At 38.8% G+C, this 114159-nt stretch overlaps 6 protein-coding genes across 11 annotated transcripts; 3 read left to right on the forward strand and 3 right to left on the reverse strand.

Annotated features, from left to right (window-relative positions):
* Nucleotides 1-2816: 2816 nt before the first annotated feature.
* anxa4 (annexin A4) lies at nt 2817-13834 on the reverse strand. Its single transcript, XM_067574616.1, has 13 exons — nt 13679-13834; nt 12244-12292; nt 10964-11051; nt 10189-10283; nt 9162-9275; nt 8396-8486; nt 7659-7738; nt 7203-7259; nt 7024-7117; nt 6687-6782; nt 3809-3867; nt 3353-3475; nt 2817-3062 (listed from the first exon to the last, which is right to left on the reverse strand). The coding sequence occupies exons 2-13, from the start codon at nt 12250-12252 to the stop codon at nt 3006-3008; spliced, it is 963 nt and encodes a 320-aa protein (XP_067430717.1). The 5' UTR covers nt 12253-12292; nt 13679-13834; the 3' UTR covers nt 2817-3005.
* Nucleotides 13835-14190: 356 nt separating this feature from the next.
* Nucleotides 14191-36604, forward strand: aak1b (AP2 associated kinase 1b). 4 transcript variants are annotated; one of them, XM_067574611.1, is made up of 22 exons: nt 14191-14370; nt 15161-15354; nt 16826-16944; nt 18157-18265; nt 18784-18926; nt 19578-19699; nt 20024-20105; nt 20295-20427; nt 20577-20680; nt 21023-21105; nt 21252-21412; nt 21834-21952; nt 22558-22755; nt 22792-22962; nt 23347-23492; nt 23614-23822; nt 23903-23992; nt 25393-25488; nt 26366-26473; nt 26918-27088; nt 27785-27895; nt 33580-36604. In XM_067574611.1, exons 1-22 carry the CDS (start codon nt 14192-14194, stop codon nt 34293-34295), a joined length of 3564 nt encoding a protein of 1187 aa, XP_067430712.1. In that variant the 5' UTR covers nt 14191; the 3' UTR covers nt 34296-36604. The 4 variants fall into 4 exon arrangements, with proteins under 4 accessions (XP_067430712.1, XP_067430709.1, XP_067430714.1 ...); XM_067574608.1 differs by having other exon boundaries at nt 22558-22962; XM_067574613.1 differs by lacking the exon at nt 33580-36604 and adding an exon at nt 28313-32011 and having other exon boundaries at nt 22558-22962.
* Nucleotides 36605-39678: 3074 nt separating this feature from the next.
* On the reverse strand, nt 39679-57577 carry antxr1b (ANTXR cell adhesion molecule 1b). Of its 2 annotated transcripts, XM_067574614.1 has the most exons (19): nt 57272-57577; nt 55345-57064; nt 52506-52577; nt 52340-52411; nt 52151-52232; nt 51996-52029; nt 51608-51687; nt 50441-50509; nt 50255-50335; nt 50080-50140; nt 49786-49884; nt 47724-47793; nt 46415-46493; nt 45769-45864; nt 45436-45477; nt 44977-45069; nt 42835-42999; nt 41970-42050; nt 39679-41194 (listed from the first exon to the last, which is right to left on the reverse strand). In XM_067574614.1, exons 2-19 carry the CDS (start codon nt 55521-55523, stop codon nt 40823-40825), a joined length of 1827 nt encoding a protein of 608 aa, XP_067430715.1. In that variant the 5' UTR covers nt 55524-57064; nt 57272-57577; the 3' UTR covers nt 39679-40822. The 2 variants fall into 2 exon arrangements, with proteins under 2 accessions (XP_067430715.1, XP_067430716.1); XM_067574615.1 differs by lacking the exon at nt 55345-57064 and having other exon boundaries at nt 57272-57576.
* A 5370-nt stretch (nt 57578-62947) lies between these two features.
* LOC137170740 (bone morphogenetic protein 1-like) lies at nt 62948-79651 on the forward strand. Its single transcript, XM_067574297.1, has 20 exons — nt 62948-63361; nt 68295-68405; nt 68518-68667; nt 68799-68916; nt 69769-69947; nt 70077-70182; nt 71183-71307; nt 71523-71638; nt 72358-72460; nt 72600-72716; nt 72896-73041; nt 73362-73557; nt 73666-73791; nt 74786-74946; nt 75060-75240; nt 76193-76318; nt 77446-77573; nt 77669-77882; nt 78075-78325; nt 78417-79651. Exons 1-20 carry the CDS (start codon nt 63211-63213, stop codon nt 78549-78551), a joined length of 2940 nt encoding a protein of 979 aa, XP_067430398.1. The 5' UTR covers nt 62948-63210; the 3' UTR covers nt 78552-79651.
* A 105-nt stretch (nt 79652-79756) lies between these two features.
* trim69 (tripartite motif containing 69) lies at nt 79757-84966 on the reverse strand. Its single transcript, XM_067574296.1, has 6 exons — nt 83923-84966; nt 83310-83405; nt 82666-82899; nt 81971-81993; nt 81762-81877; nt 79757-81620 (listed from the first exon to the last, which is right to left on the reverse strand). Exons 1-6 carry the CDS (start codon nt 84556-84558, stop codon nt 81076-81078), a joined length of 1650 nt encoding a protein of 549 aa, XP_067430397.1. The 5' UTR covers nt 84559-84966; the 3' UTR covers nt 79757-81075.
* A 9765-nt stretch (nt 84967-94731) lies between these two features.
* On the forward strand, nt 94732-111222 carry LOC137170707 (calsenilin-like). 2 transcript variants are annotated; one of them, XM_067574236.1, is made up of 9 exons: nt 94732-94887; nt 98652-98826; nt 105789-105913; nt 109122-109191; nt 109447-109517; nt 109618-109725; nt 109812-109916; nt 110470-110532; nt 110627-111222. In XM_067574236.1, exons 1-9 carry the CDS (start codon nt 94882-94884, stop codon nt 110672-110674), a joined length of 771 nt encoding a protein of 256 aa, XP_067430337.1. In that variant the 5' UTR covers nt 94732-94881; the 3' UTR covers nt 110675-111222. The 2 variants fall into 2 exon arrangements, with proteins under 2 accessions (XP_067430337.1, XP_067430338.1); XM_067574237.1 differs by lacking the exons at nt 94732-94887; nt 98652-98826 and adding an exon at nt 102111-104178.
* The last annotated feature ends 2937 nt before the right edge of the window (nt 111223-114159 follow it).

Genomic DNA, 114159 nt, shown 5'->3' on the forward strand with positions numbered 1-114159 from the left:
TCTGCTATGGCAGCATGTTTATCTTTTTCATCATTTAATGCATCAAGAGTGGCCTGAATGCGTGCCTGCTCAACCGTTAGTTCAATTTTCATTTTAGGATGCGTTGCTCTAGATTGTGCTGCTTCAGCTTTGGCTCTCGCCATGGCAACTGCTAAGTTAGTCTTTGAGCTGGACAATGAATGAGATGCCTGTGATCTTACAGAGCGACCATATTCATTTCGTTTGTGTTGTCAAATTCTTCTTCAATTATGATTTAGTGTGTTTTTAATATCAGGAGGATTAAGCTGGTGTGAGGGCTGTCTGAATGCCTTTGTGCTAGTCACTTAGCTCTTGGGATTGTGTAGCTCCGCCACAGGGTGGTGCTATTACACAGGATAAACAATTTTAACACACTAAACTACATCTGTAGGGGCAGAACAACTGGCATGATTTGCTATTAGAAAAGACAATGGTAATTTATAACATCAGCAATGAGGCAGAGCAACATTTGAACAGTGAAATGTGTATTTATATTTGGTAGAACTGATTATGTTTACACACTGTCTTGTGTTAAGTGCAGTTGTACAAGTTGTTGCACACAGTGTCTGATCATTTTAGTTATTAAATTATCCAAATAAAAAACTGATTTGATCCAGCATAGCAAAGCTGTGGGACAATTCAGTATTTCAACTTTTTCTCTCTCCATATAATCATGTCAGAGTTCCTTTATTAAAACATCTTGCTGACACATTTTGGAGAGGTGTCTCCTTGAGCATTTCACAAAAATAATAGTATTGTGTTTTAACAGTAAAAAGAAAAACACAGGGAAAAAAATCAATGTGACAGAGGGGGAAAAATACTTGGTGAACTTTTTACCCTGTGATTTTGAATATTTCCATAATTGTCACGTTTTAACTTTGTCCGTAATGCTGACTCCTAGATATACTATTGTAAAAACAAAACAAAAGAGGTCAGTCTATTCCATTTCAGTTGCTTGAGTTGTACAGGCTGTTAACTATTTTAATTTAGCTAATTCTGTTTCACATTTCAATATTTCAACCATCAACACTGTAGCTGGTCTAAGGTTGAAGCGAAAAGTTGCATTACTCTGCCTTGGTTGTAGTCTTCACATATTCTTTGTTTTCTTGTTAATGATCTTCTGTTATGTATCAGCTTATTTCAAAGTCACCACCTAGGTACATACTGTACGTCAGCAGTCAGAGGCTTGAGCGTACAATATGCATTCAGACGTGTTGCCTGCTGTTGGTTTTTAGGCCAAGCATGTTATTTCTGTTGCCATGGTGATATTTGCAGTATTGTGTGGTTAGAAATCCATTCAGGGTTATTGAGGCATGTTCATAAATGGATATAAACACAAAGTTCATATCCATGACAAACTGTCTCCCTGTATGACCTCATGTTAAGGACATTGCTTGAATTATAGTGTCATCTCTCTTATGTGCTGTCTCACACAGCCTTGTTTAATACATCACCTTCAGCTTTCCAACATTTATCAAGGACTTCCTGCACGTCTCAACAACTTGCTGTAGATGCCAGAGAACAACTTGTTACTTTTAAATCAAAAGTGAGTGTACAGACTTATAAAATAAACTTGGCTGTGACCCTTTCTTCCCATTATCATTAAGAATAGTTGTTAGAGAAAGTTGTATCTTTGCGGGTGGTTGCACGTTTGGTTAGTTCTGCTGAAATGTTCTTTTTAAATGTGTTTATTTTCATTGTATCATGTTTTATGGTACACAATGAAAAAACAAATCCTCTAATGAATGGAATTGAGTTCAAATAAATGAAGGTGCTCATGAAAAGGATTTATCCTGAACACAATAAAAACAGTTTGAAAGCATTTTCATTTGAATGATACTAATACTTTTCTCCTATTATAATCTCAAATAACGACTAATGTGCCACTGAGACAATGCCTCAGCCTATCTGGGGTCCTGATCATCTTCACAGCTGCCTTGAAAACCTCTGAACACTCTTAAATGACTAAATGGGGTTTTCACCAGATGGCCACAGAGGGTGGCTGCCCCTCAGAGAAAGACATAAACAGATACATTGAGCCGGTTATCTAATACGACCTGATAAGTGTTTAATGATGTTGTTTCTTCTTCCTGTTTGCGCCACACAAAATGAGCGGATGGCCCGAGGGAGTGTTTTGCTGTAAAGCCTGAACCAGCTCTGTAGCTAAGTCTGTATATAGCACTTGTCAGGTTCAATAGCGACGAGTCAGGCTTATGTTATACACAGACAATGGAAAAACTTGCTATATATTCTACATTACAAGAGTTTTACCGGGAAACAGGATTGCAGAAGAGTCATATTTTGCAGATCAATGAAAAACATGACATTGAGTGCTGTACTATTCTTGAATATAAAGGATGCTGATAGACTTCCAGCTGCTTCAGATAAAGTTTACAGAGAGTTATCTTGGTCCACCCAGTGGTCACGTTGGGTACAATCACTTATTTCCCAGGCAGCTCTGAGATGGAGCTGTAGGTTTGTACAAGCTATGGGACATCCTCCTCAATTTGATTAGAGTACACTTTACTGCCTCCCAAATCAAGCTTGCATCCCGTTAATGTAATTGAGTCAAACGATGCAGGGCTGACTCAACAAATGAGGAATAGCTACCAATTAAACAAATGGACTTCACTGAGTGGACAGTGATGAAAATATTGCGCTATAACAAGACTGGAGCCCGGAGGCCAATAACATTCATCTTTTACGTTCTTAGAGATGTGAGAAGCATATATCTCTCTCTAACTAATACCACTAATTCATCCTTAATACAAGATCAATAACAAAAACACAGACATGTGTAAAAGGTCGTTGGTCTTTGGTTTAATTGGCATTACAAACAGTAAAACAAGACACTAGGGTCAATCAGTGAAATGTTAAGGCCATGGAAGAAAAAAAAGGTACAATGCAGGACAATATAGTCATCAAAAGAGGAAAGATAATAACATGGTTTGCAGAATCAAGAGGTGGATATTCATCTGATCTTTCTTTTATTCTCCTCCGCACAGCTCGAGCAGGATTTTGCGGTAGTCACCAGATGTGTCTCCCTGCGCAAATGGAAAAAAAATCTGTGAGACTTCAAAGGACCATGAAGCCAAACTGATAACACTGAGATATTTTCAGATTCAGACTTTTGAAAAAACAGATAATATTACTCATACAGATTGGACTTTAGCTAATCAAATGAAACATATGCAGTAAAAAAAAGTCAAAGTTCAAAACAGCATTAAGGCATTACATCAAGTTAAAACTGCCATTATGATTAAATCCTGGCTGATGTATTGCAAAGCTTTTGCTGACTACAGTATTTCCCCGCCCCTGGTTTTTAGTGCCTCACCTTGATGAAGGAGTAGAGAGTCTTGCCATACATCTTCAGGAACTGCGCCTTGATGTCCAGCATGTCAATCTCAGCCCTGGAAACCATAATTCTGATGAGGACACTGTCTGTGGTTCCCAGCCCCTGCAAGAGAGAGAAAGTGTGTTTATACTGCACTAGACTTTGCCTCAGAGAGAATAATTAAATCAGTCTGCTTTTCTTATAGCTGATGTATCTACTGTAATTATGTATATTTGTAACCAATGAACCAAATTCAAACAAATTGTTTATATCTGTGGTTGGTGCCTTGATCTCCAAATGCAGATGGCAAGTCACATGGACACAGAAACAGACAGCAGAAGGACATACTGTGCATTTACTTAATACTATGACAAATTTTGCATCAGAAAAAGATGAATGTGTAGTGGCTACACATTACAGTACAGTAGCTCCAAGCTACAAGCATGAAATATTTACCTTCATTGATTTGTATAATCGTTCTGCAAAGAACGCTGGCTTGTTCCTCAAGCATTTCACTGTAAAGCAAAAGCAAATCCCAGCACATTAGAGGTTATGCATTAGAAGCAATGCTTTTGAAACATAAATATGATGCAAGATCTTTTGATAGATACTATGGCAACATTAAGAGTGTGTATTCTGCTAAGTCACAGCCCCTTCTTTCCATCTCAGACCACAATTCGATATACCTAATTCCCTGATATAAATTGGTTTTCAAGTCAAGCAAACCTGAACATAAGACTGTTAATGTGTGGACAGATGATTAAATTGAGACACGGAGGGGGTGTTTTATGTGCCCAGCTTGGTCCTTATTCCATGCACTAGAGCTTGATGAGGTTTTGTTACCATAGTGGGTTATATTCAATTCTGTGTCAACATTGTGGTAGCCAAGAAGGATGTTGTCATCTATCCTAACAATAAACTCTATATTACAAAAGAAATTAAAGACTGCATAAATAGGAAAAAGCAAGCCTTTAGAAATGAAGACAGGGCAGGACTGTCAGTAGTTCAAAGAGAACTTAAACAACTCCTTACAAATGCAAGGAAGCAACACAGGCAAACTTCAAACACTAGAAAACTTTAGGACACAATGAAATCAGTTACCAATATGAACCCTGCAAAAAAACAAATTATCACCTTGGATGAACAACAAAAATCAAATGAGCTGAAGGACTTTTACTTGAGGTCTGAATTCACAAAACTTCTCTCATGTGTGACAATATGTTGCAGTCTCTGCCAGACACTGACGCCACCTGCTGGCTAGAAGTGGACCTATCTACTCTCCACCGTCCTTTCAGTAGGGTGTGCACTAATAAGTCCACAGACCTAGACGGACTGCCAGCTTTTTAGCTCAAAAGCTGTGTGGAATTGACATCAGCATGGTGTACTTAGACACTCACACTATCCCAGCTTTGTGGAAGAAGTCACTCATAAAACCAGGTCCTAAAAAGTCCTGTGCCACAGTATATCATGATTGTAGCTTTCTCCTTGATTTTAATGAAATGTTTTGAGAAATTTGTAGTGTCCCTGGTCAAGAAGGAAGTCGAGCCAATGTTATATACATGTCAATTTGCCTGTAAGCATAAGCACAGCACTGAAGACGCCATCCTCAGCATTTCGCTAATTATCTCTCAGCACCTTGAGAACATAAAACACTACACTCAAATTTTATTTATTGATTTTAGTTCAGCGTTTAATGCTGTGCAACCCTACCTGCTTTTAGAGAAGCTGAAGGACATGAGTGTTAAAACTACCCTGATTAGATTTTATTCTTTTTTAACTAACAGGACACAGCAAGTGAAGGTCAATGGGACACTGTTAGAGACCAAATACAGCAATACAGGGGTCCCACATGGTTGTGTGGTATCACCTACACATTTTACATTGTACACTAATGACTGCAGGAAAGTACACTGTAATAATTATATTATAAAACTCGCTGATGATACTGTGATTTTGAGCCTTCTCCACAAGGACATGGACACTTCTGTGTACCACAATGAGATACACTCCTTCATCAATTGGTGTGACACCAACCATCTCCTTCTAAATGTTACAAAAACACAAGAGATGGTCCTTGACCTGAGGCAAGTGACTGACCAAGAGTCACTGGTCATCAAAAACCAGATAATCATTCAGGTGTCCTCGTATAAATACCTACTTGTCCACATAGACAACCTTCTTAGCTGGAAAACACACACCGATAACCTGTGCAATAGACTGCAGCAGAGACTTTACTTTCTAAGGTGATTGAGGCTGTATGGAGTGAGCAGTCCGATCATGCTGAACGGGCAATCCTAGAGAGCATAATTAGATATGGAATTACAGCAGGGTTTGGCAACCTAACAGTGCAACTGAAAAGCAGGCTTGCCACCATGCACTGAATGGCTATGAAGGTGATAGGGAAGAAAGAATATGAGCCCATATAGAGCCTATACAAGCAGGCAGTCATGAAACAAGCAACAAAATAATTGCAGATCCCCTCTTCTCTGAATACGAACCTCTGCCATCAGGAAGAATGCTCCATGTGCCAAAGTGCAAATCAAACCGCTTGAAGCTGTCGTTTGTTCCAGCCTCCATCAAGCTGCTGAACTCTTAATGCTAAATCTTAGTGCAAAAGAGCAATGTGCAATAAATACACAAGCACTTTAGCACTTATGCACTTTAATTCTTACAGTTTCTTTTTAAGCTCTTAAATTGTCAATGTCAGATGTATAGTCAAATGTCTCTTATGTTTTTAGAATGTTTTTATGTGAAGCAGCTGTGTAGCATTGTGTCAATCATTTCTCACGTTTTTTTATGTGAAGCAACGGACTGTAACACTGTGCCAAAGACAAACTTCCCCTCGGAGACAATAAAGTTTACTCTACATTCAACTGTATAATGCACAGAATGTACATGTCCGGAGACAGGCTCTTTTGACAAAATATAGATAACAGAATACACCACCAACAACTGCAGGCCTCAGAGTTGAATTAACACCTCTATGACAGTTTCAACAAAAGATGGGCACCAGTTTCACAACATTAGCATTAAATGTAGATAATTGTAATCAACTGAATTTTTCTTATTATTTTGGACCACAATACAAGATTTTTAATGGCCAAATGTACAAAACTGAAAATATGCGTCTCCTAAGGCTTAAGAGTTCCTCATCTTTTCAATTTTGGTGAGCATTTTGGTAAAAAGCAGTCAATGCAGTGTGTTTCTGCACAAAACTACCCACAGACCACTTGGTAAACTGGCAGTAAGTACTAAAATGTCTTCTTTTGTTTGCATATTCCATTAACAAGGCTGAATCTCTATAAATTAGCAACAAGTAACAGAGGAGACAAACCTATGGCCAGGAAGACGTCCTCCAGACAACCAGACATCTCCCGCTTAATGCTTTCCTCAATGTCTCTTCCAGAAATCTTCTGATACTCATCGAACACTGAAGGAGGACATAATACGATTAATGTGGAGGTGGATAATAATGTCCTGTTGTGCCACTGTAGTAAAAAGAAATCCATCTAACTATCAGTTTTTTTGTTTCATGACACTACACACTTCATGAATGAAGCTCATTTACTCCCTATTTAAAGGAGTAAAAGGAAGTACATTCACATGACACACAACACTAATAAACACAAGGACATTAAGTGATGATGTTTGCGGATATGTTGTAATAATACCTCGTAACAGATGCTTTCTGTTCCTCACACAAAGCACAGTGAGGAATTTAACCTCATCTGTGCCCCATCGAGCCTCGCCAGCCTCATAGATTTCCTGCAACGACAAACATTTAAAAAAAAAATTATACTGGGAGTCAAAACTTAAACAAATACTTTCATCTTAAGACCTGAACCCTTGCCTTGGCGTCTTGCATAGCCTGGGCCTCGTCCACATTGTCGCTTTCATCCCGTCCAGCCTGAAACACAGTAGACACAGCAGATTAAGAGAAAACAAATTAATGATTGCATTATGTCAACAGAAAAAAAGTGTTTTTATGACAAAATGACTACTGGTTCCTCTTCCCTAAACAAATTATGTACAGTACGTGCAAATACTTCCTATTGACATTTTACAAGTGTTCTTGCAAGTCCAACAGACATGAGAAAATTGATCTCATAAAGTGTTGACATTTTTCCACTAAGAAATAAGAGAGTGAATATGTACACTCTACTATTTGAATTATATTCTTTAGTTGAATTAAATTTTCATTTTCAACAGTACAGTTTTATATGATCTGTGAGAATCTATCATTAAAATAATCTAAGGTAGTTGTATTGCACTGGGCCAGAGTAGTTGTACGTCAATGTTTGCTCACCGTGAGTAAAGAGACCAAAACTCTCTGAAACATTCCAGATGTGTCTCCACACACATCGTCTTCCAGGCTCTTACCATGTTCTGCCATAAATGAGATGATAAAGAATAAAAAAAAAAATTAAGCATGGAGTTATTTCAGTTATTGCTGAATTGACTGATTTTTAGCCACAAAAAACAACAAAACACAGTGACCTATTATTAATCCATAATCATTATATATATATATACACATCTTTAGTCCGAAATTTGTCCCCGTAAGTAGCCTATGACCGATAGGAGGGTTATGAATTATGTTTGGCAAGCAAATATTTACAATTGAATGCAATATAAGTAGTAACAGTTACACTAATGTTACATTGTGTTAACTTCACCAATTATGCTGGTATAATAGGCACAAATCATATGCATGTAAGCAATACATCTTAACAGTTAATTTGTGCGAGTTGAAAGACAAAACCATGTAAAAAGCATTTGCTGATTGCCATCATTGTAACAACAGAAGAACAAATAAGCAAACAATAAACTTCCACATACACAGCAAGAATGGCTGTTATAAATAATTTATGCCATGCACCGTTTTCTAATAATGGATGTCATTGCATCTTGAAAAAAACAAAAAAAAAACAAAGAACAGGGGCTTAGTCACTGATGCATACTATCAGATATCATACACAACCTATATAGTAGCATGACCTGATGTCAGAAATTCTATTCATGGAAGTGACACACTTACAATACCTTTCTTGTAGAAAGCATTGATGGTATTTATTTCAGCGTTTGACCTTGAAGCGAGAATATCGATGAGGCAAGCCTCCTCTGTTCCAGCCCCCTGTGATCAGTCAATATATATGGACATGTTAAAACAAAATATGAAGATACAAGGAAAGTGGGATAAGTTTACGGATTTAAGGAAAAGTAACTTAAAGGATAGGTTTACGGTATAATATGTTTTTTGTTTTTGTCAAAAATTCCCACAAAAAGATCAAAACCAACAGTTCGGCTCTAAATACTTTCCAATTTCCCTACCCTGTCTGAGGCTGTCAGCCCCAAGCTCATTCTACTGAAGACATGTCATGAAAAAAGTCATTTTTAAGAAAAGGCTAAATAATTTAAAACAGCTAGGCACTGTAGTTTATAGTAAATTTAACCCAATCACAAGTAAACAGTGCATTTGCTGGAGACCATTTTCTGCCACAGATTTGATGCTCTGATGAGTACTTACAGCACAGCAGCAGTATGTGGGATTGACTGAAAATAAAGTACAGTGCTCGTGTTCATCATAATGACGTCACCCAGTGCAACAGTGTGGCTCACTGATGTGTTTTTAACAACTTTAGGACAACATGTGGAGATCTATGGCACAGAGGAATAAGCTATTTCAGGCTTAGACTTTGCTTCATTGTTGGTTTTGGTCTTTTCATGGGATTTGTTAAGAATTGGAAAAATACAGAATATCACCAAACTTTTCCTTTAAGGACAGAGCAAGTAAATGAGAAGCTCTGACCTTTATTGCGCTTCTCAGCTCATAAGCATCGTAGACAGGGGCCAGCATCAGCAGACCAAGAACGACGCTCCTGAAGTTCCCACTCAGCTCCGAGGACAGATCATCTGCAAGATCCTGCAGGGGGATGGGAACATGAAAACCAACAGTCATCCACAGTGCTTCAATAACTTCATCAAGATCGGCATCTTTAATGCAAGGTGATTATATTTCACATTAAAACCAGTTAATAATGGCTTTATGTTTAGGTCTTGTGCTGCCAACGTGGACATGACACACAACTTCACACATTCCAGGAGCAGGACCGCTGTCTCCACTAGAGGGTGTGGTTTCTGGCTTGTGAACAACTTGCCTTGTGACCACATGTGGGCGTCGCCTTGTGCAACATGACTCACTCTTTCTGCCTGTAAGGATTTCACACACAAGCTTTGACTTTTCTGTACCTTCCTCACTGGAAACTTTCAGGTAATTGATTTATTGACCTTGTATCGGGCACTGCATAGTGTGCTGGTCAGTATCTCATTATGTCAATACAATAAACATCCCAGACTTCCCTTTTAGTTAATATATTGATCCATATAATAATGAAACAAAGAAGCAGTCAGTGGGCAGCAAACGTCTGTGGGTTAAGTGGGTTCGATTATTTTGTTTTTTTATAGAAGGGAACATTCCTGCTTCCTACAGATTACAAGTCACCCTCTGTCCCAGTTTGTTTACAGGCGGGTATTCATTTCTGCTTTACAGTTAATGGTTAACTTACATATTATCAGTGTTTTGTTAACAAAGTAAAACCCCACCTAAAGTGAAAAAAATGATGGTGTAAGTGGAGTAAGAGGTTAAGAGATGACACATCCACTGCTGCTGCTGCTGCCAACAGATTCCATCAAAACTGCTTTTTTCAATTCTTCTAGTACAGCAGCAGTCATTTCTTTGCTTTATGCATCTTTATTTAGGATGAAATCACTTTTTCATTCGCAAAAGAAAGACTTCATTTGCTCCCTAAGAGTACAGCTCAGTCAAAAGCTCTCACCTTGCCCACTGCTTGTTTGTAGGCCTCTTTGATGCGCTGCCTCTGGGCAATTGTACGGTGTGATAGTACATCGATGACAGCTGCCTCATCAGTGCCTGCAAGAAAATATTATAATATTGAATCTCTTCACCTAAAACTGATATTAATCTTAAATGTCTAACATTGTAAGGATCATGTATTTCTATTCAGACAAGAACATGGGTTCAGTCTGAATGTTTAGCACTGCAACCATGGAGATGATCCGAAATTGTTTGTTAGTATTGACATGGAAACCATGTGTTTGCAATAGAGCTCAAACTAGAGTCAGGGGAAGACGATTATGGTAGCAAACCCTAACAGCATCAACATTCCACACTATAAATTTGCCGATAGAGAGAAAACTGTGATTGTTACAGACTCTTGAATGTTTGTCAGGATGTACCTCTTACATACCTGCTAACATGGTGTAAGAACGGTGTAACTCATGAGATTAGTTTACTACTTTTGCACTATCAGCAAAGGCAAGATTAATTTCTCTTGCCATATCTATCTATCCATATCACCTTGAGTGAAAGCTTAACAACACAATATGTAAAGATGAGGCAAAGTACAAGGACACACTCAGCAGAATGAATGGACTGAGCAATTTAGTTTTCAAACTTTCCTGGAGAGGAGGAGAGAGACAGAAGAAGAGAATAATTACATTTTTTTTCCATGGAGACCGAGTTTTGACGACACGGTCAAACATATATTTGGCTAATGATGGTTTCTGGAGAACAGGGGCTGGATTACTCACCAGCTCCCTTCATGGCTCCTCTCAGCCTCTGGACATCCGCTTCTGCGTCAAAACCAGCCGCCTCAGTCACTGCACCACGGTTTCCGATCTGGTTATAGATTATTTTAAATGACAAAATTAGAACCACGTATCTGTTTAACAGAAATAAAATAGTAGACACTAATGACCACTCCACTAACAAATGTGTTTTGCTTATTGTAACAACACTTGGATGTTTGAGCGTCACTGTGCAGAGTGATGCATGTGCAGAATTTAGAGATCTGTTTTCACACATATCTGCTAAAGAGGGAAAGTTTCTCCTTGCTCACCTCAAATTTGAATTAAAGACATGCATGAACAAGTATGATAATCATGACTCAGTATGCAAATTAAAAAATTATGACGTTGAAATTTGAATGATGTTGAAATTTGAAACTTCCAGGACAAACTCACTGAGTGGCCTTTTCAGTGAAGTAGGAGACATCTTGTGACAATCTTTTGAAATTAAACATACTTGCATATTCATAGATTCAGACTTTTCCAGTGATGAAGGAGTAAATGTTTTTTTAAAGAATTTGTAAGAATTTTGTTTTTGTCAGAAAACCATATGAGACAAATTATTATTCAAAGTATTTTTATGTCTTAAAACAGAGGGGATGTGTAAATACTAAATAACACTGATTATTCAAAAGTTCAAGGCAAGTACGCTACACAGCACATTTATCTATTCATTTGTCAACAGCAGGTGCATTTTATCATTTCAAAATATTAGAAAAAGTTAGAGTTAAATGTCTTTTTTTGAGATATTTACTGCAGACTTAAAAAAAAAACTATTATGAGAATAATTTCTCCCTCTAAGGTTGGCGAATTTGAGTTGAAATCAAAATCTCAATGACCACAAAGATTTTTGATACTATCGGTATAATGCATTATGACTTAAAATAAAATCACATTAAATAAATAAACTGCTTAACTTCTGACAACTGCTTTAGACTGCAAAGTATTGTTATGAGTAACATTGACAGGAAGCGTAAACTCAAAACAATTATAGCACATTTTGTGTCTGTTTTGTATTTAAAAAGACAGACATAAGACTTAACTTTTATCCCTGATTGCAAAAGCAAATGTGTATCACAACAGTACCATCTCATTACAATATAATTCTAATAAGAAATGACAAATTATAATAGGTCATTTCTATCCAGTCCGATTCAAAACCAAGCACAACAATAGAGACCAGCTTCCTACTAATGATGCAAATAAATGTAAATGTTGAGTACATGACATATGTTGAGACTTACCGCTGCCATTGTAGGAGAGTATGGGTTTCCAAACTGGAGGTGAAGAAAGCTGTAAAAGAACAAATAAACACTGCTAGTTATGTATGTAAAAATGCACAAGGACCTTTGCATTTATAACACAGATGAAGAAAGGAGCAGCAGCATCAGGTTTAGGGGCAGTAAACTGTCTCAGTTTTTTTTTGTCTCAGCAAGTGACCCTCATTAGCCTCTGATCAATTTTGTATGCACTTCATCTTCTCAGAGAGGGTTTCCGTCACACACGTTTGGTCATGGGCTCTCCTGTGTCCTACGTCTACGCTGGCATCAAGGGGGCTACTCTCATTAAGATGGTGTCTTGTTTGTTGGGACACACCTGTAATTACTCCACTGAGAACAAGTGCTTGGGGTTTCAAATCTTCCTGTTTTCCTGCCTGTGTGGATCAACTTACCCACTGACACAGTCATCATATATCTGTCAAACTCCATTTAATTAAAAAGATATTGAGAAGAGCAATTAAATTTAAAAGCTATAATGCTACATAAAGGGTATGTCTACCTTACACAGCCGAGATTCCCTCTATTTACATTCAAGCACAATGAAAGTTTGTATTACAAATCAGACAAACACAGCACTCCTGTCCTGGAGGTCGTCAGTGGGGACATTAACTAATCAAACATAGTGTCCTGGACTCTATGTGTAGGTCAACAGAAACACTTGAGTGGTTTGTGATGTAAATACAGGGCAGGTGATTCCTGTCCTGTATTTACATCACATGTCATACTGTGTGTATGGATTATAGACTGTCAATAAAGATAAAGTGGATACTTCTGCTCAAGCAAAAATTGAGTAAATACAATGAAATCCCTTTCTGGACAAATGAAATAGTAGCATGTTATTCCTCAGGTAAATAGCTTCAGGTACGAACCAAAGCAGCAGCACAGTGTATTCAGACACATTAACACTTAAATGTGTTAATGTGTACATTGTGTTTCAGTGTCATTTACATAAACCTGTCAAACTTACTGGTCTTAATTTTCAAATGCATAATGAACTTCTTTCCATGAAAGCAAATGCTTGGCTTCTATGGAAATTGAGCAATAGGAGTTGAGTAGTAGGAGAAGTTAAAATAGTAGTAACAAGTATTAATGTACGTTACAAGGAGACTTGATATCAATATAAGATCACAAAGGTTATCATTGCACCTAAATGTGTTGCCCAAATCAGTTAAATACGAATCTAATGTTCAAGGATAGCTTAATTGATTAGATAAACGTAAAGCAAACGCCAAAAAGTGATTCAGGAAGCAGAGCAGTTAACAGTTAAGTTGGCGTGAAGTTAGAGCGGACACACCCTGCAGACGTCGCACCAACTGCCTTTCACACTGCGCCAACTAAAAAACAGCAGAACATCTCGAAATATGATAAGCCGCAAACTGGACATCAACACCTTACTTACCTGTCGTGAAGACAATGTACTCGGTACAGACTGTACAACCCTACACCCACCCTTATAACAAACAGCTGCTCTCAAGTCCCACCCACTGTGTGCTCTTTTTTTTTTTTTTTCCCCAAACGGTGTCCTTCTTCCGCGTGCATAGTCGAGAACGCGCATGGGGGTGCATTCACGTACTGTTAGTAGAACGGGACATTTTTTAAAATCTAACCCTATAGACACTGAAATTTACATATTTGTAGTGAAACAAGTAAAATTAAATATAAAACAAATCTCTTTTTTAATTTAGATGAATCAACTGAAGAGTCTGTTTTGACTTTTATTTCAATGTAACTGCCAGCGATGGTGGCTTCGCAGACGTTTTTCCACCGGACTTTTGTAGTTCTTTTCGAGACATAATCGTTCTCAGAAATGCCTGATATATCCGACTCTGAATTAAAACTGGGGGGGTAGTGGGAACACTTTTTCCTCTCACTGCTCATATCCGGGCTGAGAGGCGTAACCTGAACGCGGCATATGACTATGGAACATACGCGAGGGGAGCATAGGAGGGGAGGGAGGGGAAGCTGCAGCTGCGCGCTGAACTACATTACCCATAATTCCTCCCGCGCCATCATCAACAGCAACAGCTCCTCGGATGTTGCGATATCGCTGGCAGCCAGAGATTGCTGTGGTTGCAGAGATTCGGCTGCTGGGTAGAAACCTCTGTCTTTTTTGGTAGATGTCAAATTGTGTAGCTTCACATTTGCAGCTACAGTTGCAGCAGAGGAAGGCTTCGTTTTCCTGTCGCCTCTGCGGTTGTTGTTTGTGTGTTGACGAAAGGCTGATTCGCGCTAATGCGTTAGCTAACTAAAATCACAGTTTTGTTGTAAATTGGAACAATTAAATAGCTCGACTGGCAGCTATGTGGCGTCAAACGGACGCTCCACTTGACTGAGGATGGATAAATTTGTCGGGCAACGCTATCTCACAAGTTACACGTCGGACACATCGCACTCGGAGACATTATCTTCAGAGGATAACCTGGATAACCTTACACGAAATGTCATAGCGCGTAAGTAGCTAGCACTTAGCTAGCTTAGTAATGGCTGGACGAGATGGAGAAGGACCTAATGTTATCAGCAGCAGCAGCAGCAGCCGACCATGAACAGCTGGATGGATAGCTAAAGAAATACTTTATCCGGGGATGCTATAGCCTCCTGGGTGGTCTAATTCACTTACATAACAGCTAGTCGCAACCGCTCTAGCTATAACCAACTGGCTTGTGTTGGCAAGCAAATGGGAAATTTGCCACCAAAAATCTGGGTTGTCTCAACATCATCATCATAAGTGACAAAGGCATCACTGCATGTTTTGAGGCTGCAAATAGACTTTTCCTCGGATTCTTTAGGTCTTCAATCTGACCCGCATTGTCTATAAAGTGCAAAAAAATCCAGTGCAAAGGAAACGAGAAGCTCATCTGTGTGTCTGTCTTGAATCTTGAAGCCACAAACACTCGTCCTGTCATATCGACAACATGAGGAAGTTCTTTGATTCACGTCGGGAGTTGGTCAGCTCTGGGCCCGGTTCTGGTGGAGGAGGTGGCAGCTCTGGATCCAGTCATGCAGGCGGAAATTTCATTGGACGAGCCTTCACAGTCGGGCGGCATCAAGTCACTGTGGAGGAGATAATTGCTGAAGGTGAGAGGGGGTTGCACAGACCAGATGGTGTCATTTGTTTTGTTTATTTTCCCTCTTTTTATTCTTCATGCATGTTGTTGATAGGAGAGTGTCATGTGTGCCCGAGTGCATGAGTCACATGGCTGTACAGGGATATAACCATATACCATTCCCACAGTAATGATGGAGCTTTGCATCTATGTATCCTGGATATATAAATGCAAAAGAGAGGCCTACTGCTTTCTCTCAGCTCTTCTCTTGACTAGCACAACAGTTTCCTGGTAGCTCTTTTATGATTCAGAGGAGTGATTCAAGGAGATGGATACCTACTGGGTGTCTGACAGTTATTAGATCCCTTTGAAGTGAATGAATGTAGGGCTAGTGTACAGTAGATATTGTATTTTGTGATTCCTTTATAGAAACCAGACGTAGGAAATTTCTAAGACTGGAAATTACTCGTGCTGGAGTAGAGGCCTGTAGCTGCAGGTTAAGCCTTTACTTGTTTTAAATCTGGCAATACAGTATTGTATTTTTGGTAATATCTATTTCTAGTTCTATTTCTAGTGTCTTAAATAAGAATAACATTTTCTGTAAACATCCTGTGAGCCATCAGCACCTAATAGTTTTGTTCAGATTGCATGCATTCTAATACAACTTAAGAAATATTGTAAACAATTGTAGTGATATATGCTTCCAGTAATATATTCTTAATGACTCCTTTATAGAGAAAGACTGTTCATTGTACATTCGACAACAGACTTTTGTAATCATCCTCACCTTACACTATTCGTCATTAAATCAGTGTGTCAGTCTGGCAGCAAGTCAAGGTTTTCAAAGCCAGTGTTCAGTCAGTAAATAATGTAGGAAGATTTGGTCTTGCATTTGGTCAAAATATGTCCTCCCCACACTTTAATATCTGCATCAGAAGTGGATGCAAACCTTCAAATGTTCACAGGTGACTTGCAGATTTATAGTACTACAGTGCCATGCAACACCGTAGCACACGCGTCAAGTTGAGGATGCAGTAGAAGCCGCAATGTCTGGCTGAAATTGATGAGTCTGTCACAACTAAACTCTGCAAAGTGAATTTGTGGTCTGAGCTATACCAGATGGTTAGGCCTCAATGTAGGCCTCTACGTAAACCCTGCAGCAATGACATGACTAATACATAACACGATAAGGCTGCACCATTTGGTGTTGGTCTTGATCACCCGTATTGATGCAAAGCTACATGGACACAAAAAACAGCTTTTTAAAGTAATAAGCATGGCAGCTAAATTTCCAAAAGCATGGTGTCCTAAGAAATCTTGTGAAAATGGTGTAAATGTGAGATTTGAACCTAAATCTTGTACTAATTGGAGTTAAATATGGTAACAATAATATGGTTCATGTCAAGAAGCGTGTTCTGTCTAGCTTTTTGCCCATCTGTTTACTCAAGATTTTGGTGATAAGTCTGATAATGGTTCATTTGTTCTCTGTCTCAATCCTGTAGGTGGTTTTGCAATTGTGTTCCTTGTGCGAACAAACCAAGGAGTGCGTTGTGCCCTGAAGAGGATGTATGTCAACAATGAGCATGACCTGCAGGTGTGCAAATGCGAGATTCAAATAATGGTGAGTTTATCAGATTAAACATGTCTCTGCTTGTTCTCACACTGAACTCTTTTTTTTCTATGGGGGTCAGAACCACGTATTAAGGCAACAACAATTCAAATGTCTTTTTGAATATATAATTGTAGCAGCAAATTTCCAAGAAATCCACAGATGAAAGACGTTTTATTCTGTCCAGAGTAACTAAGAACAAGCGCTGAATTCAGTCCTCACACAGCCTGCAGCAGCGTTGTTTGTACTGTATTTATTCATCTGGTTCGTGGTGTGCTTTGTTTTTGTTTTCATAGTATTGTCTTGCACGTCCTGCTCTCCTCGCCTGAGCTGGATTGTAAAATGAGTTGTAGGGGGTATGAACACAAATTCTTAAAAGACTATCTGGTTATTGATGAGATGCTATTTCCTAAGCATTAAATGTTGGTGTTGGCAAAAAATAGTTTGAAATAGTTGGCCTTTGACAAATGTATGATGGACTCCAGATCAGGGTTTGAACACATTCATTTCTGTCTGAAGATACGCTCAGAAAGGAAGCGATGGATGTTCCATTTACTAAAAAGTGGCTGATTGTATAAACAAACAAATTATATACAGTACACTGTAACAACACAGGGCCTAATTTTACTAACTAGTTCAAAGATAGTGTCAGTTGTCATTCTTCTTCGATGTTTTCTTTACCTCTCAGTCTTACTCTTTCTCTCCCTCTCTCTCTCTCTCTCTCTCTCTCTCTCTCTCTCTCTCTCTCTCTCTCTCTCTCTCTCTCTCTCTCTCTCTCTCTCTCCCTCTCTTACACACACACATGCACACACACACATAGACAGACAGTGCTTCACCTCAGCTGCAGCACTTGACATTTTTTCATTATCTAATAGATTTCTGATTTCAGCTCTCTATTTGCAGCACCCTCTGCAGGCAATCTCCTCACACTGCATCTCAGAACACACTGATTGGACGTTGACACACTGCAGGCATTGTATGAATAGATTGTGGCATTCAAATTCTAAAAATGTTGAGATATCTCCTTCCTACCCAATCTTCTCTTTGTGTGACACATTTTTTAACTTCTGTGGCATCATAAAAGTCATCATAAAAGACTTCTACTCTCTAACACTAGTCACATAATATGTGACGGCTCTGCAGCAGTGTAGTTGTCTGTTTTGGCACAAACTTTATACACGGTTGTGTGTTCATGCTCTTGAATGTGTGTCTGTGGTCTTGCAGAAAGACCTTGTCGGTCACAAGAATATTGTTGGTTATCTGGACTCCAGTATCACAGCCATGGGATCAAGGGACGTATGGGAGGTTCTCATACTCATGGACTACTGCAAGGGTGAGTGCTGGAAGGGAAACGGGTGTGGCAATAACATGCTGTAATTACTGAAAGAGTTTTGGTATCAGTTTCAGACTATGTCATTATGTCATTATGAAAACAAAACAAACAATTATTACACAATAAGTCTGAGCAATTATTGTACACATATACGGTATGTAACACGGTATAGATGTGAGTTTCATGGAAATTGTGTTTTCTGGTTAAAATATAATTTGATATAACTAAATGTAACTGCTCCAGTCATGAGCAGAGACAGAGGCACAATTCTTTTTTTGGAAAAATTATTCAGCACTAACTAACAAAAAAGGCTTGCATTAGATTTTTTAGAATATGCAAACTAAGCATAAAGGATGAACTAAGTGGTTTTGTTTTCTGTCATAATAGAAAAGATCTTTGCTTATAACAGAGTATCAGTGTTGTAATAGAAGAACAGACACAATAACAGTCAAATACCAGTGAGGTTCATTTCTCCTGTTGTTTAAATGTGCTGCTGTATATTGAATATTATTTTGCAGGAGGCCAGGTGGTCAATTTGATGAATCAAAGGCTGCAGACTGGCTTCACTGAGGCTGAGGTGCTACAGATCTTCTGTGACACCTGTGATGCCGTTTCTCGCCTGCACCAGCGCAAGTCGCCCATCGTCCACAGAGATCTTAAGGTGACACATTTTGCCACTTGCTGTTCTGTGTGATGCTCGGCTCTGCAGTACGTAGGTGAGGACAGTCAGCCAATCCCGTGTTAATACAGGGTCTAGATCACCATGCTGTGACGTGACATCTTTGAAGGAATATGATTGATATGTTTGTGTGAGTTCAAGCTGTTTTAATTATGGACTGACTAAGGAGATTGGAGAGGAGACTGTCAGTTGTCAAAATACTTCAAATACCTTTCCGTTTTTGCAGGGACCAGTCAACTGCAGTGTGGTTGTCGCATTAATTTTAAGTTACTGTCACTAAGTAGTTTTGATCCATATGGAAATGTAGCTTTTTATTGCAGTGCAGATTTCTTGATTTTCATAAAAACCGAAAGTGGAGTGTGCTGGAATATAATGACAGGAGCATGCCAGTTTTGACTCTGATTTAAATCTGCATTTCATAATGTGAAGGTGGCTGCACATTGGTTTTCGTATTCATTATCTCAAGTGTACATCTTGCAGGGGGCAAGAAGCTACATTGTTTGATTTAGAGAGGGTCAATTACAGCACAACCTGCCTACACTTAAGGTCCAGATTGGTTCCTTTCATGTATAACACAGTGTTGTTCTCAATTAAAAGGCGTCTGTGTGAGTCTCATCTCTTGTGTTTCTACAGGTGGAGAACATCCTCCTGCACGACAAGGGTCATTATGTTCTGTGTGATTTTGGCAGCGCCACTAACAAGTTCCAGAGCCCACAGACTGAGGGAGTGGCGGCCGTGGAGGAAGAGATCAAAAAGTTTGTGCCTCTTTTCATCTGCTTTGGCAATATTTGCAGCTTTAATGCATTAGCATTTCTTTTTAGGTAAAAGGGCACAGAAACTGTCAGCAGTTTTTCATTCATGAGCAGCTTTATTGAATTTTCCAAGTTTATCAACTGTGGAGCTCTGCATAGCGCTGTTAGAAATATTTCCATGTGTGCAAAGGACGTTTTTCTTGATGCAAAATTAAATTTGATAATGCTGAAATCACTACTTTCTTCAGCATTTATTCACATTTATGAGGACATACTACTGTGTAGGCCTTCTTTCTTTCTTACTCATTTATTCATGTCTTCTTACAGGTACACTACTTTATCATATCGTGCCCCTGAGATGGTGAACCTGTACAACAACAAGATTATCACCACAAAAGCAGATATCTGGGTGAGTAACTGTAACACAGTGCTTCAAGCAACACGTACTGTGTGTAAAATTTTGTAAAATCCACAGTTTTAAACTCAAATCAAAGCTGGTGTTAATGTGACTTACTGGTATTTTGATTTCTCTTTTCTTCTCTGCTCTTCTCTCTTTGTGTTCGGTGCGACGGGGCATGCATATGATTGTCTTCTCCAGGCGCTGGGCTGTTTGCTGTACAAGTTGTGCTTCTTCACTCTGCCCTTTGGTGAAAGCCAGGTGGCCATCTGTGATGGCAGTTTCACCATTCCAGATAACTCCCGCTACTCTTATGATCTTCACTGCCTCATTCGTTAGTCCTTAAACATTAATTCATGTTTGCGACAACAACATCAAATTTTGTTTTCACAAAGGCATGCACCAGTGGTTTACACATGAACGTCTTCTTCTTTAATGCTACACTTTTTGATTCTCACTCTCTTTTTTTTCTGTTTTTTTCAGGGTACATGCTTGAACCAGACCCAGACAAAAGACCAGATATCTACCAGGTGTCCTTCTTTGCTTTTAAACTAGCTCAGCGGACTTGCCCTGTTCAGAATGTGAAGGTCAGTCTGTTGCTGCACGAGGGTCAGCTGAAATGTTTGGATTTGCTTTGCTTTCTTTCATCAGCAATTGATTTTGTTTTTGTCTTATTTGGTGGAATCTGCTCTTGATTCTGTGCCTGACCCACATAAAAAGACATCTCAGTTGTCACAGTGTGAGAGGAAAATCTGCACTAATTCATCAGATGAATACAGTAGAAAGTGATTATTAGCAATGATGATATTTATCAATAAAACTGCCAGATCTAAGACTTAAGTTTTAGTTTTAATTAAGTTTTTATAGTGCTGTCTCATGAAGATTTATTGTAGATGTCTTTAAAGATGTTGCATTTTTCCATAATCCAGAATTCTCCAATTCCTTCTAAACTTCCTGAGCCAATCAAAGCCAGTGAGGCTGCCGCAGCAAAGAAGAGCCAAGCTAAACCGAGGTAAGCATGACCTGCTTACATTACATTAAATCCAGAGTAACACTACATTTGTTGAAGTTATTAGTATTCTCATATTCATTAAATAATTATGTAGACACTGTTTGCCATGATTAACAAGTAGGCTAACATCCTCCCTTTGTTGTCAGACTGACAGATCCAATTCCCACCACTGAAACCTCCATCACCCCTCGCCAGAGGCCCAAAGCAGCCCATACCCAGCCTGCTGCTGGCATCCTACCCATCCAGCCTGCTGCTCTCACCCCTCGCAAGCGAGCTAATCTCCCTGGTGGTACAGCTCAGCCCGTGGGTACGTACAGTGCTCCGTCATTATTCTTCTATCCGTCCTAAGAAAAAGAAACCAAGCTATTGAATAAAGATGTGCATAAGTACAGGAATCCCTCTAATCCTTTGTGCACACATTGAATTCTGCAATTCTCAACAGGAAGAGATCAAGTATGCAGGTTAAGATTCATGCAAATTAAAGCAATCTAACCACAGGCCCAAAGTGATTATGAAATGATTTACTCCAGACTGCTACTCTGAAATGCTGCTTCAGTTAATGTCAGTTTTTGTACCAGTTTTAAACCATTTCTCAGCATTTTGTCCTCTTTATTACATTTTGTTTAAGATGAACATAATCTGAAACATACGTCTGTATAAATACTTGTTTAAAAGAAGTATCCATGCTCTTGATTAACGTGTAGTCTGTTCTTTCTGACGTCCCTCAGGAGTCAGCTTAAACCTCTCTCAGCCAGCTGCAGCTCTTCAGTCGCAGAAGGCACAGACTTCAGCTCTGCCACTCATCCAGTCACAAAATCCCAGTCAGGCTGCGGCTGCACAGAAGCAGGTATGTACAGATAAATTACACGGAGAAGACAAAAGAGGTGCAACTTGATAAACACCCTGCATCTTTTTTTCAATATACAAATGTGCAAAAACACTAATTAAGGAAAAAGAGAAAAGCAAATGTCCGCGGTAAAGTCTAATGCCTGTCTGGGTAGACGTACATATGTTGTCAAACTAGTGCTGAAACAATTAGATGGTTAATCAGTTAGTAGACTGAGAGAAAATTAATCAGCAATGGTTTTTTGATCACTTAAGTCATTTTTTTTTTTTTTAAAAAAAGTGATTTCAGCTTTGTAAAAGTGAGTATTTGCTGCTTTTTGTTTTAGACTGTTGGTCCGACAAAACAAGCAATTTCGAGCTCTGGAAAATTTTTAGGGTCATTTTTCACTATTTTCTGACCGATTATATAAATGATTAATCAGTTAATTGCAAAACTTAATAGATTGATTCATAATGCAAATAATTATTAGTACCAGCCTTGCACATATGTAAATCCACAATTGCTTTTTTGACCTCGAGGACTCGGTTATTTTGTCATTCGACGATGGTTTGCAAATGTAACCTTTTAATTGACAGTGGTGCTTTTGTCTGTCTTCGGCCACGCAGCCTGCACCAGCCACAGGAGCAGAGACTACAGCAGCGACAGCAGTATCCCCGGTGACCAAGGCTGACGTCCAACCACAAGCACAGCCAACAGTTCAGCAACAGACCACACCTCCCTCTGTGACCAGCGCTGCCTCCCAGCAGGCAGCACAGACTCCATCCAGCCCAGCCCCACCTCAACGCCCAGCTCGACGCAAGCAGGCTGGCCAGGCTCAGCAGGCTGGCCAGGCTCAGCAGGCTGGCCAGGCTCAGCAGGCTGGCCAGGCTCAGCAGCCAGCGGCCCAGCCTTCACCCAGCAAACCAGCCTCCGGTCAGCTGCCTGTATCTGAGCAGCAGCAGATCACTCAGCCGTCAGCTGCTCAGGCTCAGCCTGGCTCCACTGAGATCAACCAGAAAGCAGCCGAGACGGTAAGTGGCCTGCTGCTCACCATCAAGCTTCAAAGAGTGCCCGAACATTGACATTAATTGGAAGCTGACAGAATTATTTATTTGTTATCCCTTTGATTTGTTCATAATCTGGTATAACATATTTTACCATTGTTGTTGTTTACATTCTAAATATATTGTAAATCACTTTGCTCCTTTTCTGTTTCTTCATTCTGTTCTTTTTGCTTTCTCCAAAATATTTGATTTGAGCCATATTGATGAAAACCCATCAATTTGGCTCTGCTGAGACCAACTTTTAAACACATTTTACTGCGAGTCTTTTTATGAGACAGCCAGATTATTTGTTTCTATGTTGTTGATCTTGTTCTTTTGATGTCCTTATGACACCATGTCTCTTTGGATCAGACTCCACCTGCTTCTCCAAAGACAACTGAGGAACAAGGCCACAAACGCATCCCGAGTGACACCACAGCAAGCAGCGTCGCTGGAGCTCCAGCAGGTGACTCCTCACAGCAGGCGCAAGGAGCAAATGGAGACGCTGCCCTCAACCAGTAATTAGCATGTTTACTACCTAAAATATAACATGCCTTGATGTTCATGACAGATTCAGTTACTTTCCTGTTTGTCTTAACATAATATTTTGTGTGTTTTGTTTTTTTTTTTCTCCACTAGATCTCTTACATCTGAATCAACCATCATCCAACCTGTTCAGGCTGGTGTTGGTGATGCAGTCCAGGACCAAAGCAAAGCTGGACCAACTGTTCCTGCCTCTGGCTGTGCCACCAACACCCCTACACAGCCTACATGGAACCCATTTGATGATGACAACTTCTCCAACCTCACTGCAGAGGAATTCAAAACTGACGACAAAAAGCCTAACGGTAAAGATTGTGTGCGTGTGCGTGTAGTATTTTAAATATGTCATGTAAACAGTAAATAACTGCGATTTTCTTTTTACCAGATAAACCTTCAGAAACTGTGACAGCGTCCTGTGAAGAGTTGATACCAGGCTTGCAGGCCTCAACTGTAGAAAATTCACTGCAAGAAACCGGTATGTCACATTTTACCCCTTAGATTGTCTACAGCTTCAGTTTTTCTTTTATTCTTCATGCTCCTGGACCCATGAAACTCCACAGACCCTATAGTTGCATCATTACAAAGTCATGCAGTCTTAGAAACACAGGGTGACCACACATAACTTTGTTCATTCCAAGATTTTAATAAACACCAAATACAACACATCTAATCCATCTTGAAGGTGCAGTGTGTGGAATTTAGAGTCACTAAATTCTACACACTGCACCTTTAATACAATTATTCTTCTGTAAGTATGCAATGAAGGACTGGAACACAGAGATTGTTAAACAGTAGAATACAAATAATAATAAATGAATTGTGTGTTTATTTATATATATATATCTATATTTGAAAATCTGAAATTATCCTAATTAATTGATTATCCCAGTAAGTTTAGGGTTCAAGTGGTTAAGTCTCAACATCATTCCTATCAGCTGTCAGACATGCAAGTTTGTTTACATCGAGGCAAAGCAGATATAAAAATTGATTAATTTCTTTTGCAAATAGCTCAGACTGAGATTTACTGTATTTATTATTATTATCATTATTCCCTCTCATTTTCTTTTGTAGTATAGTTTCCTTTTGGGGCTACTACCTAAATACTTTTTTTTAGCTTTGTGTTGCATTAGGGTGATTTTTCATCTTGCATGGGACTGGTATCTGTTTTTGTCACAGAGCTTTGACTGGGCATGTTATTTGTAATGGTGTTGTTGTAGACGTTGTTGCCTGGGATGATGGGATTGGGGAGTTGGTGGAGGTGTTATTGTCAATATATTTACAGTTTTGTCTTGTGTGGTGTTTGTGGGTTCACTATGAAAATAATAAAATATAGTTTACATATAAGTTGTTCCCCCCATTAATTCCTCTCTGGTGTTCTGATGCCACATAGTGCATTAAACTGTATGAGTCTGAAGGAATCTAATGAAATGTCAAACCAATAAGTAAACCCCTTAATGCACCTGATCCATTACTCTGATAGCTTTAAGTAGTTTTCAGACGAAAGAACTGCCCATGTGCATCACATAAATAAAATAAAGGGTTTGGTCAGAACAAAGTAAATGCCAACATTTAAATGATGGTTTTTATAAAGTGCTCTGGCAGGATTGCTGCTATTGCTGGCAAATGATGCCACTGATAGTTTAATAAGAAAGAAAAGTTTGAGGATTGATTTCTGTCTTAATAATGACGTGAATAAACTGGATATTGTTATAATGACTGGATTTAAAGTGCTCATAGTTGTTAGAGATATCACAAATATACTTAATGTTTGTAACTGACCTAAACAAATTTGAACCATCTGTCCCAAAATGCAGTTTTAGACTTCATAATACAGATTATAAATCTTTGCTGTATCACATTGTTTCTGTTTCCCAGTTGAAAGACCATCAGCAATTCTTGATGTGGATTCAGGAGACTCACTGTTGGTTGTCCCAGATCCTTTCCGTACCCTCGAACTGTCAGATGCACCAGGTAAACATCTCTGTGGTCCATGCTGAACACACAAACACACCTTTATGTGGTCTTTATTTTAGTTGTGGTAAAATATATACTGTCATATATACTGTCTTCATACATAACAAAATGAAATGTGAACTCAATTATCTATACAGATAAATTTGCCAATTATGAAACGTGTTATTTCAGAAATCTTATGTCTTTAATACCTGAAAAATGTATGTGTTTATTGTCCTAATTTATCCACAGTAAAAAATAATGAAAATAAATCATAACATGGAAGTACATGACCTAAACATTTGTATGTGATCAGCTGCCAGTCTGACTTTATACCAAATAACATTTTAATCTAAGTATTTAAGTTAAAGAAGAATGAGATCCAACTTTTCTCTTCTGTTGTTGCAGGATTTTTTTTTTTTTTTTTTTAAAAATCATTATTTTTGAGGGGCATTTTATACTTTTATAGTGTCAGTAGAGGGAGATTACAAGAAATGAGGGTGAGAGAGCAAAAAGAAACCCACTTTACACTAGAAACACATTTTAAATAGGGATGCTGCAGTACATGGTCAGCTTCTTAACCCCCGAGCCTCAGGGCGCCCCTCTTGCGGGAACTTCTCTTGTCAATAAATTCTTTGATAGAGAGTTTCTCAACAAATTATTAACTTAGAGCCACAATTTTGAACCACCATTTGACCTTTGTACATTTTTAATTTGATGCAAAGGTTTTCTTTTAATCATGGTCTTTTATCCTGTATTCAACTCTCTTTTAGAAACACACCGGCACTATATTTTTCTTCTAGCCCTTTACATTTTTTCCTACAGCTGATATTGTTATTGTACTTTGCTCAAGTATGTGTCCTTTCTTTTCCTTTAATTCTTCATTGGCCTTTAGAGAAGCTGATTGAAGGACTCAAATCTCCAGACACATCCTCACTCATGCTTCCTGACCTGTTGTCTTTGTCTGATCCCTTTGGTGGCTCTGTGGAAGAGTCTGCAAAAAGTATGTGTGTGTGTGTTCCTTTGCAAGCAGTGTGTTTCAAAATGTGTTTGTGGTAACACTTTACTTTAAATCCCCCTATTTAACATTATAAGCAATATACAAACATTGAATAAATGGTTTATAATGGACTATAATGAGCATATAAGCAGACTTAAGGACATTTTAGTCAGTAATTGTATCTTTTCATATGAATATTTTATATTATTTCAAATGTATTTTATTATGTTATCATTTATTATCCACTTATGGATCCCCACAGGAGGAGTTATACTTACTAACAAATATATTAATACATTACATGTCTTGAAAAGGCTACATCAAGATGACTAGAAGCTAGCAGTAGCTTTAGGGAAAGTCTCTAAGAGCTAATAAGAAATATTACCGTTTGTCTGACTTCTACATCTTCTTCCTTGTCTGCCTTTGCCTTCTTCCGACCTGATCCAGACCCTCTCACTGCAGACGACTCTCTCTTGGGCTGCTCTTTGATCTCCGGTCCGTCCGCCCCTCCAGCAGGGAGCAGCGCCACCTCCTCTGTGTCCTCTGCCCCCACCTCCGCTGCCTCCGCTTTGGATGATTTCAGTCTGTTGTCTGGAGACTGTGCACAGCCTAAAGCAGGTAGGTTTCCACAAGAATTCACGAATGCCTTTTAATGCTTTGATCACATATTGTCTTATTTAAACCAGAATTTTGAAAATTACAAACTCCAGCTTTAACAGTTCTGCACCCTTTCAGACCAGGAAAACATTTAAAGTTAATTAAGGTTAAGTTCATTTGAAGCATTAAGCTATTTTTCAACACTAGAGGGCAGAGCACTTCCAAAACGCCACCATTGAGCCTTGATGAATTACATTCATCATTACATTACTTTTATCAGTTTCACATCATTTAAAAAATAGTTAGGTGCTTCTCTTGAGTGAAACAATCTCTAAAAACTGTATTCAGTGTCTCATATCAAGAGCTCCACAGCTGTGGTTCAGTTGTTGGCTCTTGGCTGGTGATTGAAGCCATTTGACAGTGCCAACTCTGAATCGGAGCCTAACTGTCTGCACACTAGCTGTATGATCCTAATTACTGCTGATCTCCCCGCTTCATAATTCCTTATCAAGCAGCCTTTGTGCCACTGGAGAGCAGCGGATGTGTTTTTGCAGTAACTGCTAATTTTATGAAAATTTTGATCACGGTGAGGAAAAAACGTTGCTAGTCATTTTTTTAGATAGTTATCCTTTTAATTGGCCACAAAGCTCCTTTTTTCTTATCTTTTCCCTCTCATACTCTCACATCATCTACCCACATTTCTTTTATTCTCTGCAGACTCGTCTCTCCTCATCTCAGACTTCGAGCCCCAACAAGCCAGCGCGGAGGCAGGCACAGAAGAGGATGAGTTTGATCCTATTCCCGTTACAGGACGAAAGAATTCCCAAGGTAAGCCTCTGCAGTCTCCGTGAGGTCTCACAGATGGATCAGGTTGGTTCTTGTAGGATTTATAGACACATCCAGGAATTGGCTGTTTATTGGGTTTGTCACAGTTGCATGCTAATTTGCTAAATAATTAACAATAGTCAAACTTACTGATAACAGGATCAGGTGCCTGCACTATTTTTTTACATCGCTCAGAGTCTCAGTAAAGAATGTTGAAAACCAGTAGAGGTAAATGGGTAAACTCTGCCCTCTCTTTCTCTCCTCTCTCTTTCGTTCTCGACCTCTCACCCCCCCCTTCCCCTCCTTGACTGCTATGTGTGCTTGTTGTGACTCCTGCTCCTCTGCTTCTCCTCCTTCTGTCTGCCTTTCTGTCGTCTCGTCCCCCCCCCGCCTTCCCCCTCCCCCTGTCTCTCCGGCCAGTTTCAGGTGGCCACTCGCGCAGTAACAGTGGCGGCTCTGAATCCAGCCTGCCCAGCTTGGCCCGCTCCCTGCTGCTGGTGGACCAGCTCATCGACTTGTAGGCGACCCCCCCACCCCCCCTCCCCCTCGTAGAAGCTGTAACACTGGATTATAGACTGGCATAGCATAACAGCAATCAACACTGTTGTCATAGCTAGCTTCCTGCACCCCTTGGCTGTCATCTTCATTCTAGCTCCTACAGTAGAAACGTCCTTCGCCTTTCAGCGCTTCCTCATTCCCGCCCTCTCTCGCCGTATCCATCGCATTATCTGGCTTCTATTCACCTCTCATCTCTCACCCTCTCGCTCACATTTTCTCTTTGTTGTAACCTCTTCACGTCATGTATCGTCCATCGGTTAACATCCTCCACTAACATCATCCTTTCTAAAGATTATCATCTTTCAATCTGTCAATCAGGATATAATATCGCTATCCAGTTTGTTTGAACAATATTGCATTATGTCTAATAGCAAACAATAGAAGATCATTGTTGTAATGTACAATAGGCATAGTTATAAGTGGTCGTAGTTATTATTGTGCACAAGTGAATTTGTCGTCGTTTGCCTTTTTCAAATTCTCCTCCCCAGATTTATTTGCACATTTTTACAGTAAAACCATCAAAAGACTAAATGACCATTTAGTTTATTTCTTCTATAAAAGGGAAACTTCTTTGAAACTTTGTCACGTAGCCTGATTTTGCACAGTAGCATAAATGTTACCTCTGTCAGGGAATATCCTTAACAGTTTAAAGCTGCTATAGATTAGAAAAAATGACATCAAATTGAGAAAACAAAACAGCCATAACCGCACCTCCTACTTCTCTTTCTGCTTCTGCTGCTCTCTCTGCAGCACAAGCACCGTATGAAGTTATTGTGAACAAGAGAAGAGTTGGATACTAAAAGTTTCCCTGAGCAGATTAAACAGTGAAAGTGCCATGAAATAATCTGTGAAGCAAACTGCTTACTGGTGGAGGTCTGAAAGTGTATCTGCTAAACTCTTAACTGCTACAAAATAACTACAAAATGAATTATATCCAAACCATTCAGCCAAGGAGAGCAAAACTGTACTTTTAAAATCAGGACCTGTTGTTCTTCTTTTGCTGTTTTTATCAGCTTATTTTTTAATTTTATCCTTGAGGCAAGCAATAGGTTGTTTTGGAGTTAAATGACAAATCAGGGTCATCTAGCAGTGTTTATAGCAGTGTGCCATATCAATAGAAAATGCATGAAATCATGAAATTAATTTGAATAATAAAAGTTATACACTACTAGCAAAAATAATAGAAATACAGTAGCTATTATATAGAGACCAAACATGACTATTCAGGTAAATTTTTTGGCATGAACATTCTAATATGGCATTTAAAAAATTATTTTAACTAGCTCACACTTTTTTTTTTCCTTTTTAAAATTAACACAAACATTCACCCCGCATTGTGCAATCCTTCCTACATTCCTGTCATCTGTTTACTCCTCATTTATGTAAATAGATATCTGCGATCCCTGCAGGCTCTAATCCAGACCATAGAATTGGTTATTCTTCCTGTGTATATATGAAGTCATTGTCATAAAGCTTTACTTGTGGAAAACATATTGCTTTATTTGTGAATGTCTATACATATATATACATATATATGTGTGTGTGTGTATATATGTGTATATATATATAGACATTGTTCTCCTGTTAATAAATGTTAATATGAATAGAGTGTTAGAGAATGAATGTAAGAAATAAATATTAGTCTACTATAATAAAAATATCTATGATTCTTAACACCATAATCACTGAATAATAATGAAGAATATATAAATATTTCATTCCTCTTTGTGGAATTGTGTGTTGAGAAAGGTCCCCCCCCTCCTTGGTTATATCTACTTAATAATTGTCAGTACATTCAAATGTATAGATGATAATCCTAGTCTTTGTTCAACCTGGAGATTAGGCTGAATCCAATGTCTTATTCCACCTCCTCTTCCTCTGTGAAAAGAAAGTGTTGCGTGTGTTTACATGGACTGATGAAGGATTATATTTTTATTCAAAACAGTCGACAGTTTTCTGGAAAGTGGGACCTTAACCTGTTGGATCATTTTAGTCCCGTTTCATTTCATAGTCACTGCAAAACTAGGAACTTTTTCTGAAATTTTTGCTTTGTAAAGCTTTGTTTCGCTTTACCGGTTTTAGTGATCACAGAATTCATATCAAAAAGCATGGCAGTGTTGTTGAATGTTATGTTCATGTGTGTTGGTATACAGTGTTATGATAAGTATGTATGTGTGTGTGGAGTCGGAATTGTTGGATGTGTTTTACAGTAGCCTACTTGTGTTGTTGTTTGCTGCAAACATGGCGACGGTGACGTTGTCATTAAAAACTCTTGTGAAAGCACAGGCCCCCCTAAATTCTCTCAGGTAGTAAGAGCTACTTCGCTCTCTCTCTGAGTTGGATACATATTGGCTTACTGCCCCCCAGCCTCAATGTCCTCTCCATACTACAATAAACTGTCCAACAGCAGAACCGCTAGAGAATTTGTCCGATATGTAATGTGTGAGGGGCTCTGTGAAGTGCGAGAAGGTTTACTCTACTAGTCTTACAGTTCAGATACAACACTGCTGCTGCAGCAGTGCTATGCTTATTACAGTAGCATGTCCAGGGTTTAAAATAATCTGCTACAATCACAATAGAAATGATTCTGTAGGATCAAACAAAGTCATTTTGCTTTCCATGCATGATTACAGTGGGAAGACGACCTCCACCTCCTTTTTTCCCATTTTGGCACATTAGAAATAGATTCTGAATAACATTGATCATGTAGTACACTATGTTTTTAGTGAGATCTACTTAAAATACTCCGTTCTGGAAGTAGGATAAAATTTAAGAGATAACTTTAAATATTCAGGAATGATAGATTGCTTTAATTGTTTTAACAGTAAAACACCGTTTGGTTACCTTTGATCACCTCACAATGCTGAATCTTAAAATCCAGAATCTGAGAAAAATGGAGCTTTGAGCACTGGTCTTTGATGTTAAAAAAGTCAAGAAGTTTCATGATAATTGGCTTTTAAACATCTTGAAAAACGGTGTCTGTGCTATATCAGTTTTAGTAATTTACCCCCAAAATTGAAAGACAGAGTATTTTGAGTAGAACTCGTGCAAAAACCTGATTTAAAAAAAAAAAAAAAAATTAAATATATCGTTTTGGTTCAAATAAGTCTTCAAAAAACATTACTGAAGAAGCTGTTTTCATATCAACAGTCTCTTGGGCATATCTGGAGGTACTGCATGTGCAATTGAAGGCCTTTTTTTAAATCATCCTCTTCACAATCCTTCCACTGAACAGCTCGGTCATCTGCAGTTACTGTTTGAACCTATGCAACTACCAAGCTTCTCCCTGTAGCCGCCAGCGTGCTGTTGTAATCGGTAAAAGCCCAGCAGGTAGTGAGATTAGTCCTTTGATGTGAAACAGAAGCCCCTCATTTTCTCTGTGTTTTGCCAAAAATGGAAGCTGTCAGTTATCTGAAACTATTGCGTGTTTTGAGAAGCCTCTTCTTGTCTTTATGGCCCAAACCTGCGTCAGAGCTGTGGTATCGTGTGCTCCTTCTATTTTTGTGAGATAATTAAAGAATTATAAAGGGATGGCAAATAAAATACAAATGTGAATGTCAATGTGTTGAGTTTTAATTGTAAGTTTGTCTCCTGTTAATTGTTGTTCCAAACATGGGTTAATTATACCTACATAACCAGATATTTAAAGTCCCCCTCTACTCAAAAATGTGTTTTATTTTTATTTTACTTGAATGTTTGAGCGTCACTGTGCAGAATAATGTGTGTGCAGAGTTTGAGATAGAAGGCTGCCTTCAAAATCATCTGCTGAAAGGGGAAAGTTTGTCTGTGCTCACCTTAAATGTCAGTTTAAGGTGCGTACCTACGGGCGTGATTTTGTGACATCACAACTAGTTTTTAGAGCCAGTCGGGGTCAAAGTTAGGCAACTTACACAAGTATCACACTTGGAAACTTGAAGCCTCCAGTGCTCCAATACACTGAGAATGAACTTTTCAGTGCATCTTGTGTCCAGCAGTTAAACTTTTTAAATTAAAATATTTGCATATTCATAGATTCTGGATTTTTCATTGATTGAAAAAGAATACAAGAATCTTTTTACAAGTTTTACTTTTTTTATTGATAAAACAACAGACAAAATATTACCTAAAACAGAGTATTTTTATATGTCTTCAAATATTTCTGAAGGGGATCTTTAAACTGTTATATTGATTGTCTATCTGCATGAAGTGCTTTGGGTGGGAGAGTTAAGGCTTAAATTATCCAGTAAATGATTTGTTAATATATAGCATAATGCACAAAGGTAGGTTTAATTGTGTAATGCACTAATCAAAGTTTTATTTTGCTTGGATAGCAGGTTAATTCTACTCAGGTAAGACCAAGCATCGGCTTCACGCTGCATTAAAATCTCAATCCATCTTTTTTTTTTACGTTTTTCATGATTCTGTCTTCCAAAAGGCTACACCTTTTTTTTTTTTTGTTAACTTTCCTAAAGATAGTAGAGTCCAGAGTTAGAAATGTATCAGTCATTAATTTGCTGGAAGTGTAACTAGTTTCACACCAGAACCTGACAACATTGTCAGACGACATTAGTTTAATGCAGATATATATGTATTGGCTTTAGAAGTAACTAGAAATGTCAGTATGTTTGAGGTAATTTTGTCCACCAGAGGGCACTGACAAGTTTACTTTTCAATTGTAAAATGCTCCACTCAGTACATACCCTCGATTTTAATAACCAAATTTAAGGGGTGTTTATAAGAAATGCGTCTCATGTGTTTATGTAAAAAAAAAAAAAAAAAAAAAAAGTTTAACAAATCTGCTGACATACTTTATCTTTATTGGATCTTTTAAATTCTGAAATATTGATAACTGCCTTAAAAATACAGTAAACATCACATCAGACTTGCAAAGTTTGTTGCACCGTTGCCACTTTAGTAGAACTTTGTCACCAATACCCAACAAGATTTTTGACCAGTTTCTGTCATTGGATTTTGATCCTTTTGATTTTGAAACATTCCTTTCTATGATGTTTAACATCAGTGATAAAAAAAAATAAATATTTTATAGCATACGCAAGAAATTCAGAAAGGAAACTTTTTTGAAAAGGTCAGCAAACCACTAAAGCATTTATCTTCATGTCTGACCTTTCTCCCATCTCCTCCACATACAGACCTGCAGAGGGAGCTCAACAGTAATAGACTGCAAGCCACTGGGACTGTGGCTTCTGTGCAGTTCACTGAGGAGAAGCAAAGGATGATGCAGCAGAGGACCGCTGCATGTGTCTATACTAAACACACGTTGCCATCTGATGAGAGCAACATCCAACACCATAAAATACCAGCTCCTTCCACCAGCCTGCATTCCATACCTGTTGACCAAGTATCTCAGTTCCAGCCCTCAGACAGTCCCGTCACCTTTGATGTCTTCCAGCTGGCCCCTTTTAAAACACCAGGGAAAGAAAGCAAGATGGCATTCAGCAGCTCCTCTTTTTCTCCGTCTCATAAACCTACTGAGGCATCTGATGTATTCCTGCAGGCACCATTTGGAAAAAAGCAGGAAACCACCAAAGCTGCCCCTACTAACGCTCACATATTTAAGTGTGGTACACCGCAGATCCAAAGCAGCAGACAGAGTCACCTGGTGTCAGGATCATCTCTTTCTGCTTCTCAGTCTCTTAGCACTCGTGCCCCTCCTCTGCACACGGAGAGGCCTCTGCTCCAGCAGCCGGTGGCAGTGCACCGGGTCGTCTCCAGGATCGGTCAGCAGGCTGCTGTGGGTTCAGTAGCAGTGGGGCCTCTGCACTCCTGGACCATAGGGGGAAGAGCTCTGGAGGACCCATTTACTGCTGCGCCTTTTCAGCCAAGATGCTCTCAGGGGAAACCTTGATTATAAAGTGTGCATTTCTTTTAAAAATGCCAAGTCAGAGTCAGCTTTTTGTTTTTGGAGCTTAAGAAGGAGCCAAAGTATAGTTAAGTCACAGTGTTACACAAACTTCTAATGTAGTTTCACTCCTGACATCATTACTGCAGTATTAAAATGACTAAATTATCCTTTTATCACTTATGTACTTGTTTTCTACCTCAGTCATCTGATTTGCTTTCAGACTGAGCACAATGGTGCGCCATTTCAGCACTTTACAAACAGTCTGAACATGGGCCGTGAGGTCCTTAAGGTGACCGTGAAGGATTGGTCCTGGACTCAGAATCTGACTGATAAAAACTCAATTAAGGATATCAAAAAGGGTTTTGTTGAAAGCTGTAATTTTTTTGACTTATATAACTTGCTATTTCTTCAAATAATTAATAAAAAGCATTTAGCATGTTTTTCATTTAATGGGCCCATAATTGAAAATATGGGCCTGTTTTACTCAAATCTTTACAAACATTATGGCATCAGTGAACATTAATAGCTGTATTAGTGCTTTAACAAACCTGTCAGTGAAATTGACAGTGTTTGCAGCTTCCAATTCTATGTTTTAAATGTTTAAATGAGTGGTTTAACTTTTCATTTATATTTAGATTACAGGTTGTGCCTTTAATATCTGAGGTGTAGTTTTCCAAAATGGTTGCAGATTCAGTATCATTGTTGCAAAAGATACTAAACATGCGCTGAGATGCAGTCCAAAGAAATACACGGAATTTAAATGTAATCATGTAAAACATTTTTCACACAGTTGAAGGAGAAAAATAAATATTTATGCAGTTGTTTCTTTTATATTAACAGTTACAGAAATGTAGTTTATATGAATATTTTCAGAAAAGACAGGCAAAACAAAAAATCCCAAATGGCTGGTCACTCAAGTGCTGTACGGATTATGAAGGACTTTAAAGGGGACCTATTATGCTTTACCTTATTTTTAGTCATATATATATATCTGTATATATAGTAGGGTAAACCTATGTAGAAATAATCCCTGTGAGCAAAAAGCACAGGCTTCAGACTGCCCTGAACGCTCAGTTTCCAACGTTTTTTTTCTGCTTTTAGCCTGAGCCAATGTCGGCTCGTGATGGATTTCTATATATGGTCATCTGCTCCACGCACAGTACATGAGTTCACTGCTCCACTTTGCTAATATTATTTTTCCATTGTTTTGGGGGTAGTCACGCCAAGCCATGATTCGTGTTAAGCTGGCACGCTATGAGTGTTTTTCCATAACACAGCACTGCAAAGTTTACCTGTTGGAGGTGTGCTTGTCATCTGCAGCACTTCATCATCATCACTGTGGCTGTTTCTGCTTCTACTATTCCTCCCTGCATTATTTCTAACTGATTCACCGGAGAAATACCTCCAAATATGTCTGTATGTTGTGTAGAACTGTTTTTATTGAAGAATTTTGACACTAACAAAGCTCCGCTAATTCGGTGAGGAACACGTTTAATTTCCTATAAAGTCTTCGTAATAAAACTCTCCTGTTACTTAGTCATTTAAAAGCTTTGAATATGAAGCAGCAAAAGCAGGAAATGATGAGTTTTCATCAGTAGTAACTTAACAACTCTGATTCGGCTGCCCCTCGGTAGGCTTCCGGAAAGCTGGCCAATCAGAACAGAGTGGGCTCACTGGGAGGCGGGAGCTAAGACTGCCTGTTAAGACACAGAAGCTGAACTGAGGAGCTGCATAAAGGGCCAGTATAAGATAAATAAGGAGTTGTTTGAACTGTGAATCATGAAAAGCTACTCTAGTGAAGTCCCAGAGTATAAATAAAGAGCTGGTAATGAGCATAATATGTCCCCTTTAATGATTTCAAGCTCAGTTCACCTGCTTTAGGGCTTGATAATTGTTCACAGGTTGCTGCTTCAATTTTTCCACAAATTGCACCAGTGTTATAGGGCTAGAGTTGTCTTCAAATGAGTCTTTTTTACCTGTTGATGTTGTTTGTCTCTAGTTTCTTGGTACTGCAAATGAAACATATCATCTGTCTGTGGTTCAAATTCACTGATCATAGACAAGTCAGCATCTCTACAGTTTACTTTAAAGTTGTATGATCTTAAATGATGCTTATGAGTTGATTTCCTTGATTTTGCTTTGTAACCTGGCACAGATAAGGACTTTTTGTAAACCATGCTGCCTTTGCTAACTCTATCTTGTTTATGCATAATATCTTTCATTTATATTATCTGGCTATTAATACTGGACATTAGGAAAGGTTGTATATGAAAGAAGTTAACTATGTATTTTATTAAAGGTTTTGAATATAATGGCATCCTGGTTATTCAAAGACCATGTACATTTACCATCCAGGGTTTGAATCTGGTTAATGGTTTTTTCAAGTAATCTTTCTCTTTTTTTCCACTTTTTTGTCTCTGTCTACTTTGAGTTGGCTTATAAAGGCAATAATTAGGTGGTAGAAGAGCCATACTTCTATCAACACCATGTAAATGTTAAGCTATATACCAGTTTCATGTCACTGGCAGAGGTCCTGCATGCCTCATTACCAGCTTGTTTCATATTAGGAGATCCAGGCTTTCACGGCTCTACCTGAGATGGGACAAGATGTCAAATGCTTGTTCAAATCTTAGTGACTTTTAAGAATTTTTGCAGAAGAAAATAACTACAATACAGCAGGGTTTTGAAGAGGTCAAGAAGTTTTGTTTCAAAAAGTAGTGTCCGTGGCATGCTGGAGTTGTCTGCTGTGTTGATAGACTGTGTCACAATCATGTCTATAAAGTACAATTCAGAGAAATTTGAACCAGCATGCAAAGGCTAAAGGTGTATTCTTCTCAGGAATGTTACTGGTTTATCTTCCTTTTTATCAGTACCAGATTATACAGACTAAACAAAACGTAGAGATAAAATGGAAAACACATTTTTTTTTAAAAGAGTTTGATCCAAAAACACCATAAACACAGTGCCTGCTGTTTCATGGGTGCTTTTCCTGTCAGGATGAGCCCCCAATAAACCAGCACAAAAACACGAGTTAGAGCTTAAAACTCTGTTTCAGGAAGAAAAAGGTAAGTTGAGCCTGTGTGAAAGATGAGACACTTGTTTTTATTCAACACTATCAGTGAGAATGTCATGTGAGCCTGGATTTAGTACGAGAGTAATTTTCCTGAACCGGGGACAAGGAAAGCACATGGAAAAAAGTAGAGAGTGAGCCAGGTTGTGAGCTGATTTCATCACGCGTCAGGATTTATATATGAGTTTAAGGCTGTGTGTCAGAGCTACATAAACTTGCATATGTCTGGAGATGGTTGTCTGAGTGACGTCAGTGATTACCATTGTTTGTGCAGCCGAGGTAGACCGTGCTGCTGGCCAAGATGAGGACAGTGTAAAACATATTTTTACATTTTTCTCCATACATTAAAGGTGAAAAATGCATGTACACTTCATAAACACTGCTGGCGATTGTGAGATGTTTGCATTGTTGTTTTTTAGTAAATGAGAATCTAATACTGTTTAAGAAAAGGTAAACTCTCTGCCCCCATAATGCTGGAAACAGCCAAAAGAAAAGTCTAAGAATAGGCAGGAAATACCTTTAGGTTTCCCCATTGGGCTTAACTTGTTCCTTCTTTACCTCTATTCTCTTCCAACAGTCTAAACCATACATAGGAAGACATAATTAACATTTTATTATCCTCAACAATCTTTTCAGCGCTTGCTGGTGGACTTGGCAAAGTGTGAAGCTGTGTAAATAACTCTTCCAGATCTGCATGGCATCATAGTTGGATTTTGCTTTTATTGCTGCAGTTGTCTGCCTCTAATCCAATTGCCTCTGCTTCTGGCACCTTTCTCAGACACGCCTTCATGAGCTCACTGTCCACAGGACTGCATGCGTCTGTGAAAGCATTTCCAAGTGAAGAAAGAATTGAAAAGAAAGGAAAGCACATGGAAAAGATATATTGGGATTTATTTTAGTAGATCTGAGCGGAATAAGACTGCTCCTTGGCTTGTTGCATAATCCCAATCTCTGAAAGTCAAGTTTATTGAGAGTCTGTACGCATCTAACCCAAACTGTTATAAATTAAGTAAATAAATTTTTTTTTTTCTTCATTCTATATGCACATTAGGGTTGCAGTGCTGGCCAGGAAAGGAGGACAGAGCAGCCAAGTGCTTATAGACTGTTGCTGATCACTCGTAAATAATTATACAAACAAGGCAGTTATTATAAACTTCATCTCACAACTCAGCGCATTCTTCTCTAAAGTGATAGTGGAAAGTTTAACTGCATAAAAGCAGCTATGCTTTTTCGTAATTAGTCTCCAAAATGTCTGACCCACAAATCTATTTGTCATTCATAAGACTTTATCAGTCATTAATAAATGGGTAATTAATCCTTTAAGTAAGCTTTAGAGAGCAGAGAGCGTGTATTCTTTAGGCTTTGCGCAATCTGTTTATGGAGAAAAAACATTCACAATCACATTATATTATGTCCCTATGTTACCTAACACAGGAGAACACAACAGATTATTTCAATGAATGTTACTGAATGTGAAGAATGCAGTAATTTGTACCAGCTGCACAAAAATAAAAAGAAATGTTTCCCCTTTTTTTGTACATTCTGGGTCACTTTGGGAAAAACTAAAAGAAACATATTTAGAGTGTTTCTATTGCTCTCATGTGGAAGGACTGTATGTTCATTGTAAGGACCAATCTCAAAAGTTGTTTTAAAGTTAAAGGCACTGCACACCCACACAGGTGTTTTCAATTATTGCTCAGGTTGAAGATGGGTGGAGACACGCTGGGAATTATACGATGTCGCCAAACTTTATGTAGTAATAAAGGTCCTGGGCTCTGAAATCAATCCCTATTTACCATATGGTGTACTATATTTACTGTCATTTGAATGTCTGGATTCTGAGTATAAAATATATGCACTATATAGTGCCCTTTAAAATTCACAGCAGACATGTTGACCTGTCATAGTAGGAAAAGCACAGGAGTTACTAATAATGAACAACAATAGCTCTGTTCTAATGAAGCGTCCCAGTAAGTCATGACAGTGTGTCAGTGTGCAGCATGAACAACACCTTGACCCTGAAAATGAAGCATTCATTTTATTATTAACACCTTCCTATTGTGACAAGTCAAAATATCTTCAATGAAAAAGGCTCGCAATGTACATGCAAAGTGAAAATTGCAGTCAGACCACACTACGCCTGTCAGTGAACTAGGCTTAGACACATAAAAACGATGATGAGTATTCCTGAGTGTCCAAAGTCTGAATTTTCAGCTCCCTGTAGAGGAACTACTGATTGTCTCTTAAAGGGTTGTGAATGAGTTAACAAGGGAGTGATTTCAGACACAGCCATTAATCTTTTTAGGGTGTCCCGCCCTACCAGGAAAGCTAGGAAGATGTCAATCAACCACAGTCTGTGCAGGTGTGTAGGATCTTTAAAGTTGTAGCTGTAAGTTAAAGTCTGTCATGGCTACTAAACATCAATCTGGACACACAAGCTCAGTATCTTATGTGCGTTCAGTACGTCCATCATAGCTCTGCTAAAACTTCAGACACTGAGGAATCATGACTAAAGTAAAAAAAGAGAAAAGCAATTTAATAGTATGCATAAATTTGATCATAGGACTCGAAGAAATCATTCTGGCAGCTAAAAGGATTTTCCAGAGGTCACTTTTATCACTGCTACAAACCTCAAATAGTGTCTGACAGCCAGTGTCACTCACTGCCAAAGATGTAACTGTTATGTGTTTTAAGAGTTTCTCGCTGACAGTTTTACACATTAAAGTTGTGCTTCTTGAATTCCTAACTTTAGGATTTATTTCCATGTTTATCATTTTCAACAGAAATGCTCAACCTCATAAGAATAATGTTAACTCTATTATATTCAGTTTTTTTTTTTAAATTATCTTAAAATAGCAGCCAGTCTGCTAGGTCAGTATGTCAGCATTAATATATAAATCTCAATTCCCCTTCTTGTTATTCCCTTGAAAAAATACACCAAAACCGTCATTGTCCATGAAAATCAGACATCTAATGCAATATGATGGATATATACATATATTTTTGTGATTTAATGAATATTCATTCACAAAATATACATTTTCCAAGACAGTATTTAACAAATAAACTTGCATGTATAAAACACATGACGCAGTTGCTGAGCCACCAGATTTCCTGCTGATTAAATTCTTAAAATGATTATTGTTTTTGTGAATAAATTGCATTGCTCCAATAGCATTTAATAGCCAAAGCTGTGCTTGCTATACTAAATATTCACCTTCTAGACTTGAAAAAAAAAGTCAGTTCATGGCACGTCATGCGCTAGCCACTTATTGAGGAAAATAGACTTAATTGTTGAAAGTGTTTCACTGTTCAGGTGTTGAATCACCAGCTGCAGCCTCAAGAGGAAACGTTATACAGTCACTTAAACGCTTACTCTGTAATTAAACACAGGCTCAGTGAAAGAGTCTTCAGGTTTCCATCCTGAGTTCGGATCCTACTCCTCAACTCCTTATCATCATTAGTAGTTCTCGTGACTGGGGCGTGGAGGAGGCCGTGACGGAGGAGGAGCTCTACAGGGAGGTGGACCCTGAGGTGGAGGCGGTAGCGAGCCGGTCGGAGAAGGGGGTGCAGAGACAGGGCTCATGTTGGTCGGCGGCAGGGCTCTGTTTGGAGGTGGGGTGTACATGGGAAGGGTGCTGGTGGAAGGCGGAGGAGTGGACGGCAGAGGGGGGAGAGTTGAAGTTGGAGACGGGGGCAGATGAAAGAGGTCCTCTGACGGACGACGGTGGTAGCTGTGGGGCAAAGTGTAGACGGGCGTGGAGGGATGGTTGTAGATGGGATAGCGAGGAGCTGGGTAGGATGTACTTCGGGTGAAGTTGATGCACTTGCCCTGCGGAAAAAGACGGTTCAGCACAAATTAAAGCAATCACGGGTCATTGTAGAGGCTTGTTTTGTTTATGAATATAACTGAGCGATGAAACATGTATAGAAAAGCTCTGTAAAGACAAGAAACTGCAGCGTATTCCTGCTCTGAAAATTCCAAAAACTACTGCACCACAGCGATTGGCAGGTTCGGAGGGGTACGGCTTTCTACAGATGGAAAGAGGAAATTCCTCTGTTACTGAGTGTCATGGAAGAAAACAGCATTCCTGCCAGTCAAGCCGTGCTGACGCTGGGAGTTGGAGGAAGCAAGCAGCATCTACTCTTTAATGACTTCTACAGACAAGAGCATTCCTCCAGACAATACTGCAGTTGTATTTACCTTTGTCTACTCCTCGTGCCCCTTGAGAGTCCCCTATTCACTATTCTTATGATTTGATGAAGCTCTGACGGTTTTTTTTCCATGGATTAGAGTCAATCTATCATGCAGATAAGATTTCAGTATGGTCCCTACTTTGTTCTTTCATCCTGAGCTTTCGCTCCAAACTTCCCTTATCCCTTATTTCCAGAGGTCATGAATTTAAAGTCTGGCAAATTCTTTAAGGTCTGCCTGCCAAAGAGTGACATAGCTGGTTCACAATCTTATTAACTGCTTTGTTTTGAATGCATGCGTGCTTATCTTACAGCTGTAAAGAGCAGCATGCTGTTTTTCATTACTCCATAGAGGAAGCAGTAGCCTTGATTTTCCATTATTCTGTTATCTCTGGCTTGTCAACATGCCTCACCTTGTCTCCAGGATGAGGTCGCATCACAGACACTCTGTCGTAGCCTTTTCTCAGGAATACACACAGCGCATCCAGTTTTCCCTATAGAGAGATGATCACAGATGGCGTTACAAATAAAAACTAGCATGTTATACTAATGATCTCTGATAAAAACTAGAAAGTTAACATAACTTGTGTGCATTGGCCAGCAGATCAGCAAAAACAATCCTTTAAAAGACTGAGTTAAGTTCTATCAAATAGCTGCAATAATGAGAAAGAGTTTGTCTGTCTGTTTATTTGTGACTCTGCCAGACTGTATCTGCTCCATTTTTTTGCTCCAGATGTCTCTCTTTGATTCCTGCATAGGAAGCTTTGTATGGTAGAAAGACAGATAAACAAAGAATGTAATTTGTTAGTAATAAGACCCACTCAACAGATTCCATATTCAGGGGTTAGCTCAGTTCATGTCTGGTACTTATTACCATCCATTCAGCTGACTAATAGGTTAGGAAACCAATTTTATTAACTATTTCCTGGTAACACATTATTCCCAGAAACACTGAAAAAGGAAAAAATAGATTATTGTGACGAGAAGCCATTACGAGGAAGAGGCCTATGATGTCAAAAATGATTTTAGAGCCTCTGGAATAAACGTCATACTGTTTATAACATATGTTAACATTATTTCTTTACCCTTCAGAAGTTTGGACACACTTTCTCATTCAAGGGAACGGAAAGGTATGCCCAAACTTTTGACTGATACCGTTCTTTTGACAGCAGTAATATATTTAAATTAATGTGATGATATAAACAATAAGAATAAGCAAAAGACTGACTGACAATTGAATATGAGACAGCATAAGTTAATGTATAATAACTTAAGCACCTTGATGGGAGAGTACCACTTCTGAGGGCGCATGGATTTGTGCATGTGGTAGTACGGCCGTGATGGAGGCAGATCAAACTCCTGGGCAGGCATCACAACTCGAGCATTTTTAGCTTTTTCCAGTTTCGCTCCTTCTTCAGTAGAACCTTTATCTCCCCAACGGACCTTAAAAGAAACAGAAGCTGTCAGCACTGATCAGTGACAAAAAAGAGACCGTAATTAAAAGTGAAACTGTCCAAAACTGGCTGTTTTTATAGGCAACATGACATAATACTTAGAATATGATATCTGGTTATATTTTCTATAGATTTTTACAACCCTCAATTGTTATCTAGAGTTAACAACTATTTTATTGTGCCAACATGCACTAATGTTGTGATCTTGGCTAATGAAGCATCTGATTTGCGCTGATAAAATCAGACCCAAGAGAAACCATTTTTGGACCAGTGCCTCAACATCTGCATTAAATTACATCACCTTAACTGTTTTGGTACGGTTAATCCATGCCTCGACTTGCTACATCCATCTTTTGCATATAAAACGTGGCTCTTTCGTCGCCTATCCAGATGTTTATATCATGTCTGTCTACATAGAATTTAATCAAGCCCAGTCCTTGAGATCCAGAAGAAAACAGAAGTTGTCTCCCTCGCCACAAAATTTAACTGCGTCATAACACGCTCCAAAGCTTCAAATGTGGGATTTTTGCTAAACCTGAGAGAAGAGACATTTATTTTGAACTTGTTTTATAGCATAAAACCTCAAAAATTCAGCAAGAGACCCACAGCCACAAGTAGTCTGCATTGTCAAAGGAAAAGATTGTTTTTTTCACAGTTATTTTGACAAAACAATCACATTGATGCTTAGACTTAAGTGGCTTAAAGAGCCACTTAAAAAAAAAGCTAAAGCAAATGTCAAGAACGATCCAACAAATCAGGAGTGAAACCGGTACAAAGCAACCTTGAAAGTTCATTACTCAAATTTACTCCTTTGCAGCTGCCATAGACAAGCTGTGAAGGCTTTAACTTGGCAGAGAAAACACTTAAATGAAGCTGTGCATATTTTCCATAGCTGCGTTTGGAAGTGGGCTCAGCTTCAAGTCAAGTCAACAGCACAGACTCCTGAGACTGCGCTACTAAAGTATTTCACACTGCGAGAGTGACTTCTGTCTCCTTCACTTTCATTATCCTAAACAGATGTGTCATCTGGTTCATCTTGACCTGTGGACGTCTTGGTGTCATTTCTATCATCCAGCTCTTACTAGCCAGCTCAGATGTCAGGCTGCCTTAACTTTTCTCATCACTGCTTTCTTACCTTTTCCTTCTTTAAAACATGAGAGGTACCTTCAAACCGCGGAGAATCACACACACACTCGGTGTACAGTACACATCCCGGATCTCCTTGCCTTAAAACAGTCCTGCTCTTTTCTTCTACTAAGCATTTGGTAGATCTGTCGTCGTTGCAGTTTGCTGGCCAGATGGCCTCACTGGCTCCAAACTACTCAACACAACAAACCGACTCAGTTTCCTCTAGCATGGACTTGCATACTCATCTCTTTTAAGGGATGAGTTGCTTCCTGCTTCCCTTTTGTGTTCCTGCTGTACTTGTTTGATCTCACTCCCGTCTTTCAACATTTCCAAACAAGCCATGTCTTTTGTCTGTGAGCCCGAAGTTGGCAAACAGTACAGATTTTAATATTTAAAAGATTTCACATTCACTATTGAAAGAAGCAGGATGTGGCAAAAAAATTTTTTGAGAATGTCTGAAATAATGTCTTATCTGGATCTTTTTCTATTTTAGTAGCTGTGCAACAGTAATACAGTAAAGACAAGTTGTAAGCTTCTAAGATCCAAACTGTATTGATGTTAAGGATACACTGTTCAAAGAAATGATTTTATAAAGATTTCTAACAAAGTTATTATCTTTGAACAAATTTTATTGGTATATATATGATGAATAATTTTCCCGATAAATACAAATAATGTTTAAAAGCAATGATTCACTTTGTTGCTGCTCACAGTCAGGTGTCACACCTTAACTATGATCAAATTTCCACACACAGTCACTTGTTGTGGGTACTGTTTTATATGTATTCAACAGATTCTGTGGCTCTGCCTTTGCTATCTGGCTTGCCATTTTCTCTACCTCCATTCTCTTGATGCCTCCAACTCCTCGGCCTCCGTAGTATGAGGCGTCCACTGTGGGCCACCTCTTCTTGGGAAAACCGTCTTCATCATCCTAAAGAAGAAGGAAACCTTTTCAGTCAGCATTCATGTTCACAAGAGTAAAGCAAAAAATGGTGACCACAACCTCACACAACGCCATTAATATTCTATACATCAGAAAACCAGGGTTGAACAGCGGTGTCACATATGTAACATATAATAATTGTACCATATAAACCACATAATAATAAAAGATTATTAATTAATCTCAGTCATTGAGCTGCTATTCTAAAATCTGTATTGTTTCTTTGTGTGCATGTCATGTGTTTATTTGTTGTTTAGGCAAAATAGTTCATCTTTATTTTAGAGAAATTACTGAGTTCCAAGAATTTTACAACATTTTGTGATTACAAGATAAAGAACAAATAAAACCACTTACAGAGATATCATCTATTACTGGAGGAGGTGGCTCATGGATGACCTGCAAACAAAGAAAGACTGTAAACCTCAAAGGATGTTTAATGTGTCGTAACATAAAATCTGTGTTTTTTTTCTTCTTTAAATGAAATAACAAAGTTTGTCACTCTAAATCTGTTTTATGCATGTTTGCAAAACACTGTCCATTATTCATGTACAAAATCAAAGAACAGGAACATGTATAATATGACCATAAACATAACTATCCATGATATAGTTCATCTTTCTAAGTGTTCAAGCCTTTATTTGCAACTGCATGTTCTTCACTTGGAGAGGATGGAGATGGCGGTCATACCACAGTGCAGCAGAGAGGCCAGAACCACCACAGCAGAGCGATGGTGAGCAGGAGCAGCAGAATGAGCAGAGCGATGGCCACAAAGGTCCCATCAGACTTGAAAGAAAAATAAATATGGGACACAACCGCTGTTAGTCATGATCACAAATGTCCATAGTGAAATGGACAAAAGAACTCAAAGGTTATTCAGGTTAAATAGGAATCTTTTTATACTGTATGTTAGGTGTTTTAGATGATTATCTATAAGGATAAATACATTGACACATGTTTAGGGATATGTGCAGAGGACATTATGGATTTACTTCAGTTTTTATAACATCTTTTTTGTGTAAAAGCTGCTAATGAAATACAGCAAAAGGAAGCAGAGGACTCATGTGTGACAAGTGGCTTGACTTTCTTCAAAGATAAACCGAAAAGAACAGCAGATGCCAAAAAGAACAAAAAAAACATTTGATAAGTGTTGAATAGTGACATCAGAGAGAAATAAATCAAGACAAGCTACAAAACAACTGGTATTAATTCTACTCCCAACAAGTATATACTGTGATTGTATCCAGAGAAATCCAAAATGAAGTTGGTACAACACTTCCCTCCCATGTGTGAGTTCAGCTTTTTAGTCCCCTTATGTTTCACATGACATACTTACACAAGTGACTGCAGTTATTGTGACAGAGCTTGATATGAAACTCAGGCCATTATTCATGCTGACGTGGAGAGTGGCAGCCCTGTAGAAATGGAAAGAGAGTAAATGAGAGTAATGACAGTTTCCTGACAGTTAGAGCCTCAGCTAGTACATTCAGCACTCCTCTAACTCTGCAAATGTAATGCTCGTATCTGTTGCTTTTTATAGGAACTAAAATCTTTCATGGTAAGAATGCAAGGATCCTGGTTAAATGTGGTTGAATACCTTAACCGAATTTGTCTTGCATTATACAACTGTCTGGTGGATCCCAACCTTTCCATCATGCTCCACAGTGGAAGCAGAAAAAAATTGAATTGATTCATTTTTACCAACGGGTAGAATTTGAAACAACAGGAACAATTTCCACAAATGTTTCTCATTAGATAAAAAATGCAGTTTACACTTTGCTCCAACTGCTACGGTTTTTACACACAAACTGAAGACTAAAGCTCTCCTGATATGTTGACAGTGAATTCAAGGGAACAATAAACAATAAACCATATTTTGCATTTTGCCTGATGAGCAGCGACAGTTTCTCCTTTTCTTCTATGTCTAAAATCTGTCCACCTTCTACATTACATGTCTTTTTGCTTTCTGAATAAATCTTGTGAATCTATATCTTGATGGTTGTGTTCAGATGAGAGCTTTTGTTTTTTTTTATCTTTGCCAAAATAATCAGATTTATAGACCTTTTACATGGCAGACATTTTGACTTGCCATAGTAGTAGGTAAGTTGTCAACAGTAATTATTCAAGTTCATGTTTGACCTTTGAAACAGCAGTTGACAAAAACAATCTTATCTAAAGGTGCATTTAGTAGCTATTCTGGAGTTTTTGACCATATAACATGGTCCTCATTAGCTCATTAAGTTTACGCAATTCCCTTGAACTGTAGAGGTTAAAACGTTCCATAACTCTAGGATTTTTTGTCCATGTTGACAAAATCAAGCAGTTGACATTGTTGTTTTGTATGTTTTGAATTAACTTTGAATCTTAAAATGGATTAAAAAGTCCTAGAAATTCTCAGCATGGAAAGTTTGAACATCTACAAAAAAGTTACTCCATCTAAGGGAGACGTTTCTGTTTTTATTTCTCAACAACAATCACACACATTTACATTTGCTGATGACAAGTTGGTGTTCTTTGCTGGTGAATCTAACCTAATTTGAGTTGTTCAGTGTTGATCTGTGGTACTGAACATTTATTTTAGTTTTAAGTATGTTGCACACAACAACAAAAAAAATCAAGCAAGAAAAACCAATATAATCACTTACGTTCCTTGTTTTTCCAAAACAGGAGCTGGGCACAAAAGGTAGGTATCTCTCACCACCAAAGGTCTTTTCACTGTAGAATGAGAATCAGTATGAAGATTTGTATCATGATGTAATGTGATAATGTGATTTGAGACTATATACAGTGAGGTAATCACAAGATAAGTCATCCTTTGTGTACAGCAAATGGTCAAAGAAAAATTAAAAAGTGAAGCAAAGGAAAAGTTCATCATACTTTTTCTCTACCAGACATGAAACTTCAGGAGATTCAAGCCTGAAAATATTCTTTTTGTTATTAAATTCCTGGACTTCCTCTCCTTATGGAAAATGAGGCAAATGAAGGAGGGTTGTGGTTTATTTACCCTGGCTGAGTGAGTGTCTAGTTTGTGCAGAGATGGTGCTCGTCCCTGATGAGATCCACATTCCCCTTTAGACATCTGAGAAGCGTTGAGCGTTATACCAGCTGATTCAAAGCAGAGGAAGATAGTGCTGATGGTTTTTAGGGAGGACAGGGATTTAAATCATTGTGAGCCACAAAGAGCTCCGCTCCCCCACCCGTCCCCGTCCGAAAGGCCAAAATAAACTTGGCACGATGATGTATTTGGCTGCTGACTGGAATCCCAAAACTGCTGCTTTTATATTCTGCCTATTAATAGTTGGACGGATTGATGTAATGTTTATTTGGATTCACACATCTTCAATGATGTTATCTTCTTACTATCACTTCACAATATTAGGACTTATGATAAGTTCTTTGCTCAACTTATTTACGCACATATACAAACATTCTTCGAAGGAGAATCACAAAATTAGCCTGCCTACTGTACACACTTTGTATCTAAAATGTCCTGTCTTAACAATTATGTAATATAATATTTACGACAAGATGACGATTGTCTTTTATTAACTGCCAAAACAGCAACATGTTATCCTCTAATAAAAACATGTGTCTTCAGTCATGCCATTCGCTCTGTAAAGGAAAAGCTTAACATTTTGGAAAATGTGCTTATTCACTTTCTTGCTGAGAGCTAGCAGCCGATTAGCTTAGCTTAGCATAAGGACTTTAACAGGAAGAACCTCCTGAAGTCTCCGCTGGTGTCCTGCGTGGCAACTGGTCCAGTCCAAGCAATAGTCTGATACATAATCTCCGGAAAACAGCTCATTGTTGTTTTTACACTTTGATTTAAGGGTATGGATTAAACAAATAGGATATATCGTAATATTTACTGAGCTTTAAAGGTGCTTGTAGGAGGATTTTGTTACCTTTAGAGAGAGCCAGGCTAGCTGTTTCCAGGCTTATTTTAAGCTAAACTAAGCTAAGCTAAGCTAAGAGTCTCAATCTTCTCATCTAACTCCTAGCAAGAAAGCAAATAAGCATATTTCCTAAAATGTTAAATTATTGGTTTAAGTACATCACCCTTCAGTATGATTCATGTTTCACTTTTCACATTACGATCAACTCGTAACAAATTTGGTTCGTCACCCAATTCAGTACATTGTGCAATGCACTCAAGGAATTGTCAGATACTTAAAGCTGCATTAATATTTTATTATTTTCTTTCTTTCTTTCTCATTAGCATTTATTTGAAGTCATGACACCTGATGAATGTAAGGTCCGACATTCCTTCTCCTTTTGCTCTGGTATGATCTCCACCAACTTCCGTGAAAGACATCTGGCTCTTTAGCTGCTAAATACTCTACAATGCTCACCAGCTTACACAATTCACTGCTGCAGGTAGCGTTGCATCAGTAAGAGCCATAAAACCAAATCAATGAGCTGAGAGAAGCTACAATGCTCCATAGAGCTGAGGACAACTGCAGAGTAAAATGTCTCAGTGGGTTCATCACTACGAGTGACACCTTTCACGTCACACATCAGACCCACTGTTAATAATACACTGTAAAAGTATGTAATATAAAATATTGATTAGTGCAGCCTAAAAGCAAAAAACCCCTAAAAATATATCCTAAAAAAGTTATTTTTTTCATTCTAGTGTGTCAGTGTCGGCCTGGAAAACCACAGAACAAAAGTTTGCAAATGAAACCCTTTGGAGCAAGTACTTACTCAAAGTAACTGTGTCGTTGATGCGGAAGCTGCAGAGAACTTTCTGTACGTCTCGAGAATGAAGGAAACCATTTCCTCTGACGACCACCTGGAAGGATTCTGAAGTGGAATTAAATTGACCATTTAATTTTTTCTTGCGGTGCACTAATGTACGGTAGATTTTTAAAGAAGCTCAGGTCAAGTCATCGGTGTAGTCTAACAGGAATAATATGGCTGTATGTTAGTTAGTTAGTTTGAGTTGCAATATTATATCTAACTTAAATATGATGTAATAAAAACACAGTTTAAACTTACCTCCCTCACAGATGCTGGAAGGCTCAACAGCCAGAATCTCAATGCATGACCTCTTCAAGATCTGAAAGGGGAAATATTAAAATTAAAAGATGAACAAAAAGTAGATTAAATTATATGATATTAAGAATATTCATGTTTTTGTGACATTGAAATGAAAAGCTTCAGTCTTCCATACCGAGTCAATGACACCTTGCAGCGCTTGAAATCCATCATTCACGGGGAAGACGTGGTCCTTACTGTCAGCTATTGTTGAAAGCTTCCAAAAAATGTGACTGAATGATTAACTGATTGTTTGAATGATCAATTAATTCATTTATACATTAGTTCACTGATTTATTGGTTGATTAATGTATTTATTTACCTGAGTTTCATTGAAATCTTTTACTCCCACACAGTAAACAGTGGCGCCCAACTGGCGCGCTCTGCTGGCCTGATTTAAAACAGAACAAACAAACAAACAAACAAAACAAACTTAAAGGATAAATCTCCGCTAGAGCACTAAAACTGCAGTGGCACTGTTCTTTACGGGCTGAAACGTAAAAGCTTGTCCTACAGTGGCCACGCCTCAATCAGTGATGTCACTGCTAGCGTTATGCCACTAGCATCGGTTACATGCACACTTTTTTTTGTTCTGATTGAAATCATTCCAATTGAAGATTTCTGGTGAAATGTTTAAATAGGATGTGATCTAATAAGTTCTGGTGTTTACGAGAGCCAACAAATTTAAGCAGAACAGCTGTGTGTGTGTGTGTGTGTGTGGTGGTTAGAGTTAGTGTGAGCAAAACTGTGGAGAGACTCAGCAGCCATATATTTCTCCGCTCTCTGTTTAGGAGTGGCTGGGATTTTCACTACAATGAACTGGTCAGGTTAGGCTAACCCACTGTCACCAACTTTGGGGCTAACCCCCTTCACTTTCACCAGCAGGTGGCAAGCAGGACACGGGAACTTGGCTTGGGTCTTGAGGAGTTGTAGCATTTATTCACTGACAAATAGCCTCAACGTTCACAGATATACTGCATATAATCTGTCACACACACACTCTCTCTCACTCTGTTACCCCCATGTGAGGCAAACATGCGCAGAAACAATATATTTATTACAACCAGAGAGAAACAATTGGATTAAGTATTTACATGGTTATTAGGTGCTAATATTTTCCAACTGAAGGGATTATGAAAGGTTTACACCACCCCTCTCATTTCCTTCTGATCAGACCAGTCTTTTCTGATTGAGGTGGTTACATGAGGTATTTTTATTCTGATTGGGCTATTATTCTGATTATTAGTGGAATATTAGGATTCATGTAAACGTAGCCATTGACAGCTGCTGGAAAACACCTGCTGTGACATCACAGTGTGACGTGGCCTTGAGCACAAGCTTAGAAATTTTAACCCATAGAGAGCAGCGCAGCAGCAGTTTCCCGTCATATGTGATGCCGGATTTACCATTTAAATTTCCTTAATGTTCCATTTTTTGGCAAGTAACGGAAAGAAACTGTGACGGGGAAAAAAACACACATCCATCTCACCTCTCTTTGTGCCAGGTCAAACTGATTTTCTCTCAGTTCACCATCCGTCAGACCAATGATGACACTGGCTGTGCGGTAACCTGAAAGAGCCAGATTGGGAAAAAATACTGAAACAAAATCATTCTCCTCCTGTGATTTATTTCTTTCTTTTCTTATTTTTGGATTGTATTCCACAAAATAAAATCAACGTGGACCATTTTGCAAAAAAATATTTTGGACATAATCTTCATGCGATGAAAAGAGTAGCTATGTTTTTGTTGTTGTTTCTTTCTTTATGTGATGATTCTGCCATACGATTGAGTTAAGCTCTGATGAATGGATAAAAAAAAATGACTTCACAAATAAAGGGAATGATTAAGTGTTAGAAAGGAAAAAATGTTCTACTCACCATCTCCAGTCCCGTAGTATATTTGCTCGCTGGCCTGAGAGAGAAGTTTTGAGGCGTCAGTGGCTATAAATTTAAATGGGTCTCATTTAAAGAGCTGGATGCCACACTGTTGGTGAAGCAGGATCAGTTTCCCATTGATTTAACAGATGACTTACTCTTTGAAATCCTCTGTGCATGAAGGTGTCTCCGCCTGGCTGCACCATGCGTAGCTCCTCCAGTCCGGCCCGAATCTGCTCTCTGATCATTAACAGAACCGTAAACAGAAATGGATATTGATTGAAATGGAATGAAACGGCACGAAACAGAAATACAAAGTAGATCACCAAGACGTTTGAGTGTGCCACCTGTCTTCTGTTAGTGCCATGAGAGTCCTCCCCTCTGTTGAAAACACAATGAAAGACATCCGCAGCTGAGGGCTGGGAATGAGAAAAAAGGACAGAGATGACTATTGTGTTTAGTTTTTTTTCTCTTTACTTACTGTAAATCACAACTGTTTCTGTGTGGACATACCTGATAAACTTGTGAGCCAGGTGGTCAACAAAGTAATAGATCTCATTCCAGTGATGTTGCACACTGCCAGATCTGAGAACAAGATTCACGAGATAATAATTCACCATCATGCTGTTTGCTTGAACGTATATGTGTAGCAGCATGCCCTTAAGTTCCTAATTTCTTTTTAATTACCATACCAACAATTTATGCTCTGATTTCATGGTTCCTTTGGAGACAAAGAACCTAATCAAAACTTGACATGAGTTGCACTTTGCATCTAGTCTGCACCGTTTAGTATTTCTTCTCCAAACAGCTGGGGGACTTGCACGAAACAGATTTGGAATTAATGGTCAAAACTGATGCAGATGCGGAGGATGATACAACTGTTTTCACAGGCTGTGTAGTAGTACTCCATGTGGATTACATCATTCTAGCACCGCATTTACATTACAATGTAATATAGGGCTGCAACGAATGATTACTCTCCTTATCGATGAATATGCCAAATTCTTTGTTGATTAAATGATCAACAGTTTGGTGTATAAAATGTCAGAAAACAGAGACAAATAACTGTTACAAGTTTCCCAGATCCCACTTTATTCCTCCAATTGTTTGTTTTGTCCAAACAAACCCAAAAATATTTTGTTTGCTATGATGTTAAGACAAAGAAAATCAAGAGGTTTTTGAGGCTTATCAAAAGTACTGCACATTTTAGCCAACAGTAAATCAGTGCCCAGGGTTATAAACAATGTACAAAAGTGTTCTAAAATAAGATTTTCTGTAACCAATTTGGTAACTGGTTCTTTGTGCTTTTGTTGGAAATCTTCAGAAACCAAAATCTAATGACTCATTTTGCTGTAGCTGCATTGTTTTGCATATTTGTTTTGCTGTTGTCTATGTGCTATTAACTGTCTGCATATCTATGTATCTATGTATGTATCTATCATGGTGAAACATCACATGGGCTGGAGAGTTTTAGCCTTTGTGTTTTCCCTCTGAGTGCTTTTGGTTAATATTTCCACTTTTTTTTTCACATGGCTTCACTGCCAGTTTTTATAAATGCCAAACGAAAACCAAAGTGCCACGTCGTTTTTTGGAAGAGTTCAACTTTATGCCAGCTCCTGATCTTTGCAACAGGTGCAGATGCAACAAAGGGATCAGCAGAAGAAAGCAGATTAGTGAAAGTCGGTAATTAAAGAGAATTTTGTGGCGAATAATGCATAACCTCTGCAGCTTCTTCTCACGTTGCACTGCTTCTCTCTTCTTCTCCTTCCCTTATGTTTTCATTTATCCTGTGATGTGAGTACCAGCGCGGAGACAGCCAAAAACTTGGGATCTTTGGAACATCTGGCTCTAATGGAGAAAGGGTTCTACGGACTGAAGCGCAGAGAGCTGAATTTGGGACTAAATCTGGGCTGCTCCTGTCAGTGAAGCGTGGCTGCAGTTTGATCGCAGGAATCCCTGCCGTGCACTTTATCAACCAAGCGAATGCATAAGCATTCTGCAAGTGAAGAAATCATTGTGTAAACACACTTCCTCACAACTTTCGAGTTGTTCATACTAAAAATGTTGATTGCAAAAAAGCAACTAATATAGCAAGTATTTTTTTTATTAATGTATACATGGATCTTTAAGAGAATAGGACAACATGGTTATCATCTGACCTACAAAACAACAACACGCTGACACAACACTTGACCTGTTCAGGAGCTTCTTGTTCCCTTCGTGACAGTTTTTATGATCAGCGGTTTATTAGCTAAAGCTCCATGACAGTTTAATGGGCGGTGTAATATAACCCTAATGTCAACTCTCACGGGACATTCAAGTGTCTGGAAATCTGCTCCTATGTTAGATAGAATGGCACAGTATCGCAACTAGAGCTTAAACGATTAGTCAACTAATCAATTAGTCGATCGACAGGAAATTAAATGGCAAGTGTTTTGATAATAGATTCATTGTTTAAGTCATTTTCAAGCAAAAATACCAATCATTATCTGGTCCCACCTTCTCAAATGTAAAGATTTGCTCCTTTTTCTCCTTTTATATCATTGTAACATTGGGATTTGCACTGTTGGTCTGATATAACAAGACATTTGAAGACTGGTCTAAGAAGCATTGTTGCCATTTTTCACTATCTGCTGACATTTTATGGACCAAAGCACAGATCCATTAATCAAGGAAATAATCGGCAGATTAATAGATAATGAAATAAGTGTTAATTGCAGCCCTATGTTACGTTGTAATGATGCAATCCTTGATCAGATCACATTTTAAAAAGCATCTCTATCTTTAAAGGGGCATTCCACTTTTTTTTCACAGCCCTTGGTTGTTGCGGGTCAAATGCTATTTGTAGGTTTATCATCCACTTTCAAAAATTGGAAAGTCATGGAATTGTAAAATATTTTGAAACATTCACACCACATCCTGCACCACAAGAAATCAAAAGAATTTTTTTGACTAAATGAGTGTTTTACTGCCCTGTTTTTTCTAACCTCTGCCTCTCTAAGATGCCACCTTAAGCAGAAAGAGCTGGACATGTGACTTTTCAAAATAAGCACATCCACATCTGCCAGCTATGCTGACAGAACCTGAGCCTTACTTTTTTTTTATCACTTAAAAAAGATTAATGTTGTCTTGAATGAGCCTAAAACCTACCCTGTTTTGATTTTACACAAGATAAACACTAGATGGACTAAAACTTAAAGTCAAACATAAATACTTAAAGCTAAAACTTGCTAGTTACAGTAGCACACATTTTTCATGCAAGTAGTAGCCAGTCAATGCATCTGAAGAACATCTTGAATGTTGTTTTCACCAGTGTTCTCATCTTCTGTGATCAAGAAAAAGAAGCACTCACTTGTCCAAAACAAAATAGAGGTCAAATCCTCCGTAGCAGGATGACCCTGCCTCCCTCCTGTCATGGGTCTGTCCTGCACTGCCGGCCACCAGGACCGCCACCAGCATGCCCACTTCCACACCGAGCAGGACCTGCCTGCACCAGCGCTGGGACATCACTCCAAATTGAAGAGAAAGCATCAGCTCAGCCGAAGATAAAGTAAATATAAATACTCCCCAGTTTGGGGTCTTCTTCCAGCTTCCCTCTCACAGTCCTCTGTTGCAGCCAGCCATGCTGTGAAGACCGGATTCCAAGGCATGAAGTGCTAGTCTCTGGATCAGCGTCCCATCTCCTCAGCAGCAGATGTGTGCTGGCAGAGGAGGAGTGAAGCTGGGGGGACTGAATCTTCGGCTCACTCTCTCTCGCCACAGTCAATCATTTGAGCTCACGGTGTCATGAGTTCACGCAACTTAACAAAACACATGTGTTAGTGTTATGATTTACTGTGTTTTTTGTCATCTGTTTGTCCGAATAAAAACAAAGTGTTCATCACACATTTCTTCTCACATACTTCTTGTTTTTTATGTCACTTCTCTTGCAGGTTTGCTTATTTCTACAACCTATCCATCAGTGCCACTTAGTGGTAAACACATGTACCATGCAATTCACTCTACTTGAACATGCAATTCATTCAGTTTATCTGCATTTAAAACTAAGAACTTTATACCTTGAGGAAAACTTCAATAATGACATGTGTCTCTTCTTACTGTAAGTAACACTTAATTCTTGCTGGAACAGTTGATACAAGGTTACCTTCTAATGTCACACATAGGTGTGTTGAAAAACTGAAGTATTGCGAAATTATGTGCTAGTTCTAGGTTGAATAAGACACCTGAATCCATACTTTGCCTTTTTTTATTAGGCTGACCTGAGAAATGGAAGGGGTCTCACATTCAGAAATAATTTACATTAACTCAGGACTGAATACTGTAGCCACAAATCTTCTTGATGACAGGAAAAAGGAGCTTTCAAGAAAGATAGGAAAGCTGTCATCTGTAAGAACCAAGGAAGTGTAACAAAAAGAAGAAACCAGGTCTGAAAAGGTTTTCAAAATTGTCACTGAGACCATTGAACAGCTAAATTCATGTCACTGCTTAACACGCTGGCCTCACATGAACTCTTTTTTCGTTATCCAAATTTGTCCCATGAAACAGGAATAATAATTAGAGTAATCATAATAGTGATGATAATAATTATGATAATAATAATAATAGTTCAGCAGTTGGGGAAAAAAGCGCTGAAATTTGCTTTTTGACGAGTTAGATAAGAAGATTGATACCACTCTGAAGGGGAGGACTATACATGAACTTAGACTGAGGAGCTCCGACTACTGTGGACCTATAACAAATATTCGATTACTGTATAATGCTCATTTTGTCCAAAACAACAGGTCTTACACCTGCATTACCCCTCAGTAGTAGACTTATCTAAAGATATAGCATAGAAATACCCACATACTTAATTACATACATAATCACATCAAGGAAACTGCAGTGGCTTCAACCATTTATCAGACCAATTCTTGCTCAACAGTGAGAAGTCACGTCAGCGAATAATAAGCAAATGAAATGACAGCAATAAAACGTGTCCCTGCCATGCAGACAGATTTTGCCCTAAATGCGCACACTCGCCTGGTCCGCGCTGGTTTTGAAATTCCCACACAGCTGTGAGGCTTTCAGTCCTGCAAGTCAAACAACATTTTTTTTTAGAAACTCAACACAACATGAGCAAATGCCCACATATTTAACTGTGGGACTCATTGGTCCGCCATCCAAATAATTTGTTTTGCAATCGTCTACGCAAATATTTATTCAGATCTTTTTTTGTCCCAGCGGAGCAATAGAATTACATAATATGCTGACACATTTAGAAACAAATTCGTGCTTACCTTGTCTAATTTTCCAAAATAGTCCACACAACGGCCATGTTCTCCTGTCTATCATCCCTTATTCGCGTTTTACTCTGTTTATCTGTGTCCTTTGGGGCTCCTGCCTGCAGCTGGTTACTCTACGCATGAATTGCCACCCTGACGTTAGCTCGTTTAGTGCCATTTTCACCACCTTGTTGGTTTTCTGCAGCTTTAGATTTGAAGTTTACCATAACATACTCAACTTTGAAGAGGAGGGTGCCTGACGTGTTTACCATGCGCTTGCCGTCGTCACGGAAACGGGGCGCCATATTGATTTGACGCAAACGGCACCGATTGGCTTAGCGTCGTATCGTAGCAACGCTCACTCACGAGGAATGAGAAGCGCTTTCTCCGTTTAAGTAACGAAACTTAACATGATAACTTCTATCTCATACAAGTCGCACTGTCTTAATAGACTAACCTGTAATATTTCTCCCCCGTATACTTGCACTGAATTGATTTTCAATAATACAGAACAAAGCGCGTTCAATACGGAACACGTCTTTTAGTTTCCAATTCCTTATTTTACAGGAGGGGTGGGGGCGATTAGCTTAGCTTAGCACAAAGACTGGAAGCAGGGGGAAACAGCTAGCCTGGCTAATGTTTCTAAAAGCTAATGTTATTAATGAACACATCACGAGTAGTTACATAATGGAACAATTTCTTAACTTGGAGCAGTGACTACATGGTCTGGCAACCTTTCAGTGACAACAATACACCAGGAAGTCACTGCTCCCACCCAAGAAAGGCTTCCAGCACATAACTCCCCATAATGCATTGAATTTCATTTTGTGTACAGATTAAATAAACGAGATACAACAGGCTAATTGTTTCCCCCTGCTCCCAGTCTTTATACTAAGCTAAACGGCTGCTAGCTTTGGCTTCATACTTAGCTTATCAATCTTCTCATCTAACTCTCAGCAAGAAAGCGAACGATATATTTTGATCTGTTTTTCGAAATGTCACACTACACTATTAAATTTTGTGTTCCTTTGTTTCTCCAATTTTTTGTCATATCGTGTGAAGAAACTCTGACAATTCATCACTGTAACAAAAGTTTCAGTTAAGCATAGATCACAGACACCTTCAGTTTTTTCTCAAGCATTTCATATTCACAGCTCTTCTGCTCTCCCGCCTCTGTCACAATGTCTCTGGTTTTCTTGCCTGTGTGTACAGTATTTTTTATTCCTCACCTTTCCACAGGTGCTCTTGGTCTACTCCCGTGTTTTTCCACACTTGTGGCTCATCACTGATCAGCTTTGATCTGCTGCTCCTCCAATTAATGTTTGTATGTATATAAAGAGGGGCAGAATATGTGTTTTGTTTTGGTTTTTTTGTCAGATTATATATGTTGCCAAGCTGATTCACTGTATTACAGACATTCTTGGATTTTCTGTTTAAAGGCGGGGCGGTTCAAGGGTCAGAAGAGATCCAGGGTTTAGCCCAGAACCCTGTGGATGAGTCTCACAAAGTATCACAAATGTGGCGCACATTAAAATGTGAGAAGTTTAATCTTCCAAGATGCGAAATAATTTTATACACACTGTGAAATGTAACTTTTGATACAGTGACCATTAAAGCCAAATAACGTCCAACTGACATAAAGACAAAATGAAATAAAAATAATACCACTGACACATGATATGCCAAATATACAAACATCTCTGAACCAGTCAGGTAAGTCTACTAATACACACTGGTATCACTATTAGTGAATCAGTTATTCAAATGTATTTTCATGTTATGATCACAAAACTTTAACATACCAAACCAGACAAAGTAAATTATTTAGCAGTTATTTTCTTAAGAACCTATCAACAGTGCATGAGGAAATTATCACATCTGAATACACTATCACACCCAGTCCATCAGATTGATATTGATTGACGCTGCCAAACTCTTACAAAGAGTTAGTATACACAACATCCTTCTTTTTTTCATATACAGGTTAAAGAAAAAAAGATAAAATATAAAAAATGAACAAAATGTTTACCAGATCTTTTAATATGAACTAGCCTCCTTTACACTTTGACTATTCAATTGCTGTATGTCACCTGTTTCTCTTGCACCACTTGCTGTCTGCCTCATTTTCTCTCCCTGCTCTTCTGTTGCTTTCTTAACTGACCACAATCTCATTCTGGTAAAAAGGGACGATAAACAGTAACCTCAAACACTATTGTTAGATGCTGTTTTAACTTTAATAGACATAAAAACTCCCTCTTGCCTCCAACAGTTGCCAGTCAAAACTTATTTTGCCACCGTTAACGTAGCAGAACAATCGGAAACACGTAATTAACTGAAAAAATCTAGCATTTTAAACAAAACTCACCCACTCCTGAAGCCTCCATGTTATCTGTCCTAATCTGTCACTATCTGGATAACTAGGCTGCTGCTGGACTGGGACTTGGACTGGTAGCTATGCTGCTGCTGCTGGACTGAGGCTTCATCCTCTCAATTTCCTGTTCCTAGCTGCAGGTCTGTTTCCAGAAGCTGATGTCTTTTTTCTCTCCCTTTTGGTTCATCTGTGGCACAGCAAGTCAAGTCAGTTTTATTCATATTTATATGCAATTCACAAATTTGCCTCAGGGGGCTTTCCATCTGTATAGTAATACAACATCCTCTAACCTTATCCTTCATCATTAATAAGACAATTTACGAAATATCTAACTCATATTAATGTAAAACTAGATGTTTATAAGAAGATGAAACATTCAAAAAATAATATAGTTTAAACTGAAATGAAAACAATTCACAACCCAGCTTAAGTTTAGATCATTCAATACAACAAAACTGAAACAGCTGCTGGAATATTTTAAGCATTTATCATCATGCTTACATGTTCTCATGAAAGCTTTCCTATTTTCATGCTTTATGTGATTATGACAGAAGCCTCATTCAACCTATTTAAACACCATTAGCTAACTTTAAACAAGTCAACAAGCCAATCTGCTCCAGGTCACTAATAATAGTCTCAGTATATGAATGGAGAGAGGAGAGTGTTTCAGAAATATTAGAGCATTAGTGATGTCATAAAAATATTCATAGTACAACATGACAAGGTTGATATTTATGGATTTTGTCACACTATTATTATTCTTTATGTTACTTTGATTTGGGGGACAATCATGCTCTCAGTTTTGAAACTACAGTTCCCAGAATGCTTTAGGGGATGTAAAAAGGAATAATAACATTGCCAGTGAGTTAGTTTTGGGCTACAACTTTATCCCTGATTTTAGTCTGTATTTGTTTACATTTTGGCAAATTGTCACCACTTAAAGTTTACTGAATTAGCTATTAGTAGTTCCTGTTTGCAGTGCAGCCATAGATGTAGAAACAACTATCACTGGATGACTTTGAAACTGAAGAAAACTTAAAGTCGCCGTCCACTCAGTAATTTTTTTTTCTTCTTGTTCCTACAGTTGGATGTTTGAGCTTCTCTGTGCAGAATGATGTTTGACACTTGAAGGCTGTTTTCATATTTATCTGCTGAAAGTGGAAAGTTTCTCTCATTGCTCATTGAAAATCAGATTGTCAAGGGGCAGGACTATGAGCATCATTTGTGACATCACACCTAGTTTGGAGCCAATCATGGTCCAATATTCAATTGACACACAAATGTGATTTGGAAACTTGAAACCTCCAGTGCACAAACACTGAGAACTGACTTTTCAGTGAAGTAGGAGACATCATGTCCAACACTTAAACTTTTGAAATTAAAAATATTTGCATATTCATTGATTCTGAAATTTTTAATTAGGCAGAAGCAGTAGATGCCTTTTAAGGATTTTAAAGTGGTAATTATTCTTTTATTGTGGAAAAAACATATTAGACACACATTATTGATCCAAGCAGAGTAATTTTATATATCTCAATACATGTCTTTAAAAATGTGATGATTGTCAGGTAAGTTGTGGTGTTTGAGGGAGCGTCTTTTTTCTATTAATTCTAAGCAGAACATTGTAACATGTAAGTCATACTAAATATAGCAATATAAGTATTCTGTCTGTGTGTTACTGAGTTATGGCTCAAAGGAGGAGTAGGGGTTTTGACACAAATTGCGGCTCATGCCACTCCCACCATGCCCCCTCCAACTGTCTTGTTGATGCAAACCTGATGAAATGACTCCATCTGAAGAGGCTTTTCTTTTTGAAAAGGTTTGTTATATCTATGAATGGAGAAGCTTATTACATAAGTTGGTGATAAGTTGCAGGTGCAGGGCAGGGCTGGCGCTCTTCGACTTATGCTCCGTCAGGAAATCCCTCCAACCACAATCATAAAAAGACATTGGTTCCACCGTAGCATTGATATGAGTTTCAAATGAATACCATGCATTAATAACAGAAAGTGAATTGGAAAAAAAAAAGATTCGGGGCTTTGCTGAAAACATTTGGGGCTTAAGCCCCGGAAGCCCACCCCTGCCGCCGCCAATGGTTTAAAGAATAGAATAGAATAGTGTCAACATGACTAACTCGTACTGAACTACCCAAGTTCACCAAATCTTCACAGACACAGTGGTGATAGCCTGTGTGATTTCTGTTGATTGGAAAAGTCAAACAACAAAGAAGGTTGAATTGACTTGTCTGTCAAAGTCCATTTTACACACTGAAAAGTGTATGAGAGGCAACCAGAGCACAAGAAGCCTGTGGGAACATGTTAAAAGAGCACACCAACAGTGCCAATATACAAACTTATGTAAACAAGTCCTATAAACTAGAAGAGAAAATACATTGTTGGCCGAGAATGACACATCTGAGCCCATATTAGCAGGAAATGGTTTTGCATTTTGAGAAATAAGCTTATTTGTGAATTTAAAGAGTTGGAAAAAAAATCCGATGGTCATATGAAATTGTATCTTCAAAACAGCTTTTGCTTCTAATGTGAGCCCAGAGATGCTATATTGACACTGTCGTTGCAAAACACACATAACGTCTGTGTGACTTAAATAAAAAAGGGCCATTTTGAGACTTGAATTTTCCACCAGCCTTTGAAGATGGTTAAAAAACTGAGATGATCTCAAAGCAACTGTGGCTGCTGCAGACGAGAGACCGCATAACACCAAACCAACTAAACTGGTGACAGCAGTTTGGCCTTTCACCCATTAAAAAAAAAAAAAAAAATCATGGCAGCAGTCCTCTGTGTGTGTGCCAGTATAAAAAGCAGTTCATAGAGGAGGCTGAATCTTCTCTTGCCATCATTGAATGACACTGTGTCTGAGATGAAGAGCAGAAAACAGGATTGTTGATTGACAATTGAAGTAGACAAACTTTTTAACTTTTAATTAAATGCATAAGTTTACATTTTGGTTTAAATCAATGGATGACCAGCTGAAGAGGATGTTCGACAGTTCCTCAGTAAGTGCATCCTTTTTGCCTCTTAAAATGTTATATAGGCTCGCTCTGTGTCTCCACACACTATAGAAAGTGTGTGTGTGCAGGTCCTGCAGCCTGCAGGTGGTGTATCAGGTCAATTAACTGTTTCTGTGCAAAGTGTGCAAGTACAGATTATAGCTAGAAATTTCCTTTTTAATATCCTACTTATCTTTAATCTAGACTCCAAAATAATCCTGTATGATCCACTAAAACAAAACAAAATAATATATCATTTAAAAACAGAAAGAAAGAACGAAAGATTAAATGAGGCTTAACTGCTTACACATCACATTAATGTTCATAAGCCATATGTGTGCAGCAGGTGAAGTTCCTCTCTGACTTCAGATGCATGGATGTGTGTGTTTTGCAGTGAGCTGTGTGAGCTCTGCTCTCGGTCCTGTATGTCAGCGAATCACTGCAGCAGAATGGAGACGTGAGAAAACAGCGCCGTGTTTCTAAAATCACACCGCCGCTGTCGAGGAACTTTTTGAGCTCTTTTCTCTTCCCCCTAACAATTCCCAGCGCCCATTAACTCGTATTCCTGCTTAGATGTTTTACCAAAAAATAATGGCAGTCGCTCCAACATTTTTGTTCCTGCTGTGCGGTCTGCGCGTCTCTCTGGCAGTTGATTGGGAGTTTATGGACACAAATTTTACCTACCTCGTTGATGCAATCGACTACAAGGATCCCTGTAAAGCTGGTAAAGTGGATTTCATCTCCTCTGCGAATGTGTTCATCTTTTGCATTTCTTGCTATGTGTGTAAGCCTTTTGGTCAATACTCATAAAGCCTTCAGGCACTAATTACAGTGGACTAGGCAGATATATAGGCTACAAGTTAAATGCAGATCTCAATGATGTAGCCTGCATGTGAGGGCTGTGGCAATTAAGGATGAAACATGTGCAAATATCAATATTTAAATGCAAAAGAGCTAAAAAAAAAAAAAAAAAAAAAGAAGTAAGTGCTCCATAATCTTGTAATTTATTGGTGCAGGTCATTGTTATGTCATTTGATTAAAATATTAAAATGACCTCATTTCAACCCACTATCTAATGTATAAACCAATAATACAAAACAGCCAAACAATAACAATGAAATTTAATTGTAATTAGATGAATCATTTTTTTGTTCAGCTGAAATCAAGAACATAACTTACCTGAAGTCACTTTTCAAAGGCTGGTGAGGTGATTCCTCGACACAGCAGACAGTACAGTTATCATTGATACATGCAGTTTAGATTAATATAGAGCAGCTCCAGTCTTAATAGACAGATGATATGATGTACTACAGAGAGCACCTGAACAGTCTCTGTGTCTGTACATTAATACTTTCATAGTCGAACCTATACTTTCTTCATATGTTACTGTATTTGATGGAAATATTTGGATCTTTTGTATTTACTCGCTTTTTTCCTGCCATATGTTAGCTAATCTGTTTCACCTTGTTTTACTTGTAAAGTATATTGTGGCCTTGGTAAAGACAAATCACCTTCAGTCAACTGATCTCAAGCTAAAGGGATCATACGCATTTTTAAAGGGAGTCAAGTTTGACATGTTTTTTTTTTGTGATCAAATTATTATTTTTTATTGTTTTTCAGTAGAGGTTAGATTGAATATAACAGCAAATCTACTAACTACTGGACATATATTATTCTAATATACACATAGAAAAATGATACTCTTGTTAATCCATGTACAATATGACATTCATTAACTGTCCGACAAGGGCTCTTCTTTGCTCCTCCAGTCTTTAAAGTTTCCCCTTCTTCCCTTCCCCGACCCTGGATTGCACATGGGTAAGGCAAAGAAGAAAAATCAAAAGAAAGATCAGTTATAAGTGCCATAAAATACCACAGAAAAAACATATTAGACCATATAGCGATGATGGTATAAACATTTGTATTCAGTCAAACATTATTTCCCAATCTGTGCTAGATTAATTTATCTTTCTCCAGTACCTTGGACAAGGTATCTCCCTTCGCACCGTTGGTCCGAGCTATAGAGAGTTCCAGAGAGATGATGTCTAATAATGAGAGAATCCATCTGGGAAATCTGAAGTTTATGGGGAGGCTTCCACCTCAATACTAACAACTTTTTAGCAGCTGTCAAACCTAAAAGTAGAAATATTTTAAGATTTGGTAACATTAATTAATGAGTCATCATTTAGAAGTTTGACATGTTTAAATGATCTACTTTACATTAGCAAAACACACTGTATTGATAATAGATATGCAGATACACTGGACACTGATGATGATGTTTATATCATGCATTATGAATTAAAAGTTAAATCTGAATTTATTGTCATGAAGCCGCCGGACTGTCTCTGATTGTGTAAATCAATCTGACATGCCTTTTGTAATGAGCCTTCTCGACTGTTCAAGAAAATGCAACAATTTTTTTTCTCCGTCATCTTATATGCCAAACAATTACTTTGGTTATTGGGGGGCCTCCAGCTGGTCGGGGTCCCTTTTCACTTGTGACTTCTGCAACTTCCAAAACACACCACTCTTCTCCGAGGCAGTTGCCTGGAGACTAGAGGTCATTGAGGCCGTGCCAGAGCCGTCCTCGGCTGGACGCCGGTGAAATCCCTCTGGCTTCGGGGCATGGGGTGCACACCGCAGGGGTGACAGTCATTTACAGTCACCATTTGCATGAGTGAATTCACTTCAAAGGCTGACACAGGGCCCGCTACGTCTTTTCATTTAGACTTTCAGGCTTTCAATGGTTGTTACATCACACGGCTAAATGAGGTATTTAATGGGAAAGACTCTGGTGAGCTGTTCTGCTTGACTTATGCAGGATGTATGGTAGAAATACAGGAGAAAACATGGATCTAGTGTGTGTGTGATGTTCATTATATGTGTCAGAAAAGATGTTTTGAAGCCTGGATTTGAGTTCACCACTCAGTGTCATGTATTTGTCAGTTACTGGAGCCAGAAAATCCTAATATTGGCATCAGGATGAAGCCTGGGTGTCATTCAAGTAGACACACTTCATCAAATACCTCTTCATACAAATAGTATTTCAACAAACATTTCACCATGCTGGTTTCTATTTAACCTCCTAAAGTTAATACTGGATGTGAGCTCAGTTTCCATGACAAGAATTAAATCTGTAAAACATGTGCAGAAAATCAATTTAATCTGGTAGATATTTGTCAAACATATTAAGAGACTATGGGTGTTTTTGAATTATTGCAGGCCTTTCTGCCATCTTGGCAGGTGTCTATTGTGGTTGATTCAATGTCACTTGATTCAGTGCTGCAACAGGTGGTCATCAGAGTGTGTTTTTACTCTCTAAATCCCAGTGACCCACAATAAATGAAACTGGGTACACCGCACTGCACCGTCACACCACTTTAAGCTATGAGACAATCATCCTTCCTTCTTGTTTGTTTTCTTTCTGTTGTGATTACTGATGATTGCTCTTCTTTTTCCCAATCCTCAGAAAGTGAGGTTGAAAAATAAACTATTTTCATCCTGATTGATTTGCCATATTGAGAACAGAGGTTGTCTCACTACCTCTGCCTGTTTTTCAATCTCAACACCACCAGTTTCCATCTCTCACTCTCTGCACTACACTGTTGATAAACACATCAAGTCATTATTTATCACACCACATGTGACAACAGTTTCAAAAATGTGAGTAATAACAATGATCGGAAGGACAATGATGATTATAAAATTCTGAAGAATTGTTATTGTTACTTTAATGTCTTCCATCTGTGGCACAGATCCACCTTTTCTCTCTTTTAGCTTTCTATGCTGCTGTAGAAATGGTGAAGCATAAGTTTGGGAACTCCATGCTGCTGAACACACACACACACACACACACACACACACACACACACACACACACATACACACACACACACACACACACACAAAACAAACACACTGTATTAATAGAGTGTGCAGTGGATAATTACAATCCAGCTGGTTGATCACAAGAGACTAATTTCAGAGAACACATTTTCTCCTGATGATTAGACAGGTAGAGAAATATGTTTAGTCCATGTTATAACGCTGTTAAATAATGCACTACTTCACCTTATCAGGCACATAAAGGTCTTTGCTCTATATGTACAGGACTTCACCCCCAAGTTAATCAGTTGCTGAACATTTAAGAGCAAGTTGTTGCAGGAAATATGTCACCGAAACACTGCGCTTAAGGGAATTTGAGAGTTTCACTGTATCTATTAATTAAATATACATGTGGATAATAGTGTGTCCCTGTTTATTGACCAAGGCTACCATAGTAAAACAGAGTTGTATAAATTTGGACTTAATTGAAAATGAAGCCTGGTAAAGAAAGGGGACATGCTGTGCAGACATCATCGACTGTATAGGCCATTCATAAAAAAGCTTCTATAACAATAGTGCCGCCATTGTGGGCACAAAATGCTGATTTGTATGTTGCTGTTGTAAGTAGCTCTTCAGCAACATCGCACAGTCCAGCACAGTGTGATCACAGTCCTGTAAAATATTCAGTGCACATCTTCATTCTTTAAAATGACACAGTAGCTGGACAGACAGCCCTCCAATATGTACCAGTTTGTGTGCAGTACCAGTTTGTGTGCAGTGTCTGTTTGCTGATCAAACAGACACATGGAGTCCTGTTCGGGCCTCTTTTCAGGACAGAGGTATTCACTTAAAGACACAGTAAATCCTACAGTGAGTTTTAGCTTCTGTCTGCAGGCGACGTTTTACTGAAAGTTTAAAAATTTATAGAAATTGTTGTATGGAGCAATTCATTTCACTCACTGTTCGAACAACATGGTAGGGTAGTACAGACTGTAGAGCCCCTTTAGGCAAAATTGTGATATTGGGCTATATAAGTAAAATTTATTTGACTGTATATAGTTAGCTAGTGAGTGTAAGCTAGTGAGCTAATAGTGGGAGTTTGGTGATTGGCTACATGATTTTTAGAATTATATTTTATCAAAATTTAGTTTCCTATTTTCAGATTAGGTTTTCTACTTTCAAACCACTTAGCTTCTTTTTCAGAAATGTCACATTCTTGGAGCATTTCAACCTGTCATAACTTGGCCGTTTGGCAGCAGCAGAAACAATCTGAAAACACAACACTGACTTATTATCATCATATTGTTGGTATGATGATCTTACAGAGATACAAGCAGCATTATCATTCATTTAGAGTCATTTCTGGTGACCTGGCCAATGTACTTGAAGTCCAATAGTCACCCTCCTTTTATCTCCGGTTTTGGTCTCCACCATCTCCTGAGGGAAATATCTGTCTCTTTAGCTGCTAAATGCTCCACTATGATCACCAGCTGGCTGCTAACTGTGTCTGCTTGCCATTTGGTGCTGGGCAGGTATGTGAGAGTGACCCAAAACAGTAAAGTTGTGGGTTGAAAAACCAAAAACGTTAGCTGAAAGAAGCTATAAAGCTCCGTATAGTTGAGGGGAACTGCAGACGTGGGTAATAATTCTCACTACAAGCGAACCATTTCACAAACAAGTATTCATGTGAACCATAGTTAATAGAAAAAGTTGCCCACACTACAGTCTTGTATGTATAAATGTGTTGATAGCAGAGTTTATTGTTTCAACATTTTAACATACAGCTTTATAAAGTAACAGTCTATCTGTGTGTATTCTGTCTTCCCCAGCTGCATTTTTGGGAGATATTGCCCTGGATGAAGATGACCTTCTCTTGTTTAAAGAGGTCCACAACACTGAAGGTGCACGACACACCGTCCAGACCAACCAAACAGACTCAGGTATCAAAGGAGAAATTATTTTACTCATATATAAATAATTCTGACTGACTTTTTAGGCTATTTGAACTCTTTTGAGATCCAAGTGAAAAGATTTCCGATGCACTTGTTACAGTTAACAGTTCCACCTCCAATGAGAGTGTCAGAAGTAAGAGAGCTGCAGACAGACACACACTCCATCGTTGGAGGAGGGCGGCTACCTCCAGACCTGAGCGAGTTTGGCCGGACGGCATCATACCATACATGATCAGTGGGAATTTCAGTGGTGAGTTATGAGTAAACACAACCATTTTTCATCTGTTCTTACAAGAAATTTGTGTCATATAAACAGCCAGACATTGCCATGTCTTCTGGCATCCTGAGGCTGTCAGACTCTAATCCAGAGTTTCCTTCCAGGCAGTCAGCGAGCCATTTTCCGTCAGGCGATGCGTCACTGGGAACGGCACACTTGTGTAACGTTCACTGAGAGGACAACTGAAGAAAGCTACATTGTTTTCACCTACAGACCTTGTGGGTGAGTTGAGTGCTTATTAACCAATTTTAAAAAAGTTATTTTGTTTGTTTGCAGGTTATATATTTATTGATTCATGAAAAGATTTGTAAATAAATGATGTTTCAGCCTATAAGACAGAGGAACACAAGAGCCCAGATTTTTTTTTACTACAAATCCAATATATTAAACGCTGTTCTAGGGATCCATTGGTTTTCCATTCATTTTCATACGATGTGAAAGTCAATTAGCAGACTCTATAAGCTTGTGTGAGCTGTTTAATCCATCACAACACACATCAAGTCTGCATTCATTTTTGTCCAAGTAACAGTATAATCATGAGATAATGCAGGGCAGACTTTTTATATGAATCTGTGCTTAAAAACGCAGCAATAATCAATATTTTTATAATAAACAAGGGATCAAATGACATGTATATGTGAAAGATGTCACTTGTTGTTATGAAAACACACAAATTATCAGCATTTTATTGTCTTTCAGCTCATTGTTTTGGTTTTTTGGCCCACAACCTTTCTGTTTTGATTCACTCTCACTACTCTTATCAGCATCATTTCCATCAGCAGGCAACTATTTTTAGCAAACAATCTCTAAAAACTGCTTGTACGCTACCTGCCCAGCACTGAATGGCCGATTAGCTGGTGAACATAGTGAAGCATTTAGCAGCTAAAGACCTAAAGTACATATCCAAAACCGTATACTAATACCTGCATTTGAAAAATGAGAAGTATAGATGCTTTATTAATGAGAAATAAAACTTGCACACACACTGGTACAGTCTTTTTCACATTGTGTAGAGAATCAGTGTTTGTTTTAGGTACTCCACAATGTGGACCTGAACAGTGTCACACCTTGCAGGTGTTGTTCCTACGTGGGGAGGAGAGGTGGCGGCCCTCAGGCCATCTCTATAGGAAAGAACTGTGACAAGTTTGGCATTGTGGTACATGAACTCGGCCATGTAATTGGCTTCTGGCATGAACACACGCGTCCGGACCGTGACGAGCATGTAAGCATCATCAGAGACAACATCCAACAAGGTACTGCATGTGTGGCTTGGTGAAATGCATGGTAGACATGAATAAGTGTGAATGTATGTGTGTTGTGCTCACTGACCGTCCAGATGTTTCTTCTTGCATTTAGTCCAATGACTGTGTGTGTATCAATAGGACAGGAGTATAACTTCCTGAAGATGGAGCCGGGTGAGGTTGACTCACTTGGGGAGGTATACGACTTTGGCAGCATCATGCATTACGCAAGGAATACATTTTCCAGGTTGGCATGTGAAGCTTTGTAATGCTTTACACAATTTTCTTTTCTTAAGTTAGTTTTATTTCCCAGGTGTGAGTTTCCTGAGTTTTCTGGCTTACTTTTGGTCACATTAACAGAGCTGCATTCACTTACCTGAGAGCTGTACCATTAAAGGTCATTAAACAGCTCCACTGGGGCTATTGGGTTATTGGGTAAATGCCTTTCTCAAGAGCCTAATTGTTGAGCATTGTTGATGTTGTAGTGACATGGTTGGTGTGCACCAACCTGCTTCTTTACCCAGACCACCACCATGACTACCTTGCTTCTGAGACATCCTTAGTACAATCCATCTTTGTGTAATACATAAACAGCCCTGCTGCCACACTGACCTGGTGTTTGTCCTTTTATTTGGCTCTGCTAAACAAGCTCTAAAGGAAACCTCGGGGGATTTGGTCCTTTATTGTCACAGAAATGGTCTCACACCAGTCTCCTTTTCATTGCTGTCTCGTGCATGTTGTTGCCCTGTTGCCTTTCTCTGTGCTTTGGTTTTTTACCTCCATAACCGCTTTGCTGGTCTGGGTCATGGAGGCATGCCAAGCTAAATAAAGGCCTGGCAGTTCAGGCTTTTTGAACTGCCAAGGCCTTTGGGCTGGAGTGGCCTTTTTTCTCTGGCATTCAGGAGCGGGCTCCACTGAGCCGGCTGGCACCGGCGAAAAGCCCCATTCAGAGCGCTCTGTTTACACATGCCTGTCATTCACGGGTGCATCACCATGGGAACTGTGCAAGAGTGAGCTCCAAACCCAGCGAGAGATTATCAGAATCAATAAAGTATCAAGGTGTTGAGCAGGAGTCGGATCTGAAAGAATCCGTCATTCTGTGAGAACTTTTGGGAACCAAATTTTCCTGCACATGTATGCAGTTAGATGTTATTTCTCATCAGCCTTTTTGTGCTCTTATTGATTTTTGGATCGTTAGATGTTCTCTAAGCAATGAATTGCTCAGGTTTGTGATTTTTCTGACACAGAGGCGTCTTCTTAGACACAATCTTGCCACGTTATGATGTCAATGGAGCCCGGCCACCAATCGGACAGAGGACCAGGCTAAGCAAAGGGGACATTTCGCAAGCCCGCAAACTCTACAAATGCACAAGTAAGATGCATTTGATGTGTAGACAATATAATCGCCTCATAATAAATCCAAAAATATGACATCAGACTTTAATTTTAGTTAGGCATTGCAGATTTTGACTAGATATAACTTGTGACAATCAAAACCTTGTCCGTTTTTCAGTTTGGGACTTGTTATTGTGATGTTATTTCTCTTAATCACAGTATAATTGTGTTGATGTCATGTGGTTATGACAGAGTGTGGGGACAGCCTGCAGGAGAGTACCGGAAACTTCTCTTCCCCTGGTTTCCCCAACGGCTACTCAGCATACGCTCACTGTGTGTGGAGGATCTCTGTCACTCCTGGAGAGAAGGTGAGCAATGACAAATAAGTGGATGCATTAATTCAATAAGTACCAGACAGTCAAGTTACTAATTTGATTAATGCTCTTATTTACTCATTCATAATACATTTTTAATAAATAAATTGTCCTAATCCCATATATGGTCATTAAAATGAGAAATTAAACAACCAGTCCAATCGGTCCAACGCAGAATCTCTTAAATTGTTACTAATTCTGCAATTATTGTGACAAACATATCTGTCATATGAAAGGACATATGATGTGCAGATGAAAATTATTATCAAGGTCAATGTGACAATTTATCATGATATACTGTAGATATTTATCATGTTGTGCAGCTTTAACATCAATCAGAGGGTGAATGAATCTTCCTAAGATTTATATCATCAGTATAGTCCAATCATCATATAACTGTAACTCAGCAGCTTTACATAGAAACAACACTGTTACCTCAATTATGAAGACATTTCAATCAGACAGTTTCTTGGTTTGAAAGTCTCTTAAAGTTTCCCGTCACTTAAATAGAATTGTCAAAAATCAGTACATGGATAGCTCTTTGTCAGTTAAAAAATGTCAAACAAAAAGAGGAGAACACTGTGTTGTTGTCATTTGTGTTTGATTAATTAAGTTTATTTGATCAACTCTTGTGAATCTCGTGAATCTAGCTAGCTGTTAAATCTTGATATCAGATGTTTCTTGTAACCACTCACCCTCCATCTGTCTCTTAGATTGTTCTGAATTTTACCTCCATGGACCTCTTCAGGAGTCATTTGTGCTGGTATGACCATGTGGAGGTCCGAGATGGATACTGGAGAAAAGCTCCTTTGAAAGGTCTTTAACTTTAACTTAACCACGAGAATCATCCAAAAACCTGTCATCATATATGACAAACAGATGTGATACTCAGTACTGAGCACTGTGAAGTACTTACTGACAGACGGTGTCATTATTTTCTCATGTACTACAACAGGCCGTTTTTGTGGAGACATACTTCCAGATCCGATCATCTCAACTGACAGTCGACTGTGGATTGAATTCAGAAGCAGCAGCAGCTGGGTGGGCAAAGGATTTTCAGCGGTCTACGAAGGTACAACATAGACAATGTCATAATTTTACTTTACATTTGCTACATTCTCATTTGAATCGTCAGCTGTTGCAATAAGTTTTACATTTGTTTCCACATGGTAAGCTGAAGGTAGAAGTGTAGAAAGCCCGTCTCTGGATTAAACAAATTGCCATTAATCTCACTTCTCACCTCCTGTGAAGCCATCTGTGGGGGAGAGGTGAAGCGGGACAGCGGCCAGATCCAATCCCCCAATTATCCTGATGACTACCAGTCCAACAAAGTGTGTGTGTGGAAAATCACAGTAGCAGAAGGTTTCGACGTTGGCCTCTCATTTCAGTCGTTTGAGGTAAAATCCCCTTAGTTGCTATTAATTACATTGTATGGAAAGATGAAAACAAACAGCAATGAATGGTGGTTAAAGTTGAATGTAGGTGGATTACTGAGGTATGAACATATTTAATTTGTAAAATATACTTGCTGCAGAAACAAATTTTGTTAAGGTCACCCAGAGAAGTAAAGTAAGAAGTAAAACACTGTTACCATTTCAAAAAGAAAGCAGTAGAGTAGATTTGCCTTGTTCTTTTAGAAAATGGAAGGCAAGAGAGAGAACATCTGATCTGCTGTAGAGTCTCTTCGCAAACTTCACTGTCCTTGTTTTGACTGTAGACTGAGAGACACGACAGCTGCGCCTATGACTACGTGGAAGTGAGGGATGGCAGTTCGGAGAGCAGCCCGCTGCTCGGCCGTTTCTGTGGCTATGACAAACCAGACGACATGAAAAGCAGCTCCAACCAGCTCTGGCTGAAGTTTGTATCTGATGGATCGGTCAACAAAGCTGGGTTTGCAGCCAACTTCTTTAAAGGTTAGAAGGTCATTTCCAGCAGTGAAAATGACTTTTGGTTTGCACATGTGGCAGGTGATGTTTTTGTCTGGCACATAAAACAAATTTGTGTGATTTCTCATTTGCTAGAGATGGACGAGTGCTCCAGACCTGACAACGGTCACTGTGAGCAGCGATGTCTGAACACGCTGGGCAGCTACAGATGTGCCTGTGACCCTGGATATGAGCTGGCAGCGGACAGACGCAGCTGTGAGAGTGAGTGTAGAGCACGACTCATCACGCTATCTTAAATCTGCCATTAGACTGCCACAACATCAAAAGGTCTGCAAGCTAGTTCAGCACATTCTACATTCATCTAATAATCTATTCCACATAAGGTGGCTGAAATAATACAAACATAATATAAAACACTGTGCATGGACACTGCTTCTCTGGGATAAAGTGAGAAAAGCAACTGAAAGACCCACTGAGAACTGTAACCCAATGAGGAGGCCATGCAGGGTCGCAAACTGTAGTTGACATTTGTTCCCAGTTGAGTACATTCATCCTCAGGCCCATTCAGCGGCTGAACCCGGCCGGTCAACAGGCTCAAGAGTAGCTGATTTAAGTTCCTGTCTACAACCAAAAAAAACTTCTGTCAGACAGGCCTGAGGGCAGCAGCTGGAAAGCATCAACTTTGAAAACAAAGTCAAAAAGTATTTTTGTCATCAGATAGATAGATGAAAACTGGAAGTTATATATGGTATTTTATCTGTTGCATGAATCCACTAGTACACGTGTTTATAAGGAACACACCAGTGTTGAGATGTAGCATTTTACTCTTTGACCACAAGAGAGCAGTGCTTCCTTGCTGTAACATCACTGTGAGTCTTTGACAGTCTGTTAGGTCACTGATTTGATTAAGACAGAATAAACAGGAATTGCATTTCTCTTCCATGCAATTTGATGCATTCCCTGATTTTTTGAAATTTTACTTGTTTGATTTTTTACCATTACTGAGTAATTCCAGTACCACAATATCCTCTTATGGCAGTTGGTTATTACTTGTTTATTAAGTAGTTATTTCTTGTCATTTACTAATTAATTAATAGCCTGAAAATTAAAAAGCTTACTTTTTCTGCATATAAAGGAGTCATGAGTAGGTTTAAGAATTAACAAAGTCACAAATTGGTAATTTTTGAATTTGTAAAGTGTTTTTCCCTCACACTTCTACTGTACCACTAAAATCTGTGCTTTCTCCCACCAGCAGCTGCCTGCGGTGGCTTCATCACCAAGCTGAATGGCTCCCTCACCACCCCTGGGTGGCCCAAAGAATACCCACCCAACAAAAACTGTGTGTGGCAGCTGGTGGCACCCATTCAGTACCGCATCACCCTGGTGTTCGATGTGTTCGAGACTGAAGGCAACGATGTAAGTTACCTGCAGAGGCTTTATCAGATAACCTACAGATGACATGACAGTTTCACTGGCCAGTTCTTCTTTGTCCTTGATAGTGAGTAAAATTTTCTAGTGTTTACCATCAGGTGTGTAAGTATGATTATGTGGAGGTGCGCAGTGGGTTGAGCTCAGACTCAAAGCTTCATGGGAAGTTCTGTGGAGCAGAGAAACCTGAGGTCATCACTTCCCAGCACAACAACATGAGGATTGAGTTCAAGTCTGACAACACTGTCTCCAAGAGGGGCTTCAAGGCTCATTTCTTTTCTGGTAAGTCATGATGTATTGAGGAAGGAACTATTTCAGAAGTATTACGTAATGCACACTTATGTTTAGATCTGATACCATCACCCAACACTGAAGAACAATGCAGGCAACTGTCTTCAGTTTCTGCCACCAGAATGAGGGCAGTGCAGCTTGTTTGAGGCTTAGATTTTTACATATTTACATTCATATTCATAATCACCTGCACATTTTGCACTATTCACAATTATTCCTTTTTTTAACTGCCTCATCTGATGGTTGCCATTTTTTCCAAATTAATATTTCAAAGAATATTTCATTGCAGAACATTTGCCATTTAGCAGAATGATTCGAAAAGTCAGACCACAGATAGCCGTAGAATTAATTATGTTTCTTGTCCAATATATTTCCTGCAGGCTTTCTCCTTTGTAATTAAAACATTGGTGATAACTCCTCTACAAATCCACATGGGAGCCTCTCATTTACTGCTTCAATTAACAGTGAAAGTTTGTGATTAGACAGCTCCCTTCTTTATTTTGTATTTATTGATTGGTTGACAGTATGGCACCACACTCAGTTGCTCAATTTTTCACTTCATTTTGGCCTTTCATCCACACTGAACCAGCCCTTTTTTAAACTCTTAAAATTGTTATTTTCTAAAACAGCTTCCAGAATGGATGCATTTGAAAAACACTCATTCATGGTGGTGTGTTTTCAAAAATACTAACATAAGGCATACCCAGGAAATGATTTGCTGCGATATGGTCCAGAACTGTGGATCTTCAGACTTGAATATAATTGAACACAGAATGTAATACTCCCACATTCTTCCTCCTTGAAGAATACAGAAAGCCTTTGTGCTTACCCTCACTGCAGCTGGGCCTAAAAAAAATGTGCAAGTTTTCTGCAGCTTATTGTATCACATTCGCATGTTTGTGAAAAGGAATTTTGAGTTTAATTTCTTTAAACGTCTCTACAGATATAGACGAGTGCTCTAAAGAAAACGGAGGTTGCCAACATGAATGTGTGAACACCTTCGGAAGCTACAGCTGTCAGTGCCGCAGCGGCTTCATGTTGCACGATAATAAACATGACTGCAAGGAAGGTACAGTATGCATCACTGTTGTCCTCTCATCTGTTTGATTTAAAAGGTCAGTTCATCCACATTGCAAAAAACCTCAACATATTCTCACTTCTTTCTAGTGGTATCTAGTCTGAGATTTCTATCTCAATACAACGGAGGTGAATGGAAGTTTGTTGGTGGATTATTGCTGGAAATTTAGCATTTCTAGCAGAAATGTAAAGCATAGAGTTGAAATGGTGAGGTTATGGAACCGCCTTATGTAGTTGCCAGGGGAAAGACTGACCAAAAAGATATTTAACTGAGATTGAGCACACGAGAAGAAGCTTAGAAACTACATTCAAATCAAAGACGATTATCATACAGAGCCATATATAAAGCTAAATGTACAGAGAAGGCAAAGGTCCCTGTGTGCTCAGTTAAGAACTAGTACTTAGTACTAGGAGAGACATTTATGTCTTTTTTGTGATCTTGATGTTGTCAAGGATGAATTTCATTTTGTATTTTATTGCCCTTTGTACAATGACTTGAGGAACTGTTTGTTTGAAAAGATCCAATTGAAAAGCCCTGATTTGTTTTAGGTGTCCGATGCTGATATGTTGAGTTGGCTTTTTAATATGGAGATTTTTTGTTCTAGCAAGATTTATAGGAGAAGCTTGGCAGCTAAGACAGAGAACATTATATCCATTATAACAGGACACTTCTTCCATGTAAACTAAATGTACCGAAATGCTTTCTTTCTGAATTTGTGGAATTGTACATTATGATCTGTCATGTGGCCATTCTGGTTATTATTGTCTAATGTCTTGTAAGCCCATATGGGCTGGGCGCTAGAAAGGAAGTAAATAAAAAACTTTTGGGTGTTTTGCTTTCTAATTTTGGTGAACCTACCCTCTAACAATGGGCCAAAGGATGTCCTATTTACCTATTACCTATTTAATAATTACTTTTAAATTCACACATGGAAAATCCCATGTATCTTTGAGTGTGGAAAGCTTTTGTTAGCGTTCATTTTGCCGTTCCTTGATGAATGTCTATCGAGAGGAAAAAGGCCCCAGAGGGGATTTGTGTTGAAGAAGAGGAAATGATGTGACCACTCAGTGATGCAGCTTTCATTGTATTGTTGTAAGCACTTATTTTACTTCTTTCAGCGGGCTGCGATCATGTGGTGAACAGTGTATCAGGCACAATCAGCAGCCCCAACTGGCCCGATAAATACCCCAGCAAGAAGGCCTGCACCTGGTCTATGTCCACGACCCCGGGCCATCGAATTAAGCTTGTATGTCGTGACCCAAAATTAAAGCTCTGACAAGCAGTTAAAATTTTGCATTCTGGATTCATATCTCATTCAATTTCTCCATAAATGATTCTCAGGTTTTCACTGAGATCGAAATGGAGGCTCATCTGGAGTGTGCCTACGACCATCTGGAGATCTACGACGGACGAGACACCCGTGCCCCGAGTCTGGGACGTTTCTGTGGCACCAAGAAGCCTTCTCCTGTCATGTCCAGTGGCAACAAAATGTTCTTACGTTTTTTCTCTGACAACTCAGTGCAAAAGAGAGGCTTTGAGGCTTCGTACAGAGCAGGTGGGCAAAGCAGCCATAAAGCTATTTTCTACCCCCAAAAAAGAATAATACTTTTGTGAAAGAATAGAACACCAAAAATGTGTCATTACAACTCAGGGTTTGTTTTCTGTTGTGCTTAAAAAGCTACATTCTTCCCTCAGTTTTACGAGTTCCTCTTTTTGACCCTCTAATTTTGTGGTTGTGAATTCCCAGAATGCGGAGGAAGCCTTAAAGCCGAGGTCAAGACAAAAGATCTGTACTCTCATGCTCAGTTTGGAGATAACAACTACCCCGGAGGCTCCGACTGTCTGTGGGTAGTGTCTGCTGAGAAAGGTTACGGAGTGGAGATCATCTTCCAAGTGTTTGAAATTGAGGAGGAGGCAGATTGTGGGTATGATTACGTGGAGCTGTATGACGGCGCTGACATCAAGTCTCCAAGGCTGGGGCGATATTGTGGATCTGGGGTAAGGCTAAAAATATTGCTCTTATGTAGTAAACACTGCTTGAAAACAACTATTCTTCCAATTTTGTTTGTATCTTTTTCTTTTTTCTCAGGCTCCAGAGGAGATTTACTCAGCTGGGGACGCCATAGTTTTAAAATTTCACTCGGATGACAGCATCAGTAAAAAAGGTTTTCATGTGCGCTACACAAGCACAAAGTTCCAGGACACATTACATGCAAGCAAGTGACTCTTGAAACTTACCCCAAAACCTAAATAGAGACTTCACCCCTAACATTTGGTCAGTCACACCCATTTCCAACGAGGAGTGAATGCATGGATTGATACCACAAACACCAACCCACATACTTTACGTTCACATCTGTTAGAAAAGAGTGAAGCCATGCAGAGAAATTACATCTTTACCCTTCCTCAGTTTGTAGCTATATAGGATGAAAGGCAAGGACTAGATTGAATTGATTATTTTGAGTACCGCCTGTAACAAGCTGATTACGTCATAGCAATGTGTGAAGATATAAAATGTATATATTGTGAATATAGTTTGCATTGTTTTTTTTAATCATGACATCCACTGTGTCACTTTTTACTGTCTGAGGTTGAAAGTTCGATCACTTATAATGAATGTAATGCACTTTGTTGTATTATATTTCTTGACAAATGCACAATGTTTATGAGTATGGAAGACAGAAAAAATCTAATTTGTTGAAAACTCAGTTTGTCAAATCAGACTTGGTCTGTTATTTAATATTTTTTGAGGCCTGCCCTTGCTTTACTTCAGTTGTAGTGCACTAACATTCCCCCAAACTGTGTTTTTTAGCAACAATATTGTCCTTCTTGCAACACTTTTTTTCTGATTGGTGTTTCTGTGCATCATATTCTCTTGCAACAGCAGCACACAATGATAATGGAAGAAATTACCACCACGTTTTTTGATATATCCAGTATGTTGCCTTTACACCTCAGATGACATGATAATCAGTAAAGTTTTATTCTATACTGACCTTAAAGGATATCGCTGGTGATTTTTTATATTTTTCTTATTGTCAACAATGCCAAACCAACAATGAATTGTGTGTGTATGCAAAGCCTGATATATCTTGTACCTCTGTGCCGTAGACCTCCGTTGTTACGATTACGGTAGAGAGTACTGTAAATGTAATGTAATGTTTTTGTGACGAAGGAACACGTCACCCAGTGCAATGGTGTAGCTTATTGGCATGTTTTTAATAGTTTTTAGACAACAACTGAGGTCTACAGCACAGACAAATAAGACATATCAGACTTTGAAGACACACACGATACTTGTGAATAGAATCAGTTCATTGTCGGTTTGGCTCTGCACGTGAGATTTGCTGATAATAAGAAAAATATCGAAAATCGCCAGCCATATACTTTATCTTACTAGAGTGATGTAAAGTGTACTCCAGGGTGTGTCAGTGCACCGTGACATCATTGTGGGGTGTAGCTACAGGTACAACAGAGCACAGTTCTTACTACACTCATCAGTAATGCTGGTCAGAAGAAAAACTTTTCAACCTGGTATTAAACGGGCCCTGTGGAGATTTCTTGGAAACAAACAAAGTTATGTTTACATTCAGTGTTACTCACCAAAATGCATTGAAACCAGACAAACGTGTTGAATGCATTTCCTTCCTCATAAAACATTTGTATTTTGAATATTTTTAAATTATGCATTACATTACATTACATCCATGTCTGCTAACTTACAGTCCTCTTCATTGCCTTTGTTGGTGCATTACTATGTGTCTTTGTGCGTTACCACCACCAACTGTCAATTAGTGAAATAGCATGGAACCAATGTGTGCACTTGTACAATACAAAACACTGCTCTATATTACTACTGGAGGTAAAAAAAAACTCCACAGGGTACCTTAAGTCATCGTTTAAGTTACTCTTAAACGATGACAAATAGCACTTCAGCCTCTACTGTTTGTAATCAAATAACGGGGATGTTCTATTTATTTTTATGCTTGAAGGATCACACAGAAAACGATTTTCACAAGGTACTTTTATTAAAATGTTACCCATTTAACTCTGTGTGATATTGGGTGCCTCTTCACATGCATCAGCCTTTGGATCACCAGGGTAAATAAATGGTACATTCAGTGCATCTAGCACCGCAAGTTCAAAATAGATATACAAAGTTTAAAAAATTTGTGCACATAAAAAAGACTCTTAAACCCAAGTAGCTTTTTCATGTCTTATTATCTTTTCTGCTACCAACTCCAATCAGAAGTTTTATATTTCCCAATGTCCCTAAATGCACCAAACACATCATTCATGATATGACACCATTATTTACAATATTTACATTTTTTTCCAACATCAACCAATCACAGTATTGAGTGATTAAGTTGTTATATTGAATGTATTGTATGCACAAGAAAGATAACATAATTAACTAAAATAGCACATGACGTTCATATCACAACCACCAGTTAACCAGACATTTCACATTCTTCACTGAAGCACAGCTTCTCTGACATGGAATGTGCGGCTGTAGATCCAGTCTACAGACTGAGCAGTGTGTTACAAAAAATGCTCCTAAGCTACATGTATTTATATTTGACAGATAATTCTATTATCAACGGTACACTGAAGTTGAAAGTATAAATGTTTTGGGTTTTTTTTTAAATGCATATTTACTTCATGCTAGTTTGGTAACTTTGTTAACTTTTTACCAAAAATGTGACACTTTATCTCCCTTTTCAGTTGTATGTCTTCACAGTTAGCTAAATCTTTGGTAAGAAAACTTTGAGTGGCTCATTTTCATGCACTTTATCCAGGAAGCCCAAGTTGAAGTAAGGGTACAGTGTCTCAGTGAAGTTCTCCCTAAAAGTGTACAGGTGTGTCATGCTCTCAGCATTGTAAAAGGACACCAGGCCCCTCTTGTAGTCCAGGTACACTCCGATCCTGGCCAGTGGCTCCTCCAGAGACAGCACAGTTGGAGGAGATGTACCAGCCATGTACTGTATCCCATAAGAGAGGGAGAGAGTCCAGAAGCCGTTGGCTGGGAGGGCTTTGATGACTCCCTTTCTGGGCACCGACTCGCGGGCCACCCCCACAGTCCAGACTGTGCTGCTGTAGACTTCAATCTCCCAGTAGTGGCGTCCGTGGGTGAAGCCCTGGCTCCCAAGCAGCGACAGGGCAGCGTTGAACCTGTAGGGGTTGTCCTGAACGGTGTGGTTAAAGGTCTGGTAGCGGACACAGGTGAGGGAGGAAGTCAAGCTCAGCCAAGGGTTGGCTGTGCTGGAGTTAAATGTGATGGCTGCTGGAACTAAAAGAGGAAAAACATCAAATGACAGAAGATTTAAACAATTATTTGTATAATGTAGATGACAATGTTGGTTTCTGTGTAATTCAGTGCTTGTAGTTCACATTTGTGTAGGAAGATGGGGCCAAAGTGTCATTAAAGTACCTGGGTAAATACTTCCTTTCATGGATTTCCACACTCTGTACTGCAGGGGCCCTGCAAACCGACCTTCGCACAGACTGGGTGGTGTAAAAGCAGGCTTCTCAAACTTCAGCGATGGCCTGCCAACATAAACAAAGTCAAAACAATAAAGAGAGAGAAAATTCATCCATGATAAAAAAACAGAAAATTAGTTCAACTTTTCCCACACTCACCTCTGGAGCAAAACTTTGATGCTCTGAAATCAGATGCAGGAATAAACACAGGAAAGAGAAACAGAGACTGGTGATTAGTTTTGTTGTATCTGAAAGAAGAGAAAGCTTTTTTCCACATTACATCAATGTCTGAGCTCACGCTATCCCACCCTGTGGGATCTCCCTGTGGCCTGGGGAAAGTCCCAAAGTCGTGGTAAGAGTATGGCTCTGTGCCTGAACTAAACTCCTTATCCTCCAGATCGAGTGAGATCACTGGCCTACATCCTGTCTGTGCTCACTGCGAGTGAAAGTCTTTTGTCATTAGAAAGTAGTGACAGATTTTTAGAAATTCTTCAAACTTTACTCTTGAAACACATGCAAACTGACATGATCAGCATGTTAACAGCCTTTAAAATGATGTACAAACTTAAGCCAAAACGGTCACACCCTGCTCAGTTAACCCTTGAATGTTGATGTTACTGCCTATTTAAAATTTTGGCACAGATGTGTATATGTATAAAACTGACTTTCACCCCAAATTATTAGCTCTTCTGGTTTCAACGTGGTATAAATAGTTTTGGAAAGAAATCAATTTGAAATCGAGAGTTCAGCATTTCTCGACTTAATGATCTCCAGCGCTGGCTCATCATCATGCTGTTTATAACTTCCAGATGGATTGCATTCATCCATCGTGTATGAAGTTCATACAAGCTTACCCGGAGCAGGGTGAACGAGTCCTGCTCTTTCAGCTTGTCCTCTATCTCATGGACGGCTCTCTGCAGACGGGAGATCTCCACACACAGCAGGGCCTTGTGCTCGTCCAGGCGGATCAGTTCCCTCCGCTCCTCAGTCTTCAGCTTCACCTGCAGTAGCTTCTCCTCCTGGTAAAGAAACTGGTGCAGGTCGCTGAACTGGGCCTCAATGCGCTGCTTCAGGTCAGCGGTGTGCTCCTAAGTGGGTGGAAGATGATGGACGCTGTCACTGGGAGCAGTCACTTACCTTTACATTACAGTGTTTGCATATAGGTAGTCAAAACATCGAACTCATGCCACATCACTCTAATTAGACACTTTTAATATAACTTTGCAAGTAATGCAAGTGCTTTTATAATAATTTTACTTTAATATTCAAACTAAACAAACAAAAGGTGATAAGGTACAAAGCTATGTTGCACTGTTTTCAAATCAGATATTTTGTAGAAATAAATGAATAAAGCAAGAATAAAATCTGATTTTAAGACATTAAATGGGTCAAACTGAACATTTATGATGTTTCAGGAAATGCATTAGTGACTGTAATATGTGCATTAAGATATACAGTATATACCCCAAAATCTTGTTTTGGAAGTGTTTCCTCTCACCTTAAGCTTCTTGACTTCATCCTCAGCTTCCCTGTCATACTGCAGCGCTGTGTTGAGCTCAGCTTTGAGGGAATCCATGGAGCTGTTCAGAGACGCCTGGTCAGACAAAGAAACAACATCACTGCATGCTGACTTGCTTCTCGCTTTAAACTCACCGTCACTTCAACTTTTATTAGTTGTTGTAGGGGCAAAATGAACATAGACACAGACAAAATCCCCGCATAAAAAATACAGTAGTTATTAGCACTGGTGTTTCCTTTCAGCCAAATGCCCATATATAGAAAACAAAAGCACAACAACAACTAGTGACAAACAATAGCAAACCGAAGCAAGCACTTTAAACACTAGCAAGTTCATAATGTATTTTTTGAAACACTATCAAAACAAATGTTTAGAGAGGAAAATCTATTTTTCTCTGAACTTTCACCTACTGTCTAGTGTCTGGAGAGGATGTAGCAAATGTTGTCATCACACTTTCCCAGTGTAAAAGAGATGAGACACTTACTAATTATCATGATGCACACATTAGTGTATCACTAACTGTCTCAGAAATTACCTTTAACAGATACATTTTTAAAAAGAAAACGAGAAATGTATCTTAAAGTTAACTCACCCTGTACTTCTGCTCGGCTTCCTGGACACACACCATGGTGTGATTTCTGTGCTCCTGAGAGAGACCACACACCAAACACACCAGCTCCTGATCTTCCTCACAGTAAAGTTTCAGCTCTTCTCTGTGTCTGCTGCAGCGTGGGACCGGAGCGGGAGCCTTCTCTGCCACCCCAACATCTGGAAGACAGGCTCCACTCCCGCTCTCCTCCAGCCCCTGACAGTAGCTCTCCACGATGTTGGCAACAATGCGGTTGGGCCTATAACTCTGCCCAGGGTACACCTTCCTGCACTGAGGGCAGGAGCCTGAGCCTCCCTGCGCGTGGCCACGGGGACCGGACCAGTAACCCTCAATGCACCCCTGGCAGAAGGTGTGATCACAGGGCAAAGATACCGGCTGCTTGAAAAGATCCAAGCAGATGGAGCAGGTCAGATCTCTGCTGATTCTGTGTGCTGAGCTTTTGGTTACTTGTCCAGCTATAGGAGGCTGTCGCAGCTTCTCCATCGCTGTTTGCACAGCAAAGTCTCCTTCCTTTGGTTTCCAATTCTTCTTGTCTGGCTTTATCCCTTGGTTTAGTTTTTCCAAGTTCTGCAAATAGACTGACTGGATTTTCTTGACTTCTTTCTGATTCTTGCTCATTCCTTTGCCTTGATAGTTTTCCTTTGTTCTGACTGTACAGCTGGACCTCTACGTCCTTCCTCTCCTGCAGAGTGTGGCAGCTCTCTTTGGCCTCCAGTCTTCCTGTTGACTGTGGGGAAATGAGGGGGTGGTGCGGAGGCAGCCTCAGCCTTTCACATCCTCAGCAGATAGTGAGGGAATCTCAGTGGGCCCCCCTCTTCCCTCCAGACTGACGTCACATCTTAGCCAGGAAACCGAGGCAGAGCGTGGATATTCTTTCCTTGGCGTGTTTGTTTAGTGAAGTCTGGGGCAGTAACTGCAAGAAAGTCCTGCTCCACTAAACTCTTAATCTGCTGTAGAGTAATGACAGAAAAATGTAAATCCACTCTATGTGACTTTGTGAGTGTGTGCGAGCATGAGTGTGTTTGAGACACAGAGTGAGAGCAAACAAGAATTCTGTGAGCAGTAACAGATTTCCTGCTTCTTTTTATGGCTATGCTCTCTGCCAACTAAGCAATCATTGTCATTGAAGGGTAAACAAGATCATTAAGAGATTTACACAATGAAAGAAAACGTCCAACAGGAACAAAGCTCCACCATGGAGAAATACAGATTGCAGGCATCCTGTGAATTGACTTTTCCCTGTTTAGTTATTATAACAGATATTTACAGCTTGTTCCCTGAGGGCTGGAACATCTGTGCAGTAAACTACACAGTAAAAACTAGCAGTGAAATCCACAGTATATTACTGTGTGTCTACACAGTTAATTAATCTGGATATTTTTAAAGTATAGTACTGTGTATTAGGCCTAAAAACAGTAATCGAGATGATACTGTAGAAATCACAGTAATCAACACATTACTATAAAAAATCACAGTAAACATTATGCTACTGTAGAAAATGCAGTACTATTTATTCTACTGCAGTAGCCATTATGTTACTGTAGAAAATCACAGTAACCATTATATTACTGTACTTAAGGTACTAATGTGAAGATTATTTGTAATACTTTCAAATAAAACCCTCAAGTTCATGGTGCAGATTAAATAATTTAAACATTAGTTTGATTTTTTTTTCATATGAATTTGAATACTTCAAGATGGCCTTGTTTCTTCAAGCTTCTGCAGGCTGTTACTTTCAGGTTTTAAATTTGTCTCATGTTTATCAGGTCATGACAGGCTATCTGTGAAGTCATGAGCTGATTGGTTGAGCCAAAGAAATGCATCACGTTAGCTCACATTTTAATAGCTAAACTGAGTCAGTCTAGGCACCAAAGTATTTCATTGAAGCCAGTTTGGGACTGGACAGCTTTACTCTACCTTTAAGGATTTTCTTTTTAAGAGTGCTGATGTTCTTGTCTGTTTTTGTTCAGTGTAAAGTTGTCAGACGGTATCACAGATGGATAATGTGGTATTTCTCAACATCAGCTTGCTAACTTCACCAGTTAACATTTGACCACAGACTACTCTGAAAATAAGGATGCAACAAACTCGGAATATTCATAAATCTGCACTAGAAGATAGGGAAGACCACAACTCCCCAAGAGCTTGAAACACATCTGTTCAACAGATATTTCTTTGTAGTGTGGGCAGTGTACTTCTTGCAGCATGATGAGGTGTAACTAATCTGTTGATAGTCATATTGACATCATACCAGCAACATTACATAACTGACACATTTCACTATAAGTTTCAATGTCTACATCTGTCTATGACAAGTTGAATATCTTCAGGAATGGCAAATTAACATTTTCTGTTGGTATAGTTTAACATCTCGACAGGCCTGCATGCTGTTTTGGGCTGCAAAACCAGTTCTCATTCTGTGATAGTTTTATCCAGTGGAGTCTGATCATTCTTAATAGTTCTTTCAAGATCTTTCAGTTTTTCTGAAATGTGCTCTTGAGCTCAATTCTTTGGAGGTTTTCTATAGAGATCTTTTAAATTATTTTTTAAATAATTAAATAATTAAAAAATATATATTTTTTCATGTATCTCCATTTTGAATGGACTATTCATTGTAATGTTTATTGGTAAATAAGTTCCAATTTTCCCAGAATTTATTTGACTCAAGACTCTTCAGTTAATTGTAATTGGTTTTATAGATGTTCTTTTTTTGCTCTCAGTGTGTTTTTATATTGTTTTAGAGTCTCAGTAACTAAGGTGGAGCTCCTGGCTGTCTGGATTCTTGTATTTTTGGTTTGAGACTTTTCTTAATGTCTTCCTAATGGTTTTGCAGTCTGAATCAAACCACCTTTCCCTGTTCATTTTCTTTGGTTGTTTTGTTTTGCATTTTAAGTTTGATAATGAGGCCAAATGATCAAATATGTGGTTAAAGGCATCTAGCGGCATCTGGCAGAACTGACTTGGCAGAGATGTAATATAATATTCATAATTTTAATTTTAATAAGTGTATAACCACTTGAAAATAAGAATCGTGTTTTCGTTACCTTAGAATGAGCCATTTATATCTACATAGGGAGCGGGTCCTCTTCCATGGAGCCTGCCATGTTGCACCACCATGTTTCTACAGTAGCCTAGAAAGGACAAACCAAACACAGACTCTGGAGAGGGCCTTTCGTGTTTTTTGAAGGTTCTCCTACACACTTGGAAGAGGAGGGTGAGGAGAGGGGTATTCAGCTGGTTGCACTCTGCAACCTCAACACTAGATGCCACTAAATCCTACACAGTACACCTTTAATGTTTACCAGACACAGCGTTACACCTGCTGTATTCTGAGGGTATATCTGGACCAGAAAGGAGTCTAGAAGGGACTGGATTTCTTCACTGACCATTGCCTCCAGGTACTGCTCCAGGCGTGTTTTGTGCCCATCTGTATCACTACTTTTGTACAGTTTACAGGGCTGAGAACATACAGTATGTTACCTGTGTCTACTCTTTTCAGATACAAAGTGATCCGAGAGTGATGTGATAGAGGTGTTTGTTCTTTCACTGTGAAGGCTCTCAAAGATCTTTTGTCTAAATCTGTTACAGCATAATCAACAGTGCTGTTGCCAGGGTTTGAACATTACGTGTAATGTTGAAAGCCTTGCAGCCTTCCATTGACAATGTACAGACCCAGCGGAGACCGAGGATGAGCTAACACCCGGGATTTCTCCCACTCTTGTTATGACAAACGGAGTTGGCTAGCTGGATGTGGTGTACGTAATGCCTTTTATTACTTTCCCTGTTTGCTATTTCAAAGTGTCGGCACCAAAGTATTGTGGACAGCGACGAGAGTACAAAACCTAAAACATCTTTCTGAAAAATGCAAACGACACAAAAGTAGCTGCAGCTCCAATAAGCCCAGGATATTCTGTGGGTTGGTGGATTTTTTGAAAGAACACCTTGAGAACGCCATTGTATTAAAAGGACCAGTGTGTTGGATTTAGTGGCATCTAGCAGTGATCCCTCAGCAATCCCTCCCTTCCAAGAATGTAAGAGAACCTACGGTGGCCGTGAGACTCGTGAAAAACCTGAAAGGCCCTCTCTAGAGCCAGTGTTTATTTTGTCCATTCTGGGCTACTGTAGAAACATGGCGGTGAACATGGCAGAGGAAGAGGACCTGCTCCCTATGTAGATATAAAGGGCTCATTCTAACGTAACAAAAACACAATGATTCTTATTTTTAGGTGGTTATACACTAATAAAAACATACTTATGAGTATTCTATTCAATTTTTGCCAATAGATCCCCCTGAATTTTACACACTGGTCCTTTAAAGGAATTTCAAAAAACTGTGCAGAAGGAGCTACTGGACTGTATGTAGTCTGTTGTGAGGGAACACATCATCAAACAAGCCCAGAACAGTGATTTTTTTATCAGTCCAGGCAGATAAGTTGGATGGATATTGCCACACAGTCCCAACTTGTGCTTGTGTAGTGCCACGCAAAGATTTTCTGAGTTCATCCCTCTGCAGTCAGCTACAGCTGAGTCCATTGCCACAGCACCAAAAGAAAGTCTTGCTGCCATCCTTCTTGAGGATCAGAAAAGTAAGCTCATCTGCCAGGCATATGCTGAAGAAGAATACAATTTATGTGATCAAAAATATTATGCACTGTTGTGGCAGCAATAGGGAGTCAGGTTGCATGTGACAGAGAAGCTGAAATAATGTTGCTTCTCTTGGTGCATGTGCAAATCTTCACCTGACCTTCGCTTCTCCTGATATCTTGTGTTAGGGATACTCATAATACCCCCTCCCCTTGTCTATGACCACTGTGAAAAAGTCTTCCTGTTTCTTCATCTTATTCAGTATGTTTAAAAGTTTAGCAAATAAGTAGTTTGTATGATGTTCATTATAATAATGCGCCATCTTTCCTTGGGGCCTGAAGGCCAGTCAGGATAGTGTGTACCCGGTACACACCTCCAACATCACATGCGTACACAGAAGTGGCTGAACCAACATTGCAGCAGTTTCGACTTACTCGCGTACGCCCAGCTCAGGCCGGGCGCAGCGAGGAATGGTGACTCACAGCCAGCCAATGATACAAGAATCCATGAGGAAGTACTCATATTGGCAGACTGTGGGCTGGTTCACCTAGAACACAGCCCAGCTGCCGTAGTGCTTTGGTCGCCATTTTGTGTCTGGGCCAGAAGGGCCTGCACACAGCTCTCATCTCTGATGTCACATGTAAACACAGAGGTGGTTGAGTCGAAATGTTGGCACCTAGCTGTGCTAACAGAGCTAACAGTGCTAACTGAGCTAACATTGCTCATAGGGTAGCAGCTCCACCTTGAGCTGCTTACTCACTGGGGCAAACTGGGCATTACACAACACCGTCCTGACCCATGATGGAGCGGCGCCACTCGCCAGTGCATGCCCAGTGGGACATGAATAGCCTATTAGCTGCTGTGGTGGAGTGTGGAGACCCTGTATGAGAAGTGGAGGCTGAGGAAGAGTGGGTCTGCGTAGTAGCTACCTCCCAATTGGACGGTGAGTGCATAGAAGTTTTCCTCAGGTGCCGAGGCAGAGTTTCGTAAGGGTAAACCAATAGCAAAGCCCGTTAGAGGGTCGAGCACGTATGACATAGAAATGCAGTGAGTCGTGACACAGATAAGCAGAGCCATATGAGCTGTTTGAATAGTCACACTGGATCACAGTGAACTAAACACAGACACCCTGTTATTATGCACTGGCACATAATCACAGGTCAGGGGAGTAAAACTAGGATTATGTGGATTTAAAAATGCATGTGTGTGTGTGAGGAAGAGAGAAAGAGCATGAAAGAGGGCACAATTCACATCCTGTGTGTATGTGTGGAGGGAATACTCAGACATTTTTTTTACTGAGAAGAAACTTACTACTACCCTCTCAGCCATTTGAACGAGAGGCTGCTAGGGGAGCCGCATCAGACTGTGATGAGTAAAGTGAAAATATTTTCTGTTTGATGTGCAGAAATGATTCATTGTTGTATGATGTGCTGCTGGAGCACTATTAATGAGATTTTCTGGTTTGTTTTTGTGTTTTTGTACGTGTGTGATGTTCTTTTGTTGTTATTGTTGGTGTTGTTTTGTTTTTGTTTTTGTTTTTTTTTGTGTCTGATTTATCTCAAGTCTTCTGCTCTTTTACTGACTTCTACCTGAGACCTTTAAAAGGTCGTTAGCGTTCTCTGCCTCTACAGTATATTATGGACAACAGTGACATCTGGTGTCCAAATTGAAAACTAAACAAGCAGGATTTTTCCTATAAAGTAAATACAGTTGGGGTAATTAAACAATAAATGTAAGTAAAAACTGAAAGTATCTGGTATTTACTTTGGAATGACTTGCCTGAGAAAATCAGAGCTGCAAACTGTATTTCCTCTTTAAAATCACTTTTTCATACCTGCTTTTTAAAATTTGCTTTTCAATGAATTATTCGATATTTTATGGTGTTTAATTTTGTTTTAATCTTTAGTGTTTAGTGTTTTTATATGTGTCCTCTTTTTATTGCAAACTGTAGATGTGTTTTGAAAAGTGCTATAAAAATCTAGATTATTATTATAAGGAGTGTGCTGGATACAAATTAATTTTCAAATTGTAGTGAAGTAGAAGAAGAAAATTAACTGATTGTGTGAAGTAAAAAAAAAAGATGAGCAACTATCTCACTGTTCATGGGGTTGAGCAGCTGCAGGAGCTGTCTGTGGTACTGAACATTTACAGGTATGAAACCCTGCAGAGCAGCATGTCTCATGTCTTCCAAAATCACAAAACTTAACAGACTGACATTTATAGTGACAACTGACATGGCAATTTTGCTATTCCACTCTGACAAAGAGGAACAATACAAAGATCTCTTACAATGTTGTCACACTTTTAATATGTGTGCACACGGGCTCAGTTTCTGTGTTAGACAAAGAGCGAAGAGGCAGAGCGAAACACACAATATATAACCACCTGGCATGAAAGCTACAAAGCATGTCGCCATTCTCAGAGGTAATTAAATTACAAGAGCGAGCCCATTGTCTGTAACTTATGTTTCTCTTTCCTGGGGAGCCTCTTGCAGCTGCTAAGAGATCTTAGATACATTTTACGTCCACCGGGAACAGTGGACTGGACACCTTGTCACACTTTCTTATCTGCACTTTTAGCCTTGACTTTTCTGAATCAGTTATTCTTTGTTTACACTCTCAATGACTAAGAAGCTTTCTCAGTTAAAGAATACATGCTTAAGATGAAGAATAATCAAACTGTGAAAATTAATCATGATTAGTGAAAATTAACTGTATAAGTAGACATGTGCAATAAAAGATATTCAAACTTGATTATATGTGTTTTATGTGTAATTTTCCTCACACAACTAATTCATGCAAAAAACAGAACTACGCTCACTTTTTCCTTTTTAAGCATATTTACAAATGCCACAAACTAATGCACACAGTAAAACTAGCATTGTTCATATGCAGTGTTCTGTTGCTTCTTCTTTGTGTTACACACAGACGAATATGCATTTATTACATGTGAAACCGTGAAATATTACACACAATGAACACATGTCAAACACTGTGCACTACAATGCCATCCAATCCAATAACCCCGCAATAATTCAGGTCAGATATGGTGTAAGTGTTGCATTAGTTATGATGTGCAATGCTTGGAAAATGTAGAGAGGCAATGTAATATGAAATTTTAATCTGCTGTGTTTCATATTCGGTGAGGTTTAGTGGGAAATAAGTTAGTGATGGCACAGAGTGTAATTAACCTGTAACCTTTAGTGGTTTCTAATAAAAACCACTATGGCAGCATCTTAAGAGTTGCTCAGGGCTCCATGTAATTAACACAGGGGACAGATTAGGATTGCTGAGTTAATTAAAATGCTGAAATGCTTAGGCATTATGAGTCCTTCAAGCCTCATGGGTCAGGAAATTGTAAGTGGGGTGCAGCAGAGGGTAAATGAAGTGGTTGTATTTTTACTACATCTTCAACAGCATCATATCCAGTTTGAAACAGAAAGTTTTTAGCTGGATCACTGAACCTGAAGCTGCCTGGATCCTCCAAATGGAACAAGTCAAAAAGTAAATTACCAAAACCCGTAAACCAATACTGCAAAAACACAACAGCAGTTTCTGCTTTTCACTCAAATTAGAGTCGAAGTGCCGGAGATAATTTGATGGCAGCAGCGCAGTGAGGCAGAGTAAGCAGAGAGATGAAGGGAAGGAGAGGAGCACAATGAGGAAGACGATCCAAAAAACACTTCCGATGCCTGAAAAGACTGAATATTGCCTCCAGCAACAAGATCAAATTACCAGAGACACTACAGAAGAGGCACACCTTCACTTTTTAATCAAATCTTTCATGTATTGTTTTAGAAATGGCTGCTATTTTTTGTGAAGCAATCTAGTGTTATACTGAAAATTATACAGACGCTAATCCACGGAGGACAAAAGGTGTTTTTCATGTATTGCTTCTTTGAAAGATCTCTTGCCAGAGTAATTTTTTAGTAGACATAATATGGTCTTCTATGGATAGTTTTATTTATCAGGATAGCTGCAGAGATTTTAATTTAGGTTCTTCTATATTTCTGCTCTGTGTTTGGACATTTGGGGAAACAGTTATAACCTCAGAGTGTGAACAATAGAAAACCTTTAATGTCATCTTTGCTCTGAGGCTCTGTCAGCTCACTTATCCCAAATAATAACTTAAAGAGTTGATGTAAACTATGATCATGGTTATATTTTCCATAAGTCATGAAGAGGTTTTAATTCAATGATACGTTCATGTCTCTTAACATACAAAAGGATGAGCAGCAGTGGATATTTGCAGCACAGCTGGTGAAAAAGTGTGAATATGTGCACAAATGTGTGCAGCCATGCGTGTGAGTGTTTTTTTCTTTTATGGAGAAAAAAAATGCAACATTTATGAGCAAAGACAGAAAATAAAAGAAACTCCCTTTCAAAGCCACACACACACACACACACACACACACACACACACACACACAGCGCATCTGCACTGAACACACATCCTCAATTAAACCCTGAGCTGATGTGGAAGGTAGCGGGGAAACTGGAAGCTCTCTGGAACTTGTGAGGCTAAAAATAACTTCAGTGTCTGCAGGAGTGAGACAGACCTGTAGGAAGATAAGATGCACAAGGACAGACAGTACGGAAATATTGAGTTTGGCTCATTTTGTTATGATGGCGGTCACAGTGGTAATAGCTATCAGACAGTTCTAAATGAATGTGTTCTCTGACCTCAAATAATCACCTTAAGAAAATTAAATATGATAAATCAAACAATATTGTTCAAAAATGTTGTAATAGTCCTGCTTCCAAACATGGCAAAATTTTAGAATAATCTAGAGCCTTCTCATGTGAACAGCAAATCATTTTGAGTTTGTGTAATAATACAGAACTATTTTTATGTTTTATACATTCATATGCTTTTTTTAAAAGACATAATGACAATTTTTCATTACTACCTACTGGCTAAGATCAAATTTGTTTCCCCAAACATCAAATTCATCCCAGAAAGTTACATAATGTCGACCTCCATGTGACTTTAGGAGCAACCAACCATCAGTGTTTATTTTTTTTTTTTTTTTTTTTACAAACACATGCACTTTCTAACATGCATTTCATTACTGGCCTCTCGTTATTTTTCATTATCAATGAAAAAGACAAAAAAATAAATTTTTGTGTGTCCAAAAAGAAAGAAAAAACATAATGCATAACTATGCATAAACCAAACCATCTTTCTCTCTCTTCATCTGTGTGTTTGTCAGATTCCCCCTGAAAATAAAAAGCCCTCCTCCTCTTTCATAGAATTTGAGACGAGGCACTTTAAGAGATGCAGAAGCAATGTCAGAGCATATTTTTGGCTCAGGAGGAAGCTTCCTGCACTTATATTCATTTACCTTTCAGGTTAATGTGAAACCATGGATACAGAAACAGATGCACAGTACAAGATGTGCACTAAGCGGGCTGTAATTTCAAAGTTCAATGTCAAATTAGATTTTTGCAGCATAATGCCATCTTAACACCGTGGTTTTCAGCAGATTATAAACCAACAGCCTGTTAATTCATTGTTGATGGTATGTTCATGCAACAAATATTATAATATTCATATTTATAAGCACTGAAATATCTGAAATGGTAAAAATTAAAATTACACAGTCAGTTAAGTTTAAAACATGGATGAGTTATTTCTGTGAAGCACATTGTTGTGCAGATATGATTTTTGTGAGCTGTACAAAAGTGACACATCAGTTTGTCCCAAGAAAAAAAACAAAAACGTGACAGGATAAAAGTCAGAAATAGTTTTTAGCAATGTGATGGAGAATCTTATTATTATATCTGGGCAGGATCACACAGGAAGCCAAGCACACAGAGCTATAAAACAGCCTTTTTAATTTCCTATGAGAGAAGGACTGTTAGCACCTGACTGAGCTTGGTCCCATCACAGCATCATCATCATCACTACAGGTTATGATATGTCTGCCACTTCCAATAACATTTGTCACAATGCAAACATCTCATCCACTCCTCACTCCTTCTGTCACCCTATAAATTGTTTTGCCTCCTCTTCACTTGTTGAGACCAGCTTTAGGGCTTTAACGCAACTGATGCTCTGACTGTATCTGCTGAAGATCACTGGCTGAATCATTCTCATCAGGTGCAAGTTTTTGATAATCTGCAACAACAACACGTAGATGCGATGATCATAGTTTTACAGTGTTTATCCTTAGACTCAGTGTGTGTGATATCTCTGTCTGCTCCTCCTTCATCTAACCGCTCTCTCTCTCTCTCTCTCTCTCTCTGTGTCTCTGCAAGCTGCTGCAGCTCACTGAGGGGCGTTTGAGGAACGCGAGCAGAGGAGGATTGCAACGATTTTCTGCAAAAAAAACCAAGCAACACAAACCCAGACGCAATGCAGGTACAGTAAACATTTATTAATTTATGTTTTAATGATTTCACTCCTGAAAAAGATTTGACTAACAGACAGGGTGATTAATCATGGCAATATTCTTGTAGAGATTTATGATGTGACAATGATACTCCGCATCACTTATTGTACTTTATCAACAGCAGAAAGTCTTCAAACTCAACTGAACATTACAGAGAAGAGAAAAGCACAGGATCACATGTTTTTACTGAGAAAATGCATGAAACGTGATCTTAAACTTTAAAGAGAATTGTGACAAGGCACATGCATGTGTCATACTGACCTCAAGGCAAATACGTGTGTGTTTGTTTTTCTGCATGTCACTCAGTGACCGATAACGTGAGGCCAAAACAATTTAGCCATATGGCAAAAATAAATAAAGGCAGATTACAGTATAGCAGGTGGTAAAGCTGTGAAAGCAGCAGGCTTGGAAAGCTGCAAACTTGAAGAAATCCAAAGCAGGCAAACAACAGAAGGTTTGTCATTTACATATCTATTGAACATATGTATCCACCCTAACCCATAATATGTATTATTTATCTATATTACTTCGCCATATATCGCCTTTACTTCCCTGCATTTACATATTTATACCACCAATAAATCTGTACATAATATTTGTAATTGTGCACTTTTTCATTAGATGTTTAACTATATGTTGTTGTCTCGCTACTTTGTGCAATGACAATAAAGTTTAATCTAATTTAATTTCACTGAAACAGCCATCAGCTATTTAATTTGCATCTGAGCTGAAAGAAGAAGAAACGATCTTGGGAGATATTAGGTTGGCTGGCATGTGAAGTCGGTTTTAGCAGTGTGTGTGTGTGTGTGTGTGTGTGTTCATGATGACTTAGATGATCATAGTGAGCACTTGGTGCACATGGCTGCTCTCCTTTCAATAATGCAGCGCTCTCTGGATGTTAATTCAGATCCAAATCACCTTCTCTTAAGATCTTCTAGACCAGAGTTTCTCAACCTGGGATTGCAGCAGAAATTCTATCAGGGTCACAAATCATGTGCAAGAATTATATTTTATAGTTTTTTTGAATATATTTTTATTAAATATAAAAATCAGTTTAAAAAAAATCATGACAACTCAACATCTTTGATTGATGGAGTTGTAGAAATTTTGAGACCTAAAATTGAGATCAGAAGCCAGAAAAGGTTGCCAAACTCTGCTTAAGACACTCCAGAGGATGTATGCTGACATATAAGTATAAGACTGCGTTGTGCACTTGTATATATATACCTATTATGTTCATGCATATTTGGTTTTAAGCATGATTGTGTGTCGATGCATATGTAATGTATGTTTGTGTGCAGGACAGGTGTATGCCTGTATCCGCTTGTTCATGTGGCTTTTTGATGGTCCATCTGATAGTCTTAGTTTCTACTCGTAGTTATCACTCACCTCAACGTGGCAGCCAACTCTGATCTTTTATTGATGCCGTTTTAAGGAGCGTGAATTATTGAGCGACATCCTTGATGCTCTATATGCTTTGGCATTCCTTTCATATTCAAATAGGGGACCGAAGAGACCGAGGAGCTCCCTAGATAGTAGTTCTGTCTATGTTCTCTACAAAATCTTTAGATTACATCCTCAACATCCTCTGAAAGAAAGCTGTTTTATTTATATAGCCTTTTATCACAAGCAAGTAAAAGACTCAGGGACAAAAGAAACAGAAAAAGGAGCATAAAGAAAAGACTTAAAAGCCCAGGAAATGTCACAAGGAAGAAGCTTTGAATAGGACAAATCTAAGAGAGTCTCCCCCAAAAAAGAAAGTCTTTAATGTGGTGCTGCCGTACAGAACAGTACATTGTTCAATAACACTGACAGTGGCTATGAATCAACACAAATGGGAGTGGAAAACAGTCCAATGAAGAGATGGTGCCTGAGAAAACAAAATGGAAATTTTATGATGATGACTAATGATGATACAAGTATATTTTGACTGTTTTACAGTATATGGATTGTGCTGTTTAAATGCACTGACTCCAAAATGTACAGCTTTATAATCACTGAAATATTAATCTGAATGTAGGAACACTGAATATGCATCTAGTGTGAGATGACAAGATGTTATGTGATCATGGAAATAACCAGATCCAAGAGCTTGCATGTCCCTATTCTCAGAAGTATTTCTATTACAGGAATATTTTAGATCTTTTCCAGAAAGACTCAGCTGAGCACATTTAAGACTTCTTTAAGATTTTTTCATGTGTGTAATACAAAAAGGATCAGATTCCCTCCTAACTGCAATGTTGAAAAAAATCTTCCAATCAACCCCATTAAGATAAATAAATCTCCAAAATCAATGCTTTTTAATAGGTATTGATACCAAATGAGGTGCATTTCATTATCTAAATATTGATTACGGAGGTATTGATCTGTTCATCCCTTCTCACCAGTTAGTTGGCTGACTGAATGTAACTCCTGCTGCTGTTCCAGCTGTCACACAGCTGTCTCACTACGTTTCACAATGTTAAACTGTAAAAGCAGATCTAACAGTACCAAACTGACATTCATACTACCTCATAATATATGGTGTATATCAATATTATTTATGGTGCCTAAAAGGCAGTTATGGCAAATTATACAAAAAGGAAAATGTACTTAATTTGGGTTCTGTGAGACACTCTGCCATGTAATATGTCGCTGGGGGTTCTTAGATGAAAGTGTTCAGGAGCCTCTGCTCTATATCTCACATCCTTTGTAGTAGACAGTCCATGAGGCAGGACTCCGTGTTGCAATGCAGAGCAATTTTATTTTCTTCGCACTTCTGTCTTAAGATCTGTTTCCTCATCAGTTTGTGTGTCCCCGTATCTTTACTGGAACCTAACCTTGTCATCTCTGTGACAATTCAAATGGGAAATTCTCTTCAATACAGAGCATACTGGTAAAGTTAACAAGATCATTAAACCTGCATTAACTGTTTTTCTCTTGCCACTTGGGGGGTAGCGGAAACAAATTGTAAATTCCACATACTTCCTTTTATATATCACCTTTTTATATTAATATGGCTAACATTTTGGTAAAAAAGTTGCCTATTAACACATCCAGGACATACAGAGCAACATTAGCATTCATTAGGAGTCATGTTAGTGTTCAACTGTGCAATATTCACTCTCCATTTAAACCTGTTTTTGGTTTCTAATAACCACTAAGGGAGATATCTGGCTCTTTGGCTGCTACATGGTCCACTTTTCTTCATCAGCTAGTTGCTAACTTTGTTTGTCTGCCATTGGTTGCTGAGCAGTTAGTGTGTGATGAGAGAGTGAACCAAAAGAGTAAGGCAGACCAGAGATATACTTGCTTTTAACTACGCGTTCACGTGTGCATGATGGGTGCCTCGCATGTCCTGCATCAGTTTGGAGCGTTGGTTGTGCACGTCCTTAGAAATTAATGCTATGTGTGCACATGATGCAATACACACATGAAGGGCAGGGGCAGTGTAAGGGCAGTATGGGGATGTGACAGGCTCTTTAATTTAATAACTCAAACCAAATATTAAATGATGAATTTGGCTTGTAAGACACACACAACACAAAACTAGGAGTCACAAAAGGAACAAAGGAGGGAGGTGAACTTTGGCCTGGAAGTGATTGCACCTGGGTCAGATACTTCTTTTCTTCTCCCTGCCTGAGGTGTGGTCAGGAGGTTCCTCTGGTAGGAACTTTTAAGAGAGTGAAAGCATCATAGCATGTAAAGATCTCTTTTCTCTCTCAGAGGACAGTTTCTTCTCTGTCTTCCTCAGGCGAATGACAAGGCAGTGGATGGCGGCCTGATGCCTGATGCCAATGGCAAAGATCCGAACCCGGGCGGACAGACAGAGGGCTCCAAGTGGCAGAGACCACGGATCACACGTAAATCTCTGATGAAGTGCTGTCTCGTCAAATGGATCATAGCCAGCACCACCCAACAGGGGCCAGGTAGAGCCACATAAAGAGACACAACATCAGGCTTACACCTCAGCAACACAGTATATTAAATATCTGCATGATTGTGTGTGACAGCGGAGGGGAAGTTGGACTTGAAGCAGAGCAAAGCAGCGAGATACAGTATGAGATACATGAATTTTAAAGCATCTGGCCATCTACAGTATAAATCTACATTTAAAATTCTCACCCTTCTTTCTCTCCTTTCACCATTTACAGCGTAGACCTCTCTCTTTATCTAATGCCACTTCATTTCAGCAGCCAATCAATCAATGAATGGACTCTCACCTCTTACTCTACTTCATAGACTACATATTTATGCCTGCTCTCCCTCTCTTTCTCTCTCATACACACCTAGAACTGTTGTTTTTATGGAATGATTTCCTCTGAAGATCTAGTTTCAATCTTAACAATTTAATCAACACGCTTTAAAATTTAAATAATCAATCAGAAAATGACAAAATATATTTATTTGGATTTTCTTTCACCATGTTTATGTATCACAAAAGGAGATGGGGAATATTCTGTAGATCAAGAGCATAGTGTCTTCCACGGACATGTCCCCGTTTTCTTGCTTTATCTAAATTATTGACGTCGCCCCTCTGTGCAGGCGAACAGAGTAGACAGTCTGCTGAACGCATGCACTTGACTGGCAGGACAGACGTTCATTTCTACAATCTGTCTGTCTAAGCAATATCACATCTTAATTTCCTGTATTTGAACTATTGTGCAAACAGTGTCATTTACTTGTTAGAATATTTGTCCCATTTAATCAGTCTTGGTGATGAATGCAGTGAAAAACAGACAATATTTCTCCTCTGTGGTTTCGAGAAATGACCTGCTGTTGTCATCCAGACTCATTTAATGCTGACTTGTCTCTCTGCCAAGAGACAGATGGCCCTGCGCCTTGGACAGAACATTGATGAAAACAGTAACAGAGCAAATGCTCTGATGGATGACACAGTATCAGCAAGTAAATACAATTAAATTACAACCGTATATCCCATCCCCAATTTGGACATCATCGAGGAAATGGTCTTGATCTTTATTTAAGAGGCCTTTAACTATATCTGCAATAGGACTCCATTGGACATTAAGTACTGAATCACTAAAATCTTCTCAGCATTGCGTCCTATGAACTCAAATTCATAAGAATTTCTCACTTCTACTATTTTTTATCCATCAGAATTGTTAGTTATTTATTGAAATTGAAATGTGTTAAGGTTTAAGCATGACCCCTCCACTTTATAACAACTTGATCGCCATCTACTGGTCTGTAGACATTATAGTACCTGAATGTCTCCTGCACCACTAGATGGTGGCCTGCACTCATTTTAATCATGTGTAATTGTTATTTAATGAAGAAAATGATGTTGGCTCCATCATGCAATGTTTTGGTTTTTTTTTTTTTTACTCTTTCTCTACTTATGAAAGTGAGAATGACACAATTGCAAATAATAGATATTTTATGATATCACACAACAGGAATCAGCAGAGGCTGTCACACTTTTATATACTGTATGGCTGTAATTACTATGTAGTATCGTTGCTGTAGTACTATAGTAGTACTATAGAGGTAGTACTTAAAATGCCATACTGCCTTGTGAGTTCTTCCACTTTTCCACCTCATACGGTACATGAACATCAATACGCAGTAAAATGTGCCAAAAGTTGGGTGAGCATTCCTATGTATTCATGCTAAATGATGTTTTGACATATTACGCCCTGCAGTATGAATATCAGGCTGTTCCATATAAATGTACTGGGTCCCATGACAGGTGATGCCATTCTCTAACCCTGACCTAATATACATTTAAACTGCTTTTTAATCCTACTCTCACTCACGCAAAGAGCAGATACTCAGCAGCTTGACCCGGCCTTATATCTACTCAGGCTAAACTGCAGTGGCTGGCCCATTTGGCTTGATAGACAACTTCTTATGAATGCCATGACCCACTCTGTTGTCCAACTACCATCACTTTATGTGGTGAAATAACAGTTAATCACCAGTAGAGATCGCTCACTTTTCACTACGCTAAACATTAGCAAGCACTCCGGTGCACTGTTGCAGCCTCACACACCACATTCATTCACAAGTCTTTTTCAATTAAAGTCTTCAGTCTAAAAAGCGGTTATTTTCATATCCACTTAGCCTATAACCTATGAACTGTGAGAAACTATTTGCAGCATACTGTTTATATGTGACTGCCTAAAATTTTGTCTTCTGGGCTGCATGTTATTACCTAATTTGGTGATAGTAAAAGAAACAAGGGTATTTTTTTCTCTATCTCTATCTGCAGCTGCAACAAAGGTCAGTCAGTGAAGCAACAAGTCTACATATTTTAGAGGTCAAAATGTGCATTAAATCCTTATTGTGGCAGCTGCTGAGCTGCAAATGTGTTTGACAATATCATATAAAGTTTGATGAAACCTAAAAAAAAGTGTACTAAAGGGCAGATGAAATCATTCCATGTGTTTATGAGGCCTCTTCAGAAAGATATTTTCTTGCCAAAAAATGAAATGCTTACGAATGAAAGAGGATCAAGAGTGCACCAAGAAAAAGCTCAGAGAAAGCAAAGCTAAGGGTGTTTAATTGTATGTCGAGAACCTGTGTCATCGTTTTTGATTGATGGGCTCAGGCGCTCATGCTGTAATGTTGCTCTCACTGCACTCATTAAAGGCCGACCATGAGACTGATGGCTGCACCGTCTGCATCTCTGCATGCTTAACCCACCGGACTCTTGTCTGTATTTAATAGAAGAACGGGGTCAGATCAGCACTTAGGGCACATTAAACACTATAATATTGCATTATTTTTATAGCAGGTGAGTTCCCACATGAGCTCATACATCCTGCATTTTCTTGTGATGGGTGACTGTGTTTCTGGCTAGCAAAGGGCAATTAACCCACATTTTAACAATAATACAAAAAGCATCTTTGTTTACAAGGGATAAGTATGTTCAGATTTGTATTAGCTGGACAGTCCATCATCTCTGATCTCACTGTTAACACTCTGCTGACTCATAAAGGGCAAAATTAACCAAATCATTTTTGGAAGTTTATTTCAGTAGCTATGAAGAAAGATGAGTGGGCTGGGCACTGCTGAAGTGAACTGGGATAACAGTTCTCCAAAAACACAACAGGATCTTAAAGGATAGGTTCACACTTTTTCAAGTCTGTCCTAAAGCAACAGTCAGGTGCTCAAAGGAACATTGACACATGTTTTTCTTGCTGTAATCATCCCTCCTGTTCATACTGGCTATTACACAGCTCTCCTTCTATGCAAAAATGTATTTAAAAGTTTTTGAAGCTAATATGAGATTTCAGCTGTCCAAATTATTCAAATCAAAGTCAATATCTTTCAAACTGTCTTTTTAGTGGCAAATTCCCTCTTATTGTTATAATCTGTCCAGTGCTGCTGAACAGGAAAACACTTTGTTGAGACACAAAGAGGGACATATTTACTAAAAAGACTAACTGTGGAAGATATCCTCTTTATTTGACCAACTCAGATGACTGAAGCTTCATATTATCTTCAGATAAACTATTAAATACATTTTTACTCAAAATGAGGATTGTGGATTTTGTGCCTCATCACTTACAGTACATTGTAAGCACGTTTGGAGGGGATCTTCTAATGGTCACAAACTGTTCATTTGGGCACCTGACAGACTCAAAACATTTTGAACATGTCCTTTAATACAATGGCCTCATCACAGCACCGCAAGTGTGGTATCCTCTTTCTTTTATAGAGGAAAAGCAGTCATCCCCAGCTGTGTCGGGAAGGCAGTAACATCTTTACTACAATAAACCATAAATTTTAACATAGATGGTTACAGGAGACATCAAATCCCACTCTGAAACCAAAACATCTTAAAAAACAAATTCTATATATGCAACACTTCTCTTGTGGTGCTCTGCTATTGTATTGACATTTGTTGTATTTTTGGAGTCAGAGTATCTAAGTTAATTAGTTATCTCAGTAGCTGTTGGACTGTTGGACATTAAGAACGAGTTCAATTGGAGTCTGTAACTTATATAAACGTTCCCGGCCATCGAAATGCACCTCTGGCTTTCTCTCCCTGTTCTAAGACCAATATTTTACCTCTCAACAATTGATTTGCTCTCCACCCCCCTTTCCTACTTAAACTGAATCCATTATGCTGTGCAGAGTCATCAGTTGTGAACTATATACTCATATTCGTCTTTACTCTCACCGTCCTCCAGCACAGCATACATGCAAATACTCACTCGTGTTAAATGTCTCAAGAACATCCAAACCTGTGAAAACATATCTTCCACAAGTGCTCACAGCACACTGCATATGTATGATATGTAGAGTAATTTACAGAGAAATTGACCTCTAAGGTGTGCTGCACACCTTCACAGCACAGAAACAATGCACTTCAACTTTACTATTCTTAACTACAATGTCATAAACAAAGCTGTTTTTACAGTAACATTGGTCACATTGTTTTCCAGCTCTGAGTGAATCCGTCGGAGTTATTGACCGTATATCACCGAACGACCCAGTAGACACGGGCAGCGCCACACAGGGCAGGGCAGGCTCCTTCACTCTAAGTGCTGTTCATATCTCAACCATCAGTGGATGTGGATCAATGCTTGGTTTTACAGCTTTGCATCCTTGAAATGACTGAGCAAATAAAGACAGCTTAGACTGTCAATCAGAGACTATTAGTAAAGAAATTCCCTCAATAACATCCCTCCACCCTCCCTCACCAACATCAAACTGACACGCACACACACACACTTCAGGACCAGAGTGAGAGGAGATGCAGAGAGTAGGGGTGGAGCCCCTGAGTTGATGGAGTTATGGGAGAGATCCTAAAATGAACTGGCCGGGACGTGAAATGCAGCGATGAATGGTTTACGACTGGAGATAGGTTTGGATCATTTAGGAGGGTAAAGACTCATTTCTATACAAGAGCGCACGATGGACTTTTTCTTAAAGGAGGATGCTCTGCAGTCAGTCTGCTAGCGTTTTTCCTAACCAGTCAGTGGTTTGAGTCAAGGGGTTTCATTTAAGAGAATATAACTGCTGATGCCTGTAAAACAAACTGATAAAAAGGAGTCAATCATCTCAAGCTGAAGGCCAGAGATGATTGGCTGCAAACTGCTCTGTCAGATTCGTCAGTTTAGTTGCACTTCAGAGAAGCGTTCATTAAAGTAACATTTTTTTGAAAAGGGACTTTTGCAGAGGTGATATCTAATGCAAGGCAACAATGGGATTGGAAGGCATGGAAGCTATTGCTTTTGCTGTTGTTATTGGACTGTTTATTGTCGTGCTCAAACAGTTTGGACTTTGGGAGCCTTTGTCACTGGAAGGTAAGACATAAAGAGACATAAGGTTTGAAAAAAATAAACTAATGTTGGTTATAAGTTAAAACTTTGTCTTTTGTGTTCTCTGTAGCATTGGGACAATAATACTTAACAAAATAAATTTTATTGTTATTAGATTTTGTTGAAATGATACTGGTAATAATTGCAGTCACACAAACTGGCTGAAAGTATAGCTTCACATCTTTTCAAGTTTATCTTAAACAATGCTCACATACTCAAACCTTGATTTTTGCTCGCTGTAATTGTTCCTCCTCCTCTTCCAAAAACAATTTCAGTGTAAGTGATGGGTGACAAAATCCACAGTTCAGCCTGAATTATACAATCAAGACAAATCTCAAACCTCTTTGTGTTTCCCCATCGAGTTGTGGCATAAAAGGTGTAACACAGAGATGCTAAAAAAGACTGGAACTTTGTTTCAATGTACATATGAGCATGTGAGTATTGTTGAGCATAAGACATACTTGAAAAAATGTGAACATATCCTTAATTGGTGTGTTCATTGTGTTGGTGGATTGGTAAATTGTTTTCAGGCCAAATATTTTACCAGTGAACTGTGAATTTCTTCTTTCTTTCTCTCACTTCCTCACTTTCCATTTGTGTTTTGTTCTTGTAAAGATGGTGAGTAGCTCCAGTGGGATTCCTCTCTGCATTATTATTTAGTTGCTTTCTCTGCAAACTTCTTTACCCTAATTTTTTTATTGAACTGAATTTGCCAGCTTTGTCCCATCGCCTGACATAATAAACCCTTTTTTTTCTTCATGGTGGACATTTGGACTGGTCCAGCACAGGTGTCACTAATGAGATTAATTATGGCTGCATTACATTTAGGTGTTATGCAAAGTGATCAGTGTTAATCAATGTTAATTAGTGACACCTGTGCTTTTAAGTATGTTATGTTTGAAATCATTGCCCACATATATATACAGTACTTTTGCAAAAAAAAAAGTGACACTACACTTGTCGGCAATGGCAAAAATGTTAATTGTTTATGACTAGAGTCACTAATGAGTAAACTAGAGTCTCTATTTTAAAAGGAATTGTGAATGAGTGACAGAGGGAGTGATATCTGACAAAGTGAAAGCCAAAGTGTCCACAGTGAAAAGATCTTTTGTCCTTAAGAAACTACATTATTTATCCCAAATTGTATCTGCTTATTTCTTCTAACCACCCTTTCTTTGCATTACTATGTCTCCAAGCTACGTGTTCCTCTGACTCATAGTTTTTCCACCTTTCTGCAAAAAAATTGTCACTGTTTTATCTTCTTTTATTACTTTTTATCCAATTCTGTACATTCTTCTCACAATCTTTTACCTCCCACCCATTTCCTTGTCTCACCTTTCCTTCTTAAACCTCTCCTTTTTGTTTTCAATTTTCAATCTTGTTTTTTATAAAGATGGTGAGCATTTTGAGTTATATCCAGTAATTATTATTATTTTGCCTCCCATCTATTTGGTTTTCTAGTATTTTCAACTCCTCCCCTACCCTTCCTTCCTTTCTTTTTTCTTTCTTTCTTGTCTTACCACTATTTCCTCCCTGTTTTCTTCCTTCCCCTGTTTCCCACCTCCCCCATTTTCTGTTTTTCCTTCCTCTGGCAGACAGCACTGACAGTGATCTTGAACTATCCATGGTGCGCCACCAACCTGAAGGCCTCGAACAGCTCCAGGCCCAGACCCAGTTCACCAGGAAGGAGCTTCAGTCCCTTTACAGAGGTTTCAAAAATGTAAGGGAACAATTAGCACAGTCAGCGGTAGTTCGCCCAGTAAACTTCTCAAGTGGGCGATCTTGCATCTTTGCAAAGATCATTACACAGATTGTAATGGTGACTTAAGGGTGCAGTTGAGATCGAGCAATAATAATAACTTTAATAAGAATAAGAATAACTTTCAAGGACAATTTACAATTTCCTCAACTAAATATACACAACATGGCAAAAAATGTGTGTGTACACCTGAAAAAATTATGTTGATGCCCAAATATTACACCTATATGTACAGTACTTGTTAAACATCTCATTCTAAAACCTACATTAACATGATGCTATACTGTAATTGTCACATCCTGCCTGGACTTTGTTTGGTTTTTGGACTTTTTGTGTTCTTTTGGGTTTCCGATAGCTTAGACTATTGTGTTTTTTGGTTTCCTGGTTTCCCTGTGTTTCCTCCTCCTGTGTTTGTGTGCTCCTCCCCTCACCTGCCCTGTGCTGTGTCTTCCCCACACCTGCTCTGTATCAGTCTCGTCAGCCCTGCCCTGCTCCCTGTGTTTCCCTCAGCCAATCACTCCTCGCCTACCCTTGTGTCTAGTCACCTGTTCCCCATTCCCTGATTAGTTTAGTTTGTATTTAAGGTCTGGTTTTCTGTTGAGTCATCTGTTTTTGTCTTGTCAAGCCTGTTCTGTTGGAGGTATGCCTGTCCCGTCGCCTTTTGTTTGTATGCTTGCGTCAAAATAAAGCGTTTTTCTTCAGTCCTGCATTCTGGCTCTGCATGTGGGTCCACTCATCCCTGCTACATCCTGACAGTAATTGCCTCCACTCTTCTGGAAAGGCCTCTCACAAAATTTTGGAACCTGGCTGCAGAGATTTGACTGTCTTGCATTCGATGTTCTAATTCATCCCAAAGATGTTTGATCTGTCGGAGGCCACCATTTTTCTTTTTTTAACTAATGTAAGACAAAGTAATAAAGGTAGAGGAGACAGGTAGACAAAAGATAGTAAAATACAAAATGAAGATGGCAGATAGAAATTATGTCATGTATAATGAGAGGGATAACGACAAGAATTGCATTCACAATGTCTCTCAACCCTTTGAGTATTGTAACAAGATGGGTTTGGGAATATGGGTTGTATGAGAGTTGGGTTGGGGTGTAAGTATCTATACAGTATGGTCTACTTTTTACAAGTGTATATGTTTGTATGTGAGAAAGCGAGAGGGAGTAGATATTCATGTGTACAAAATGTGAGGAAAAAAAACATGTCTTTATGGACCTTACTTTAGCCTTCCCAAACCAAACTGTTGCCACAGAGTTGGAAGCTCACTATTGTCTAAAACTGTGCTTCCCAACATTTTTGGCTTCCCTTAAAACAAAACTATGACTGCTACTGAGGTTGCGTATATTTATGGGTTGTGACCAGTTCAACAACTGTTCAAGTCTTTCTCAGACTGTTTTCATTTAAATATGCTTTAGATGTTTGAAGAGGTAACATTATCTAGTAATTCACAGAAGAAGAAAGCAAAGTTTAAACGAGCAGATTTTTTTTTCTATGTTCCCATCATGTTAACCATCTTGTGACCCCTCAGGTTTGTGTTGTCGAAACCCATTGGTCTAAAAAATAATTTTATGCCGTAAAACGTACCTTAATTGGATCAGAGTGGTTTAGCCGAAACCATGAAAAGCACTAAAGTAGACAGGCAAGTCCACATGATATTGGTCATATAATGTATATTGGCCATACGATTGTCAAATTTTTATCCATGCCTGTAAAGCAGTGAGACTGAATTTATTGCATCAGTAGCCAAAAATGTAAGCATTAAAATCTTTTGTCTGATATTCCCTGATTAAAGGTTTTTGACCACTAGAGGCACTGTAGAGCAATGTTTTGATGAGCAGTTGCATTTGCTCTTTGTCCTACCAACACGAGGATGCACATGCACGAGCCTAGTGGTGACCTAATATATATTTTTGCAGACTGCTGAGGACGGTAATGCATATCGACAATTAGTGGCTGTAATGTGCCATTAAACGTAGCAAACTGCCATTAAAGAACCACTAGCTGATGTAAACAAAGCTGGCTTTGCAAATATTTTATGAGGTTTGTGAAACCTTAAAGATGCACATAATAAGTTGTGGTGAGAAAAGCAAAATGTAAGCACAACTGTTTATAATGAAATTTCCACAAAGTACCTTTAAGTAGACAACAGACCTAAAGTAGTAAACAGACCTGATTCAGAGCATTTTGACATGTCATAGCAGGAAAAGCACAGGTGTAATTAATAACATTAATGTCATTAGCTCCACCTGGTTATTCCTAGTCGACAAAATGTCTACTGTGTTTATTTAGCAGCTTGTTTTGGTAATCAGAGAAAGCAGCTGATCCAGTTTATTTCATTAAATGAAAACCTAACTCACGTTTGAATGAAGGCTGTATTTACAACGGAACAGACAACACTTTCCCAGTTCCAAACTACATACCAATTGCATACAGTATGTAGTATACACTAACTGTAATAGCATACTGTTAGTATACGAAACTTTACTATACAAAAAAACAACAATTTGGGACAGTAGTGTACATCAACAGCACACTCAAAACTTGCTTTGAATGAGTATGTAACAGAAGTGGATCACCACTATAGTCACACTTAGAGCCTGGAGGATGAAAATATTGCAATGTGAGTCAGTTTTGGCCATTTAAAGAGTTTTTAGTTTTCATAATCTTTATGTTCTCTGTCTTGCTTTTCTCTGTGATGTTTTTGTACTGTTTCCTTTTCTTTACATCACATGTGTTGATTTCAGTATGTAAGAAACTGCAGCCTATACATATGCATTATTAGACTATTCATTAATGATTCTGACTACTCTGAGGGAAACTGCAATCTGAGGAATAATAAAAAGCACAGAAAGCCTCGGGCACAATTTCTCCATTGAATTAATTCAGTTTTTGGATATCATGCTCTTCTTTCCCTCTAGTGGCCTTAGTCCTGTACTACATGACACTAACTTCAACATTCTGCTACAGAAAGTGTACCAGTATAGATTTGGACACAAATTTAAACTACAGTCTCCATTTCACAAATGTCAAAAGTCCATCTTTAATCATTTAGACAAAATCTAATTACTTGGGTTAATTTTACTTTTTGACAGCAGCTGTAGTATTAATCTGCCTAAATAGAGATACTGAAATTCCAGTAAATGTTTGTTTGTTCTTTCAATAGGAATGTCCCAGTGGGCTAGTGGATGAAGAAACTTTCAAGATCATTTACTCACAGTTCTTCCCTCAAGGAGGTACAGTATGTAACTGACAATACAAACTGATATGTCTGAACAATCAGTATTAAGTTGATTAACCCTTTATCCTAATTAATCATCAAAACTAACAGCTTGTGTGGACTGAAAAACATGATAAAATGTCAGAAATTTGTTAGACAAGCAAAGTCAGGCATGACTCTCAGTATAAAATAAATAATCTAGTTTTATAAGTGTATTGCAATTAATCAAGGCCAATTAATCACCAACCCTGCACATCTTATGTGTTCTCAGATGCAACCACATATGCACATTTCTTGTTCAACGCATTTGACATGGACAGAAATGGCTCCATCCGTTTTGAGGTCAGTTCTGCGGGGTTTACACATGTGTTGATATCTTAAATCCTGTGGTCATTTGTTAAGGGTGGCAGGGCTTTAGTTTTACTTTTACTTGCTTTTACAGGACTTTGTGTTGGGATTGTCTGTGTTGCTTAGAGGCTCAGTTACAGAGAAACTTCGATGGGCGTTTAATCTATATGACATCAACAAGGACGGCTACATTACTAAAGAGGTGCAGTCAACAAACAACACTGAAACAAAATCTGTTGCAGTGTCATGATTTCTGCAGATAATGTACATCTGTCTGGTTTCCTGCAGGAAATGTTGGCAATAATGACGTCAATTTATGACATGATGGGCAGGTATACTTTACCGAGTGTACGAGAAGAGTCCCCCTTTGAACATGTGGAGAAATTCTTCCAGGTATGTTATCTCTGAATCCACTCAACAACTCAGTCTAATCATTAATATCGTTATAAAATATTACATACAGATATTATTCTGATTATTCTGACACAGTGTATGTACCTGGACACTGTAGTGTTGTAACTCTGTCAGTCCCTTATGAAAGGAATTTAGACTGAACAAAATCAAGTCAAATCAAGTAGAAAAACTAGACAAATTTGTTGCTGCCACAACTCAAAATCAAACCCAAATGAAATGCACGAGCCAAGAAATGTGCCTTTAAGTTGCATAACACTTGTCATTTTAACACAATGTGCAAATGTGTCTTGGTTTAATAGTTTAACTAGTAACAATGTTTTTGCAATTCTGGTGACGGCAGTGGACAAAGGTCAACTGTGCATTACACGCTTACTTCACATCTGAATCTCCTGACTCTCCTATCCAACAATCCTATGCCTTTTTTTTTTTCAATTTTCAAAAATAACATACAAACTAAAAACCTAAAACTCCCCCTAGACTATAAGGTCTCTCTCCTTTTCATGTTGTAAAAACAATGTCTGACCTTTTTCAGAAAATGGATCGGAACAGAGATGGAGTGGTGACTATTGATGAATTCATAGAAACCTGCCAGAAGGTAAACAGATAATCAAAATCAGTGTTTTTACCACATGTGGATTGACCACATGTTGACCATAGTTCCTCTTGCATCTGTTTTCTTGTCTCAACAGGATGAAAGTATAATGTCCTCCATGCAGCTCTTTGAAAATGTCATCTAGTTTCTGTAGAAGTGGATCGGTAATGCTGCATAATGCTTCCAGCTGCAAGCTTCTCAGCCTGAAATAACTTTAATCAAAATACATTCATTCTGAAAGTGAAAAACTGGGTCATGCAACACATTTGACACATTAATACAAACAGACAAACACTATTATTTTTCCGGTAAAACTGGTCTATGCAGAGAAATGCGCAGCATTCACCAAATCACTCGAAGAAAAAAATGTTTCTTTGCATGACAGTTTTATTTTTTCACATGAGGGAAATGTGGGTAAAAATGTGGGAAAATAAACTCTGTCAGATGAGCATGGATGTTTGCCCAACATTTAAAAGCATGTGATGCAAACCACATTGAACACAAACAAGGGGGGATTATTGTTGACCACTTTGAAACCTGGGACATAAGTGGGATGATACTTTGTTACTGTATTATACTGTATAGAAATAATTATGTTTCTAAGTTCTTCAGATTTTTGTTTAAATGTGATACGCTGTCATTGTCATGTCGACCCGAAACCTGCTAAAATAAAAATCTACCTTCACCTCCTGATGAATCTCTTCTACTTTACATCCTAATTTACCCAGAGATGAATAGTATCTCTAAAATAAAATATATCATTTGTGTCTCTACAGATGATGTAAATGTGCTGCCTTTCAACATGTCCATGTTTATCTTGTTTGTATCTTGCACTCTGTTTTTGCTGGATCCAGTGGTGAAAAAAGTATTCAGATCCTTTATTTAAGTAAAAGTGCCAATACAGCAATGTAAAAATACTCCATTACAAGTAAAAGTCCTGCATGAAAAATCCTACTTAAGTAAACATACATAAGTATAAACAGAATAATAAAGTATTGCAGTAAAAGTAGCGGTTTGGTCCCTCTGACTGATATATTATTTCCCCCAATTTTTAGGATTAGGCCAGTCTCATATTTCTGAACAATCATCTTTATTCTATTTCTCTATTTCATACAAAAGATTAGGATTCTTAATGGTTGATATGCTCATTCGTTCTATTCAGTGTATAAAGCTTTCATTTACTTGTTCTTTCTTTGATCTGCATGATGAATCTTTACATTTATTAGCACAGACATGTCCTTCATATTGATAAATATACACTTGTTTCTCTGTATCAAATATACTTAACATTGCATTATACGTAAAGTAACAGGATAAAAGTAAAAAACAAAATGTAGTATCAAGATTTTTTTTTTTATCAAAGCAACACTCAATATGATAACCACATAAAATGTTTTTAGTTAGCACAATAAGGTCATAAAATCCGGGATATAAATCAACAATGTGAATTGATCCTAAAAATGAATCTGTTATCTTCTATTAAATGTGCATTAATGCTTCACAAATTCTTATGATAACTCAGTTTCTTGCTCTCTGTCTTCCTCTTTCTAAAGGCCACTTTATACTTAAAAGGCCACTTAATGGTAACAGTCATGTTAGGAATTTCCTTAAATAATGTCATGCTTTACATGGAGTGAGTGCATATCATGTCATGTAGTGAGTTCAAATAATTAAAGCTAAAAAGGTGGGGAGAAAACACTAATTCCCTTAACCACGCTTGAGCATTATAATCATATAAATATACTGTATAATCATATATACATACTGTGAGCTTTAATGAATAATTGCAAGTACAAACATGCAGGTGGATCTGACAGAGACCTGTGATAGACAAAAACCAGCTAGTGCAGTATTTTGTCAACAAGTATCTATTTGTTTTTGCACTTGCATTTGCATTTGTTGGATAATGAGAGAAAACTAGATGTCACAACTGTATGTGAAATGCCACCGTCAGCAGAAATCATTCAACCTGTACGATATTATTGATCTGGAACCAATGGCAAAGCATGGTTTGTTTTGGGGAGGGGCTCTGCTGGCTCTTTTGAGTGAACGTTGGTATTGAATTGATACTGAAAACCAACATGCTGCCCTGCTGCACTGTACTGTAAATGGTTTGAGAAAGGACTGCGGCTCCAGCATCATAACCTCTCTGTGTGACCAGTCAAAAAGGTAAAAAAAATCTCTTACATTTAACTATATTTGTGAATTTTATGTTATTAAATGCAAGATGGTTTGTGTCATATAAACAATCAAAACTTTTAATCAACTCTTTTTACCTGTGTAATTGAAATGACCTATTTCCAAATGCATTGCAGTGACATCCACACATGTGCATATACACCCTTTGATACTACATCATTGATATGTTTTGTAGAAAGCTATGGAAATGTACACTGCGTATCAGAGGCAGGGAAAACAGCTCGGCATCATGAAAGGGCGAAATATGCATCACACATAATGCCTGGCTAATCCTAGTGTTGACAGAGAATGTGGATCGTTCTAGATGTCTGTTGTGTTTGTGCTGGTGAGCATGTGGATGTGCATTGAGCAAAATCAAAAGCTTTAATGCCAGTTTGAATGACTGCCAACAGAATTGAAAGACCTCTCTCTGCCTGTCAAATGAGTATACCGTGCTAAAATAAAGCCATTTCTATTCTATATCTAATGTTATCAACTCTAGTAACTCAAGTAAAAGTGTTCAGGTTATTCACCCTCAGCCTTGATGTTGATGTGTTTTTGCAGGGCTCAGATCTCCAGTAATGACAGGCCGGCAGAAGCTTTTGTCCCTCTGGATTTGGCTGTTACTTATGGTCGCTCTGTGCCCAGGTGCACAGTACACATACGGTAAACGTGGAGGTTTCTTCAGGGGTGGAAAAAAAGGTGACAGTAAACAAGGTAAAGAAGGTAAAGAAGCACCTCCCTCTCAGAGTCGTGGCTTCTCCAAGCATGGCCTGAAGTGGGCAGGAGCAGCAGCAGCTGGCGTGCTGGGAGGCTCGGGCACCGGGTACGGGCTGGGGTTGCTTGGTAGGCCAAAGCACGGATCTAAGAACCATCATGGCCACAAGACTACCTCCTCTGAGGAAGATCAACGGCTTTACTACCAGGAAAACCAACGATATCACAACCAGTCTCGCTGGAGAGCCTTTGTTAAAGCGGCTGCACCTGCTCCCACGAGTAACATCTTTCTCACACTTGGACATGTGGTGCCTTTCCTCATAGCAGCCTGGATAAGAGCGATTTAATCTGACCACTCATCACTGGGAAATCTATCAATTACAGATGCTGTTAGCGAAAATGCAAATCAAATAAAAGCCACTTTAAACTAATTATCCTTCTGCCCTTTATTGACTAATGTAGGATGAGTTTGTCCAAGTATTTTCTTTAAAATGGATATATTAGGCTATTAAAGGTGAACTCCACCAATTTTACACATCAGAGTCTGTCTACATGGTCTTGGTAAGTTGCATTGTGGCCCCACAAGAGAGTTGAACAAAGTGTGTTGGTTGGGGCTGATGATTATAAGTTTGAAAAGGAAAGAATTTGGCGGTTTGCTCCTCCTCATCTCTGCTTGAGGCTGCCCAAGGCTACTAGCAGAGGTCACACGAATCTCCGACCAAACTGTCAGGGATC

The sequence above is a fragment of the Thunnus thynnus genome, chromosome 19 (genome assembly GCF_963924715.1).
Source record: "Thunnus thynnus chromosome 19, fThuThy2.1, whole genome shotgun sequence".
Lineage (NCBI taxonomy): Eukaryota > Metazoa > Chordata > Actinopteri > Scombriformes > Scombridae > Thunnus > Thunnus thynnus.

What these genes read in the sequence shown, in the direction of transcription:
- anxa4 (XM_067574616.1), bottom strand. An exon ending in GGACGTCTTCCTGGCCATAG is followed by an intron (nt 3,868 to 6,686) that starts GTTTGTCTCCTC and finishes TTTGCTTTACAG; the next exon opens with TGAAATGCTTGAGGAACAAG. An exon ending in CTCTCTACTCCTTCATCAAG is followed by an intron (nt 3,063 to 3,352) that starts GTGAGGCACTAA and finishes CCATTTGCGCAG; the next exon opens with GGAGACACATCTGGTGACTA.
- aak1b (XM_067574608.1), top strand. Translation starts at nt 14,192, where the DNA reads ATGACTATGGAACATACGCGAGGGGAGCATAGGAGGGGAGGGAGGGGA. An exon ending in CCACAAAAGCAGATATCTGG is followed by an intron (nt 20,106 to 20,294) that starts GTGAGTAACTGT and finishes TGTCTTCTCCAG; the next exon opens with GCGCTGGGCTGTTTGCTGTA. An exon ending in TGTGGAAGAGTCTGCAAAAA is followed by an intron (nt 26,474 to 26,917) that starts GTATGTGTGTGT and finishes GACCTGATCCAG; the next exon opens with ACCCTCTCACTGCAGACGAC.
- antxr1b (XM_067574614.1), bottom strand. Translation starts at nt 55,523, where the DNA reads ATGCTTTCTCTTCAATTTGGAGTGATGTCCCAGCGCTGGTGCAGGCAG. An exon ending in ATACTACGGGACTGGAGATG is followed by an intron (nt 51,688 to 51,995) that starts GTGAGTAGAACA and finishes TGGCTCTTTCAG; the next exon opens with GTTACCGCACAGCCAGTGTC. An exon ending in TTGACCTGGCACAAAGAGAG is followed by an intron (nt 50,510 to 51,607) that starts GTGAGATGGATG and finishes GTTTTAAATCAG; the next exon opens with GCCAGCAGAGCGCGCCAGTT.
- LOC137170740 (XM_067574297.1), top strand. Translation starts at nt 63,211, where the DNA reads ATGTTTTACCAAAAAATAATGGCAGTCGCTCCAACATTTTTGTTCCTG. An exon ending in GACCAACCAAACAGACTCAG is followed by an intron (nt 68,406 to 68,517) that starts GTATCAAAGGAG and finishes CACTTGTTACAG; the next exon opens with TTAACAGTTCCACCTCCAAT. An exon ending in CGGGCCATCGAATTAAGCTT is followed by an intron (nt 77,574 to 77,668) that starts GTATGTCGTGAC and finishes AATGATTCTCAG; the next exon opens with GTTTTCACTGAGATCGAAAT.
- trim69 (XM_067574296.1), bottom strand. Translation starts at nt 84,558, where the DNA reads ATGAGCAAGAATCAGAAAGAAGTCAAGAAAATCCAGTCAGTCTATTTG. An exon ending in ATGAAGTCAAGAAGCTTAAG is followed by an intron (nt 82,900 to 83,309) that starts GTGAGAGGAAAC and finishes CCACCCACTTAG; the next exon opens with GAGCACACCGCTGACCTGAA. An exon ending in GAAAGGAAGTATTTACCCAG is followed by an intron (nt 81,621 to 81,761) that starts GTACTTTAATGA and finishes TTCCTCTTTTAG; the next exon opens with TTCCAGCAGCCATCACATTT.
- LOC137170707 (XM_067574236.1), top strand. An exon ending in TTTACAGAGGTTTCAAAAAT is followed by an intron (nt 105,914 to 109,121) that starts GTAAGGGAACAA and finishes TTCTTTCAATAG; the next exon opens with GAATGTCCCAGTGGGCTAGT. An exon ending in ACAGTTCTTCCCTCAAGGAG is followed by an intron (nt 109,192 to 109,446) that starts GTACAGTATGTA and finishes ATGTGTTCTCAG; the next exon opens with ATGCAACCACATATGCACAT.